Source organism: Amblyomma americanum, chromosome 3 (genome assembly GCF_052857255.1).
Source record: "Amblyomma americanum isolate KBUSLIRL-KWMA chromosome 3, ASM5285725v1, whole genome shotgun sequence".
NCBI lineage: Eukaryota > Metazoa > Arthropoda > Arachnida > Ixodida > Ixodidae > Amblyomma > Amblyomma americanum.
The window spans coordinates 143,000,494-143,113,003 of record NC_135499.1 but is presented as its reverse complement, the minus strand read 5'-3'; the positions used below and the strand labels follow the sequence as shown (position 1 = coordinate 143,113,003).

The 112,510-nt window shown below is 47.3% G+C and overlaps 3 protein-coding genes across 8 annotated transcripts; 1 reads left to right on the top strand and 2 right to left on the bottom strand.

Moving 5' to 3' along the window:
- Window positions 1-3,429: 3,429 nt before the first annotated feature.
- On the bottom strand, window positions 3,430-110,532 carry ssp3 (SCAPER domain-containing protein short spindle 3). Of its 4 annotated transcripts, XR_013313334.1 has the most exons (30): window positions 110,297-110,532; window positions 108,468-108,701; window positions 106,760-106,860; window positions 105,697-105,971; window positions 104,551-104,838; window positions 101,843-102,238; window positions 98,791-99,359; window positions 96,493-96,556; window positions 95,225-95,257; window positions 93,413-93,542; window positions 91,375-91,486; window positions 88,035-88,175; window positions 87,472-87,573; window positions 86,360-86,413; window positions 85,514-85,656; window positions 84,604-84,685; window positions 83,621-83,776; window positions 80,394-80,495; window positions 80,047-80,177; window positions 79,831-79,896; window positions 79,161-79,400; window positions 76,863-76,986; window positions 75,173-75,348; window positions 68,938-69,078; window positions 68,393-68,630; window positions 67,239-67,388; window positions 66,055-66,246; window positions 27,136-27,172; window positions 4,751-5,258; window positions 3,430-4,712 (listed from the first exon to the last, which is right to left on the bottom strand). XR_013313334.1 is itself a non-coding variant. In XM_077658108.1 (29 exons), the coding sequence occupies exons 2-29, from the start codon at window positions 108,693-108,695 to the stop codon at window positions 5,158-5,160; spliced, it is 4,572 nt and encodes a 1,523-aa protein (XP_077514234.1). In that variant the 5' UTR covers window positions 108,696-108,701; window positions 110,297-110,532; the 3' UTR covers window positions 3,430-5,157. The 4 variants fall into 4 exon arrangements, 2 of the variants coding, with proteins under 2 accessions (XP_077514234.1, XP_077514235.1); XR_013313335.1 differs by lacking the exon at window positions 95,225-95,257; XM_077658108.1 differs by having other exon boundaries at window positions 3,430-5,258.
- Window positions 30,072-31,653, bottom strand: LOC144123370 (uncharacterized). Of its 2 annotated transcripts, none has more exons than XM_077656214.1 (2): window positions 31,459-31,653; window positions 30,072-30,523 (listed from the first exon to the last, which is right to left on the bottom strand). In XM_077656214.1, exon 2 carries the CDS (start codon window positions 30,494-30,496, stop codon window positions 30,107-30,109), a length of 390 nt encoding a protein of 129 aa, XP_077512340.1. In that variant the 5' UTR covers window positions 30,497-30,523; window positions 31,459-31,653; the 3' UTR covers window positions 30,072-30,106. The 2 variants fall into 2 exon arrangements, with proteins under 2 accessions (XP_077512340.1, XP_077512338.1); XM_077656212.1 differs by having other exon boundaries at window positions 31,408-31,651.
- LOC144125052 (uncharacterized) lies at window positions 32,448-53,712 on the top strand. Of its 2 annotated transcripts, none has more exons than XM_077658106.1 (4): window positions 32,448-32,830; window positions 43,878-44,414; window positions 49,962-50,499; window positions 53,506-53,712. In XM_077658106.1, exons 1-4 carry the CDS (start codon window positions 32,555-32,557, stop codon window positions 53,562-53,564), a joined length of 1,410 nt encoding a protein of 469 aa, XP_077514232.1. In that variant the 5' UTR covers window positions 32,448-32,554; the 3' UTR covers window positions 53,565-53,712. The 2 variants fall into 2 exon arrangements, with proteins under 2 accessions (XP_077514232.1, XP_077514233.1); XM_077658107.1 differs by lacking the exon at window positions 32,448-32,830 and adding an exon at window positions 40,587-40,961.
- Window positions 110,533-112,510: the final 1,978 nt, after the last annotated feature.

The window sequence follows — 112,510 nt, the reverse complement described above, 5'->3', positions numbered from 1 at the left end:
AAAATACCTTGTGCCATGGCGCTCTTTGCCCATAGATGCCCTTGCGCCATAAAAAAAATCCACCCATCCAGATATATAATCGTTTTGGAGCATTAATGAACACAGTAAACGTTTGTAAAACTAATTCGCGTGTCTCAAAATATGGGCGTGGTGAAGAGATCACGCGCAGCCCCCCAAAAATTTGATAGTTGTTGTGTCTGTCACCGCTGTCTCCAGAGGTTTTTTTTTTTTTTGTGCGGACATTCGGATATACGAAAATATCCTGGGAAATTCGAAAAAAAAGTGCTGTTAGCCAGTGATTGTTGATGCAGTTTTTAGACTGTTGTGTATACCATGTCACGAACAAACCTCTGCGCTCAAGCGCTGCAAAGCATGCCTCTCGCCTCCGCTTAGTGCCACTCGGTACTTCACATGATTCTGGTCGACACACGACTCACACATTCCCAGTTCTGAACATAGGCGGTGAGTCGAGCGCAGTCTGTTTACAAGAGCAGGGATGGTTGGGCACAAGAGCCTCAAGAGGTTGGGCCTTCGATCCATCACTCATCATCGTTCTTTCAAGGCGAGAACCTTGGGGAGCGGGAATATCAAAATTTTGGTAGCAGACTGAATCGAATAATTCCGAATATAAATACAAGCACCTTAACCTAAAAACGAAACATCAATTGCAAAACACAGCCATGAAAATAAACATGCGTTGCAAAAAAATTTTATTTCACACATTATTTATACCCGTAAGGCCTGCTACTGGGCACGGAAACATAATAGCAGTAAATTTTGTTTTCTAGACCTAATAACATGAATTCCATTCGTAGAACAGTATTTTCATGTTGTTATAATGTCTATAATAGTTCGATGTAACATATATGACAAAGGAGCTTAATGAATGCTGTCATAGAGCATGCAAAGATCTCGTTATGCACTGAATCGTGAAATATTGCAAGGTGGCCAGGAATCTCCGGGTTGGCGGAGTGACGTCAAAAGTTGCTGTTAAAGCGCTGGCTGGGCAACGCCTCCGCAAATGCGCGCCGCTCTCGACGGGACGAAAACCACCCGGGCCTCGCGCATCGGCTTCGCCGCATTGCAAGCTGCAGAAAGGGGCAAAATGCTTTCGAAAACTTGAGGTGATAAAATAAAAGTACGCCGTAACATGCAGCATGCGGGTAGGAACACTACCTACAAGGCTATTGTTTCTGTTAGTTTTTTATTGTTCTCCTGTGGCTTAAAATTGTAAGCCACAAATTATAATAAGCAATAGGGAAGTAATTACTCACTGACATCCACCCGTGCGCAGCCATACGGCTCCAAAGGAAAGCCATACAGCTTTCGCGGAAACTTCGTAGTTAGAGAAAATTCGCCCTGGTCCGGGGTTCGAACCCGGGACCACCGCTTCACCGGAGCAGTCGCTCTACCAATTGAGCTAACCGGGACGGAAGCTTGTGGCACGGCGAGAGCGAATTGATCAATAACTCGAACTAGGAACCGTGATGGTAAAATGTTTTAGGGGAAACCCCTAAGGTGGAGTAGATTTGTAATAAGGGAGTAATTACTCATTGACATTCACCCGAGCGCAGCCATACGGCTACAAAGGAAAGCTATACAGCCTTTTCAGAAACTTCGTAGTCAAAGAAAAATTCGTCCTGATCTGGGGGTTCAAGCCCGGGACCACCGCTTTACCGGAACAGTCGCTCTACCGATTGAGCTAACTGCAACGGCATGCTTATGGCTGGTAGAGCGACTGCTCCGGTGAAGCGGTGGTACAGGGTTCGAACCCCGGATCAGGACGAATTTCTTTAACTACGAAGTTTGTGAGAAAGCTGTATAGCTTTCTTTTTGTAGCCGTATGGCTGCGCTCGGGTGGATGTCAATGAGTAATTACTCCCTTATTACAAATCTACTCCATCTTGGGGTTTCCCCTATAACATTTGACCATTGTAATAAGCCAATACAATAAGGCGAAATATTTCTTGCGATAAAAGCGGTCGCCGCGAACCAATCGCAAGATCGAGCGCACACGTGCTGTAGCTTTGCTCCGTTCCTCCCAAGATACAATTTCGAGCGCGCCGCGTCTCTTATAGCAATGATCGAAAGTTACAGGAGCACTACTGCCTCTTCTCCGAAATCACCGACGCGTTCGTTGACACTTGTCCACTGCGTCGTGGCCCAAAGCTATGACGGGCCGAGTTGTCGCGCATCGTTTTCCGATCTGCGAAAACGCAGCGGCCGCGCCGGCTCTCGACAGCCGTCAACGCACTGGTTTTATGCAAGGCCTAGTATAAAAGTGTGTGCGCTTTTTCCGCATGCTTCTAGTCCATTCTACGAGTGAAGTGCAAGCTAAATGATGCAACAAGCACGAGATACTGCAACTATCGAGTGCCGTTTGGAAACATCGCGACAGTTTGCCGCTAGCTTATGAAAACAAGACCCGTAAATTCCGAATGTTCAGAAGGGTGAAATACCTCGAACAAAAGTACGGTGCGAACCAAGTATGTCTCTCGTACATCTCATACTAGTATGTCTCTCGTACAACTCATACTCATACTCGTACAACTCATACTCGTATCTCTCTCATACATCTATATGCACTATTGGCAAACCATTCGAGATTTTGTACTTTCGTTCACTCCAAAGAGAGCCAGAAAGAGCTACATATGGTCAAAAAATCCATATGTGCCACACCTGGCGTGGGCGCAGGTTGCCTCAGTTTTGGAAAATTGTGCTTTTCGTGCAGCGATGCGCAAAAAATCTTCTATCTAAATAGTGCAACTGGCGAAGCTGTCACACCTTAAGTAGTTTTTAGCGATCTGAGACGTCTGTTCCTTAAGCGTGCTAGGCAGCGACTTCACATTAGAACCCAGCGGTCGCGAGTGCTCCAGTACAGCCTATCACTATAAAACATTACACCCAGTGGTCTCGTGGAGGACACCAGTGAAAAACCACTTAGTCGCCCTAAGTTATGATGAAAGCTCATTAATACGCAAAATCACCTCAGGCTACCAGAGATGTTCCCGATCGTGGATTCTTTACATCTATGTCCTACAAGACCTGAATTCGTCCTAAATATTGGAGAAACATTTCACGTGTCTCAACTCCGCCACATAAATAAAAAGGAAAGAAAGATGGAGATACACTGGAAATAAACAGCGCAAGGATAAGAAGGCGGTATGCCGCCGTCCGCAGTGCGTAGCTGTCAGGACGAGTGCCACCGTCTTGCGCGTACCGCTATTCCGCGGAGGCGACTGCAAATACGCTAGCATGCTTGCAGAGAAAGTAGCTTCTTACGCAGGAAGATCTACGGTAAAAAAACACTGCGCAGGACCCACGAAGCGTAACGCACGCACACAGAACCAGACACGCCTTCTAATTCAACATAACGAGTGCACGAACGCACAAGAAAACAACCACTGAAAAAAAAAAATGTATGCAGTATACAGGAATACATCAATTTATTGGAGCAAGATGAAATCATACGCTCTAATCTAGGACACTGATGTCGTGTGCATTATAAGGCAAGTGACTCGAAGAGACCAGGGCAGGCGAATGGGTACAAATCAGAAAAGATATACAACGAAATCCGGTTCATGTAAACATTCGCACGTCTAAGTTTTTTCATTCCACGTTCGGCTTTTCCACATATACACCCTTGATGCAAAAAAGCCAACCCACAGAGAGTATACACCGGCGTCCAAATTGGACAAAATGTGCAACAAAATCTAGTTCATCAAAACGTTCCCATGTCTATCAGGGCGCTCTCATTCCACGTTCACTCCACGCATACACATCTTTCCAGCAGAACAGCCAACTCATAGAGGATATATCTGAGTACTAATCGAAAGACAGACACCACAAACCCCAATTCATTGAAACGTTCGCATGTCTCACTGCGCGGTTTCATTCCGAATTTGGCTTTTCCACATATCCACCGTTACCGCACAAAAGCCAACTCACGGGGACATAAACTTCGATTACCAAATGCGGCAACATACGAGTACTGTGCACTCAGAGCATCACGTCATAACATGACACAGCCCGTTATTACAGCTGCAATCAGATGCAGCTGGGATTAGCGCGCCTTAAAACCGGCAACGAACACGTGCAGTCGGGCAAGACTTCAACCACGTCACGCCAACAACCTAGAAAGGTCACGGATAAGCGAAACTGTTGAATTATGAAAGTCTGAGCACGTGCACGTAGTTAACAAACGACACGGTGACAGCACCCAGGCTCGAAGTTTCTCCTGGCTATTTGCTCTTTAAAGTGAGAGCGCGCAGGTCGAGAAAAATGACTGCTTGCGATAGCGTTCTGCATCACTACGGGGCGTGTTCATTTGCCGTGTGAGACAAAAGGCATGCCCGCATTATGAGCGAGCATAATTGGACACCTCGACAAAGTCCATAAATAACAAAATAAATATCACGCACCTAAACGCGGGAAAAATATGAGCGCGAGCTCATTACGTTCTCTAGCTGCAATTCAATGAAATACAGGGCGATAAAAAATTCAAAACAAAGTATACTGTAAGTATCCTCATACATCAAAACAATGAACCCGTCAACAACTTAATGTTAAAAGTAGAAAAAATAGTGTAACAAAACAGCGTGTAAAGTTTCTCACGGGCCCTCGGTGTTTTTATGCAATTTCAAAGAAACAAACGAATAACAAGCGCTAGCCAGTACCACAGTTTCAAGTATGTCATGATCAATAAGCACAACCTGGCGGGGTCCCGTGTTCTTGTACAGCACAAATAAACCTTCCAGTATCGTGGCTGCAAATTCAAGAAAGTGCAGAGGCCATATCGTGCCAAGTAGCACGTGATGGAATACAAACGAAGCGATATAATTCGATCATCATTTTTACCGGGCTCATCACTGTCGAGAAAGGGAAACGACAGTTTTCTGTCTCACTACACTTAAAGTATGAATGGCAGCCACGTTACTTAAGTTCGCGTGTCCCAAACCCAGAAAGAAAAGTATCCAGAAATCCTGGCTTGGCCACCAAGCCGGCGCACTCGCCAGATAGAGCGATTTGCTGAGACCCTCATATCTGTACGCCTCCGGTGTTGGTAGGCCACAGGTAAACTACATTGAATGTAAACATCCCAGACAATTATAGCAACTGCTGACAGAACAGGAGATCTGGCAACTGTTCTTCAGTTGACTACGGAGTAGACGCGTCAGGTTCGGAGAAGAAAGCTTTTGCTGCCGTCCACTTGCTCTTCGGAAAGCGGGTCTCGAGGGAGAACCAGTCATCGCCGTCTCCTGAGAATATATAAGAAAAGGGGGCGAAGGAGTGAAGACAAATATTAGACACGGCGCAAATGAAAAAATAAAAAGAGCAAAAGAGAGAGAGAGAGAGAAAAGAAGAACGGGAAGGCAGGGAGGTTAACCAGGCGATGCTCAGTAGGCTATCCAACACGTGGGGAGGGGAACAAAGGAAAAAAGAAAACGAAGAGCGAAAAGATTACAAAAACCTTGGCACAAGCACTAGCAATATGGAAGGTAGAACATGCGATCGACAATTATTTACCCCAAAATAATTGCAAGGCATAACTGTGACTAGTTCTCGCGGGAAACAAGGTATTCAAAAGAGTTTCCTCACATGCTGCGTGTACAGTCCTGGCCATAATAGAGAGCTTTAGCCGTACTGTACGGTAAATACGGCAACTTCTACCGCACGGCAAACGTTGGCTAGGCAAGCCTGGCAGCGGTAGCAACGGCAACGCGTTGCCGTATTTGCCGGACGGCTGTCCCGCTACGCTAAACCTCTCTAATATTACCGGAGAAACCTAAGCAGCGCCAACAAACGAGGAGGACAGAGAAAGAAAGCGCGTGTCTTTGGCTTTCTTTCTTTGTCGTCGTCTTTTTGTTTGCGCTGCTTTGGTTTTTCCCGTGATGAACCAACTAGCCTACACTGCCACTCTTCATAATATTACCGAACACGCTTCGGCGATGGTACTCTCGTCGCGCATTACCTAACGAAAATTAGGAAATAGTTTATAAATATGCCGCTAGTCAGCTTGCGCATGGACCCAAGAAACCACCACATCTTATCCAGTGACCGGGTGAGAAAATTTAAAACACCAAAACGTACTCCGTAATATTTTGGCCGTACATGTACTATCGCGATCAGAAGTTAACGGGACGCGAGTATGCGGAAATGTTTTTTTATTTCGGCTCGGTAACGTAATCCAGTCACCTGATATGTGCCAAGATATGAAGGGACGTGCATGCTCTTTCCGCTGGTGACTATGCTACGTGTCTGGCTAGCGAGATAGAGCTTCAATGAGCTTTTTTCTTTGGACACGCGTCCCGTAATATTTTGATCGCGATAGTACACGTACACTCCAAATAGTGATGAAGCAAGAATGAAGGAGCCGAGTAAAACCACTTATACAAGTGGCCTTTAAAAAAATGTGGCAATCGTATGGGGAAAATCTTAAAACGGGCCATAAACGACGCTCACCGAAGCAGAAGGGATACGGCCTTCTTAAACTGCAACAGTTAAAGACTATTGCCGTGTAAGCCCAACGTGCACGCTAAGAGCCACCAACTGGCTGAGGCATCATATATCAGTTATGGTATATGGGGGTTCAACGTCCCAAAGCGACTCAGGCTATGAGGGACGCCGTAGTGAAGGGCTCCGGAAATTTGGACCGCTTGGGGTTCTTTAAAGTGCACTGACATCGCACAGTATACAGGCCCGATTTTTGACCGCGGCGGTCGAATTTCGATGAAGGGGAAATTCTAGAGGCCCGTGTGCTGTGCGATGTCAGTGCATCATATGCCATCTCCAACACGAGCAACATGGCTGTGCGCACTGGCACACTTACGATCGACTTCCAGCAGAAGTACTCGCTGCACGAGTACTGTGTTCAATATTCCGGTAGCATAGAGAAAGATATAGGATAAGGGACAAAAAAAAAAGGCATTCGCTTCAACCGCAGCGAACAATCAGCCCGCGGCCGCGCCCAGAACACCTTCGCGAGAACCGTGTAGCGGGCAGAGAAGCGGCCGTCTCAGGCCACCATCTGCTCGCGAGCTCCCCCAAAAAACACACACACACGCACAAGGCGAAAAGCAGGGATAGCCGGGCACTCCCCGCGCTCCATCGTGGCCGCGTGACGCAAGGAAAACAGCCGCGGCGGCGGCGGCCACGTGGAGGGAGATAACTCACGGCGGCACGCGGCGCCGAGACGCGAGAGTACGCCAGCGTCGCGCCGGCCACGTCCGGCCACAGGATCGGAGGAAGAGAGACAGGCAGGAGGCCGACACATACGCACCGGGGGAGAGAGAGAGAGAGGGAGCAGCGGCCGCAGGAAAAAGCTTGCGACGACAAGCCGACGGGTACGCCATGAAGGGGGGGGGGGGAGGGGAGGGGGGGCTGCCGGCCGCCGAACCGGGGCCGCAGAGCTCGGGTCCGCGCCAGCGGCGCGCGGCGCCTAATGGCAGCAGCGGCCGGATGAAAGGCGGCGTTAAAAAACCGGAGGTAGTAGCGGCGACGGCGGCAGCACCGCTGTTGTCTGTGCTCCCCCTCCTCCCCGCACGCGCTAAGTCGGAGGGAGCGCGCGGTAGAGTGCGTGCGTGTTTCTTGCCCCGCGTGCCCTAATTAGATTCATAACTCCGCTGGGACGCGTGCGGAGGCGGAAAGCCAAAGTGCATTAGGCGGCGGGTAGCAGCGCGCGCCTGCGGAGGCTGAAGGCCGCGCTCTGCTCTGTCGGACCCCCCCCCCCCCCCCCCCCCCCCCCCCCGTCGCGATACAAACGCGCTCGGAGGGGGAGGATGGAAAAAAATGGGGAGCGCGCCGCCGCCTCCAATCCGTCACAGAAAACGCGACGACCCGCGCCGCAGGAGCACAGAAGGCTTCGCAACACGCGCGAGTCGCCCGCCGCGTGAGTAGCCCGCCCAGCCTTCCCACGGAGAGCCCGTTAAATGCACTCCCGCTACGGCGAGGGGAGCGTAACGCGTGGGAGAGGAGGATGCGGAGCAGAGAGAGAGAGAACCAGAGGCTGGGGGCAGCGAACGCGCGCGTATAAGTGCATTCATTTGAAGTTCGAAGGATGACAGAACGGCGTTGCACGCGCCACTGCTGCTGCTCTTACTTCTGGTTAAGTTTGGAACTATTTAGGCGGTGCCCAACAGACGTGAGAAGCGCTGCTCTTGGCACAGATGCTCGCCTAGCATGTGCAGAGCGTCAGACCAGTCCGTAACGTGCAAATGTTAGCGCGTAAGACCCGTTTCACGTGTGTGCGATGATTTCTGCTTGCGACACTGCGAATTCCGTCGGTCTGCGACCGGGGAGCACCGCCGATCTAGTCGCAGAATGCTTGAGATCGGGTTTCGCCCGGTTGGAAATCGCTCGCAAAGTCGGGGTGTTCGGGCTGCGACTGACCAATGGGGAGCGCCGAGACTGCGCGCGACGTTGGGTCACGTGGGAGCTCTTGCCACGGCGGAAGCAGAACTGTTTATTCCAATCTAGACGTACGAAATATTGCGTTGCATCTAAAAGTGCGCCGGTCATAACACAATCACCACATTCTGTGTAGCGTTTCTATCGCCTTTGGTTATGGGTTGCCTATGCGAGCATCAAGCAACCTTGCGTGTCCCTGCGACCGAATTCGCTGGGTACGCGTTGCATGTGAAAGCACCGACCGAAAAATCGCACAACGGTGTCACCGACTTGACCGAATATTTTCGTCCTACTCGCAGCATGCGAAACGGGCCAAACGCGTATGTCTGTTTTCACGTATGGACAAACCGGGCGACTGCCGCAACAGTGTGCTGGGCGAAAATGTGCCTCGAAATAGCCCAGCTCTGCGAACAAAAGTAAAACGCTGCGAACAAAGAGTAAAAGGGTCACATTCACACATCAGGCTCCACTATTACGGAAAAAACGTCCTAGATAAAGCGACATAAGCGAGAACCGATGAGCGATGCAACATCACCCGGAATCAGAAATTTACAGAGCACATCGCGATTTCAAACGATCAAAAACGTATCGCGTCTCGCGTGGCGACGTGAAGCAATTGTTACCTACCTACAGACTGTTCCATTTATTTTGTCGAACGCAGGATCGACAGTTAGCGTGGGCACAGCAGGGTCAGACTGCGCGAAGCATCTCGCACATGGAAGCGATTTACGACTGGATGCCTAGCGCGCTGTGGACTGCCTCAGTTGGAGCTTTTAGTTGCGACCTCCCGAACATTATGGTGCCTGCCAGGGTACAGTGTCGTCACGCACGAGCCTCCTACCGTGCGAGGAACCTGAGCCTGGGCAGTCTCTAGTGACGTTTTCATCCTGTACACAGAGATGTCAAACACCTGCTATTTGGACTTTTGCGGACAGGTGGAGAGAGCTTGTGCCACCGCTTCTACTGCGCTTGCACATGGTACACACAACAATCTAGGGAGCAATGTGGCGAAGCCAAGGAAGCGTTCATCGAGGAGGTCTATATGGGACGGGTGTCCGCGCCATCATGTTCCGAAAAATCGCCAATCGCTAAAGCATTGTGCATAAAAACGCCGGGGATCCGCGTCCCAAGGCAAGTCGTCTTTTGACACAAATAAAAAAACAAACGAAAAAAATAATAGAAGCTACCAGAGAGAGAAACTAATTTCGGTGTACGGATAAATAATGCTTAGCCCTTGATAAAGGGCAGCCATATACTTAGATAAGTCATAGAAAAAGCATACATATCACACCCTGGCCACCATCGCGGTGGTTCTGTGGTTATGGCGCCCGGTTGCTGACCCGAAAGCCGCGGGTTCGTGCCCGGCCGCAGCAGTCGCATTTCGATGGAGGCCAAATGCTAGAGGCCCGTATAACTTTGCGATGTCAGTGCACTTAAAGAACCCCAAGTGGTCGAAATTTCCGGAGCCCTTCACTACAGCATCACTCATAGCCGAGTCGCTTTGGGACGTTAAACCCCATAGACCATGAAATATTATACCTTGACGGCAGATAACGATCAGCTAAAGGGCAGACACCGAACATCCCGATCGGATAAATGTAGCAGAGACGAAGATCCTGTGACCCGCAAAAGACACAGACTCGCCGCTTGCGCGTAGACGAACTTGCAACTGTCAAGCGGGATGGGCCTCGCGGCGCCAGCAAATGGGGGCGTAAAGTAGACGGCTGAAAACGCCTAGTAACCTAAAAGCCCTTCAACTTAAACCCTATCGTAAACACCGCCCACACAAGAGCGAAAACTCGCGAAGCAGCTCCAAACAACACGAGAAGGCTTGTTTGGCAACAGACAAGATTACACGCAGGATATAAGAAGCACCCACACGTGTACGCGACGTGGGCGCACACAAACAGAGCGGATATTATTCTACAAGACCCATTCCTGAAAGTCCAGAAGAAGTAAGACAAAGCCCACGACGAGGCTTTCGTCGGCACAAAGAAAAAAAAAACAGACAGCAAGCAGGAACAGACAAGACGAGTCGTACGTGAGCGCGCTTTCCGGGAGGTGCTGAGCAAGAGACAAGAGGGTGAAAGAAACAAAAGAAAAATAGTGAGGCCGACGCAGTTATAGCAAAATGTGGCTGGTGAAGAGGAGCGCTCGGGGCGCTGCAAGTAAGAAAAGTCCGGATGAAAAGCCTGAGAGAACCACCTCAGCAAAAAACCACCAGCAAGAGTCCGCGCTAGACGCCTCGCAGTGGGAGAGGGGCGAGAAAAGGGAAAAAAAGAGGAGTGGGGGAGGGAAGCGGACAGCTCAACCCAGGAGCAGAACCATCGCGTCGACGCGAGCCCCTCTTAAGGCACTCCTCTCCACGCACCGGCAAGCACTCAGGGCGGTGACGTCACTTTCGAGAGGACACACACACACACTCTCAGCGCGGCCCATTAGCGACGTTTTCTCCCCACCTTCCCCCTTCCCCGACCGGTCCTCTTGCTCCTCCACTATCACCTCACCCTCGAGGGTTGAGGCCTGCCGCCACCTTTACACCTCATGCCTCCTTTTAAACAACGGGCCCTCAAAAGGCGGTTACGCAGCCCGGTGCAGCAAACCGAACCCACTCGTCCCGAAGAGGAGAGGGTGACAGAGGGGGAATGCTGGATCGGGCTGCTGCGCCTTCGCCTCCCTTTCGCCGTCCGGGGACGGTCGTCGCCACAGTCACAGCGCACCCGAAAGTAGCTGCTCTTCTTTCTTCCTGCGGGCGCAGCCTCGCCCCAGTGTTCTCCGAGTGCAGCTCAGATGGGGCGGGGAGAGCTCGCACGGCCCCATCCCTCGACTCGGCGCCTACGCTCGGCTGCCTTAAGCTGCCTGCCCTCGGAGCTCACCCGAACAGCGTAGCCGGGTGCGCTCGCCCGACTGGCACACTAAGCGCACGGCGCGTTCAGGAGTGCGAATTTTCGCTTTCGGGACGAGTGCTGAAAGCAGCTTGCATCCATTGACTCCCGATTAGTGAGATGGAAAAAAAAGGAAAGAAAGCGGGCAGGAGGAGTAGTATGCAGCTGTTCACAAAGTTCAACAGCGATGAACTCTGACATGGGTAGGCAACTGCGTGGAAAGCACCAACTCATGTCACGCGCTCCAGTGCACTCTTATAACTAGACCTTAATAAGCGTAGTACAGCAGGAAATAGCGGTTCGATTTGAACAGAATAAAGTGCAATGGGGTAGAACAGCCGGCCACTGCTCTGTGCCTGTGGACGCAAAAAAAAAAAAAAATTAGCACTGGCGGACGACTCTCACGCGTAAGGCAGTCAGAGTGACCATGCTATAACTTATTTCCTTTCATAGTCCTTCTTGTGCGTCACTTTAAGAACCGACGAAGAAGATAGCGATTTCCAGCCTCAGGCAGTGGAATACGTGAATCATCCGCGGACACGCGCTGAAAATCCGAACACTGATTGGTACAAAACCAGGAGGCTAGCCAATTGTAACTACACCCGTGGTCTTTAGATGAACTTCTCAGTGCTGTTCAAAACATGATTTCAACGGACAAATAAGAGTTACTAAGGGCTACGATAGCAGACTTGCTTTCTCTATCACTGAACCGCTTCGCATTTACAAGAGAACTATTTCAATGTGAATAGCCGACAGCGCACTTTCTTTTCATCAAGACACGGCCAACGCAGGTGTCCGCCGAGTAGCACAAAGCCTTGCCCGCTCAAGTTCCACAAGGCGACAGAGACGCATACACACACACATATACGGCACAAAAATCTTAACCAGCGGTCAGTGTCTGGGACTTTGAAGAAGTCCAGGCTGTTCCGAACCCACACATCCCTGACGTTCCTGCAATCGTCACGTGGCTGAAGAACGCAACCTCCCAGGAATCTGACGCAGCAAATTTCTTAAGGAGCCTAAAAACTAAGTCCTGACCCAGTTAGCTCTTAACCCCGGGTCCTTCTTTTTGAACTGGCGGGTTAAATACAAGCTTAGTCAAACGCCCAGAATATGACATACTTTAATAGCAACGACACAAAGTTCTCAAGCACTGCGACATAAAAGCCATGGGACAGCCGAAAATAATGGCGTTGTTTTGGACAGTCTAGGCACCCCATCAAACTGCACACCCAATGGCTTGTACAGTTTCACAAGTGGTTGCCTTCTCATACATCTAAAAATAGAACACTTGCAAATTAGAACCAGAAGAACGTGCACTGCGTACGATATGATGAAGGCAAATTTGATATAAAAGCCGTTAGTTATTCATGAAGCTGCAAAAAGGAGCTAATTCTGGTGGCCGGGAAGGGAGCAGGGTAGACCAGTCAGGCGGGCCGACCGTCAGTGCAGACGCATATGCGAAGAATAATAGAGAGAGGGAATAAGCTTGGAAAGGTTCCAGTCACGCAAAAGCTTTTAGCAACAAAAAGCAGGCAGGATAAAAAAACTGAAAAGTCAAGAAGAAAGAATTACAGCCAAACAGTCGCAAAATAAAAAAAAAAAGTAATGAGCGAGTTTGGGGAGGGAGACAGGATGAAAGGACGGAAGGAAGGAAAGATGACGCGGGTCGCCATCGGAAGTATCGGGATGAACCGGAAGTGGGATAGCTGAAACCAAACCGGAAGGTAGCGGGAGAGAGAGAGAGAGAGAGAGAGAGAGAGAGAGAGAGAAGGGGGAGGGTAAAGTAAGGAGCCCGCTCAAGCCGCGGCGTGCCGGAATGGAGGCAAAAGAGCGGAAGAAAAAAAAGAAGAAAAAAAGGAAACACCAGAGTTTCCGGCCCGCCGGTCACCAAACCACGCAGGTCCCGTGCCCACCGCCGGCAGAACAGATTAGCGCAGAAATAAAAAAAAAAGTCCACGCAACCAAAACGGCGGAGGCGTGTCTGCCGTCGAAAAGCCTCGTCAAAATGCACAGAGCGTGCGCTCTGCCCGGCACAAGCACATGGGGCGGATATCTAGGGCGCCCCAGGAGAGAAACCACAACGCATGCGTGTGTATTTTTATTGTTTTACTTCTATAATAGCAGAATTAAGTAACGTGGGATACGGAAATGAAAGAAGTAAGGCTCAGGTACCTCAACGCGTCAAATTCCAGATTAAGGCGTTTTATCCATTTGCAACCGTTCGTCTCACTTACTGCGACTCGACCTGTTTTTTTTTTATTTCACTATTTGCACTGTCCACAATCGTCAGTCTGCCCCTCAACATTGCACCGCGCGAATCTCCAGCGTTCATAAAGCACTTGATATAAATTATTTGAACACGCTTACTCGTCCAACACGAAACGAAATTCTCGCGACAACTCACTCACACGATCTGGCTCACTGGGCGATCTGTACCCTGCCTTCCAGCACGCTTCAGTCGCCCTAAGCCAAGACACTGTACACCCTGCATTCTTTTTTCCTGCATACTGCACACGTTTCAAGACCACCACCACTACATAGGGTCGGAGTTTTTTTCTCGCACTCTCACACTAGCATTTCTTTGCCACGGGGCTCGGATCGCCTCGCTCTCTTCGCCGAGTTCTCGAAGTCACCAGATTTGGAAGAAAAGAAAAAACCAGGGGAGGAGGTTATGCGGTTGGCAACGGTACGTGTGAGTTAACGTCTGAGCGAGGGCGGTAGTTTTCTAGTTCAGGGCAAAGATTCTTTTCTTCTTTTCCTCTCGTGGACACATTCTGTATGCAGGGGTTTGTGTGCCTGTATGCATATATATATTTTTTGTTGCGTTTGCCTCTCGACCAGAGGCTGGCTGCTGAAGACCACGGATCTGTCACGAGAGCCGAGGGTGAGTTTGCTCGCTGCATATATGCATGGACGTGTATGCAGTACCCACAAAACCCGCCGCCTCCCTACATACTGCTGCGAGGTAGTAGGTATTCACAATGCAGACGCGCCGGAGAGTAAAAGAAAGATGACGCTGTCTTGCTAGGAGCAGAGCGCGAGACAAACAAAAGAAAGCGCTGAACTAAGCAAAATGCTAAATAACTAAAAAGCACTTATATATACTACGAAAAAGGAGCCGCGGTTGGCAAGCACCCAAGTTTTTACGTTCCATCTTCTCCTTTCCTTTCTTTGCTTGGACGGCTCGAAAAAAGTACGTAAAAACAGCAAGCATCGATAGAAGAACAAAAGAGCGCCCAATACTGCAAAGAAGAAAAAAAAAATAAAACGCCAACAAGGCGTAAGAATGTTAGCGCCGCCAAGAATACCCGGCGGAGAAGCGCTCGTCAAGAAATAAATGTTCTCACGGCAGTACCAAAAGCAAAGGCAGCGAAAGAAATAGGAACAAGAGCCCGAGCTGAGAGCGGGAGAGAGGATGCAGGAGGAGAGAGCCAGGGAGCAGAGCTCGGCAACGCAACCACAGCCAGATTTCTAAACAAACAAAAAGGCGACTCGCAAACGTGGTTGGCTGTCGCTAAGCAACGAGGGCGGAACGCTAGGCGACCAATCAAGGGCGCTCCTCCTTTTAGAGAGCGAGAGCGCCGATCGAAACAAATGTGGTGAGAAAGGGCACGAGAGGATGTCACCGCTAGAAAAAAAAAAAGCTAAACGGGAAGTTGAAAAGGACTCGCCGCATTTTTTTCCTATGCGTTGCAACAACGCCATGTTGGATGGCGTAAGAATATCACTCCCGCTTTGCCCACGCCAAAAAAAAAAAGGGGGGGGGGGGGGGGGGAACGCGGGTACCGAAAGTGCAGTTGCACAGCAGCGAATAAAAACGCCGAATCGCAAAAACAACTGCGTGAGCGAAGAAAAGCGGAGGATAATAGACAGAAGCCAAAACGCTTAATGCAAAAACTGAGCTACTGCACTATGCTGGAAATAATAAAAAGCGGCATCATGATGAAAACTTTTGTCGAAGAAAGCAAATCGCAAGCGAATACGCTGAAGCGGAAGGGCAACACTCATTGAAGGAGCTGCAGGAAGAAAACGAACCGCGTTCAAGAAAAACAGCTCACAATCTCGAAACACGTTGGAGAGGTTAAACAGAGGAGGGCCAGCGATGAAACGGCTGTCAACACTGGTGCTTCTATGTCCAAACACCGCAGGTTTCCGTGCGTTGCTAGTAACAGCTCGCACAATTTCGAATAGGTTCGTTTTACTCGCAGTAAAATAACGAAAGTATTAGCACTGGACGGCCACTTGAAACTAGAGAGAAAATCAACGCCATCTACGCTTAGACTAGGAAATAATTAAGCAACTAAAACCAGCCGATAGAAGCGTTCCCCTAGAAAGAGAGATCATGCCTATTTCAATTAGGCAAGTCGTAGAATTACCCGAAAATTAGTTGCTCCCGTTGCACCAAAAAAAAGCATGTAAGCGATTCAATGCCATACGCGCGTGAGGTGTTTCTAAATCAGCACACAACTAAACGAATGCGCACATTTTAACAGTTATTGCTAGACGCGTGCAAACAGCACTTTTTCAAAGCTAAATCGAATATGAATGGCGTTGATAAAACCGACTGGAATACGAATTCAATATTGTTACGAATATTCGCTACAACTTATGAAGTTATAGTTGTCAAAAGACGTTGTCATCGATCTAAAAAAATTGTCATCGATCTACGACGGGGACGCAACTCGAAAGGAGTATGTTACCTCTATGATTTCCGTGTTATACGCATCGGAAACAACGATTTGGTAGCAGCGACCGCCAGTAAACAGCGCCACCTTTCAGCAGACGAGAGGGGCGAGAGCCATGTTTGAGTCATGGCTCCAAGATCAGGCATATAGGCAGGGTTTACTGAACCTGCCGGAGCCCTGCCGCAAAGTATTCTTATAGGCAACGTATGAGCATTTTGAAAGGCGCCAAACGAATAGACCATGTCCCAGCGCAGAAGAATTCATTCCGCACTGATCGTTGCAGCACACTGTGCGGCATCGATACAGGGCGTTTTGAAACAGCCGCTACGCCGGGCCTTATTCGAATTTCAGAACGTATACGGTTGATTTTAAATAATTTTGAACATGCACTATTTGTTCAGACCACGCACGAAAGCACAGAAACGAGGACAGGGAGAAACGTAGACAACAAAAGGGCTCACTTGCAACTGATCATTTATTGACATTGATGCAAGTTTATACAAACATTCACTCATGACGCCATCCAACTTAAATACCGACATCAGGTGGCCGAAGCGCGGCCACAGGTTAGACGACGTGATGAATAAACGTGTCTGTATACTTGCATCAGTGTCAATAAATGATCAGATGGAAGTGAGCGTTTATGTTGTCAACATCTTGCCTTGTCCACGCTTGTGTGCACTCCTACAAGTTTCAGGAAAATGCAACACCAACTAGCACAACAATCCGTGCTCTTTAGCACTATTTGATCCATTCGATTAATCAAACAGGAGGGTATTCTATTCACTATTCGAAGATTTCGAACATTTACACACAGTTGTTCCTTCACCTACGCGTATCTAAATTATCAGTTTGGCCCTATTAAATTTGTCACAGCCATTTCAATGCCTTTCAAGACAGCAGCGACGCCGTCAGAAAGACTGCCGAGGCTTCCTTCCAATTTTGTTCTACCTCCATACATTGCCTTTCAAGGCAGTTTTCCTCCTTCCAAAGAAATCGTCTCGACTATTGTCTGCGACCACTCACCATGTAAAGCATGCTTTCCTGAACCAACGAGCACCTGGCGGTGAAGACTATTCACCGGCACTCGCTTGCACTGTAAAGCCTGCTTTTCTGCACCGTACTCCACCTAGCAGTATAGACACCTCAGTCCCTTATGCATTTGCCCAGTAAAGCGTGCTTTTATACACTAGAACCCACATGGTGAGGCGGACTACTCTGTCCCAACCCACCACCAAACCATTTTGCCCTGTAAAGCGTGCTTGTCCGCACTAAAGCCCACCTGGCGGGGAGGATTACTCTGTCCCTCCACCTACCAAATCAGCCCTGTAAAGCGTGCTTTTCAACACGAAGACCTATGTAGTGGAAAAAACTATTTTGTCCCCCAGCCCACTTGCCCTGTAAAGCGTGCTTTTCTGCAAAACTATACACCTAGTGAGGAAGACTACTCTGTCCCCCAGCCCGTTTGCCCCGTAAAGCGTGCTTTTTTGCACTAAGACCCATCTGACGGAGAAGACAAATGTGTCCCACGCGATTGCCCTGTAAAGCGTTGTTTTTTTTTTTTCTTGCACTAGAACCAACCTGGCAAGAAAGCATGCCATGGTCGGGTTTCGAGTTGCTGGTGGCTCAAGGAAGATTATCGAGGGCTCATTTAAAATTCGATAAGATAAAATATTGCGATGCCAGGCGTGATAAAATAAACGTCACTCCTGTGCAGTCGGAACGTAGGCCGTTCAAGTTTGAACCAAAAGTTCGGCATTGACGCAAAATTACTTTCTCAGCATTCGGAAGTTGTCGATTGGAGACAAGATCGGTATGTACCAACAAAATGCGTAGATATCGGTGCGCAATGTTTTTGACTGAGCTGTAATCAATGTTTAGGTTTCAGATCGTAGCACGAAACCAGCATTGCAATACATTTTGCAGGCCTTTAACGGCAGGCAACGAACGTTTACCACGTTTTCCAGGAAAAAAAAAAATCGGAAGCAATCGCACTTATTTCCCTTTGGTAGTAGAAGTTTCACTTTTGACGGTGCACATGCAAATTATACCAAGACAATAAATTTTTACTTCTCATATGTGTTAAAAACCGAACTCCGAATTTTTCATTACAAGTACTTTGATGTAGTTTACTGTCAAATGAAAGTGGAAGGTCAATTCAGCCACTTGCACAACCGCTGATTCTAGTGAACTGCAAGAGGGTTTTAAGCCAGTTTTAGGGTGATTTTTTAAACTTCGCAGATGTTTCTTTTAAACGCTGTCATAGATACGTCGATGCGGTCTGTTGAGCTGGATTGTACAGCTAGGCGGACATCATGTACCTCATTTGGATCAATAATTATACGACTGACTTAAATGAACTTTTTATTTCAGATTTTAGGGGGCAAGGTTATATTGCGAAATTGATGGCCGTCGACATTAATGTGGCCCATGTTCTATATTCTCTTAACAGGCAATGTGGTTCGAAATATCCGACGTCAAAAATACGCATTCTAAATCTTTTTTTTTTCCTCGCGCAAATATGCCCTTTGGCATAAGAGGGTTATAGGTACGTGTGCAGGCCGATTTCGGCTACGAACGCCAACAAGGCCCGGTATTGGAGCCCATGGGTCCAGATTCGAGTGTCCGGTGGTCGGCTGGGGTGGCAACCCTGAATGTCGAGGTGTCACTTGCGTGGCTCCCAAAGTCCAGGGCAAATTAGTATTAAGTGAGGTAACGTCGCCTCTGTAGCAGAAGCGGGAGAAGAAACTTGAGTTGGCTTTCCCGCATTACCTAACACTAAAATGGCGTCGCTAAGCGTGATATCGTCGCTGCAATGAAGTTAACTTCTACGTCATCAAATCCACCAACTGCACCCGTATTTGAGGCTTAAGATATGCAAGAGACATCATTTTACAAATGCGCAATGCGGCAAAGCCCACTCAATGAGCGTTCAAATGTGTATTAATGCGACAGCGTTAAGGGTCCCGTGTCGCAGAAAAGCCGGTGTCGTCGGCGTCGGCGGCGTTGGCCGTGAGCGAAATATCCTCCTCCTCGCAATGTACGCCACTGCCCCAACAGATAGCGTGGCTCCTTCGCTCACTCTACCCTATCTCCCCGCGACGCGCGGCGAGCACTTACCCTCATTCCTCCCCCACTCTACTCTACCCCCCCCCCCCCCCCCCCCCCAGCGCAGCGACCATCCCCTCAGAAGAGAGAGATAAAAGCACGCACTGTGCCCCCCTTTCCACTCCCAACAAGAATCAACTCGCGCGACGGCAGCGCCTCCCGCTCGTCTCGTTCGAGCGCTGTGGGACCGTGCGGGCACGCAGGAATCGCGCGGTGAGCGGCGAACAACGCAGCGCACATCCAAAGCGCGTTCGCCATGAAGCTTGCGGCTTGCTGCTTGTTCGTACGGCGCGGAAGCTATGCTGGCGTTCGTGGCATCGGGTTTGTCGAGAGCGATGTGCCGACGAACTACGACTGCAACTTGAGTCCCGCGCGTTTCGGCAGGGCGCCTGGCAGCGCTTCTACGTGGTTTGCCGCTCCGCGCGTACGTTTCACCGTACGTAGCAGAGCGATTTGTCCAACGGGCAAGGCGTTGCGCCGAACGGGCGATGGCGTTCCATAGACTCCCTGGCAGCGCTGCAACACGCTGTCGCGTTCCAGTCTGAAAGGCGAAGCTTAAGCGTCCTCCATTTTTTTTTTAATTTCGATATTTCGAACCACACTGCCGATCAAAAAAATTTAGCCACAGCTCACCTTCGATGTAGACGGCCATCAATATTGCAATATATCCTTGACCCCTAAAATAAAAAATAACAAAACTTTATATTTAATTTTAGCTAATTAATCATTTAATTATTCAACAAAATTGTTACGAAGACGACGAACAAGAGGGCAGTGGCGCGGGTCGGCGCGCTCGCGCTAGGCCCGCAGCCATTAAATCATATTTCATCTGTCATCATGTCGTCCTGTTCCTTGGCTTGCCACGTCGTAACATTTGGTGGAGGTGCCGGGTCATCCTGGTCCCTGGAGCATCCCCGCCTTCTGCTCGCCTTGGTCGTCGGCCGAGGGGACCTGGACTCCGCCGCCCGGCTCGACATCAGCTCGACCTGACCAGAACCGACCAGCCGCTTTTCCCCGCACCGTCCCCAGCCCCGACCACTAGACACGACTACAAGGACCAGACAAACAACGACCCGAACCAAGACGGCACCCCGCTCAAGCTGTCTGGCGAGACCATAAACCTTGACCTTAGGCTCTGGGCGACCGACCGATGGACTTGAAGCTCCGGGGGCAACCGTTCATCAAGTCATCTCGTTCATCTTGGTGTCAAGCCTTTCATCTTCTTCTCTCCTTTCTGGCCATGCTCACCGTTACCTCACCCTTCAGAATTCAAGCAATCGATCGGGACGATCACTCGGTGGCCCCGGATAATGTTACGAAGAAGACGAAGAAGCGGGCAGGGGCGCGAGGTACATAATCTCGCGTCTCGCTGTACAATGCAGCTAAACTTTCCACACCGACGTATTTCTTACAGTTTGCAAAATAAAAACTGCAAAGGTTAAAATAAAACCACCCTGTATAAACTGCTTTACCAATCGGGATTAGGCAACCTAGAGGCAACATGGCGACGGTTCGGCAACTCAAAGTATCAGCTTAGACGTTTCCGGGGTACTCTGCAAAATTATAAGCCACAGCATTGTAAGCTGTGCTACAGTTTCCCAAAAATATTTTGCCAGATACGAAATAGGCCGTGGTTCTCCCAGAGAGTTGCTGTCAGGTCATGCCTGCGTAGCACGTAACGCAATCTTTACGGCTAAAGTATGCACGGCGTCAAGCATGACATAGGGGGCGCCTGAAAGTACTTGCTCGAAGTGGTTGACCAACAGCCACAAACTGGACGTTTCATTCTCTCTTATGTGAACTTCAGTTCCCACGGATGCCCCGGAATCTCACGGAAGATATAGTCAGAAGGGAAATTCTTACTGTCGATTTTGTACACGCTAGCTGGTGACATCTGTACTTCGCAACTTGAACTATCGGAACCCACATCCGCAAGCCCACTCCGCCATGTTCATCAGCCTCACTTGGCGGAGCACATTTCCCGCGCAGATGCAACCATCTAACAAAAAACAAACGATGTGCCACAGGTTTAGCGTAATTTTTAAAAGAACTGCAGGATAAACAAACAACATAAATCAAGAGGCGTTTGGCGATACTGTCCTAAGGCGTTCAAGATGTACCATCGGAGAGCTAGATATCGCGAGGGACTGGAAGAGGTAAAATCGGAATAGTGCGGCTGCCCTCGCGACCAGCAGACATCAACAAAACTTCGGAGCAGTTCGCCCACCGTTGCCTTCTGATCGACGCGCTATTATACAGACCAAAGCACCTGCTGGATATCGACAGCAAAAACAGTGACCCGGATGCGACTGAACAAAAGCGAGAATTGTGTCAGCTTTGCTCCGTGTTCGCTGGCACAAAAACAAAAATATGATCTCAGTGCCTTCGCCTGGCCTGTGCCCGTCAAGTAAAGGAGCTGATCCACACACAAAGTAAACTTTGTAAACGATGATGACACGTAGTGCTAAGCCTACGACCCGCAATACCACAACATACAATACGTTGAAAAGAATTCACAGATACCAAAAGAGGTGAACTTCAATAAGTCGCGAGTGGACCCATGCCCGTGCCCAGCTCCTTAGTTGCGAAAGACGTGATTCATGGGGAGTGCACTTTGCAGGTAACATCTGCGAATGTCGCGTTTTTTGTGAGGGCGTTAGGCAAAGGTCGCGCGAAAGAGATCGCCGAGTGTAACCTGGTACGAAAGCTGGTGGCGATGGGTTCCAGCTGCATGACAATGTTCCAGTTCGCAAACGCGGCAAGAAAGCGCATTTCGTCTTGCGAAATGTGGCAATACGTCACCATTCGCCATACTCACCGGATTCGGACCCTACTGAAGATTTTCTCTTCCCTAAGTTGAAACTTCAACTATCTAAGCTGTCGACGTTACGACACTGACGACATACAACCAATATGAGGCGGGCATTCTACGTCGCCATAAACTTTCAAAACGCTTCGAACAAGCTATCAGCCAAGCAAGTGCTACGTGGAGTCAGAAAAAAATTTGGTGCAAACGAAGTAACGCGTTTGATTCATTTTCGAAGACTGACCTGAGATTTTGTTTTCAGGCTGCGCACTGCTTTCATATTCCCCGGTACGACTATGCAGGTATCACGTGGTCGGTGTCTTCCGGCATAATCCTTTTTTTTATAAATCACGAAGCAGTCGTCCCAACCTTTCTTACCAGCGAGGCGGAAAGAAAAGCTTTCAACTGAGTTTGAAGTGTACAACGCGTCAACGTTATGAATACAACACCAACCACACATGAGACCACGTCAATGAATCTAGAACAACCTGTTTTCATTAGCCCTTTAACGTCAACTACGAGCTGCACTCGTCATGGGGAAATCGTATCACTATCGCAAATGACGAGTCACACTCGTCCGGCCCAATGTTGCGTTGTTGCCTGCGCCAAAGGACAGTTACAATCTGCAACTGCGCTGGTTGTAATTTTGAACGCTAGAGGGCGGTAGTTGCCTATGAAACTCGCTTTGAGCCTTTTGTGCGTGTTTTAAGCCCGACAACAGCCACTGTCCCCCTAAAATCACCAAAACAATTAGGCGATTTGGGTACATTTTTGCCGGGAAAAATTTGGCGGTTAAAGGGTTATACATAGCACCCTGTTAGTATAAGCGCACGGCTCCAAAGCAACCACCCTCAAACAAGCCTACAAACACGCACGCCTCTTTAGTACCCGCGTAGCGGGGAGCTTTGCATAAAGAGCGCAACTCCAGTCACAGAAAGCTAAACAACTTGCACGGCAGAGTTGAAAGCCTCGCCACAAGATGCAGGACGGCAATGTTGCGCTTTTGTCAGACGGGAGCACACACCGCGCAGTCCGCCACAGTGATGCAAAGCACCGACCGGCTCATTGAAAACGCACCCACCGGTCCTCGCAGATCCTAGCAGGAAGTGATTGAAGTATAGGAGGAGGAGGAGGAGGAGGAGGAGGAGGAGGAGGAGGAGGAGGAGGGGGTTATGTCCATTCGCTGCACTCACTCCCCTCGCCACAGCTGCCAAAGCTATCGAATTGATCAGCGCGGTGCGGGTGCGGAGTCACCGCTGCTGCCACCGTAGAGCTTTGCCCTAACTCTCACGCGTATGCCACGAGAGCAGCAGGCGAAACGGCGAGGACATTTCGGGATAAACTCCGCCGGGCGCGCCCCCGTGAGCTCACGCGGCGAGAGCGCGCGTCCCCAGCCTTTCTCCCTCCCTCCCTACTACCAACCTTTCCTTCCCGCGCACACGGCAGAAGAAAAAAAAAGGAGGGGGGTCTGCTATTAGGAGACGAGAGCGGCCACTCCTCGCCCGCGAAACGGCTAACGCGCAAACAGCGCGCTCGCCGCCGCAAATCCCGCGCTCTAATGAATAAATTAGCCGCTGCGTCGGCACGGCGGAGATTATCGCGGCATTTGGGGATTATGTGCCGGACTGCTGGGGAGGTCCGAATAAAACCGGCTAAGCACGAGAGGGAAAGGCGGCCCGGACGGGGGAAATGTGCTGCATAACGCGGCCCCAGAAAAGGAAACACGCGCCCCATAAAACGACGGGGTAATGCGGCCACCGTGCTCGCTGTAGCGGCCGGAGCTCTATGCGGACGGTCCACCAGAGCGGCTACTCCTCTGCTACGCGCATGGATGGCGCCCTGCCAGCGCGCACGACGATGCCAAAATGCTATGGCGGGGCCAGGCACCTACCACTTTTCCCGTCTCCAAGCATTGAGTCGTCAGCTGTCGATAAAATAAACAATGTAAAAGCGCCGCAGGGAGATGCTTGAGAAACTGTGCATGGACGGCGTCAAAGAAGAGTCTGCCGCAGCGCAGGTAATACGGACAGCCACAATGCTGCTCGTGATCAAAGATGTTCAACTCCTCGACGCCGAGGGCGTTTGTAATGAGGCTGACGAGGGGAAAAAATGCTTCGTTGAACAGTGGCCGAGTAGAAGCAGCGGAGATCAAATTCCACAAACTCTCCACTTTGTTTCTTTTCGTCCCTGAGCGGTGGTTACTGTTGTCCATATACCCACAATGGGTAATCCCCGACTCACGGCGTTCCGTTCTTATGTGTGCTGTCCACCTCGAAATTGCACAAATCGCTGCCACGTAACGGGAAACATACAAATAAATAATAACGAATCAAACAATACAAAGTGAATGGCGGAACAGCCACTCATGGACACGCCGTGCTACCCCTGCACTGCTGAGTAATACACACGGTCGACGCCCTAAGGCCCAAAAAAACACGAGACAAAACAAATCTGTCAAGTGTGGGTGCTTTGCTGTCTAACGCGTTAAACTCGGCGAAAGCTGTCGCTGTGGTGCTGCCTGTCTTTTCCCGGTGCCTAGCAACCTGGACTACAACAACGAACGCAACGGGCGCACAGTCACGTGCTTGGCACTTGTCACACGTGATGACAAGAGACCATCACGTGAGCGGAGCTGACGGTCTAAGCTCAGAACCCGCCAGGGAGGGCTCCGCAAACAGCCTCCGATGCAATACAGGCTGCTGCGTATCAGGAAAGCGCTGCCAGAGCTGCGTGACCATTTTTAAGGGCATCGCACACACGGCACTCGCAACTGACGTTATACAACATGAAATGTTGGGCGAGTCGGTCATACGGCTTCTAAAAAGGATGGCCGACTACACAGACAAAAAACTGAGGCTACGATGGTTTCATCTGGGCGCAGCACTTTAATCCGCATACCGAAAGAACCTATCCCGAAAGCAAGCAACGCGATCAGCATAGCAGGCAAGTCCTCCCAGCGAATTGACACACTGCCGCTCCGTTTCGGGAGCTGCTCCATCCAGCGGTTACCAATTGGCCTGAGAGCTCGCGGCGAAGTGTGCGTCTCAAACGCTCCGACAAAGGATAAACGAGGCCCACCCTCCTCTCCTGGAGACGGGAGAGAGGCAGGCAACGCAGACAGGACGCCGCCAGACGCGGAGGCGAGAACAGAAGGCGTGGCGTTTACCCACGCACTGCGCTGGGACAAAATTAAACGCTGATCCGCTCCAACTAATCATCCATCCCCAGTCAGCTCGCTCCCCGCCCATCACGCGGAGCAGCGCGCCCAAGATGCGCGCGGAACGGATTAGGCAAATTTTCGGCCGCCGCAAAAGCTTGCTTTGGGCTTCCCGCCTCTAGCGAGTGGCCGGTAGCCCGATCGATCGGCTGAGGGTATATCGAGTCAACTCGTGCGCCTGAACAGATGATCAAAGAGTAAGAAAAACAAAAACTAGCCGCTACTCCTCGCGTATTCAATGCCCTCAAATTGAGCCCGCGGAGCCGCAGTGCGTTTAAGTCGGTCGCCGCGTCGTTTATAACAGCTCGGGCTAATATGCAGTACTTTAATGTCGTTTTGGAGCAAGAATTTATTGAACAAACCAAGTAAAATGCGCAAATGCAAGCAAAAGTTTTCAAGTTACACGATGGGATAAACGGATGCCAGAAAACAGCGGCTCCCAATCTGAAAACAAGGTTCTATAGTTCAAAATTTAGTGAAGAATTTCGTCTGATGTAAGCCAGTACAGGTGTCTTCGACGTGAGTAGTATTTCGCAAGGCGTACCCGGGAAGGGAAGTAGAGGGAGGGGGAGAGGGGGGGGGGGGGGGCTTGGTGCCGCTTCTATTTTTTTTATCACTAGGACTTGTTTTCTGTCTGTAGCGCACTCCACGAAAATTTAAGAAAGTCGAAATAGACGACTACTTTCAATGGAAGGACAACGCAAACTTTATGATAATAGCAGCTCCGTAAGTGCTGTAAACGAGACACAAGCAGGGATGCAAGGCCAAACTCTTAAGTGGCAGCTAAGGTATTTTAGCACATTTCTGCCTTGTTTGAAATGCAAACAAAAAGGTTGGAAGAAAAAGGCCGCATGAACTTTAAGCATTTCGAGCTGACTTCGACACTCTTCAGACTAAAGCGGGAAGCCTTCAAACAGTTTACGAGCCAGCAGAGCCAAGCGAAAAAGAATGCTCCCCTAGCGTACGGTTTTGAATTTTCATTTCATGGACTGTGATAAAAACTAATAAGCCCTGCAAAGCATGCCGACCGGAGAACACACGCGATAAGCGTTACGCACGAATTCGTCCTAAAAGGTTAGATCCGACCATGACCTTTTCCAATAAATGAAGAATTCCGCGCAGCCCCCCCCCCCCCCCCCCCCCCCCCCCCCAAGCTTGTCTCATAGATGGAGACTGGCGTCGCTGTCACGGGTAGGTACGCATTATTGAGAGCAAAAGTGTGACCCCCCCTCCCCCCCCCCCCCCCCTTCAAATTCTGACTCGTGCCACTCCCGAGTGGGAGCGCCACCTTACAAAGCGCTTCTGGTGTCGAGACCGTCGCAGCGGGCCCGTCTCGACACCAGAAGTGATTTCTCAGGTGGCGCCCCCACGCAGAGTGGCACGTGTCAGAACTTAGAAAAGGGGGGAGGGGGGGCTTTACTGCGCATGACGGTACATACATCATGGGCATCATCATCACATCATCATCTTGTGGCGCCAGTGACCACTGAGGAGCATGTACTTTCAGTACGAAGACTGTAAATGTGCACGAAAGAGTGGCACTGGCCACGTCCTTGGCGCGTTTCGAGAGCAGGACACTCTCGGAGGACCTTGCACTCGGCTCTTGGTCATAAAGATTAAGCGTAGAAGCGCGGACGCTTCTGCGTTTTTTGCGCTACATGAGTCTTGATTCGCGGTTGCGACAGGCGCGCTGCTCATGTGGTTATGTATACATATATTCCCATCTCTCTTCTATCAACATCGTCACCCATCCTATCCTCTTCCTTTTTCCACGGGGCAGAGTAGCAGACCAGATGATGGAGAACTTGGGCCGACTTCTCCGCCTTCCTCTTAAACACACCTCTCTCTACTAGCTCGCGCTTTTCCGGCTAAAAGCTTCAACAATTTAGTTTCGGTTTCTGGTTTTTTACCCACATGAACTGACGGCCAAGTTGCGCAGTCGATCTCCATACAGCCTAGCGCATGGATGAACGTGCGCAGAGACGCACACGTAAATATCGATATGAAGTAAACCAGCGCACACACCTCGTTTTTTTCCGCAGTGAAGGTCCAGCAGGCATTCCTGAAAGGAACGAAAGAAAAAAATTAAAAAATTAGCCACCGCATCTTAGGTGTGCACCGCGATGCAGTAGATACAGACAGCTCATTGCACGTGTAGCCTCGCACAGGTATACGAGAAAGAAGAATCGACACCTCTACACATAGACTGTTAGCCTATCAAAAGATGGCACATACTCACACTGGGGGATCGGCCCGATTCTTGGCCGATCCCCCAGTGTGGGTATGTGCCATCTTTTGATAGGCTAACAACAACAGCGACTGCTGGGCTGTTAATGACCACGGAAAAGCCAATCCTTCCCTCCTCCCTCCCCCCCCCCCCACACCAAGAAGGCGCACATACTTGAATCTCACACTGTTCCCCATTTACACACTTTGTACTGAAAGCGAAACAATGCGCCTAAAGGATATACCTCGTAAAAACGGCTATTAATGGTCATCATTAAATACCAACTCCTCCTCCTGAGGAGCCGGAAGCGAGAATATCTACTTCTCGTTAAATATTAACCGGCAACATTTTATGCCCTCTCTCCTGCAATGCACAAAAGAAAGCGACGGTCGCCGAATGCAGCTCCAACTGTCGCAGTAGCCGCGTTAACCTCAGGCACCGCATCTTCGTATTTTTAGTAGTTTGTTCTGTTGTGTCATTTAAATTTTTCCAAGCTGACTTGCCAGTTAGACTTTTTTTCTTCGTCCATCCCTGCGGCGAGACACGCTTAAACATACTGAAAGCAGACAATCCAACAATTCTTTTGTTCTTTCTTTTCTAATATGAGGACATATTTGCTACAGCTACATTGTGCGCTCGGCCTGCCGTACAAAAATAACCCTCTTCTGTGCCACGTGCAGCGATGCAGCTACAATTATAGATGACGCGGCGAGGTGTAGGCAGCGTTCTTCAAGAGAGAGAGAGAGAGAATGCACTTTACATGCGCGAGTCGTGTGTTAGCCGCGAATCTGGCAGCGGTCTTGCCGCGCGAATGTCAGCACATCACGGCGACATTATTTACAAATGACCGCCAAGACGTGCCCGAACTCCACGAGTCGCGGGATCAAACGCGCGTGCCTTCGAGGCACCAGGAGACACTTCGTCATCCGTCCACGCGAGGTCTGGTACAGGACATAGGCATCACCTTCTTCTTCTTCTTCACCCCAGGTATATGGCACATACCCACGCGGGGGGATTAGCCAAGGTGTAGTTGAATAAACAAATAAGTTTCCATGGAAGATGATGACAAACAAGTAGCACCAATCGTGAATTTTGAAAAATCAATGAATAAAAACAAGAGAACAATATTGACAGTTAAATAACAAACAGCATTTTGGTGAAAAAGAAGAGCTCGTAGAATTTTAAAAGAATTAGCACATCAACCTACCAGTTGCAATTATGTAATCGTGGAGAAACCCACAAATAGAACCCAATGCAAATCCCTTGGCGTTCGCACCAAACGATCGCCATCGCATATTCTTCTTCTTCTTCTGTGGATTATGGAAGGATGTAAAGTGGGAAGACACGGGCTTGTCTACCGGAGGGCTAGCCTCCACGCCCACTGCCAGCATGTCATAGAAGGAGGTGGGGGAGGGGGAGAGGATTGATTAAGAGAGGGTAGGCGCGCAGGCGCAAGGCCCACACAATTCAAAGGAGAAAGCGTCAATTCAAATTCAATCCAATCCAATCCAATCGGCCAACGGAACAGCAGCCCTGCACAGCGCGAGTGTGGCGCAGGCCCATGTACTACACCGGCGACGGCCCGGAGAGCCAGGGCGGGAGCGAACAGGACCCGGCCGGCGACCGGCAGCTGTGCCTTCCGCCGCTGGCCCCGCCGCCGGACGCCGAGTCCGTACGCGCCGAGCGGAGGAGGACGTTCCTCACGTTGGGCCTGTGCGCCGCCGTGCTGTTCGTCATGGTCGTTGCGTACGTCTCGTTCATGACGTCCATCGAGACGGCCGCGCTGTCCAGGTCCGCCAGGAACGCCACCTCCTTCGGCCACGCCCACGACCGAGAACAACCCCGTCCGACTACGACGCACCACCGGCCACCGCGGCACCCGACTGGCGACAACGCTTCGCAGACAGACTTCTAGCACCTGCCGGAGTCGACGCCGTACGGTCAAGTCCCGTGCTTACTACTTCAATGTGCCTTGGCTGTATCCAGACAGTAAAGGGCCGGGCGCGGGAAAGGCGTGCGATGAACTACTGCGCTTTGTGTTCCTTTCGTTGTTCCTTTCACAAGCTGTTTCGTCCGTGACCCTGAATTTTCGACACGGCCGTGCCTGTGCTACATGACATACTCGTTTTGCCTTCACCGCTCGACCAGATGCGTAAAAAGAATCCTCGCCGCGGTTGCATAAGCACCACAAATGCGGATGAGTGCGAGCCTCTTAGGACTGCACGTTGCGATTCGCATGATTGCCGATGCAATAGACCCTCTGATCCCACCATCCAGTGACGACAGGCCGAGCCAAAAAAGGAAATGATGGACGATTTCCGTACGTACAAAATTTGTGTGGTTTGTCGGTGCGGCATCTTGAGCGCGACTTATACGTGAAAAGTATGCTTCGATACAACGAACTCTGTGCACAGCTTTATAGGCAATCGCCAACTGACCATTTCAAAGCTGCTGTTCCCACAAAGCAGTAAACAGCACCACGACACGAGTTTGTTGATAACGATGACAAAACAGATTCTGGACGAATAAATGAAAACGATGCCTTAATCTCAAATAAAACATTTCTGTCGAAAGATTAACATAAACACACACGCGCACAAAAAAATAAAAATAAAAATTGCAGCAGAGTTGAGATAGCAAGCCGCAAACCATACCGATACTGTGGCTGCTATAAACAGTAGACAGGTGGAAGCAAAGCGACTCTGCACAGAGTCATAACGGTGGCGCGCGATACGAAGGAGGAGAGTCCACTTTATTCCGGCGAACCGCCTATCTTCTAGCAGCTTCATCCGCGTTCGTGGTACTCTCCGGCGGGTCGGCCGTCGAGGTGTCCCCTTCGAAGGCGCCGTCGTCGACAGTGGAAGGGGCCGCTTCGTCGTCCTCCGGGACGGTGGCCATCCGGTCAACGCGAGGCGCTTTCGTTTCGTTGACAGTGACAGTGGCGATGCCGGCGGTGTGTCGTTCGGCCAGCATGAAGAGCGCCGCCACGACCGCGCACGACAGCAGCACGAACATGCCGCCGACGACCAACACGATCGCCCCGTCGGGAGCTGGCGGCGCCAGGGACGCAGCGTCGCCACCGGCCTCGACCGCCATCGCCGCTTTGGCTGCACCTGGCGGAGGCGGCTGGTGTTGGGCCTCCGCAGCGGCTGCCGTCATCTCAGTCTCTCCTGTCGCCGCTGACGGCTGTGTTCGGCGACCAGTAACGAGACGCGCGTGTTCAACGCCAATACGAAGTGCACTACCACCGCGAGCAACGTTGAAGGGAACACGCGCGACCGCACGGCGCCTGCAGGCCCAACATACGCGCCTGTGGCCGTTGCAAACGGAGGCACGCCCGGTTGAGCTTGCGTGTCGTACGCTCCGCTCGGTTCGCTCGTTTGCATTGCCGTTATTTATGCGTTATTTATAAAAAATGTTTAAGATCGGAGCCAAGGAAGCTCCGTCGTGCCTCCAATATTCATAAAAGTCAAGCGCCTGATCGACCAGCATCGCCACGCGCTCGCCTGTTCTCTTTCATACTGCACGCATCTGAACCTTGGTTGCCAGGCGCATGCGATGGCAGGGTTGGAGAGACAATAGAAAACGGTTGATGGTGATCGACGACACGTCCCACAAGAGGAGACCACAGCCACCCAGGAACAGTTCAATGGACCGCAAAAATTAATCTACTTGAACAGGAGGCTCTGCCGTGGCGCTCAACTAACAATGCAGAGGCTGACCAGGAAGGCGACACAAGAAACAAAGCAGGCTTCTCTGCGCCCTTTAAATGAAAGCGCGGGTAAAGGCTCAGTCCGACGGTTCCCACGCAAGGTCCACGCTACAAATGGCTCATATAAAGTGAATTCTCATTAATTCGAACTCGCTTGATTCGGAATTACAGTATATACTCGAATTCACGCATTAGTCCCCCCTCGATTCGAGCTCCGCATAACGTAAACAAATAATTTGGTCGCTTCAAGTTTGAATTATTGAGAGTTGACGGCATAATGCGAGGACAGACGTAGAACACAGCGCGCGCCATCGCCTTACATAACAGGCCAGAGACTGAACTGAACAAGAATGCTCACCGGCTGGAAAGAAAACGCTGCGGGTGCGAGACAGAGCCCGTGACAACACACCTGCCAACACAGTCGCCGTCCCGTTGGTGGCCCGACGACCCCTGTACCGGTTCGCAACCTGGCAGCCGGTCAACGCGTGGGTCTGTTTTAGATCGGACAGCTTCTTTCAGTCTTCTTTTCGGCTCTGCTGCTGCTGCTGTTGTTAACCTCATAAAATGGCACATGCTCACGCACTGTTATAGGCCAAGAATTTGGGTTCACAGAGAGTTTTTTTAGACTTTTTTTAGACGAATTTTTTTCACGGACGAAAATGAAATAAATGCTGGGGAAGACAGAAGTAGACGAAAAGCAGAACCACCGAAATAAAACCTGAAATGCAAGAAAACACGCAGGAGATGGACACTGTTGGGATACGTAGCTGAATCATTAAAAAAAAGAAATAATACTAATAACACTAATAATATTAATAAAATGTTATCAGGGGAGCCGATTTAATTCCAGCAAGAAATTTTGAACGGCCGTTGTCCGAAAGAGACAACTACCTCTCCCAATCTTCTTTTTTCTTCTCTCACAAGCGACGCAGACTCATGTTCGAGAATCGAACACGAGGCGGCAAAATTCAACGACGAAGTTAAGCTATGGAAAAAAAACAACAACTAAGTAACCAGCAAAAACAGCGAGCCAAACACAGGACCACTGATCACCCCTCGCAGGAGCGAGACCGCGAAAAGAAAGGTAATGCAGAGAATGCGGACACGCTTATCATGCGAACATTCTTTCATCCATTTGAATAACAAGTGCCGCTAGTAGCGGTACGAACGAATCTAGCTCCGCATTTGTGATGAGGTTTATACAATACCAAAGCGAGGGCCAAACCGCCCAAGCTACCCACCAAGCTTGCAACAAGGGTACCCCTTTCGGTTGTCTACTTGACACCGTTTCGTGGTGCCGGGGGCAATGAAGGCGACGCTTATTTCGTCCTACACTGCAAGCCTGCCTGGTTATTTTACGAGACAGTGGACGGCGCAGCAACAAGCCGAAATCACGAAACCCGGCCAAGCCGAGCCAGAGACGACGACGGCGCCAAGTGCGGTGGCCCAGGCCGACGCAGGGCGGGAAACGGTTAGGCAGGCAGCGCACGACGAACGCCACGCCGATGACCGCCGCGCCGAAGACCGAGGCGAAGACGCGGTTCGCGCCCACCGTTTTCGACGAGGAGGAGGAGGAAGATGACTCGTCCTTTTCCAGCTCGACGACGCCGCTTCGGCCTCCGCCACCGCGCAGCGTGGTCCCCAAAATGGCACTGGTGGCCTGTACGCTCGCCTTCGTCGTCAGCTTCGTGGTCTCGGTCGTGTTCGCCCTCGCCACCCGCGGCAACGCAGTCGGAGAGCACAGCAGCACCAAAGCCCTGGTCCAAAAGGCGCCCGCAGAGGTGGGTGTCTCAAGAGCACGCCGCGACGACGCTGGGGCCTCCGCGTCCGAACACGCGCACCTGAGAGCTCGAGGGGTTAACCGAGTGTACCTGGCCAGGCTTAGCGAATTAGACGCCGCATTCGCGGGAGCAAAACTTTCGCGCCCCGCCATTTCGATCATGCGGACAGCAAAGGTGGCGGCTGTTGCCATGGCAACCGCCAATGGCCCGTGGCCCCGGTTCCATCATTCAGCTCGAAGTAATGGCTGCAATGGCAGAAACGCGGAGGCTAACGAAAAGGGTGCCACTTAAATTAAGGACAGCGCATCGAGCTACGGAAAGAAAAATGGTTCGTGTAACGTTAAGAGACAGGAAGAGGGCAGAGTGGGTCCGGGATCAAGCACAGGTTAGTGACATCCTAGTCGAAACCGAGAGAGAGAGAGAGAGAGAGAGAGAGAGAGAAATGGGCTTGTGCAGGGCGTGTAATGCGAAGGCAAGATAACCGCTGGTCCTTAAGGGTAACGGAGTGGATTCCAAGGGAAGGCAAGCGTGGCAGGAGGCGGCAGAAGGTTAGGTGGGAGAATGAGATTAAGAAGTTTGCCGGGATTGGTGGTCGCTGACACAGGACAGTGTTTATTGGAGAGATATGGGAGATGCCTTTGTCCTGCGGTGGGCGTAGTCAGGACGATGATGATGATGAATGGCTGTGGCTCAAGGTCGAACGCTCTTCTCACTGTTTAGAAAAACAACGCGCCCAGCACCTTGTTGTCCTTTGTTCGTACTTTCTACGTTTTTTTTAATTGGCAGCTTGCAACGGTGATGGCGTGTCAATCGTCTATCCCGGCTATCTTGGGTATTCTGTGACAATGCAGTAGAAGCTACGAGCGCGAGGCGATCGGTTTGCACGCGCGCTTTGGCGCATGCTTGGCCTGAAACAACCACACAAATCTAGAAATTTCTGGCTCGTTCTTGCAGCTTGTGATGCAGTGTCACATAAAGTTCGCGAAAATTCGAGGAGCGTTCAACGCGTGAAATTTTCCACAAAAGTTTCACATAAAAGCAAAATCTGTCTCCGCGAGGGACACCACTGTTGGTAACAGGGCAGCACGTTGCTGTTCCGCCATGACGAAGCCATTTAATAGGGAAGAAGATCGCGGTGTTGGAAGTTCTACAAAAGAGGAATTAGTTTAATAAAGCGCAGGGTGGTTTAGAATTTGGCGACAGAGCTTGCCCATTTGTTTTTCAAAAAAGAAATGCGTGATTCAGGAACAAGTTCGATGTTTATTCCTTCGCTTTTGCGCGTTTTTCAGCGTACAAAGTGGGTTTCTATGAGGCTATGAAGGTAATGAGTGGGGCCGCCCACTTGCACCGAAGCAGCACAAGTAATCGGCCCAATATTAGAGATGGATGGCTTCACCCTGGTCATTTGTAGGACAGGCCTTTGCCAATACATTTCCAATACCGGGTCGATTAGCTGTGCTGCTTGGGTAGCGGAAGACTGTGCCCTCCTAACGATGCGGCGCCACGGAGCGTCGAGTCTAGGCGGCGCGAAAAAGCTATCCCATAACATTGCGCACAAGTTCCGTCAATACTAGGACATTATCAAAAGGCAATGGATCAACTAAACCCGTAGCAATAGTTCGCTGCCGCAGTCGCGCATGTTGGAAATGTTCAGGCCACCGAAATTACCTCGGTTAACCTACAGTAGGGAATGCCTCACAAATTGTGCTGTGGCCGCGGCATGTGAAAAAAAAAAAAATTAACAGGCCAGTACACTCGGAAATAAAAAACAAAATTACGAGCTGACCATAAAAAATTTCCGCGAATTCCATCACTAGCTGATCGCTCAGTTCCGCCTTACAAAGGTGCTAAAAAATGAGGCGGTTAAGCGTGAGCTATCAGCGGAATTCGCAGCACCTTAGACAGCCTGTCTCTGAACACGCAAATCGGAATGGGTGGCATTTGAACTTGACGTTCAATCCTTTAACCGCCAAATTAATTCCTGAAAAACGTGCCAAAATAGCCCAATTGTTTGCTCATTTTTTGGCGACAATGACAGTTGTCAGGCTTAAAACACGCGCTAAAGGAGCAAAACGCGTTTCATGGGGGCAAAACGCTAAGGCGCCCGTGTGCTGTGCGATGTCAGCGCACGTTAAAGATCCCGAGGTGGTTGAAATTATTCCGGCGCCCTCCATTATGGCACCTGTCTCTTCCTTTCTTCTTTCACTCCCTCCTTTATCCCTTCCCTTACGGCGCGGTTCAGGTGTCCAACACGATATATGAGACAGATACTGCGCCATTTCGTTCCCCCAAAACCCAATTATTATTATTATTATTATTATTATTATTATTATTATTATTATTATTATTGAGAACTAACGCCCTCCAGTGTTTGAAAAATGACGAGTACAGCTCGGGGTTGGCGGTTAAAGAGTTCAACAGCCGAGTGGCAGCATCGTGGCTCGCCTGTTTTAAACGTTATAATTAGAACAGTCACGTGAATGAAACCCCGGCGTCCGTGTGTCGGCGTACAGCCTCCGAGAAAGCAGAAAAAAGCCTACCATGCTTATGGCATCGAACCCGCTGCGGCACGAAGAGATCAGATTCACTTGCCGCTGCTTTAGACATCATCAGTCATCGCCGTAGCCTTTCTGCGTGCGTGTTAAACTGCCAGCCTCTCTCACTGTGCCTTGGAAACAGTCGTCTTCATCAAGTTTCATCCGTGCGCGATACAGTCCAGACGCAAGAGCACGCATACACTTGCTCGTGCCAGCCCAAGTTCGAACGCGTGGCCGGTTCTGTGCAACCGGTTACAAATGCAAGAGCACGAGGGCACCTAGACACGCGAGCCAAAGTTGCAAAGCGTGACCAGTTTGAAGCCTTCAGTTGATGGCATTTGACCGAAGCCTTCATCAAACTGGATATCTCATTTTAACGAATTGGACATTATTCAGAACGATTTCAAAGAACAGGAAAACATGCCAAGCAGCCTTTCTCCTCGCGTATTAAGGCGCGCTCACATTAGCGGGAAAACGCGCAACGCAAGACGTTTTCCGCGTGCCGCTTCCTGCACAAGCCGGTTTTTCTCCCGCGGACAGCCTGCTGTGCCGTCCCGCAGAGCGATGGGTTCGGTACCTATTTTTCCCGTGCCGCTGACGAAAACAGCCAATGGGCGCCGACCGTGAACCGTCACGTCGGTCCCAGTTCAGTGACCCCGTCGGCGGAGGCGGAGGCTGCGCGCGTCCGGCCGGCCGGGCACTCGGCGGCTGCTTTGCCAGCATGAACATGCGACTTGAGACGGTGCAGAAGCGACGGTGCAGAAGCAGCGAACAAACAAGTAATAAGTACGTTTACCGTAGCCAACAGCTCATCGCTCGAACCAGCCATCCTCGAGACAAAAAGGGCGACGGGAGGGGAGCTAGCAGACGATCAAGACGACGACGCGAGAAAAGGGTGCGCTTTCCAGTCTTCTCTGGTGTCACGTGACTATCCCCTTCTCTTTCTGCTCGTTCGGGTCCTCCCTCAGCGCTTCCTCTCTCCACATTCCAAGACAACCGCAGCGAGAAAACGCGCGCAGTGTGAGCGTCATTCTGAGGAGCTGCGGGGCAGCGTCGACGTTGACGCTGTGCCGCTGCGGGAAGCTTCCCGCTAGTGTGAGCGCGCCTTCACACTGACAGCATCTCGCGCTGTGACACTAGTTTGCGCAGCAGCGCACAGGAGGCGCCACAAAACCGTGGCAGTGGCGTCAGTTGGCGGCAATGCGCATAGAGGGCGCCAGGAGTCAGTGCGCTCACGAAACCTGAGCTCACCTGCTAAGGCATTCCCCTCCGCAGCAAACACATTGGTCGCCGGAGAATTTTCTTCTCGCGTCCGACAGCTTCAGCTTCACTGGCGCGCACTTCTCATCCCGATGCCGCTGTCTGACCTTCTCGGCAGTCGTTGAAGCATACGCTCCACTTCACGGGCACGCAACTGCGGACCTTCACGTAATCGTCGCTTGCGCTAGCGGCGACGTTCCCCAAGTTCCTTCTCGACTCTTTCCGACCCAAATTAAAACTCTTCAGTAGAAAAAACCGACAACCAGAAACTAACATGTGCAGGGGGAGGATAATGATAAAACATCAGATAATAAAAGTTTCGTGGGTTCTTTATGTTTATTTGCATGATTCTAAATGGAATCAAATGGAATCATTGAGACTTAGGGGGTGCGAAATGCTTCGTTTTTGTGACTTCCTTGAAAATTTAAATAAATATCATCTGCTTTGAGACGACGCTATTTGCTGGAATAGAGGACGCCACAGCTCTTACCAAGAATATGCGAGAATGACATGACAAACAGCTTGTACCTGTTGTTATTTTATGATTTTGTGTAGGCCAGTGTGCCGTGCTATGTAGCCGGAATTCTTGAGTTGGTTGAAAACACGCCCTGGTTCTTATGAAACATGCCGTGTGAGAGGCCGGGCAACCACGCTGCCAGTATCTAGGTTTCCAGCCTCGAGCCCGTAGCATCTACTTGCTGCAGAAATTCAAAATTTGTAATGGGAAAATCGCAAAGGTTGAGTCGACGTAGAAGCGTTTGCAATATTCGTACGGTGAAGGTGCTCCTTTCAGTGGAGGGTTCTTGTTCATGAATTCTGCCTTGCTCAGCAGTATTCTGCTGCATCCACAATAAGGACTTTTCTGTTATGACTTTCTCGTTCGCACAACATCAACTGTTGGGCGAGTTGGTAGGCTTTTCAGAAGTTGAAAGCTGTATGGCTTTCAACCTTCAGCGTAGCAGTTTTCAGTTTTCTGGCATGGGCTCTATTTCTAAAGGTTCAATTATTAAGCGTTATGCTTTGTATTTGCGTTGCTGTTATTGCTGACCTACTTGCGATGAATGCTATTTCTTCATCATCGGATGAATCGATACCTTAACAAGTCTGGTGGGCCGCAATTGAAACTTTCTTTCCTGCGTGAAAAGCGCTTCCGCTGAATATATGCATCTTCTAAGGAAAACAAACTTTTATTGTAACGTACAGACTGCGAAAGAGGCAACATTTACACGCCACAAGTAGTCACAAGTGTCTCAAATACGATCGCACTGACTATTCCACAATAAGGCTTCCAGGTCCCAGCGATTCCATTTGCAATCATTATTATTTGCACAATATTGTGGCGCTCGTGAATGTATTTAGCCGAAATAATTTATTCGCAAGGAGTAACGTGGGGCACAACTAAGTGCCCTTACACGTGATTAGAGGAAAACAAAAAGGTTTTTCTTCGAGGAAGTAGCACCAGGCGATGGCTACAGCAAAGCGTACGCAGTTTCTATATCCCTCTCCTACCTACTAGCATGCGTCAGTCAGGAAAAAAGACGCTAACATATGTTGATAATTTGCTAAATGTCGGAACTACTACAAGAACAGAAGGACTTTCACGCTCAATTCAAGACTGGTGGCATCTAAATTTCGTGATTTCAATTCGAATCATGGTCTTGAAAGGGTTAAGGATACTACCTCAGGCGACCTAGCTTTGTGTCTCGATAGCCAGCGAATGAATGAAGACACGAGTCCCGCGGCAGCTCCTGCGGCGCGCTCTGACACCACTGTGAGGACGGCTTCGCTTTTCTCAGACACAACATGGTTGCGCCTAACGACCCACTCACAGCGCTGTAAAAAATATGGGAACATTTTGGTAGGATTTGGTCCATAGTGGTCAAAACGGATGCAGTACTGGCGCTTTTGTAACAAATTTACATTTTACATTTGCAGAAAAAGTCAGGCTAGACCCGAACGGCAGCGACGTACTTTGTTCGAACTCAGCCGCCCTGCTGGCAAACAGGCTATGTCGCTTGCTAAATTTACTGCACCTCATAAATAGAATGCGCCCAAATACAAAAAAAAAACTTTCACTCTCCAGCTGATTTTTTTATTTCGTTGCTAAAGCCATGCACATCTTTTTATATATCACACACACACACACACACACACACACACACACACACACACACACACACACACACACACACACACACACACACACACACACACACACACACACACACACACACACACACACACACACACACAGACAGAGAGAGAGAGACAGACAGATAGACAGACAGAGAGAGAGAGAGAGAGAGAGAACGTAAATCTTAAAAACTCCCTAGCTATCTTGGTGGCCTGTAAAGCGTACTTCCCCGCGCCACGGGTCATGCAGAGGAGAAGACCGCTTCACAAACACAACGAAGTCGCCACGCTGGTCAGTGTGAAACGAAGCAGTAGTGGAAAGAGGATGGCCCAGAAATGTCCACGTCCAGCAACTCACTCCGCGCACTGTTCGCTGCGTTTTTAACGTCGCAGCCGAAGCCGGCGCGCTTCTGTGCGACAAACCGACTCGTGGACTCGAACGTCTGCTTACCATTGTCATGAAAGGAAAGATACTAGGCGACACTGGAAACGGGCTGCACTCCGCACTGCAAAACACACACCTCGCGAAATTTTGTTCGCGTCCGCTAAAAACGCGACTTCACCACAATCCATCGTCACAAAGCATTTACAAAACAAAAATGATCGATGGGTCGACCGACGGTACTGCGTGAGCATGATTCGTTACCGCTGCGTCGGACGACACGTTGAATTCGTTTGTTTTCTTTTTAATTTTCTTCCGTTTCACATGACACATACAGATTCGTTCTTTTGAAATTACATTTAATACGAATTTTACTGCTTGTTTGTTTCTTCCGGTTCTGACACATCTGTTGCCTGTACCGCGGCCCTCGGCTCACCACTCGTAGAAAGAACTGCTTTCTGCTTCCATCGTGCACTCGTATCAACGACAATCGCCTTAAACCCACTCCAAAACCACTGCTCGCTGCGACCCCTTTGTACCCACCACAAAACCGACACGTCCCTTCCACGTGGTATCCTTCCCGTGAACCCGTCGGTCGCTTCGGGTGCAAGTGTAACAACTGCCACAGTAAAAGGGCTCCGTTAGCAGGCCCGCGGGGTCTTCTGCAGTGTACCAGGTTTGTTGTGTGATGTGACACCACAAGTGAGTTATACCCGGCCACTTACAGCCGACATGGATTGTGCGTGGTGTGTCATGAACTTTATCTCTCTTCCTCTGCCGGTTCCGCTGCCCGGTTGAGGTTTGCAAACGTCCCAACTATCATCAGCAGCAGCCTAACTACGCCCACTGCAGGGCAAAGGCCTCTCCAATTTCGCTCCCATTATCCCGGTCTTGCGACAGATTCGGCCACCTTATCCTCGAAAACTTCCTAATCTCATACGTCCCCCGCACTTCCTGCCACACCCTGCTACGATTGCCTTCTCTTGGAATCCAGTTGATTACACTAACGATCCATCGGTTATCTTGCCTTCGCATCCGATGCCCCTTTCATGATTTCAACCTCGCGCTTTTCTCCTGGCAACCGGAACGCAACACCGAGTCCACCCAAAGTGAGAGAATCACCTTGCCTTTCTGAATAACTGCATCTTTTTCCGCCTGGCACTGTAAACAAAACAAAAAAACTTTTTACGAAACGGCTACACATTGAGCGATGCTTTTGGATACGCAGCTCTAGTTACTCTTAGCGAGTCGCATGCCAATGCGAAACTGTATCGACTACACCGCAAGTAAACGGGAAAAAATGCAGCGCGCGTTGCACTTGTCCCGTTTATTCGCGCTCCATATTCCACGCGACAAGCAGAGGTATTCGTTCATTCCTGCCGCACCTGAACGAAGGAGGCTTTCGCCATTCCATTCCTATCCCGAAGCTTAGAAGAAGAAGAAGAAGAGCGCCACGAGGGAGAGGGCCGGCCGCAGCAGCAGCAGCGACAAGGCCATCACCGCGCTCCCGCGGTGACGACAGGGAAGAGGAGCTCGGACCGGTCCCGGCCGGTGCCCGCAGCGCAGCGGCTCCACGATGGCGTTCCGAATGCCGACCGCGATGACCGCCAGCCAGCTGGACTCGGACGAAGACTCCGACATGGTACCGCCTCCGCCCAAACCTGGTGCAGGAATCGAGCCCAAGCTGATCATCATCGTGGTGCTGGTGACCGTGGTGGTCTCCACCGTTGTGTCCCTCATCGTGGGACTCCTTCTGGGCACATCCTCCTCCGAAGACACCACGAACTCCACGGCGGCCCCCGGCAAGGCCGGCGGAGCGGTACGAGCGGGAAGGTTTGCACAGGGGCCGGCGCCCACCCCGTCAGTGGGTGGTAGTGGGGCTGTGCTGATTCGCCCAACGCGGGGGCTACTCTATTACGCCATGATCACGTGACAAGGAATATGGAAGGAAAGGGAAGGGACCTTGCATTAGAGCCTCCTTCGTAGGTCCTAAGCGTCGCGTGATGTTGATGGCGCAGCAGTCTACCCGTTGCGTATGGGAACTCGCTATGTTTACAGAAGGGGAGGAGGGGGGGGGGGGGGGGGCTTTCTTTCTTCACGTCGTCATGACGCAATGAAGCAGCCCCCGCACCATATACTTAGAAAAGGGGGGGGGGGTAATGACAGCAGATGCGAAAGCTGTTCAAAAAGATACTACAGGGGGACACTAGTCAAGTCGAAACGACACGTATTTGCACCTTGCCGCCGTGACAACTGGTTGGTAGACTTCCGGTTTTCGGTTTCCGGTCGCGTTTTAGGTCCTTGGTAGTGCCGTCTCTGGTTGGACGGAGGGACCCTCCATTGCAAATGCCTCATAGGAATGACGCAACTGCTCATTTTTCTCAGAAGGCCTGAATATGTAGGGTTCCCGGATTTTCATTTGCTGTTTTCTCGACAATGCAGTCGCCTTTCCGAGCAGAAAACAAAAACAAAAAACGTTGGTAGTGTTCCCAAGGAATGATCTGTCCGTCCTACTGAATTTGTCACTTCCCTCTAATGTCCCGTCAAAAAGCAGTAGACCTTGCTCAAAGCAGTTTTTTTTTTTTGAGCACGGAGACCAGCCAAACACGAACTTCTTTTGACACCAGGCCCAGGACAAAGAGCATAAACCGCCTTTTTTTCACCAGATGATGTGGGGACGCCCGAAAACCTAGCGTAAGACAAACTCACGTGGCCGAAGCAGTGGCCACCCGGTTCCATGAAATGTGTACTTGAAGTGGCAAGCGTGTGCTTGACAGCTGCCTCCATCTGTCGCATGCGCATGTGCAGCAGAAGCTGGTGGTTTTTCAACTAGCGCAGCTCGAGGAGGAAAAGCTCGCAGACCGGCCGTGTGAAAGATTATGCCTTGCTCCGCAAAGGCATGGCTATTGCAAAACGCGGCAATACAGCCGAGGAAAAGGGCGGATTCTGCACAGGCATGGCGAAACGAGAAGCTTATCCCTGAGAGCGACATGAGCTTGCCACATGAGAGACATGAGTGCCGGAACGAGCCTTGTCGCCACACTTTGTCGTCAGAGTGCTTTTCAATAGTGCCGACAGTAAAATAATATCGAATTGACTTTTTTTTTCTTTTTGATAGGTTGCATGCAGGATGCGTCGGAACCGGTATCTTGTATGATTTTTTCTCAGAATCTATGTCCTCTTCAAGAGCTGAAGCCATTATCCACTGACGTGCCACTGAGTGGAGGGAAGGGGTAGGACGACGACCGCTTTAAAAATTAACTGCGGCGGCCTGAGAAAATACTGCGAAGTTCTACTTAGACGGAAGCCGACTCACACACACACACACACACAGACACAAAAAAGGCCCGTTACAACCTGCAGGCCAAGCAAGTTGATTGTTGCGCCAGAAAAAAAAAAAATCAGTGGTCTTGGTCGGTGCACACGAAAGCGACCACTTCCACAGTCACGGTGTCTGTACGCAGCGCACCTCATTCAAATCTCGCGGGCACTCAGGCAGCTACCGCGTTTCAGCGAATCGCAGCGCATAGGGATGGCGGGCAAAGCAAGCGCCATTGTGCACTGCGGCCCTCACGCACAAGCAGTGTTGGCGGTAACGCGTTACAAGTAACGGCGTTACCGGTAACGCGTTACTTTTTTGGTAACTTAACGTATTCGTTACCATCTCGGAACTGTAACGGGTAACTTGCTTATGTTATTTTTCGGTAACGTGAGGTGTCACGTTACTATTACTTTTAAGGCGATAGCCTTTAATGGCTCATACTCGCGGTGACCATCTGTCTGTTACATCGCCACCTAGGTCACGTGATATGTGACATTAAGGTCACCGAAATATCGATAATTTGGGTAAAAATTGCAAACGGCTTTCGCCTTCCCGCAGTTAAGAGATATCTAAGTGCCTCCAACGAATTTGATTGCAATTGTCCCCCCATCCGGCCCCTTTTTTAGAAGAAAAAAAGCGCAGAGCACCTAAAGGATGTTGCAAATAAGCAAAATGTACACGTGTTCTCGACGACCCTTGATGCGGCTCGCATGCATGCCAGAAAACAACTGCCCTTGACGAAGCACCCAGCTAAAATAAAAAACTGAGTACCCATAAAGCAGGGAACACGTGCACGAACACGCATTTACACACCGGCCTTCATCTACCTCCCCTTCCCAAACCAGTCCACATACAACCAACTAAAGAGTGGAAGCATGCCAAGCATTTTGGAAGATGACATTTTTCAAAACTATTGCAAATTTGTTGAGTGTTCAGCGATGTTTTCTTTGTGAAGTTAGAATCGATGATGAAGCGTCATTTTGCGTTTAACGTCACATTCAGAAAATGTGCCACAGAGTTAGAAGCGATCACATGTAGCTCTAGAGGCAACTCTAGGCCACTGAAGCATTGCTAAGCTCCTGCGCATTTGTGCAAAATATTCTCGTTTAATCAGGATTCCGGCTAACACCGTTTTTAGGGCCAGAAGTTTTATGTGAAATATGAGCTTTACAAAGCTGTTATTGTGAGTTTTGCAGCGGAGACGCACCGAATAAAATTTACGGCCATGGAGTAATGACAAAATAACGTGCGGTACTTTTTTTCGGTAACGGTAACGCGTTACCTTTTCTTGTAGCTAACGTGGGGCGGTAACGCGTTCCTTTTTCTTTAGCGCAACGAGCAGTGTATTTAGTTACCTTTTTTTTTTCGGCAACGCCTACAACACTGCGCACAAGTCCCTTCCCGATGTCGCAGGTGTGCCCCGCAATGCCCACGTGTCCAGGCGGCACGCCGTGCACACCCGGACTGCCTTGCGCGCCGGCACCGCCGCAACCGCCATATCCGCCGCCGCAACCGCCTCCTCCCCTGGGGAGAAAGAAGCGCGCAGCGATCCTAGCGGCCGCGTTCCAAAGTGGCGAAGGCCCTTCACAGGACGACGAGGGCGACCAGCGATCACTCGACGACGACCCGGCCCCTCCCGACACGTCCGCTCCTAGCGACTCGTCGTCGTCTTCTGACGACTCCACTGCGGCGGACGACCCCACTAAAGTAGACTCGCCGGTGCCTCCTGACGGCCTGGAGCCGGTGAACCCAGACCCGCCAGTCCCTCCAAACCCGCCAGCCCCGCCAGCTCCGCCAGCTCCGCCAAACCCGCCAGTCGGGCCAGCCCCGCCAGCCCCGCCAGGCCCGCCAGTCGGACCGGTCCCGCCACATCCGCCGACGCCAGGGCAGCCCTGCCCACCCACACTCGTGTGCCCGGGCTTCAACTTGCCGTGCACGCCGGGAAGCACGGTAAGCGCCAGCAAGTGCGTCGCACCGCTGGAGTTGCGGCTGTTTTGCAAACGGAGCGGCAAGCTAGCGGGCGTGCTCCCGTGAGGGAGGCGACAAGGAGAGGCGAGGAACGGCGGCCTCCACCCACGCAATTTTTTTCAGCCACACCAAGAAATGTGGTACAGTAAGTACCATGTTTCAATGGGACATCCCGCCAGTAACGAAAGAGGAAGTAACGAAAGCCTTAGGAGCAACGCAACGGGTGAAAGCAGCCGCTGAGGATCGGGTAACAGCAGATCCGCGGAAGGACGGAGGGGAGATTGTGTTGTAGAAAAACTAGCCACCCTGTATATACGCAATGACTAATGACCTCGAGCGTACCAGAAGCTTGGAAGAACGCTAACATCTTAATCCATAAGAAAGAGGACGTCAAGGGACTTGAATGCTGGTACGCGATACGTGAGGCTTAATGTCCAGAACCGACACATGACGCTACGCGTAGGCCGTGCACTTTCCAATTTTAACCGAAGGTCTCCTCGATTTGGCTGCACTTTCTGCACCAGTTCAAGAAGTGCGGCACTCTCGCACTCGATTTGACAGTGCAGCTAGTGCCACCTGCACTTCGGCACTCGATTTGGCCTCGTGCTGCACGAGTTCTTCTGCACTGCTGCACTAGCCTCCCGGCGAGTTCTCTTCTCGTGCAAGTAGTGCAAGGTGCTTGGCGCGCTCCGTAGCAGACGACTCCGCGGCCGCTTGTTTTGTGAGCGGCGTTTAGACCATGTTTGAGACGGCCGCGTACCCGTGAAAGACGCGGCATCTGCGCCGGGCCCTCACCAAACAGCTGAAATGACAGTGCGCGTATACGTGTGTGTATGCGCGCGCGTGTGCGCGTGTCTGTGTACGCGCATAAGCGACTGGCTGGCATGGCGTATGGGTTCGCATCTTTCTGTCCAGCCTCGCACGTTGCTTACACCATTTCTCTTTTGTGTGCAATTATTATTATAGACGCAGCACGATGGAGCGCTTCCATAAGAGGCAGATTGTGAGATGTTTTATAGTACGTGGGCGATCGCAACGTTTGTGGCTCGCTGCGACATCAGTACCTCCACTTACGACAGCAACTGGGCTTGAGGTCGCCGTCAGCCCACACCTTCGCCTGCCACTTAGCCTCTGACAGTCACGTCGCCGTCACCGTCCGCCGAAAGTGAACGCGATTGAGTTCAAATATAGATCAGGCAACTCTTGGCGGACAACCGCAGTCACTTTTCGATAGGACGGAAGCAGCCTGAATCACGCGTATGGACTGTAAAAGATCGTCTCGAGCGGTAGTCTGAATAACCTGTCTAGTTAATTGTTGCCTCTTCGAAGTAACCGTTGAATCAGTGACGGTCGACCGGCCTGCGCCCCTTTAAACAACGCAACGGAATGAACGGTGTCAAATTCTTCACCACTTTTGGAATTAACAAAGTTCATAGCCGCTCCACGAGATGTGCCTCTTGGAGCAAATACACAGCGTGCAATGCAGCTAGCACAATCTCGCGCATATGTGAAAACACGCGAAAAACACCAACACGTACATGGCCGCAGCAGACGAAAGTTTCTGCACTTTTGCACTCGATTTGGCCGCTGCACCGACAGCACTAGTGTCGGGCTACACTCGCGCCGCAAGAACTGGCACTACACTGACACGGCACTTTTGTGAACTAGTGCGGAAAGTGCAGCCAAATCGAGGAGACTACGAATAACACCGATTATAATAAAACAACAGCTACCTATGGCACACACACACACACATATATATATATATATATATATATATATATATATATATATATATATATATATATATATATATATAGCATAAGAGGGTTCTCGCAGTTTCCGCCCTCGCCGTTAGATGACGTTCCACGTCACACTCGCGGTAATACAGGACGTGCTACGTCTGCCGCTATGGACGAGGGTGGCGCTGGTGAACACTCTCAAGGTTCGCTTACACACAATAAATATAAATACCCACGAGAGCAGCAGATTGGACAGTCGTCGCCGTAGCTCAGTTGGTAAGAGCACAGGACGCGATATTCGGAGGTCGTGGGTTCGGATCCCACCGGCGGCATCGTTGTTTCTTCTGCTGCTTTATAAGTAGCCTTCTTTAAGCGATAGATTAATTTAAGTACTATTATCCCACTAATTAGCGCTACACACAAAAAAAATTAAAACATTCCCCTATGCACCTTGGTTTCGGCGACTGTTGGCTCCCTTCATCTGTTTGTCAAAAACGAGTCCCTCATTTCCTTAACATTGTATATATATATATATATATATATATATATATATATATATATATATATATATATATATATATATATAGGTGTTTCAGGGAAGATCACTAATTTTTAATAATAAGGTTTTTGAGGTAACGAGAGGCAATTTGCGGCATAGTAATATGAGTGTTTGCGGACGTCAAAAAGAGGCGAATCATCTTAACTACCTAAGTGATTAACTAAACTCTAATAGTCAACTTTTTAACTATTACCAATAGGCACACGATTGCGAATAGAGATTTGTAGCCGGCCGTTAGTAATAGCCGTATCAGTTTTTAGAATATCGAAAACGCCATTACTCTCGCCGCTGTGGCCCAAACTGGGTTAAGATACATACCTTCTGCATAAAATTAAAACAATAAAAGCGTAAAATTTTCAGCACAATACAAACCGTACGAAATAAAGGAACACGCAAATTCACACTAATTAAGCTTTAAAGAGGCGTTGCAATTCGCCAATGATATCTTCAGACTGAAATACATGCGTCGGCAAGGACAGTTCTAGGGCAAAAAAATAAAACTATTTAAAACTATTATATTTCGAGCAGACTGGGGGCAAGCGAGTGTTCGTGAACATTACGAGTTATTCTTACTGGTGGAGGTTTAATGCAGTGGGGGTTTACTTTTTCCTGTCAAGATGTTGCAGGGAAATGTCAGTCGATTTATTTTCCTACAGGTTTCCAGTGTTTTAATGTTATTTCAGTGCACTAACCACATTAACTATGATGGGGAGTCTTCTATATTTCCCAAGCAGCTTTCCTGTTTTATCTTTCATGCTGCATGATACCCTTTTTTGTGTAGGGGTCCCACAGTGGTGAGGCATGTTCGAGTAAACGCCATATACAAGTATCATAAGCTCATTTCTTTAGGTGAGCTCGAGCAGATCCTAATTTTCTTTGTGTAGCTTTGTGTGAAAGCGTGTGATATCCATATCAGTTTTTAGAACTTCAAAAACACGGTGACCCTCGGCGCTGTGGCCCAAGAAGGTTTGGCTATTTCGAACAGTTACATGCATTGCAGAGGTTGCTTTGCCTGCAAGCTTCTCGAAATCGCATGTATTCTGGCGAGATGTGGCCAAAACTTGTTGGGCCACAGCGCCGACGGCAAGCGCCAATTCGAAATTCCAAAAACTGATATGGATACTGCTTATGGTGGGCTACGCACCTCTCAATAATTAGGGAGCCTAACTGCAATAGTTAAGAAGTGAACTGCTCAATATTAGTTAACCAGCCTGCTAGTCAGCACGTCTTACCTGTATTCTGATGTACTACACCGCTTACAATGCTATGTGGAAAAAAAAAAGCGGTCTTCTAACTCAAAAAGCCTATTTTTTTAAATTGTGTAAAGTCTTAGGTGAGACAACCCGTATATAGCGAGCCACACACACACGCACGCGCTGGCTATAAGGCAAGGCATAAATAAGTTATACGTAAGCGCACCAATATATATATATATATATATATATATATATATATATATATATATAAAACGTAGCCATAAAATTTACAGACAGCTAAGCCACCGTTCGAGACAACCGAGAGAGCAGCGCACAAACGATCTGGGCATTTGACTGCAAATGCAAGCCCCAACAGAACTAGCAGGAACAAAAACGTTTTTTTTTTTTTTACAAGAACAGTCCGGCGGCTGAGAGGCCCGTATTGGCCGCTGCACAGGGACAGGCTTAAGTCATTCTTGGAAGGGGGCAGTTATGTGTGCGCGTGCGTGCATGCGTGTCGAAAGGGGGTCTAAAAATGGGGGCCAGTATGGTTTTCGTACGCAAACTCCCCCCCCCCCCCCCCTTCCAAAAAAAAAAAAATCCGCCACTGCTGCTGCACCAGGCAGCTGCAGAGAAGGTGCGGAAAAGACACGACACGACCCGATGTCACTCCATGGCGACCCTATAGAGAGACACCTCAGTGGTTAAGATTAATACCCCCGTTATATGGCATTCCTCAAAAACTCCTCTAGGAAAGCTGCTTCACTACAAAACCGGAGAAGAGCAACGACACGGCTACACAGGGCAGCTGAAAGTGCAACGAGCACTGAACTTTCAATTTCTTTACACGATGCACAACAAGGTGCCAGAAGTTTCAAAGCTGGAGATGAGTGTTCTGTTCTATTCGTAGAGCTCAGAATTTTACTTACTGCCTCTACACGAGAACCTTTGTCAGCTTTACTCAGCAACAACAAGTTTTGTTTATCACCCTGGCCACCACAGACATTCGCTGTTGCTTCTCTATATTTGCTACGTTAATATCTGAACATAAAAGATAGTGTCCAAATAGTACCATCAAACTTTTTTTTTTCCATATATATCTCGAGCACTGCCACCTGCACACATTTCTTTTTCATGCTGGATGGCACTGCAGTAGAAGCACCTTGAAGGCCGCTCCTTGGGCATCATGTGCCTCGAACAGCCGCCGCCTCCTCCACAGTTAGTCGCAGCAGAGGCGCAGCAGTTACGCGGCGTAGCTGCGCACAGCGCACATTTTTATCAAACAAGACTCGATTCTCAAAGGCATTTTCCGTGTCTGAGTGTCCCGCCTACAACACCGCGTCCTGCTTCGGGAGGATGTCACAAACTGCATGCAGAAATGAACACGTAGCTGGGGGGGGAGGCACGGCAGACTCGCGATGAGCAGCAGCTCAAAGAACGCCCGACGCTTCCATGCAACTGCGATGTTAGAGAGTTATAGCATAGCGCGACCCCCGGTCCGCCACCATAATCAGCTTCTGCGAGGCTCCACTGCGCGTGCAAAGAACGCCCACAGGGCGCTAGATGGCGCCACGTGCCTGTCAGGTGTAGGGTGTATAATTGGTTTTTTGGGGGAAAGGAAATGGCGCAGTATCTGTCTCATATATTGTTGGACACCTGAACCGCGCCGTATGGGAAGGGATAAGGGAGGGAGTGAAAGAAGAAAGGAAGAAATAGGTGCCGTAGTGGAGGGCTCCGGATTAATTTCGACCACCTGGGGATCTTTAACGTGCACTGACATCGCACAGCACACGGGCGCCATAGCGTTTTCCCTCCATAAAAACGCATCCGCCGCGGTCGGGTTCGAACCCGGGAAGGCTGTATCGAAGCAGTTTTGTGCGCGCCTGCCACGTCGGTACCAATAAGCGCATATCAATAGCGCCTCACGGAAGCGGATCGCAGATCGCGCTATGCTCTAACTCTCTCTTAAGAACGTGCCGCGGTGCGACCTTGTTCACCGCGGTTGTGTTGATCGCACCATTCTCGTGTGCAGTGTCCGGACCCGACCAAGTGCCCGCCCCAGCCCTTCTGCCCCAATTCCATCACGCCATGCACTCCCAACCAGCCGTGCACACCAGGAGCAGCCCCGCCTGGTCCGCTAGCACCCAGCCAACCGGGCCCACCCGGCCCGTACCCACCACCACCATACCCGCCACGGGGCGCGCGTCGAGGGAGCGACAACCCCAAGGGCCACACACGAGAGCGCCGTAGCAAGAGACGTGGCCCCAAGAAGGCGGCGGCGCTGCTCAAACGGGACCGCGACACGGCGCGCCCCTCCAAGCACCACGCCGGCGGTGGAGAGAAGCGGCACAGACAGCGCGAGCCCGTGGCGCCGGGCCGACGCTGCCAGGCGGTCGACCTCTGTGCCGCCGATGGCCGGTCCTGCCCGACGCGGGGCAGGTGCACTGGGGACGGCCGCGAGTGCGACGTCGGCAACGCGTGCGCCCCAGACGGCGGCGACTGCGAACGCCGATGCCCTCTGCCAGCTGGGACCAAGGAAGGGCGGCAGCATCAGCACAACAGGACGTCCGGTGAGCCAGCAGGGCCTCAGATGGTCAGAAGTGTCCCTTCTTACTTCTATAGAATGCAGCAGCTCCAGGTAAAATGCGGCATTTGTGTTGGCGCCTGTAATTTATCGAGCCCCTTTGTAACACCTTGAGCCGAAAAAATTTCCCCATTTCCTTTTTAACTCTTGTGATTCCCAGAATAGGTCATCACTGCAACAGCGGCCCACAGTGGTTTGACACGAAAAGTTTACTTCACAATATTTTTAAATATGCCAAAGAATTGCGGCCACGAGTGTATGAATGTAAAAAAAGTCCCGGCACTTCCGGCACATCATCAGGAGGCATTCATGATTGGCTGTGGTGCTTTTTATCGATTCTTGCGAGTTGAGCTAGGAGAACCAGTCGGCCCCGCAATCGTCATTGATAAGCTGGCTAGCTCGCATGTATGTGTGTCAAAGTAATGATAACGGGAAGGGGGGGGGGGGGGGTCAAATGCATTTATAATGTCGTGGTTCTCGGCTATCCCGTGCTACCACTTTGTGCGTCTCTCGCACTTTCCAGCCAACTAGTATACGCATTATAACGAGGCTCCATTCGAGCCCAGATACACTAAACCGAAGGAAACTTGCCCCTATCTGTTCCTCCTCAATCGCAACTCAAGTTACATTGATGCAACTTGTTAGCAGCAATTCGCATGCTGAATGTTGTGCCTCGCACAACTGGAACGACATTCCATGCCAAATGAGAAGCGGCAATTTTTTAACATTTTTTTAGATTTGCTTCCCGAAAATACACGGGCCTCCCACATTTGAGAACAAAATTCGGTCACGTCAAGTTCCACTTCTGTCGCGACCGGTGTAGCAAACGTGTGTCACTCTTGCCTGATCGGCGATGACTGCAGTCATCGCCGATCGCTGTTACTGACTGAGTGCGTAGCATGCGAGGCGGGCACTTTGAGACGCCGCTGAGACAAATCACCGAAAAATGATTTGCCCGTAACAATAGAGTCCTTCTATCAATTCATATACTGACCAGATCAGACGGCTTGAACTTTTGGTTTCTCTAAAAAAGACAGGCACCATAGCCTACACTGTGTTTCGTGGCCGTCAATGTGACCGTTCTAGTTGAAACTGAGATATTCGGCATTTAAGGGGGGAAGAGTCTTAGAAATAATTTTTTTTTATAGTCACAACTATAAATCTTCAGGGAACATGTATTTTCGCATGCTGAGTCCAAATATGTAACTGAATTTTATGTAAAACAAGTCTTTGTGCACTTATGCAATATGTTATGCAACTTTTTGCCAAGAGTTTGAAAGAAATTCTGCTGCAGGAAACATGTTAGACTGCATGCCACTGGTTTCTCTTGACATCAAGCTATGCAATACGGGTAAAATTTTAGAAGGCGAGCTATAAGATATTGAAATCACAACAATACAAATTTTTCTTGCAGTTTGTGAAGTGGCCAATTCAAAACCCTGTAACTCAACTTCTATGATAGGCAGGATAATAATTATGCCCTTATTGCATAGCTTGATGTCAAGACAAGCTAATGGCATGTGTTCTTACAAGTTTCCTGCAACAAAATTTATAGAACGCTCATGGCAAAAAGTTACATATTATGTAAGTGTACAAGGACTTGTTTTACATAAAATTAAGTTATATATTTAGAATCAGTGCGCAAAAATACGTTTCTTGAAGATCTCATTATTATGATTTCATCAACAAAATTTTTTTTCTAAGACCAGCTTGCCCCCTTAACAACAAAATTACACTGACACAATGAATAATAGTTACAGGGTTCAAGAAATGTGCTAAAAAATCTCGCACTTGTACTGTGACCCCAGCTAACTAAAAAAATGAAGGGAAAATGCAAAAAAAATTCTCCCGTCTGAGGTACGACAAGCAATATTGATCTGATTACACAGCTTCATGTCTTTTACAATATTTTTCTAAACATCTGATTTACAGCAATTTCTTATAGTACTTCCAAGCATCAAGTGAAGAAAAAAATGTTTCCTGAAAGGGTGCGCTTATATTCTGGCTTTTAGGTGTCTCTCTCTTCAGCAGAATTAGCTATAGTGTGTGAAGCAAGTGCTTATCCCTTGTGTTCTTTCTGCCGCCAGCTTACATTTTCTCTGCTTTTCTACGGTCCTTCGCGACAGGCTTGTCTAGCCAACATTTAAAGTGGCACTGAAGATGTGTCCAGCAAGGATAAAAAAAAAAAGGCCAAAATGCTTTTCGATATTGCGCCGCCCATCATCCTCGCGCAAATTATATTTTTTAAACTACCATATGTAGCCCCCACAGAGATCGACTAAAAACAACCTCTGCGTTTTCCCTCTCAACTCATACACCGGACAGAGTGAGAAAAACAAAGGATTACAAACCAGCATCACACTCCACCCGCGAAAGCATCACCCAGTGTGAAGCAAGGCACGGTTGTTTACTTTTTTTTTTGCTCCTCGCTCTCCCACCATGACTAGGAGCGTGTGGTAAGCGAGACACGCCACAGTCTCCTGCCGGCTGCGGTCTCCAGCCAGACCCAGTCTTTGTCACTTCAGTTTTTGGCGAGTCATGACAGCCCGTTGCTGCTGACGTCACCTTCGCTGCATGATGTCGTGTGCGGGGTTTCTCGAAAAAGCTCTGCACCGCAGGGCGCCGCGGTGTGTGAAAGCGGTTATTTTTAAAAACTACTCGTAAATCATCGGCTCGCTTCTGAAGACTTTTACGTGACATGCGCACTCTGTTGCATTCACTATACACGCATTTGATAGCCACTTTCTGAACCGCTTTTCATGGACCCTTAAAATTAGGCTTGCTCAGCCACCCTATTTCTGCCCATTTTTAAGAAAAAAATTAAGTCACATTATTGCATTCTATACAGCATCAGTCAAATGAAGTTTTCAACCCACAGATTTCACAAAATAAACCTTGTATGGTGTACCTGTGTATGCATTAGTATCCTTCAATGATCACCCATTTTCACCCAAACATTTCCAGTAAACTGTGGCCAAATTTCCCTTTGCAGAAGCAAGATCTAAAGCAGGCAAGTCAACCAGCAGCTCAACAGCGGAGGCGGCTGAATAAAGTGCAGCGGCGGAAAGTGAACAAAAAGACTAATGGGAGTAGCTTGTTCCCATACAAGAAAAAAAAAAAAAGCTGGCTCATCCAAGGCTGCACACGGTACTTTTCATCTTTCTTGTCACACAGCATGAACACTGCTGCTTGTCCAACATGCTGCTGCCAACCAGACTGGTCTGGATTGTTTTACCACTGCCTGCAGTGCAAAGTGCAACACATACTCTCTCTCTGATGTACATATCACAGAGCTTGAAAGTCCCGTTGATGGATATTCAAAAGTGCATGCTGTGCCTAAAAATGCTCAGGGTTATCACTGCAGCAGCAGGTGATAATGCTACACAGCTGCCCTTGAACTACACAACATACTCAAAGCTGACAAATGTAAACAACTGCGGAATTAAGCATATGCACACTGAGGTGACACTAAGGGGGGAGTCCAGTCCAGACCACACTAGGTGTGGCACAAGTCAGGATAAAAGTCAGGGTGCAATTGGAATGCATGAAAAAGAAGGCAACCATAGTGGGAACCCTGTGCTTGCCACTCGAGCCTTTGTGATAACTGCAGGTAGCAATGAAAAAAAAAAACTTTCACCTTTTGCGCAATCTATAGGTCTCCTGCACTGAAGTTTTCAAGGCGTAGTAGCGCCACCTCTCTGCAGCAAAAAAAAAAAAATTTGATGGATAGTACAATTAAGGCAAGCTCTGCTTATGACGCAGGGCGTGTCACCGACTTTTACGCATACTCACTTCCTTTTTCTGCTCCGTCATGAATGTGGAGAAGACTTAACACATCAGAGACAACTTCAAAAATGAATGCTGCGGTTGCCTTCCACGGAAATGCTGAAAGACTCGGGAATCGACTATGTCGGTCTGGCCAAGCAACCCTAAGTCCCGAAATGTTGCCATCCCCACTGCTGCATCATAAGCTGCCATGAACCAGATATCAATCCCAATATTCGTATCCTTCAAAACTGCAAGCAGCAGAGCAATGGGTGCACCGGATACAGGCAGTTTGATGAACTGGTTAATAGAGGGAGAGATGAATCAACGCATCAAATACACTGAATAGAGAACTATTTTAGATATAGAAAGTTACCGGGGAGGGGGGTAATATAAACATCGTTCGTGCTATGCTGACTGCTTCGCCGTACGGTACGTTGACCATCGCGCTAGTTTTCAGCAGCTGCACAATTAAATACTATACAGCGGCAAGGAATGCCGTCACTAAAGGGGTGCACACTGCGCTGGGTGCGGTGCCGAGGAGTGTGCAGCGACAGCACAGGGAAAATTTGGTCAGTTTTTTTTTTTTAGCCATTATGCATATGTCTTCGATTTGTTTAATATGCCTGTGATAACCATACTGGAATCAGCATTCCCTCACACTTTATTATTTTCTTATGGCCTCAGCCTATCACAGGGACTCCAAAATGAAAGAAATGAGGGTTGCAACACTGCGCTTGGCACTCGAGCATTGATGTTTGACATGTTGCAGCTGGCAATGCAAACAAGCTTGTTTTTCATTTTCACTTAACTTGCAAGGATACTGGTACTTAATCCATACTTGTTTTTTACATGCTCAGACAGTGTTCACATTTCTCACCAAAATATTTTGCCCTGTTAACTTTCACCCTGTAAATTCAGACACTGATCCATGTCATAAAACGTTTGTGGGGTCCATTTCTTTCTTAATAATCCTTTTGAAAGAAAATGCCGCGCGCGTTTATATTTCTTTTACCTTTTCCTGCATGAATAAGCCTTGAAAGGAACCGAGAGAGAGAGAGAGATAATAAAAACACATTTTCCCTAGAGCAATCAATGATTCTGCCTTCTGGTTGAAATCCTTAGTCTAGAATATAATTGGTAGTCGCAATGGCCTTTGGTGGTAGTGGTAGCTGGCAGAAGTGATAAAGTGAAAAGTGTAATCCCAGCTGCAAGAAAGTAATTGGACAGTTTTAGTATAGCTTATCGTCCACTTAAGTTTCCGCACCCAAAGTTGTTGCAACACAGTGATGTTCGTCTCTTCTAGATTTAGTGGACCATGGTTTGTGCTTCAACCATGAAATAAAAATCACTAGCGACGCCACATTACAACAACTGAAAGCACTTGCTCGGCGATGCAAAGGAAGCATCAAATTTCATCGAAAGAAACACTGAAGACAGCACTAACCATAACATAAGATGAGAAGTTATCAAGAAAAAATGCCATGCACTTATCATAAGTCATCTTTTCTTGAGGTGTGGTCACTTGGCAGGACATACCAATAAGGGCAAAGTTCATCTTGTCACAGTCATCTCGGCTTGTTTTGTGTGATCTTTATAGCGCCCCAGAATTTCAATCCTCGTTTCTTTTAAATCTCAGTGCTCGAGAATTTCACTAAGAGACAAGATCTTTTCATTTCCACCGTATTCTCATGACACTGTTTAATCACTTGCCATGCAGGCCACATTTCGAATGTGGCCTGCATAACGCACCGGCCACATTTGAGCGGATGATGGCAGTCTCTTTCAGGACTTCAAGTATAGTATAGACTTCAAGTATAGTACTTATGTTTCACTTTAAAGGCGCTATGGTATCATAGTGCGAAAGCACTCATATGCTCACGAACACCGAGCAATAATACTGTTATCTTTGGAACTTGTGCCGTTGCCTAACAACAGCGATGCCACGTTAGGTGAAAAAAAATCTAATCAATATCCACGACTGGGAGTCGAACCCGCAGTGGCACGAACAGATCAGCTTTGCAGGCCGTTGCATAAGAGCACTACATTATCGCCGGAGCCGAACACTCCTCGTGTTGAACTGCAAACCACTCTCGCGCTGTGCATTGCACACCACCTTCTTCGTCCACTAATACTGCCTGTGTTTTCACACTAGATAGATAGCTGTGCTAGCTCCTGCAACCTACGTCAGTGTAGGAAAAAAGCCATATTTGCTGCCTGATGCTATCAACGCATTAATATTCCTCCCGAACCTACTTATCTTATTGGTTTTCATATTTTTGGTCATTTCCGATGTCGCATTTTGGCTATAAGTGCACTAGTTGCGACAAGGTATGCTAAAACGCATTCGTTACCCACAAGCTGCACTGACTATGTTGCAGATTTTCTTCTACAGGACGTTACCCTTCACCATGGTGCCTCACAACAATTACTCACTGACTAAGGCTGCTATTTTCTGTCAGAAGTTGTTAGTGATATCCTGTGCCTGTCTTATGACAGCACAAACTGCAACCTATCATCCTCGAATCAATGGCTTTACTGATTACCTAATCAAGCACCGACTATGTGATTTCTATCTACCTCTCAGTTGACCACACTGACTGAATGATCGGCCTTATGTTACTTCTGCCAACTATTCTTCCTGCCACAACATCTCCAGTCTTTGGCCATTTTATCTATTTTTCGGCAGGCAGCATACATTTTCTTGGGGCCCAGAAACTGCAAACACCTGTTGCCGCCTCATCTACTCAATACACACGAGATTCTCTCGCACGTGATGCACTGGCGCTCCAACTTACACTCACCTCTCTGTGTCCCGTGTCACGTAACTATCAGAAGCCGGTTTATGAACGCCAGCATCGGGAGGTCCACATTCCTCCGGGCTCTCTCAAAATCTCTTCTTCCCTTGCACAAGCCCTTATTGCATGCTTCATCAGGTGACCGACACGAGCTACAAAAGCACCTCGCTCCATTCTCCAACACCGTCCACACACACCGCGACTGACATTGTTCTTGCTGTTGGGTTCAAGCCATACCACGCAGCTCATCTGCATCGAGCTTAGAACTGGAAATGTGTTTTTGTACCGGAGGGCAGTCGTGTCAATAGGTGCGGTCAAAGAAAGTGCTTATCATGCTAGGCACTACCGTTTATACATGTCCCATTTTTAGATACATATTCACAACACATTATTGTCAAGTGAGATGCATTTACGATTTTTCACACTAAGTTTCGCTGAACTATGTCGCACGAAACAGAGTGAGCTCCACAGCAAAGCAGGGCATCAGGATATGGTCAAGAGGAGGGGAAGGAGTGGGGGGGTGATGCACCAGACCTCTGCACTAGGTGCCATTCACCCCAGTGATGCCACTGGTGGCAAGTAAAAAAAAAAAATGCAAGCTGTATTTACCACACCTCAAGTGGCAGTGTCTGTGTCACTGCAGTCAGTCTACTTATAAGAGCTCAGACTTTGACCATTTATCTCCAATATTGACTTTCTATCTCTGCGGCTTTTCCAAGTTAAAAAAAATAAATTGAATGACTCACATACAAACAAAACCAGCAGTCACTGAAACCAAGCAAAGCATACTGGAATCTATTTTTTATTACCATTTTCTCATTTGTGTAGTTAATCAATGGGAAGTTAACAGTGTAACCATTTTTGCGCGAAAGATGACTGATTAGAAAGTAAAAAAAATTTGGAGGAGACACTTAAGCTTTGCCTGAAGGGTACGACGCGATATCGTAATGGGTTAATGCCCATTATATACGGATATGGTCATTCCCGACTGTACATTCATAGATCCCTGGGAATCCTCGTACCACTCCTGGCACAGTGGTGCAGCAGTTAAGTGATGTGTCATTGCCATACGATGACAGGTGCCGCCACCAGTGGGTCTTGCCTGACTCAGGTTGCTCTTCCCTAGCAACCTCTTGCGACCAATCATTAATTTAACCCATTCGCTTCCGCGGCTTCGACGGCCATTCCCGCGAGCTGTTCCGCGCAGCTTTCGGCGCCACGGACTGCCATGTAAGGCGTCGTAAAGAAACCTCCATAACTCCGGCTCTTGCCTCCCACGTGAACACCTTTTGTTTTATTTTGTTTGGGAATGTTTTCCGGAAGCACTGCACTCAGAGTACCTTGAGAGTGTGAAAGGTCTTGAACCAGACGGGCATGTGAAGTGCCACTCCATCGTCACTCTCATCGCCGCCACTTTCTTGGTCAGATGTAGATTCTGGATCGTCATCACAGTCACTTTCATCACCAGTGTGGAACCCCAACTCGAGAATTTCCTCACACGAGAGGGCTTTCTTCCTTCGCGACGCCATGCTCGAGACGCAGGACGCAGCAAACAAGTCAACAAAAAAGCAGGGACGCCAACTTCTTTTTTTTTTTTTTCAAACAACCGAGGTCAAAAATAGTGGACAACTATGTCCATATGGTGTTAAGAAGACAAAACAACCCAACAACAGTGTAGAGGGAAGCGCCATCTATCGGAGCCTTTTAAAAACGAATTTTTCCAGAGGCCGGCGAATCGCCAGCTTATCGCAGTTTGGCCTTTGCCGATGCGGCCGGCGGATCGCCGGCTTCAGAAGCGAATGGGTTAACTGCCACCTGCCACGGTGGTCAGTTTGCTCACAATCCGGTGGGCAGGCTGTGATGACGCCACAAGGTCATGTGACCCAGGTGGCTCCTCCGAGAATTTTTCGCTCACAACACCGACACCAATGACACCACCGATGACGCTGGATCTCCTGCACTCTGTCGCATATAAACAAGCATCTGACAGTCAAACACAACTGCCGACATACTGTGGGTATCCTTGATTTGGCCGCACTTTCTGCTCTTGTCCACAAAACCGTGCCAGCACAGTGCCAGTTCTTGTGGTGCGAGTGTAACCTGACACAAGCGCTCAGAGTGCAGCAGCCAAATTGAGCGCAAAAGTGCGGGGCTTGACATGTGCACAGGACTGTGCTAGTTCTATTGAACGCATTGTATCTGTTCAAAGTGACACATCTCATAGCAGGAGCCAAGAAACTTGCTAATTCCAAAAGTTATGAAGAATTTGACTTCGCCCTTTCTGTTCATTATGCAAAGGGGGGCGTGGGTCGACCGTGACCCAGTCAACAGGCACTCATTGCAACAAAATACTACATGCAATTTGAATTCAAGAGGTTATTCAGGCTCTCACGCGAGACATTAGGCCGTTTGTGTGAGTGGTTCAGGCTGTTGCCGTTCTACCCAACAAGTGTCTCCGGCAGCCTGGTGATCACAGTTAGTCGATAAATTGGACTAATATTTGAACTACACAACTTGCATTCACTGTCAGCAGATGGTGACGGCGGAATTACTGTCAGAAACTGATTGGCAGGTGAAGGCATGGGGAGACTAAAAGGCGAAGGCGGGGCTCACTGGTGACTTCAAAGCATGTCGCTGCTGCAAGCGGAGGTGCGGATAATGAGTCCCAGCGAGTCATCCCAAACATCGCGATCACCCACATGTTAAAAATTTTCACTGTCAGCAGATGGTGGCAACGGAATGACTGTCAGAAACTGATTGGCAGGTGAAGGCATGGGGAGACTAACAGCCGAAGGGCGGGACTGACTGGTGACTTCAAAGCAAGTCACTGCTGCAAGCGGAGGTGCGGATCATGAGTCACAGCGAGTCATCACAAACATCGCGATCATCCACATGTTAAAAATCAACAGCACTCACCTTCTGTCCCTTATACTAATTTTTCATCATGCTGCGTGTAATAACAATAACTTTCTGTTTTTATTGCACACGAAAAAATTATTAAATCTAAGCTTACCGGCTTAGAGCATTAATCAGCGAAAGCTGATTGGCATTAGCAGCCGAGAGGTCTGGAGTGGCAGGCCCATTTTGAAGTTTCACAACACGTGACTGCCCCGTTGGGCGTCTCACAGGCCCGTTTTGGTGCCTATGCTCATGTGCATACTCTTGCAGTCTTTGGTACGATCACCTTCCTGGTACACTTCCCCAAGTTCAGGCCTTGCACGAGTTCCCAGTGTTATCTTATTCAGTCTAAACCCTCCTTTGGTTTCCAGGAAAGGAAAGGTGCATAACTGGCTCATTGAGTCAGTGGACACCTAAATCACCCTGGGAGAGGTGACCATGGTGTCCCCCTACAAATTGAAGCAGTTAAGCACCTTTCCTTTTCTGAAATCCAAAGAAAGAATTTAGCCTCCCCTGGTTTTAATGGAAGGAAAGGCCCATAAGTGGCTCCCTCCGGCAGTGGACAGCTCAATCACACCTTGAGGTATGTGGCAGTAATGTCCACCTACAAAAACTCTTACACAGCTGTCATTGTACCCCAAATTGCTTCTACTAAAGGGCTTGTGCAAAGCTATTACAGCTCTAACTGTAAAAGAAATGGTACGAAAAACAACAAGTGAGGCTGGATAAGAGAGAGAACCCATGTGTAGCGCGCCTGCCAGCCAGGTGGATACACTGGCATAGACATGCACATGCGCACACAATGTCATTTCAGCTCTACACAGCTCGACACCCAGCGGTGGCTCAGTGGTTAGGGCGCTCGGCTACTGATCCTGAGTTCCGGGGTGCGAACCTGACCGCGGTGGCTGCCTTTCCGTGGAGGCGAAACGCTAAGGCGCCCATGTGCTGTGCAATGTCAGTGCACGTTAAAGTGACCCCATCCCCAGGTTTTGGAAATTATTCTGGAGCCCTGCACTACCCCACCTCTTTCTTCCTTTCTTCTTTTACTCCCTCCTTTATCCTTTCCCTTACCCCCTTTCCCAATATGTGAGACAGATACTGCGCCATTTCCTTTCCCCAAAAACCAATTTTCATTTTCTGCACAGCATAGATGCCCCCTCTATCTCAACACGGTTGTTTACTAAAACATGTATGGTAATGGAGCCCTCAGCTATGGAACATGCCAGGCACCTTGCACTACTTGCTCAAGAAAACTCGCCAGAAGGCTAGTGCAGAAGTACAGGAAACTTCATGCAGCCCAATGACAAATTGAGTGCCAAAGTGCAGGAGGCAATTGCTGCACTGGCAAATCGAGTGCGAGAGTGCGGAACAGCCTGAACTGGTGCAGTAAGTGCAGCAAAATCAAAAAGACCTTATAATTACTTGCGTAACTTGCACCCTAGTGTAATTTTTGCACCCCTAATTTATTAGCCGGTTATATATATATAAAAAAAAACACTTGCTCACATACAGTCAAGCCCACTTATAACAAACCTGACGGTCCCGCAGATTGCATTCGTTATAACTAGGGGTGTGCGAATATTCGAAATTTCGAATACGAATCGAATATGTTTGATATTCGATTCATATTCGCATTCGAGAATTTCCGAATATTCGAAAATTCCCGAATACTCGCCAGCGACCGTATACTGCGCAGACTTTCATAAATTCGACCGTGGGAAAACCGCAATATCTGGGCAAATTAGCTGATGATCGAGTTAAAAATTCCAGGAAAACAATGCATAGGTCCTATTCCCTTCCTTCTCCGCCGTTTATCAGGCGGACCAATCGCATTCCCACGCCGCTAAGCTTGACCTGATGTGAAATTCCGCAAGTGGGCTTTCCCACACATCACACGTGCTGCGAACAAGATGGCTGATGGCCCGCTTCGAACAACCGCAACGCGAAATCGCGCTTTTTTTTTTAACCCTTGCTTAATACGTTACATATTTAATGCCCACATCCGAAGAATGCGTCCTGTGGCTTTCATAGCTGCCTGAGCATGACCTCCGCCATCCAGCTTTGTAAACTACGCTATGCGGAAGAGCCTACTTGCGGAATCTCGCGGGAGCCTCCTGAAGTGGCGCGTCGAGTTGTCACAATAGGGCAAGCGATCCTGTAAAAATCCAAATCCCGCCTATTGCATGGTGCATTGTAACCCGCGCACCTCTTTAGTGGGCGTAACGGCAAGCGTGACAACGATCGGAAGGCCCCTGTCACTAGGTCAAAAAATAGCCTGGCCGCATAGTTCCGGTTTCTGAGCTTCGCCGTTGCCCCGCGGCAACTGCTACTGTTGGCCCGCGCATTCGCCGGTAGTCCAATCCCAGCTCCGCGCGGCTTTTGGACGCCGACTGGCGCGTCGCAGGTGATTTATTTTTCCTCTTTACAAACTGTCCCGCCGTTCTGACGCAAGTGTGTGTTGCCCGGCCCTGTGCTTCCATTTGTGTTGTTCTTCCAGCACTCCAAAACGAGCGGCTTGTCACGGGCTTACAGGTGTTAGCGCGATGGAGCTGCCTCATAAGGCCTTACTGCATCTTCGCATTTTCGGCTGTTTTTTTTTCTTTTTCGGGAGGCGCCGGGAATTCTATAAACCTAGGCCTTCGGATAAACTGGGCATTTCTTCTGGCCCCTTGAACTTCGAATTAATGAGGTTTTACTAGTCATCATGCCATTTTTTGTTGCCAGTCTTGTCATTCTATGGATCTTGTTTTGCATGACCTATTTACAGTTTGGATACTGTTATGCTGTCTAATCAATAGTATACATTTCTGTGCACGTTTTTTTTTTATGCAGTACTGAGGCAGTCTAGTTTTGTTTATTTTAGTTGCAAGGACCATGCACTATGTTCAAAAAAATAAGGGCAACAACATTTGCTTGTTTATCACTTTCTGACATTTTTTTTGTACTGAACAGATATTCGATATTTGATTCGATATTCGAAGCCATTTTTTCTTCCTATACATATTCGATCTGTAATCGAAAATTTCAATATTCGCACACGCCTAGTTATAACCGATGTTCATAGTAAGTGGACTCTCCTCTCCGTGTTACAGCCACAAATATTAAGTCCAGCAAAAGTGACGTTTGTTTCTTTAAAAACACATCATGCATGTCTATTTCTTCAAGGCAGACTCTACCGCTGCATTTTCCAGGCTCTCCATGGGATGGTGATGTTCTCCACACCGAAACCCTCTGGGTCAAAAATCTGCTTTATGGACGGGATGTAACTAATCGTGGTTGAAGCGTCCACGGCAGCTGATGGCAGGTCGGACACACTGATCAGAGCCGTACTCCATCAGAGTATGGCTCTGAGAAGTTGTCGTCTCAAGGACGTGGTCGTCAGAGGCGATATCCAGTCAGCTGTGCATCAATGGTGCACTGCCACAAATCTACATGCGTCTGATCACGTGTGCTTTCGACAGCATTTTCTATGGTTCCTAGGCTCATGCAGCCACTAAAGTAGCACAACGCACACGCACGAAAGGTGGAACCGACTGGCCAGGCTTTGCATACCACAGCTGGGCCAGCAAGGCGTTCTAAGCTCTCAAATCGCTGCTGCTACTTTATCCATGATCATGAGGAGTAGCATCGCTTTCGACGCTGCCCTTGTCTCGTGCACATGGTGCTTCTTGCTTCCACTTTGAATAGCTTTGCCCAACCAGCGTGCATGCAGACAATTATTGGCCTTGTATGTCATCGGTGCTCATGTGACCTGTGGTTACGTACAGTTCAATGCCACCTTTTTATTTTTTTTTTTTTCGGTCATCGCGTTCTTTCCAAAGCGGTCTCGCGGGAGCTGAGAGACGGTCTACGGTCTCCACGCTTGCTAAAGCGAGAGTTTTCCAACTTCAGAGACAAGTCTATGTTGCCTCCTCTTTCGCTATAACCGAATAGTGAAGCCAGAGTTGCTCTTTGTATCTGAGAATTGCCATTGTCCTAATGTATATTTTGAAGGTAGCACCGCACACGTTCGTAATAAGCAAGCATTCGTTACATCTGCAGCCGTTATAAGTGGGCTCAACTGTATTTTGTGCTCCCACTGCATGCTGTTTACTCGGCTCACTCGCATCACTCGCGGTTTACTCGCATCAGCGGTCACTTTGCTGTACAAACGGCTGCGACAGCTAACTTCCAGTAACCCCCAGAGCATGTGTCGTGTCAGAATCCGTAACTACCAAACAGTTGGCTGTTCTGTTTGTCGCTGCTCAGCTAGGCCGCATGCGAAGGTGCCGTTTTACTGCCTTATATCTCCGTCTGCCTCCGACTGCTGGCCTTGTGATTGTGTCGTACCGTATTTACTGCTCCAAGCTGCGCCCATGCCGTCATGCCATTACATGGGGAACTACATAACATGGGCCTGGGGACAGCATGAGGGAGGGGTATGTTTTATTTGATTTGATTTAGCGGGTTTAAAGTACCAAAGCGACTCAGGCTATGAGGAACGCTATACAGTCGCCTACCGATTTTTCGGACTAGAAGGGACCCGAAAAATGGTCCGAATAATCGAACAGTCCGAAAAATCTGTGAAGTACAAAAAAATCACTTTATTGAGACGAAATCGGCTGAAAAATGTCACTGATTTTACCTTGCGGAAAATTTTTCTTGCTGGCGGCGAGTTGCGCCTGTATTTGCGCCAAAGTTGTGCTTTCACTGTACACGCTAGACAGCAAGGTCACCCCATTTAGATGGAATACTTCCCACGCTTCTTTGACGGATTTGGCGGGGCCATATTGTCCACAACCCGAGTGTGCATCACACCGCTCGTCAAACACATGCAAAGATACGGCACTTACCATTTAAAGCGGCTGAACCGCCAGACACAATAACAAAACAGCGAACGGATGTAACTTCGTGAAGACTGAGCGCCACTCAGTCGACGCGGTCAGAGAAACACAGGTGATGAAACGGCGAATGGCGAACGCATGAGAACTGCTGCGGTGGCTCAGCGGTTAGGGCACTCGGCTACTGATCCGGAGTACCCGGGTAGGAACCCGACCGCAGAGGCCGCGTTTCCATGTAGGCGAAACACAAAGGCGTCTGAGTGCTGTGCGATGTCAGTGTGCATTAAAGATCCCCAGGTGGTCGAAATTATTCCGGAGCCCTCCATTACGGCACCTCTTTCTTCCTTTCTTCTCTCAGTCCCTCCTTTATCCCTTCCCGCCGAGATGTGAGATAGCTCCTGCACAATTTCCTTCCCCCAAAAACCAATTTTCAACGTATGGGACAAGCGATAACTGCCCGCGACGTCGGCAACAAAAGTGACGGCGATGACAATCCGGCTGCCACCTCGAAGTGTCAGAGATCGCAGGGACCTCTACTGGCAACAATGAGGTAACGAAAGTATGTCAAGCCAATCCAACTGCAGCGTAAATCCACCTCAACCCAAGATGGCTCCTTTTGCGCTGGCGAAAAGCCGATAAGACGGCCGATTTTGGCCCGCAAGCGACTGAAATAAGTCCGAAAAATCGAACTTTCAGACTTTTGAAGTCCGAAATATCCGTCGCGAATATGTATGCGCTTCTATGGGGCGACTGACGGTGCCTCATTGAGATCCGAAATATCCTGCAAGTCCGAATTATTGTAGTCCAAATTACCCGTCGGTTACTGTAGTGAAGGGCTCCGGAAATTTCGATCACCTGGGGTTCTTTAACAAGCACTGACATCGCACAGTACACGGGCCTCCAGAATTTCGTTCCCATAGAAATTCGACCGCCGTGGCCGGAATCGAACCGGCGTCTTTCGGGAGGGCTATGTGTCGACTTATATTTGGAGTCAACTTTTTTTTTTCTTTCGGCCAGCAAGAGGTGCAAGTTGCGGGGTCAACTTATCCGTGGCAATATACCGCATACATTGCGTGTTATGATCCTTAAAAAATTTTTTAGGACGTTCTCGCAAAATCTCCGCGCAATTTGTGACCCCTTTTATGAAGCTTTCATTACCGAAAAAGAAAAGTGCATAAATTATGCGAGTAATTACGGTATTTATATGCTTAAAGCAGCCCTCCCAGGAGCTGATAAAAATCATCTGAGCATACCACTTACCTCGACAAAATTAGCCAGCAGTAGGGGGCTCAGTTCCTTTTCTAATACAGTGCGGTTGTGCTCGTTTCCAAAGCAGCAGCACACGAGCGTGGGCAGGAGTACTTGTGTGAGCTTTGGATTGCTGAAGTACTCAAATGGCAGCGTGCACAACAGTTGCAGGAGAGTGGGTTGTTCCCCTGACTGAATTACAGCCTGCAAACACAAAAAGAAAGAAAGCAAAAAAAGCATGCTGCATTCCTTTGCCCCCTTACAGCAAAGCACATCTGGATATGATATTACTGTCAGCAGGCACAGCTAGTTCTCACTGCTGCTGCAGTGCAGTAAAGTATATTAATCCACTGTCACAGTATCAATGCTGTAAATGTGAATTACAGTTGCCAATGGCCTCTGTCCAAAGGTGGTCACCTATTTTGTTGTTTAACTCAGTTTTTTAATACAGTGCAAGAGGTCTAAAAAATTAAAGTTAAGTTTATAACGGCTGTTGCAGCATATGCTACACAATTTCTTGCTTATTCAGATGATGGCACAATTAATGTAGCAGAGTTGAGGGAGTTTAGCTTGGGTCCCCACTCCTATTTTCCCAAACAAATGGACGAGGAATGCAGGAATGCTTGCATCAAGCAGCTGCTGTTATAAAAATGGAAAATAAATACAGTTTAATCCTACTATGAGAGGCACGGCTGTAATGACCAATCAGGAACATGACATTTTTCACACACTTGGTTGGCCACCCTATCTCTACCAATTAGCGGATCCCTCTTGTAACAGACGCCGGATATAGAAGACAGCCGGTAAAAACGGACAAGTTATCTGTAATTCTGATCAACAATCTCACTTAAAATGGCCAGATAAAATTGTGGGAGTTCTGCCCAACTTCTTCAATTTTTGTTATATTCTACAAACAAAGGGCCCAAAACAAAATTCTGTATCTATTAGTGAATAAATTCGCATTTCATTTTCTTTTTACACAAGAAATTTAATCATGCTGGTTCAGCAGCTCCAGAGAAAATTCCTTTTTCTTTTTCTATGTTCAGACAGACCAACGGGCTAAAGCTTCCTCTTTGAGGTCACTGTACGCAGCAGACCACTCCAAATGACATTTGGGAACCACATTTTGCTTTCAAAACTGAACAAGCTTCAGCGTGAACAGCAAGAAAATAAGCAGCAGCAGAGCAAGCCCCCACCTGGTTGTCCGGGGAAAGCACAGCGAAGTGCCCAACCAGTAACACCACCTGGTGTAGGAGTGCCCATTCTTCCCAATGGGCACAGTACCACAGTAGGTAGCTGACAATGTGCCGCAGCTGCAAGGACATGCCTTCGGCTCCTAGCACAGCCTGCAGGAGGAAAATATTGAAAAGTGATATGGGATGGGAGAATGTGGAGGTAAAGCAGGTGTTCCTCAAACACAGCACGCTAGCCAGGTGGGGGGCATGGCACAAACAACACATTCAGTGCAATAAGACAGTACCGAAGGGCTCATCAGTTTGCCACTGTTAACAACGCGCAAAAAAATTTAGCACTACAGCAGTACACACAGTAAGAAGAGTGCAATGATAAGACAAGGACAATACATACACAATGTAACAAGCACTCATCTCATTACGCATGTATAATATTGCTCGTGTGTGTCGCGAGGCTTGTACAGCAACAAAACCAATAAGCGAGGGTTAAGAGGCCTACAGCTCATCAAGAGCACTGCATCTGCAGTGAGATTCTGCAGTCGGTGCTTTTTCTTCAAGATGGAGCATGAAAAGAATGCTCCCTCCAGCACTGTAGCTCTTCATACACTTCATTAGCCATTATGTTTCGTTTTCTCAGCAATACACTGTGCCATGCCCCATCGATAGCAACCTCTGATGTCAATACACAAGCAAGAAGATATCTGCCTACCTTGCAATGCTCCATGACAAAATTCAGTAAGCTCCTTTGTCACGTAAGCATGAAGTCAGACTGTCATACTAAACTTTTCAGTAATGTTATTCAAAGAATAAAATTACCACTACATAGTTCCACCTGCTTTGCACTTTATAGGTACTATAAGTTGTGCTAATAACGAGTAAAATAAGATCTGTGCGCAAGATGTCTTTTTTGCTGGTTTTTGTGAAGAAGTATTTGTTTTTAATTTAAATTCCTTGCATTCATGTCTGAAACTGTTCAATTTATTTCACAACCAATCTAAATTATTTATATTCAATTTGATCCTCACACACGCTCTAAAATTTATCAACTCATAGACAAAAAGGTGAACACATTTATGCCACTTAGAACCACATTATGGTTTCTTTAAAGTGACCAAAATGCGAGCAACAGCATGCACAACACAAGCACACTCGCTCACCTGGAACATGGTCAAATCAAGACATGCGATGTGGTTCAGCAGTGTAATGGCGGCACTGGCGATGGCCAGCTTCCCGGGTGACAGCAAGGTAGGCGTCTGGTTTCCAGCGCGCCACCCAGATGGCACTCCCATCTGTAGCAGGGTGCCATAAAGTAGTGACACAGACCCAGCCAGCTGGGTGACTCCAATGGTCACTGCCAGTTGCGTCGAGTCTTCCTCCTTGCGATGCTTTGCTCGACTGAGAGAAAAAAAGCAATAGTCACATGAAACTAACTGCTGCTCAGGAGGCACTCGTAGACAGCGTGACCATATCAGCGCTGCAGATGAGTAATAATGTACAGCTTAACAGATTATACACTTGAAGTATACTCCTAATGTTAGGCACTGATGGTTTACACATTCTAGGAAACTTTAGTCCATTCTTCAGGTGTTGAAATGCAGAAATAACTCCCACTTAAATCCACTAACAGTCCAGCTGAATAAGCAAATACTGAATTGCTGGCTGTCTACTGTAAGTGAGGCAAGTATTATACAATGATGCCAACCTTTTGGCGACAACGTTGGCCAGGCAGGCAACAAACTCCATGGCCTCCACCAAGAACTCAGTCAGCTGAGGTGTCTCAGAACCACGCACTTTGCCCAGGCACTGAGAAAGTTTGTCCACGGTTCCAATGCTGACCGAATAACTGCAACGAGAAGAGATTACGACAGGAGTGCAAACGTTGAGTAAACCATATGCGATACAGATTGACAGGCTGAGTACAGTAGGCCCGAGCCCTCGCACTGCAAGGCTACTTTGTGTCTGCTATTCAGCACCTTCACTGTTTTGCAGTGCTCCTGTGCACAAGCACATTTGCACATTTTTCCTTTCATGAGGAAGAGGCATGTCATATGTATTATATAGCAGTATCATAATTTTAGCTTATGTTTAATTATCTCAGCAGCAATTAGCAATTTTAATATGGCTCTCAGACACAAAAAAACTAACCGTTTTGCACTTTCTGAATAGAGACTACATGTTGAGTCAGTGCTTGTGGCATGTTTCAACCATTTCCAAAATTACTGTATTTATATGACTGTAAAGGTGTATCCAGACGACGGACCACAGACCTGTTTTGGCCCGCGGACTAGCGGTCACATGGGGTATAGCTTCCGGTCTACGAGGTCCGCGCACGGTCCACAGACCGAATTGAGCGAGAAATGCAAGGGCATTTTATTCTGGCGGCGGACCACGAACTTTTCAGCCTACTCGCACACATCAAGTTTGGCAACAACACCACATTGGCTACAGTGCTACCGGAAGTCGAGGCGACACCAGTGAAAGTAGCTTTGCATCCACTGTTAACATGTCAACATAGTCGAGCGACGCTACGGTCTACTTTATAGCCTTAGTACAGCTTTATGGCATGTTGACACTTGGGCATTCGGCGGCGAGAGTGAGCGAAATTCGTCACAACGTGGGCGCTCTCGGCATACACAGATGTGGTTAGAATAGAGCATAAATGGACACTGTCTACGTACCATATACCGTATTTACACGATAGTAAGTTGACCTATTTTTCAAAATCTTAAAATCAGAAGTGGGGGGTCAGCTTAAAATCGAAACTAAAGCATAGTACCGTAAATAAAGGCAAGACAAATGAGATATCAAGCCTGCTACAGCGTGGTTGGATTTTTGCTGCACGGCTCCGTCGCGTCGCTCTTCGTGCTGGCCTTGAGCAGCTGCTAAGATGCTAAGTCAACGCGCAGAAACGGCATCCCGACCCAGTGCGAGACGGCCGATGGTGGTTGTCAATAAGCAGCAAACCGCACTAGCGCACTCCCCACACGTGGCCGCAGAATGCGTCTGCTGATAAGCGGCAGCGGCCCAATAACGCATTCACATTCTACTCTTAATAGGTGTCGTCCAAGTTTTTTTTTGTTTACTTTCAACCATGTGCTCGGCGCTCAAGAGAGCGCCGATAGTTGAGGAAGGGCCGCTGTTCCAATCGCGGCGGCACCCCCACTCGAAACCACAGCGGCGCCGGGGAGTGTCGATAGCCGATGGAAGAGCCGACGCCGCTCACGTGTAGTTTCTCTTTGGCCCTGACGCATTTGACTACTGCCGGCCGCGTTTTGACAAGTATTTAATGTAGTGCTTCGTAAGTCATCATTTGTACTCCAGGTACAGCAAGCGAACGGCGCTCGTTCATGGCTACATTCGAGATGGCTGTCATTCTTTACGCCGAAGAAACGAACAACTGCGCGCCGGGCCGCAAAGTTCGACGTTCGCAACGGGTGATCAGGTGTGGCAGCCGCAGCGAGGCAAAATTTTCAGCTGTTACACACGATGTCGTGATGTGGTTGAAGTGCGAGATTTCGCTGCACGACGATGTTAGAACAACGAGCTGCGGGGACCGCAGCAGCGATCACGACGGCAGCGCTGGTGAGGACGATAGCGCAAGTGTGGGCGATTAGTCCAGTGACTAATACATTTTAGTTTTGGAATGTGCCCACGGGCACACCCACGCGCGGTAGCCAATAGCGGCTGGCAATAAACGGCGGTCGCTGGATAATGCTAGCGCGTTCAACTATTCAAGGCCAAGCTTAAACAATCTCGGAAGTTTTTTTTATTCTTCGGAAATGTGATTTTGGGGGGGTCGACTTACATTCGAGTCGACTTACAATCGTGTAAATACGGTATGCATATGCACGCTTATGTACGCTTAACACAGGTATTTTTCGGGACACTTAGCTTAACACGGGTATTTTTCGGGATGTTTAGCATTTCTCACATTTTCACCTTTAGTTAGGCGTATGAAAACACAGACGCGATAAGCTCAGCCTAGTGGCGCCATCTGTTTGTTAGGATGGGAACTATTTCTGTCAATAAAATCGCTAAATGAAAAAATAAAGCAAATCTTTCACTCATACGTCTTTTTATAGGCGAGGTGAGACCAAGCGAAAAATGGGTGCCCCATTTATGGCCAGTGAACGCAACAAAAAAGGCAGTATAAGCGACGAATTGAGTACGAAGCAAGCGGTCCTGCTTTGAAGCGTGCCGCCATGTTTGTTGCCATGGGAATGCAACTTCCTCATTGCCGCGGCAGAAATCTGTCCCGGACCGATCAGGCTTTCCACTGAGTATTTAGGCGGAATCTGCCGCGGCAGTGGATTCCGCTTGCGCTTGTCGCAGAATGCCGAAGCGTGAGAAGAGTGTTGCTGCAAGCGGATCACAGAGCTTTGGCATGCCTTTCTCAACCAAAATAGTTAACCTGTCTGAACCTCCCGCGCTTCCTGACGTCAACCGATGGGTAGTGGCTAAGTCTAGCAGCTTTGAAAGCTTCGTGCGAATTTTGTTTTCCATGAACATGCGGCACAGTGTAGCGGCAACGACGAGTTCGTCGTGAAGCAAGAGGCTGCTTCGGCAGGCGCGGCCATGTTGTAGAAGCGGGCGGAAGTCAGACGCGGTCGCGCCCTGATTGGTCCGTGCTGATATCCCATGTTGGCCGCTTCCGCCCAGCGGCTGACCGCCGGGCGATGCTAAAGCCGGCGTCATGATCGCGGCTGACCGCGTACTTCCGTTGGCAACTGACTGATGGGTGGAAGGATGGACGACACTCGCAAAGAAAAAAAAAGTTTTTCGCACGTAATTTGTAGCGCCCGTCCGAAGTCAGACCCTTTCATGGGCGTTGGCTGGGACCGCGCCGACAGTACTTATCTGTATTTCCGAATTAACAGGGCTCGAATTAACAAGTATTTAGCTGCGAGTTTCGGACGCTGCACGGAAATAAGGGTAGGCAGCCGCCACGATGGCCGCCAACCCTTTACCCACTCTTCCACGGTTTTATCTGGTCCCATCTTCTGTCCCTGTTTAGGACATGTGCAGCCTCTAACTATGCGGAGGTGCTTTTTTTTTGGCCACGTGCTGTATGCCAAGCCGCCCAGACGCGGTGGCGCATAGTTCGAATTATCCGCAGCGGAACCGACTCACTTTCGAATTAACGGGCTTTTTATACACAGATCTCTATGGAGCTTGGCCAGACTGAGTACAGTTGAATCCCGCTACAATGAAATCGACAGGACGCGCGAGAAATTTCGTTGTCGCAAAATTTCGCTGTAGAGAAATTAACCAAAAATGCAAGGCAATAACTCCAGCAAAACAGTTTTATTGCCAGAAACCTGTGAGCTTAGCCTGCTTGCATTTCACTGCCAGCAGCGGCGTCACGCGACTCTCGCACTCTGTTAACAGCGACATCGCAACGTCGCCATTGTGTGTGCCAAGGAATTTTCTAATAACGTCGAAGGTATCCAGTACCTGCGATAAGGCTGCCGGGGCAGGTAAATCTTGAGCGGAGTTGTCTTCATGATCGGACGGCTCTTCCAGCTCGCAAACACTTTTGATGATGTCTTCATCGCTTCGTTCCTCGTAGAAAATCACGTCCGCGTCAGCGTCGAGGAAATTATCCAGCGCTATGTCAGCAGGGAGGTTTCCAGCTTCCTGGAGCAATTTCAAAGTAACGTCAATCCCCAGAGTCGATAACGATGGTACACTTTCCGCGGCTGCAGTCCTGCTGGTCGCCTTGCTGTCTACAAACCCGGCGTGCTTGAAGCAGTTGTGGATCATGCTGCACCGTGTTGCTCTCCATGCCGCAGCTATCATTTCTAAAGCCATGAAAAGATCGACTTTCGTCTCCCTACCAGTGTCGGTGTTCAGGAGAAGCCGCTGGATCAACCTCTCCCAGTAGGAAGACTTCATGCTCCGGATGATGCCTTGGTCCAGGGGTTGAATGACTGAGGTACAGTTCGGCGGGAAGAACTTCAGCTCCACACTTGACAGCTTGACGTCGTCAATGCAGTGCGCTGAACAATTGTCCAAGAGCAAACAAACCTTTCAATTTTGTCGATTTTGTCTGCTCATGTCGCGGTCAAGTGCCACCACCCAGTCAGCAAAAATGGCACGGGTCATCCACGACCGGCTCTTTGCCACGTACTTGACAGGTAGGCTCCTGTTCCCCTTGAAGCAGCGCGGCTTTGCACTTTTGCCAATAACTAACGGGGGATGTTTGTCAGACCCATCCACATTTGTGCACAGCAGTGCAGTCACTCGTTTCTTGCTATGTTTGCCTCCGTGGCAACGCTGCCCTTTAAAGTCAAGCGTCTTCGCTAGCAGCATCTCATAGAAGAGGCCCGTCTCGTCTGCGTTATAAATATCAGACGGAGCGTAACTGCTCATTATGTCAGTCATGTTGTCCGCCGCCCATGCTGATGCGCCGTCAATGTCCGCAGATGCCAATTCACCGCACAAAACCTTGCCGACGATATTATGCCTTTCTTTAAAGCGATTCAGCCATTCTATGCTTGCCTTAAAGTCGTTCAGCCCTAGCAAACAAGCATAATTTAGGGCCTTCTGCTGTACAATTTTACCGCTCAGGGGCATGTTTGTTGCTCGCGTATTGACGAACCAAGCATAGACAGCCTTGTCAAGCTCTTCATACGTTGGTTGCGTCACTTTCTTGTGCTGCGGTGAAGTGCCCGATGAAAGTGCCTTCCTAATGCTGTCCTTATTCTTCATAATCGTCAATAGCGAGCTCGGCGCGATGCCAAAATCTGTGGCAATAATTGCCTTCTTCCCGCTTTCCAATTCGGCGATAATTCTATCCTTTTCTTCTAGCGTAATAAACTTTCGCTTCTTCGGTGGCGGCGACATGGCAGAGGCGATCGACGAGATCAGACTGCAGCGAGAAATTGACGATCAACACACACCGACACACGAGAAATGGCAGCAAGGGCTGCGAAGAAGGCGGGGAGGGGAGGTTGGCGACTAAATTTGGATTCGTTTTTGGCCCTCGTACGGCCGGCGGCCTTCGCACGGTGCCAACAAGTCCCCTCGCTGCTTCCCTATGACGAATAAACGACTCCCAACCAAATTTTTTAATAAAGAATACATGAAAATGTAATAAACATACATTCCATGCATTATTTAGCTGCTCTAAGCCACTGCTTTAGCAGGGAATAATCTTGTACAGCACCCAACTTTTGAAGAAAGGCGGGCCACTGACCGGTGAAGGCTCGCGAAAAATTCGTAGAAGCGAATGCGTGCTCACAAAGTAATTCGTTTTCGAGGGAATTTTAATACATTAACTCCTATGGGGATTTCGCGGGGAATGAAAAATACTTCGTTGTGGCAAAAATTTCGTTGAAGCAGCATTCGTTGTGCCGGGATTCAACTGTAGTGTAGTTCGAATTATCCGAAAAAAATTCTAATTATCGAGATTCGAATTAACGAGCTTTCACTGTACACGGTGTGCTATGGATGCAAAGTTATCAAAACTGGAATGCTTTGTTATATCGAGGATTTCGTTATACTGAAGTTTGTTGCATCAAGGTTTAACCGTATAAAGTAGAAATTGCATGAGCTTGTCAAAAACAATTACATAGTTTGATATAGTCAATAATTCGTAATATCCATGTTAATTATATAGAGGTTTGACCCCATATGATAAGAAATCTAGCGGGACTGCACAGAAGAGGCATGGTGTACAAGGCGTCGCAAGCTGCAGTACATTCGCCTGAGCATTAAAGGGGAGCCTAGTAGTTTAGGCCACAATAATGTAAGAATTATTTTGCCCTTACACCACTACTACCACTCAAACATTCACATTACACACTTGTGACCATCCTGCAAGTTTCTTTTATTCAGTCAGGTTTTTTTTTTTTTTTTCGTTCCAGTACTCGCTCCTTTTGTATCAGCCAGGCATTTCTGTAGTGAGGAAAATTCGGTGAGGAAGGCTGATTCACCTGATGACGTCGAGTAACCTATGCAGGTGGTCGTCAGAGGCCATGAGCTCCGAGTCTGAGCGAGTGACACCTTTCAGTGCTGCCCGCACCAGTGCCAACAGTGCAGCCACCGTCGCATCCTGGCCCGGCTCAAGGCGCCCGCCACAGATTGTGGCCCACTCGTCTGGTACCATCAGCTGCACATTGCAACCCAGAAAATGGTGCAAGCTCCTTCATGAATGAACAGCACATGGATGCTTTTGTTCCAATCTTACACTCTTTTCACTTTAAATTCAGCAATGGCAAAATAAAATTAATTGTATTTGTAGTTTATTGTCTCATATGACTTCAAACATCACAAGTTACAACTTTAAGAGTGTTTTGAGTTTATTTCTAATTAGTACGTGGTGTGCCATGTTCAAATTGGCAGAAGCTGAAGAAAAAAGTATGCATTTGACTACCGATAAATTCTATCCATGCAATATATTAAGTTTAATAAAAGCAACAACAATCCACAAGGGCAAGAAAGAACACATGTTTAGCTTCAAAATAAATTTTACGATGCCTCTAGTATTCACTACATGCCACAGTGAGATACCATGACTTGGTTTTTTTAAGTTTTCAGTATAAAAAGCTGACACTAGCGTAGACAAGCATATATATGCACGAATATAGCAGTACTGGCTCATTTCCGTGATTCCTGCTCAATGCACACACTGATAAAAAACCATGCAAATAAACACTACTGCAGCTGCAAAAGTACCAATCAACAGCAACTGCACCATACCAGGCTCTGAGCCATAACTTCAACACAACGTGTAATCACATTCAGCAGCTCACAAAGCTTGTATATGCAGGTAGCCCTGCTTGTAGCTCCTTTCGTTCTTCTCTACAATACATTTACTACACATCGGAAGCACGCACTACACGTCACAGCAAGAGCATATTAAAGGTGTGCGATGAATTAAAGAGCAAGAGCAACGAAGCATTGTCACAGGTGAGGCAAAAAGGAAAAGCAGCGCTAACATGAAAACAGCAACCAGAGAAAAACAATGCAGCAAGTTGACCCGATTATAGAGACACACTGTACTCCTCTTCCAGATTTTACTAGGAGGCCCAAATTGACAGTGAAAGAAGGAAGAAAATATTCAGCATTTAATAAGTTGATGCACCATCAGAGCGAAGGACTATTTGATAGCAGTTTGTAGTTATACGACATAAAGGTGTTTTAGAACCCATAAACATAGCTAAATTAAGAAAAAACTACACGAAACAAATATCTATGAGAAATATTTGTGAGTGCTTGCATACAAGTGCACTTACAAGTTCTGCTTTGAAGTTACATAAGCTGCGCCAAGCACTAAGTCTACACATGCTTGATCACTGCAAATCTGAACCTGGGTCAAAAGAGGTGATCAAGAAGAAATGAGTCACTGCGATAGAATGACAAGTGAGTACTAATAAGTTTCAACATAATGACCCAGCAAACTGAGACGGTATATTGAAACTGGCTGGCAAGCTATTGAAATGAATTCAATTACACTAGATGGGATTGCATTTTTGTCATGAACAGTTATGTTTCCTCACTGATTTGTCATCAATCTTCCACTGCCTTTATTTTGCCTTTTTATGATCTAAAGATGGGTCATCAGGCCCAAATCTCCATCTCTCAATCCCTGAAGTAACAAAAACAAAAATAGCAGCTACTCACATTAAGACGGTGTGCAAGTATGTCTAGCAGGTAGCCAACACGATTACTAAGAACCAGGTAGTCACAGTTGGTGTGGCTCTTCTCGCATGATATCTTCAGCACGTTGCAGGCCCGCACAAGGCACCTGAAACCATGGCCAAGAGGCCAAAGCATCAGTTCTCTGTCATGACAATTCATAACCACAAACCCAAACTGAAAAAAAAAGAAGAGGTAAATCAAATTTGCTCACACATTTCTACGAGCTAGTCTCAGACACGCCGGCTACCCCACAAATGTGCTTTCTACTGCAACTTAAGCTTGCAACTATTTGGTTACATATACGTTGTAACTCACAAGGCATTCATTAACCTCAGCAATAAACTGCATTTTGCAGACTAATATCTTGTTTAGAATTCTTTGGATAACAATCGCATTCAGTGAAAAAAAAGAAGCATACTGAATGCTGTCATGAAGCATTGATAAGGTGGCCATGCAGTATCTACAGATATCTGCAAACTGAAGGTCAGCAATCAATTATCGGTGCAGCAAAGCGTAGTGCACTGCTGGAAAATTGCAACAAGACGGCTCAAAAAACAACAAAAGCAGCAGCCCCAGCTGCAATGCCAGCGGGACCATCCCTTCCAAGCTCCCTCCTGACACCGGAAGACAAAAAACCAGCTGGAGAATGGTGCCCCAAAAGCAGCATTCACGACAACAGGCAGTCCGCTTAGCCCTAGCGTATGTTTCGCTGAGCTGCAAGCTCCGTGAAGGGCTTGAATGCTGTCACGAATTAAAGACACGAAAATGAAACCAAGCAGTTAGTTGGATGTCCCAGCCTGTGGGCCGCGCCGCACACAGCGTGGTTGCACGGGCTGTCTTTGGGGCTAATTTTTCTGTCACATGCTTTTTTCTGATCCTCTGCTACCAATGATGTACAGTTTTCTTATTGCAATTGACAAAAATTAAAAATGGAGCAAAGCGGGCGCCGCAAAACAACCGTGGCAGCACACATAGGATGCAGCCCCTTTGAACAGCGGCCTTTGCATAGTGGCTGCGCCGCGCCGGCTCCCAACAGCCGTCAGCGTATGACTGTATGCAAGGTCTACGATTGTCGTTCGTGGGCTTTTGCTGCCTTGTTGGCAGTCAGTTACATAAAGAAGGGCAAAGTTACTTCATGTTACAAGTTCAAGACGCCGTCACTTCGAAATCTTTCAATGTTTTGCAGCAAGTTTAGATAAACAGAAAAGTGGTTATTTCTGAATGTTTAGTAGGTTCGAATAATGAAATTTAACACAGTATAATGAGGGGCCAGTTGGTCAGACATATTATAAACAAAAACATAGCATATGGACGGGAGAAGGGCGAAGACAGGACGGTTGCCACACTTACAACTGAATTAGAATGAGACGGTAAACCACGCCCCATCCATTACTTAATGCGCATGCATATTAAGTAATGCGCATGTGCATTACTTAAAACAGGGATAAAAACAAACTGATAATCCTAAAACGTGTGGAAAAAGAGCAAAAAAAGAAAAGAGAAAGAGCGATAGATGATAAAAGGTGCTAAGAAAACTCAAGTGTGTTTTAAAAACTTCAATTCCTTTTCTATCAGATACACAGATGGGGTACTAATGCACGTGCCTTCACTGCATATCGAAATTTCCTGGGCTTCCAAGATTTCCCTAGCCAATTGGTCTTTACCACGTCCTACAATCTTAGTACGATTAAGCAGGGGCAAACATGCCTCTTCACTTCGGCAACAAACTGGTGAACACATACCAGAGCACTGCAAGAAGTGCAATGGTTGTTTTCCCCTGCTTAATCGTACTAGGATTGTAGGGCGTGGTAAAGACCAATTGGCTAGGGAAATCTTGGAAGCCCAGGAAATTTCGATATGCAGTGAAGGCACGTGCATTAGTACCCCATCTGTGTATCTGATGGAGAAGGAATTGAAGTTTTTAAAACGCACTTGAGTTTTTTTAGCACCTTTTATCATCTACTGCTCTTTCTTTTTTCTTTTGTTTTTTTTCCACACGTTTTAAGATTATCAGTTCGTTTTTCCCTTGTTTTAAGTCATGCGCATGCGTGTTGTTGCTCTGGGATGGGGCGTGGTTTACCGTCTCATTCTATTCAGTTGTAAGTATGGCAACCGTCCTGTCTTCGCCCTTCTTCATCCCGTCCATATGCTACGTTTTTGTTTATAATATTCGAATAATGAAAGTGTGGTGCGATTCAAATCGAACAGCAAACACTATTCACAAACAATTAGAAGTTTTGAATGTTCACACATCCATACACATAGGTAAGGTATCCTTACCGTGGGGGCACAACAGGCTGGAGTTCAGCATTGGACTTGAACAGGCACCCCAACAGTTCAGTGAGGCAAGTGAGGCCACCCAAGGCACGGAATGTGTCTCCTTCAGGGCTACCTCCCAGCGTCAGTGTGCGTTCCAGTTCACCCAGGGCTCGATCCAGGCTGGACACCAGGGCACTATCCCAGGGTCCCTGACCCTGGCTGCTCAGGCACCGCGATATTTCTTTCACTGCCTTGTTTAGCCTGCATTGCAACAAAGGGTTGCAATCAAAAGGTGCTTGCACAAGTGAAAGTAACGTCACTAAACCTACGGGGCTTTTCGAAAAAGTTGCAAGGCCACATAGGATGTGACTGGACGAGTCGTCAAGCAGTATGGTTACAGAAACATGTTGCCATTATCCGTCAACACAAGTATTAATACCCACCAAAATGGATAGCACAACATTTAGCTCGACCTGAGGCCATCTCTGATAAAATTACACGCCATAAAAAATCAGGTGGCCTTCATAGGAAACTTAGTTTTTGAGCACATCCAGCATTGCCTTGAACATTAGCTAGTAATTTCAACGTGCACGGTAGAAAAACCCTCATGAGAATGTTTTCAATAGCTGTCACAGCCTGGTCTGCATCACTTTTCACTACAAGCAGTGTTTGAAAGGAATCGATATCTCACCTGAACTTGCTCTTTGATTCTGTGGCCTTTGGTCTTTCTGCAAAGGCCTTCTCGTACAGCTTTCCCCTGCAAGTAAACATTCAGTTCATTACAGCAATCCACCTGAAATGAGCAACCCTCAGTGAAATGAATGGCCGTGATTCAATGCTGCTTACTCCATGCGAAATTCAACTTAGCAAAAACAAAAAAAGGCAAATGCCAACAGAGGGCGCTCACCTGCTGGTCATCTTGTGCCTGAGCTTCTTGCAGCGCTTACGGTGTGTTTTTTGCCGCTCCCTATCCAAGGCTATGCTGGGATCAATTTGGTCAGCTGAGGCATCAACAATATGCTTCAAGTTGTAGGATTCCTGAGGAAAATGAGAAGTTTTTGGCAAGGTTTCTTAGTCAAAGTATTTTAGTACACCTGCACAGGTATGCAAGAAACAATTAAAACAACACGTTACGAAACAAAAGCACCATGAAAAACAACTTCAATACTGGCTCATTCCTAATGCCCAAGGCACTCCTGCACTGACATCAGTACTATATCAACCATTCAGTAAGTTCAACTACACACAACTTACAAGCTTTTCAGTCGATGGAGCCACTTCTTGATACTTTTCACGAATGGCTTCCTGGTGTTTCTTGCCTCTCAGGTGACTGAGCAGATACACTTCAGACCCAATCTGCAATGCATGCCACAATGATAAAACAGATTATGTACCACAAAAACTATTAACTACCACACACACCAGAACTGACACAATTTACACTCCCAGCTTGTACAATCCCTTTGTACAAGTATAGGAGTTCATACTGTAAACAGCAATTTGTTGAAAACTGAAGAAAAAGAATCATGTACTGCAATGGCAATCTTTGCAACTGTTGCACAGATGAATGTCACATACGAGACGAAACAGTACTTCTGTCGTCATCATTATGATCGTTACCACTGCGCAGTTTCTGCACGACTAAACAGTTCCCAGCATATGAGAATTTGAGCTGTTGACTTTTGTTCGAAGTCCTCCCCTGGAGCTCAGACACTTCTGCCAAGCAGTGTGACCACATTATGCCACATTTTTTTACATTATGCATTTTACATAACTTTGGCAAGAAGTTCTGGGCATATTAGCCAACCCTGAAAAACTAGCAGCCGTTGCCAATCAATGGTCAACAGCTGCCAAACTTGGTATACCTCCAGTGATACGGCAGAATAGACGGCTTAAAAGCTGAAGTTTATGACAATGGCCACTGCCGTAAGAGACAGGCTAAGGCGGCCCGATAGCAGTCACGGAAACAAGTGCCACCCATATAAAAAATCATATTAGCTTTCGCAACTTTACTGTTACTTCTGTTCAGTTACAGCTGATGCTACAAATGTTGATATTGTGATGCCCATGAAGAGGCGATGCCTATTCTATTTGGTTGGCATCGCTGACTATGCAGAACGAGGTGCATGCGGCTCGTGCTCGGCAAGTGGACCCCAGCTGGTTTCAGTCGCCCGTAGCGGTCTGAATAAACCCCTGGTCATAACATCTTAGTCGAAGGTGCTGGGTATATAGGTTCCCCGAAGATGGATCCCCAGCTTCACTTTCGCTGGAATCGTCGCATTGATGGACTGCCGCTTTCTGTACCCATGATGTCCCCGGACGGCGACGCTCCGAAGTCTGTGCTCAGCAGTTTGTGGCAGCGTTACCAGGAGCCACGGTCGCTCGCGGGCTCATCCAGCAACGATGTCGGTGAATGGCTCACCCACTACCAACGGGTGAGTCGCTACAATACGTGGAACTCCTCCACCCAGCTTGCCAGTGTCATGTTTTCCCTAACCGACACGGCCCTAACGTGGTATGACAACCACGAGGACTCTTTCACGACACAGGACCGCTTTGTAGAGGAGCTCAAGAAGTGCTTCGGTGACTCTGTTGCGAAGAAGCGGGCTGAACAAGCGCTTGCGCAAAAGGCTCAGCTTCCCGGTGAGACATGTAGGAAGTACATTGAGAAAATCATAAAGTATGCAAGGTCGTCTCTCCTCTCATGGCAGAAGAGGACAAACTTGGCCACTTACTTAAAAGATTTGCTGAAGACATCTATAATTTTCTTATCGGAAAAGCAAGTCTTGAGTCTGTGTCCGACGTCATCCAGCACTGCCGCACATTTGAGACATTGAAAATGCGTCGCATCACACCGAAATTCGGACGTTTGGCCCGGGTAACGACAGTGGCAGCTGTAGACACAATATCGTCGCGTGATCTGACTTCCACGATCCACCAGATCGTTCGCGAAGAGTTGACCAGGTCAGTGGAACTCACTTGGAATTCCTCAGCAGTCCCCCCTGTGTATCCCGCGCACCCTCCTCCACCAGCCGCTGTTAACGCAATACTTTGAGGAGCACCCCGACGGCTGCGGCCAAACAACATACCACGATCGCCAGCACCAGTCCCACTTTTACCAGCCTACGCCTGCCACATATGACGAGAACTTTCGGCCCGATACTTCTTATGGTGACTACTTGCGGTACAGCCTGGTCCTGGTCCCTCTCTTGTGTGTTACCGCTGCGGTCAGCCTGGTCACATGAGTGCTGTGTATAAGTGTCTCCTTGGACATAAAGTTTTGTTTTGGTGGGACAAAAATGTCCAGTTTTGTGGCGCGAGTGGTGAATCGTTGCCTGCAGTTGGAGTGTGTAGTGTTAAGGTTTCCTTGAGTGGTATTGTGTTCAGCATGAAAATGGCGGTGCTCGCTCAATCGACACACGTCATTCTTGGGCTTGACTTTTTGTAGATGTGTGGCGCTAACGTCAACTGTCACACCGGTGAGCTCAATTACGACGGGTTTGACTCTATATGAAAACCAAATTTTTGTGTGAACACGGCATCGTTCTTCTGCAGCCTCAAAAAGGAAGCGACAGTTAAATGCCCGACAAAATCTAGCGCAACAAAACCACCCACACAGTGTCACCACACCTCCGCTTTTTGCCACAACTGCTTCGTGCTTCACGCTGCCCAACGCTGCAAACGTTTGCCCCCCTTTTTCCTTTTCCCCAGTCGTCACAGCACTTTTATCGCCTTCCCTTACTCAGCGGCTTGTACCACCTTCTTTCCAAATTCACAGCCAGCTTTATTTTTTGTCTTCCGTGCGTGCGTTTCATAACCCCAAGGCTTTAAAAAAAAGAACGGTCTCTCCTCACAGCTCATGAGCTTGGCGGCTAAGCCAACACAAAGCGTGCCATTTTATCGTCTTCGGTATTCATTTGCCTCCGACTTCGGAGTTGCGATTACAGTGTTACACATGTCTGCTGCCCTGAGATGCCCTGGATTGCACGTGTGCTGTGAAGTCATCAATCTGCAGAAGTACCTCACCGTGGCCAGATGCTTTTTACTATAGAAAAAAACAGCTTGGAAAATTGGTTTTTGAGGAAAGGAAATGGCGCAGTAACTGTCTCACATCTCAGTGCACACCAGAGCCAGGCCATAAGGGAAGGGAGGAAGGTGGGAATGAAAAAAGAAAGAGGTGCCCTAATTTCTACCACCTGGGAATATTTAAGGCCTACTAATATCCCACAGCATACAGGCACCTTTGCATTTTGCCTCCATCGAAACGCGGCTTCCGCGGCCGGGTTCGAACCCAAACCCATTTCCATATTAATGATGTCTTTACTGTAAACAAAAAAAGAGGTACAGTTCTCTACAGAAGGCGAAATGGAACTGCAGTTTCACTTCACCACATCAGAGTTTTTAGTATGTCCGAGTTTACTATAGCAGGGTTCTACTGTAAATAAAACATGTGCAAATATGAAGCAGGCATCTGTACTTACCAGTACATTGCAGAGAGAGCAGATCTTCTTTGTGTCATAAGGTTGATGATGAGGAGCATCATCATTGTTGGAAGAGCACTTACGAACACTGAGCTCGAAAGCCTTCAGCCTGATCTGCTCAATGTTTTCTTCATGCCTTCGGGCACTTTCTTCTTGCTGTGAAAGTCAAACAGAGCAGATTTTCCAAGTAAACCACACAAATGAAAAGAATGTGTTTAAATACACCAGAACCTTAATGCTAAACCCATCATTTATATATATATTTTAATCTTACATAAATTTTTTGTCAATCTGCAGCCAAAGTGTGTTATCTACAATGGGCAACTCTTTGGGCAAGTTAACAACCTCCCAAAACTGTCACAGCATACCTGCTTGCCCTTTTTACTAAGAAAAACATCAAACCAAAGACAACCTAAGCCTTAAGATTACATGTGTAATTTAAACCCCCAACAATAACAGTAACATTACAACTGCTAACATATAAAACAGCGAGTCAACCTTAGTGCATGGCATCAGGCTGGCTGTTGCTATCATAAATTAGGCCTACATGACCAGACAGCCAGGGAACTAGAAAAGCCCAAAAATGAGAAAGCTGACAGGCACATCTGGAACACTGAGACCACGCAACACTCCTGAGAAACTCTCGTGTACAAGTAACTGGTCTGTATACAAGTCTAATACTACTAGTACATGTCATTCCCAGTAATTTCGTTGACACATAAATAACCACTCTATTAACAATGGCTGCTAGTTTGTTGATTAGATTAGTTTGGTTATTTGGCAAGTGATTGGTGTAGTTAAACATAAGAGGTAAGCTGGAGTGGAACAGCTCTGCTCGTTTTATACCCGTTTTCCCATGTGCCAATCTCCTGCCACTGCCTCTGGGTTTGTGTTTAGAGTCCCGAGTAGAAAATAAATACCCAGAGAACTAAAAAAAAAAAAGCCATGTAACGTATGATAAGACAACAGAGTGCACTGTTCACCTTAAGCTGGATCTTTTTCTGCAGCTCTTCAGCCGTGGCCAGCTGTGCTGCAGTCAGGGCAGTGAGACGTTGCTCCCGTTCTCTGTAGAAGCAAAATGTGTCAGCTTTGAAAAGTCTGCTCTTGGTATCAAGCCGGTGAATTATAAAAGCTCCCAACCTTTCATTCCTTTTTCCAAAACGCGCCAGAATCCAATACTACCAAATCATTTGCTGTTCAGTTCACCACTAGTATGCCAGGCCGCAAACAAAGGCGCTATTTTATCACCTTTTATCTCCGTTTGCCCCTGACTGCTGGCTCTGTGATTGTATTGTGGCGTGTTTATTGCTTTTAGCTGCGCACACGTCATCATGCCATCCCGCAGGCAACTACATAATGTGAGGAGAGGCAGGAGGGGGTATGATGCCTCTTATATTTGGACTAAACTTTCTCTTTTGGGCAGCGAGGGGTGCGAACGGGGTCGACGTGTAGGTGTCAATATACAGTACATATTGCATGTTATGGCATTTCTAGAGTTTTTTAGGACATGTTCGCAAAATCTCCGCGTGATTTGCGCATCCCCTTTTTGAAGCCTTAATTTAACGAAAAAAAAAAAGTGTCCAAATCATGCGACTAAATGCGGTATTCTGGCCTGACACCCAGAACCTCAGACACTGGCAGAAACCGCTCTTTGTTGAAGACTACCACAATTTTTCAGCCTTTCGGATCTCACCCCCCACAATGAATCGGACGCCAGGAAACCAACCAGATAGCCTCATGCAAGGAAACCTCATATAAAGGTCAAATGCGACTTGAACCTTCACAAGAAGAACTACTCCTTTCAAGTAGCTCGACCTCTACGGGTCACAAAAAAAAGTTGTGATTTAGAGCAGAAAAGAGTCTTACAGTTGGACTAAAACACCTTTTCCTCACCTTTCTTTCTGCTTCAAAAGACTTTGACGAAGCTTTTCTTTCTCTAGCTGCTGCAGTTGAACTTTCTCATCTTTCAACTTCCTCTTCTCTTGTATTTCTAACAGCTTGGCCTGACGCTCAGCCTCCAGGACCTTGCGTCGCTCCTGCAAAAATTTTACAAGTGGTATTGTTTGTCGAGTTGATTTTATTAGTCGTGTCATTACTATAGGGATGCACTGAGAATTAATGTAGAGAAAGTGGTCCCAGAGTAAAAGTTGCGGTAGAGTACCGCTTTTCATAAGCACTAGAACTACATAACTAAGAACAGATCGCTATTACTATGCATTAGAGGAGCTAGTTGTTAAAAAAGACTATAAATTACGATGAGTACTAATACAATATCAAAACAAAAGTGTCATAACAAATCATAACAAAAAATAACTTTAAAAGATATAATGAAGTGCACTTAAAAAAATAAGTACACAAATAGACATTCTCAATTTACGCAGCAGAAGACAACACGTAATAACAGGAACATGATAATGGTAAATGCAGTTCAGAAAAATGCGTGTTTCAAGTGAGTGCCTGAGTGACAGTTAGGATGACACAATTTTGATTTCAGAAGTCTGAGCATTCCAAAGTTTCACTCTGCAACCAAGAGTGTTCAAGCATGCACCGGTAGATAATCTAAACTTACTTTTCAATACATAAAGATCTCATCTGGCTATAGTCAAGGTGCTAGAACCTAATCATGAAGCATCCCTACAGTTAATTGCCATTATTCATTTGCACAAAGACTTTCCAGAAAAATAGAAGGCTGCTCAAAAAACAAAAATGAGAGCAAAGAAAGATTTTTCTGCAACTAACCTCTGCAGCTGCTTCTTTGGCGGCTTTTTCCTCTTGTCTCCTCTGCCTTTCTTCCTGAAAAAAAAAAAAGGATTCAAGGACACAGCAACACAGTTTGCTGTGGAAAGAGAACTTGTCTAGACTGCTGATCAACACCCACACGTAAAGCAGGTCACACTGACACAATAACAAAAAAAGGGGGGGTGAAACAGAATCGCAAGCTTTGCAAGGTGCTCAAGCCACTGCGCACAACTAAAAGCAGATAAAAAGGATGCCTTGTAAATCAGCTTCCCTCAAATTCAGTTACCTGTCTACATTTTGCCAAACTCTACTGTAAATCCACCCTCTCATTTTTAAGTAAACAATTACATTTCACTCTTCAAGGTATCACCACATAGAAGACGCCATAGTTTTTAGTTATGCTTCCATTTGAACATACGCACACTTTCTAACACATTTTCTTTCCCTCCATGCTTATTATCATTACAATTTTTTCTTGTAAATCTTACAAGTTACCAAGTTGCAGCTTGCAAAGATTTTCTCATCTTTTTCTTTACCAATCTCTGCTGATTGTACAATTGTGCATGGTTATCACTTCCATATTTATGCGATAATTACTTCCTGCTGGCCAAGACCAACTTCTAACCCACTTCTGCTGCAGCCTTTGAATAGGGCTGCAGTATTTGCAAATACGTAAATCAAAAACAGATCCTTATCAGTCAAATGCCCTCATACTTACAGAAGGAAAAACGAGTTAGCTTCCTACCCTTCCAGTTGGTGGCAAGTTCCACAAGTCACCAGAAGTCGTATGGTGTGCTTAGAAGTGGACAACAGATAGTATATTGTGGACAGTGCACTTATAAGCGGAGTCAAAAACTATTTCCATGAAAAACCATTTCAGACTTTTCACCCTGCCCAGGCCAAAGCCAAACTGAGATCAGTGACTGCACCACATCCTTGAACCATTCTCTGAGCAGAGTTGCGGCGTTCAAATCAAGAAATGGCTAAGATGTGGGCACCAGCCAATGAAAAGGCCGAGGTAAATGAATACGAGCACCTCGACTACCGGAATGAAAATTACTCTGATGGAAATAAGATAGTGAAAGCAATGCAGAGAATAAGAATTTAGCCACCTGGATATCCAGCAGACGCGCCTCATGGTCCTTTTCACGTGACAGAAGGTCATGGCGCTTGTTCTGAGCTTCCAGGCTGTTGATGAAAGCTATTTCGTTGACCTGCACAATAGTGACAATTTTGAAATGCTTCAGGTGGATGTGCATGCAAGCTTTTGCATAAATTGGACACAGTATTCCAGGCCAAACAGCACTCCAAAGGTTACTGAAAACCACCAAGCAATTATGTCATTCAATTTCATGCGTAATAGTTTCCACCATCATCCTTGACAGCTAAGCGAGCGAGACAGCAAAATATTTTATAGGTCATAAAGTAATTCATTTCTTCAATTTTCAATAAAACTGCAATCGCATGCTTTAAAAAAAAAGACATACTTTTTCAGAATTAGAACCAAGAGGCAACTCTGTCGGCTGTCTACATTTAGATTGCCAGGGGGTCCAGACTACCCTGCCACAAGGATAATACTGAGGCTGATGAGTCGCAATTTAATGCATCCTCACTTCAAAATGTGCAAATGGAGATAGGATGGCATGCAAGCACCAGTGCTGTGCAATGCTCTTACCTTCTCTTCCTCGTCGTGGGCCCTCTTGACTTTGTTTTTCAGCTGCAGCTCCCGCTTCTCAGCAGCCCGCTGCAGCCGCTTCTCTAACACCAGTCGCCTTTGCAGCTGCAATTCCTCCTGCTGCGCTTTCTTCTCCTCCACCTACAGTGCGCAGACAGAATACGCATCACGGTGCAGTAAAATCACAACAAGCAGCTATGGCAGTGGTTCTCAATCTTTTCAGCCCTGGGAAACCTCAGCTGCTTTCAGAGGGTGCTGAGGTACCCCGTGTGTGTGTCCGTGTGTGGCGGACGCACTGCCACTAAGAAAAATGGCCAGATTCAATAATATAACGATGTCCTGTACAGCGAAACGGTTAAAGGTGCATTAAAAAGGAATCTGAACTCGTATTTTTACCATGAGAACTCGATCTACATGTTCTGAGCATTCTTAGAAACTTCAATGAATGTCCTGTGCGGCCGATTACCCTAATTTAAATTTAATTAAATGTCCCGGCTCCCGCTTTTTTTTTAACTCAACGCTGAAGGTCGGAGGATGCAACCAACGAGTGGAGTGCCTTTCACACAGTCCCATGACGGCTTCGCTTTCGCTTTTATGTATTTTGTTTTTTAGGTTTCTATGAATAAATAGTTTCAGTTGCAGACAACATAGCTGCAAATTAGGCCCACGGAAGTAACGATACGTGTGTACCCTTTGATTTACGTATCACTTCGCCGATGGAAGAGCGGCAAGCAGCCGCATGACTGGCTGAAAGGCACTCCCCGCGTTGGTTGACTCCTCCTACATTCAGCGTTGAGTTAAAAAAAAAGGTGGGAGCCGGGGCGTTCAATCCAATTTATATTAGGAAAATTGGCCACACAGGACAATAATTCGAAGTTTCTAAGAATACTCGGAACGTGTAGATCGAGTTCCCATGGTAAAAAGACGAAGTCAGATTCCTCTTTAGTGCAGCTTTAACTATGAGCAGTTACAGTACTATTATTAATGAAATGAAGTGGATGAAGGAAAGATGGGCGGGTGAAGCATGCACGGAAATACCGCATTTACTCGAATGCAATGCGATCACGATTGGAGCGCAAGGGCCAAGTTGTCAGGCGCTAAAGAGGAGGAAAAAAAGCACACAAAACACAAGAGTTGCTTTGAAGGCACGAGACAGGAAAAAAGGAAGTACATGAATGCAATGCAAGGAATGAAGCCATAGTGTACTGAGAGTTGGGTAGAAGTTCATGAAAAGTACCTCAAAAAATAGCTTTCCTGTGGCTTGACTTGACAGGATGGCACAGCCGCCTTCCAGCCATTATAACAGGAAGGCTTCACGCGCCCCTTCTTTTCAAGACTGACACGATGATAAGCACACAGTTCTCCCGTGTCATCAGCGTATCATGCGTACGCTTTAAAGGCCTCACCATAAAAACAAAACTTCTAGTCCCTCAACCCAGCGTCGAGTCATGCTTCCCAAGTGTCGGTAACCATTCTTGCCAGTATATTAACAAGTCGTCATCCAAAGCCTGTTTTTTGCACGCAAAAACGTGCAGCTGAACTTGCACTATCATGGGCCCTTATTGCACCCACATTTTGCGCCCGTAATGGTGCAAGTTTGGCGGCACGGTCAGGTGAGTTTCACGTGCACAAGGCTTTTTTGGTCCTTACCACGATGCCTGTTGTCCTCACCATATCACTGACATGCTGAGGTGCAATATCTTAAGGCACAGCCTTTGCCAGGAAGGTTTGCTCCTAAGCTGTGTAGTGGGGCTTCTTAAGCATCCGTGGAAGCCCTAACCTTTGAAGGAGGTAGGACCAGATTTTTTCTCACGTTCAAGAGATCTGGAATGCTGGTAATGCATAACAAGCCACACACGGCATGGCCAGAAGCAAATCCCCCGTGGGCTCTAAACTTTTGACAAAGGTAGTAGTACTTACATGCAATGGGTCTGACAACTTCAACCACATGCTGAGTCGAGCCACACTGTGGCTTTTCTTAGTGGGTTTTATCCTTGGTTTATACATTAAAGTGCAGTGGAACCCTATTAATAAGTTTTTAAATAAAATGCTGGGAAGAAACATGTTATCCCGAAAACAAGTGACCCAAACTATCTAATTCTGAAAACGTCAACCGCTGAATGAGGTACACTTCTGAACCACTTTCAATTCATAAAATAATAATAATAATAATTGGTTTTGGGGGGAAAGGAAATGGCGCTATCGCTGGACACCTGAACCGCGCCGTAAGGGAAGGGATGCCGAATAGCAATTCTTGGCACAAGGTCTAAACAGCTCTTCATCTAGCGGTCGCAGAATGCAGTTTGTCCTTAGTGCAGAAGAAGCTTAACAACAAATGTGGTCCATCAGAGATAATGACATAAGTAGCCAAGTTCTTTATTTCTCATTGCTTTCAGATGTTTCGCTTCTCTGCACTAGCACAATGCAAAAAGCTGCGGCAGCGGCTAACTGTCGCAGCGTTTTTACTCTTCAAGCTACATTCCCTAGACAGGGTTCGCTCATATGTAAGCACAAGTTGTAGTTCTCAGAAGCCTTGCCCCCTAGCTCTTAGGCACTGCAAAGAAGCCACTGCACTTCTCATCATGTCGCGCCTCCACTCGAACAGCCCACTTATATGTTAGCATGCTTCTTCATTTTTTTTTTCTTGTTATGCTTCGCCCTTTTGCTCTTGCGCATTGCAGAGAAGCCATCACAGTAACTGCCACTGCATTTCAGGTCACGTTGTGCGTACCCAAGATTGTTTCCCTCATACGTTTGCACAGGTGCGGCTGGTCACTAAATGTATTATAAGACCAGAATTTGTCAAAATTCTGAACATAGCAGCTAACAAATCGTGTTATCCGGGAACATAATAGTCTGAATAAAAATAGTGTAACTCTACAGGCCGCTTTTACTGCCAGCAATTTTGAGCATACAAACCGGGAAATCACATGAACCCAAAATGCAGCAACAAGGTTCTACTGCATAAATTTTCGAGGCTTGTGCTTTAAAAGACAACACACAGAGTCTTCGGTGTCTTACTGCACTGCAGTTAACTAAACGTGAAAGTTTTTCCCTACATTTCTTTCCAGTTCATTAGGGATGAATTCATAACTGCAAATAAAAGGACATCTATTGCAAAACCAAACACAGCTCTAGAATCTGCAATCACAACTGGTCGGTGAACAGCATCCTCTACGAAAGCGGTGGTGTGGTGAAACTCCCAGCGAGGTCAGCCTACCTGACTAATCAGCAAGGTCGAACTCAGTCCCTTTAAAACTAGTTCCCCGCAAGTAAAATAGAAACTGTAGATAGGATTTTGTATAAGACCTAAAATGGATAGCACAAAAGCTTGACAAACCTTTTTAGACTGATCTCTGCACCGCTGTGCTTTCTCTTCCCGAATGCGTTCCCTCTGCTCTTGCGCCTTGGCCTGTTTCTCTTTGTGGCGCTGCATAGTCTCAGACAAGGATCTGGAATGGACAAGTGCATGGAGACCCAAAACAGAGGACGAAACTCAGAGTATGCTTACATCAAGCACACTATGGAAAGACTGAGTCTTCATCAATACAAATGCAACAAGAAAATCTTGCTATTATAACAGGAAGGCTCTCGCCATTTCCAATATGACACATTTCTTCACAAGTGTCACCAACAAAATTGGAAAACGGTAATGCTGTTCTTTTTATTGTATAGTTTCTTCGTAGAGTAAAAATTTTTCCCCTATCAGCAGGAGCGAAAGTAAGTACTGTCAGCATCAAATAAAACACAAACAAGACAACTGAAACGGAAATAGTAAAATGAGAATATTTCAGCTGAGGGAAACTGAATATTTAGTACAATTGATTTTCAATTTGATGGTGCAAAGGCCACTATGCAGAAGTGTAAACGGAGCCTGTCTCTATTTCTGCATCAGCAGTTAATATTTTTTAGCATGTTTTTGCATTACAGTTATCCTGTTCACATTTTATTTGATACTGGTAAGCAAATCGTTAATAGTGGTAGCGGTAAGTGCTTTGGGCCACTATGCAGATGGTACAAAACCTTTTGAAACGCTCCTGCCATATCAGAATCTTACCAGACAAGTCTGACACACCAAGTAATCCGCGCATGCTCTAAAAATGGCCGAAAACACTCTACAATTCTATATAATATTCTTGTATCTATGGGACAGCACAGGTTATGCAGAAAGCAAGCAAATTATATCATAGCTACATGATTCTGAATGAAATTATTTAAAAAAAAAAGGCATACACATGGCTCGGTGGCTTTGGCATTCACCTGCTGAACCCAAGGTCTTGAAATCAAATCCCCGCTGTAGTTGGCTGCATTTTGATGGAGGTGTAATGTTTGATGGAGGTGTAAAGCTATTAGTTCTTTTTTTTAGATGAGCATCTAACTTAGCAAACCTAACTTCAGCATGCTTTTAACCATACGAGCAGGTGCATCAAGCACTTTTCCATCTGCGCAGGCAATGTGCACACAGCAGCGATGTCTGGACATCTCTGTGCTATGCTAACGTGTGCTGTGACACTGCGTCAGTTGAATATTCGGCGCTCAACTATTGAGCCCCAAGTAAACGAGCGGGTGCACTCCATGCGTACACATCGTTAGTTTGTCAGAGGCAACACACGGCAAGTAACGCATGGGCAGATGACGCACGCACGATGCTGAGATCTCGACATGTCAGATTTCTGTGTCACATGCAAGCAGACATAAAGCCTTCCCTGTACCGGCAAGAAAGCTTCCCCCGAGAAAGCCCGACCCCACAAGACAGCTTCCATACACATTTACGCGAATGTGAGTGGAAGCTATCTTATGGGGGTATGCTTTCTTGCATAGAAGCATTTGACGTAATATTTCTTCCTTCGGCTGGGTCACACGGACACCTCGCGAGTGCTGTTACGTGGGGTCGCCGTGGTTTGCAGTCAGCACGAAAGTTATCTAAGCCAAACCATGTGCAAAATACTTCATCTTAAGTGGATTTGTTTTTTACACCGAATCGTACATGAAACCAACAAAACAGTCTCATTGTTCATCTTATTCAAGCATTTGTCTTAACTGAGTTCGTCTGAACAGGAGTCTACTAACATGCAACTTTACACAAGGTGACCCTTTTTGCAAAGCAGTCAGTACGAAGAACATGAATTAATATGAATTAACAAGTTTGTTTCTTTGTGCATTGTCTAATGCTTCATACATTTACCCTAATCATACACACCATATTTCATAATGCACACATAATTCTTCAAGCATCCCCCTTCACAGATTACATTTTGTGCAGGTAATACTAAAACTTGCAAAAGAGCATCATCTAAGTCACATCACTGCAGACAAAAATTATCGAGAGAGAGACAACTTATCCAGTGGAAAACATATAACGCAGAAGAAAGCCCAACCTTTTCCGTGTTGCACAAGACAGCTTCTCGTGCATCTGAAGAGCCCGTCCAGGGGTGCGCAGTTCCAGCTCCTCCAAGCAATCCATCTGGTCACCCCAGCTGAGCCCCATATCATGAACCATCTCTTCAGCTGCACTCCCACCAGAAAAAAAAAAAAAGACAGTTGTGAAACAGGTACAATTTTTTTCAGTCCTGAACAATGCGAGGTGCCTCTAGCCCTTAACGTCGACCTTTTGCGGCCATGAAGTCTTGCCTTCTTTACAGTTCTTCACAGTGGTCACAAACTGTTCAGTGAATTTCAGATATCATGGAGAAACACCACTGCTGTGTACAAGTGTTTAATGCAACATTTACACTTTTTTCACTCCCTCGGTGTTTTGGCCTTTCAGCAATAATTTGACTACCGTACTTACATGTATATAACGCGACAACGAATATAACGCGAGGGGAGAGTTTGAGAGCACGCAAAAAATGAGAAAAAATAATATTACAATTATAACGCGATTTTAGCCTGTTCAAGCTAACTACGGCCAAGGGCATGCAAAAAACAGTGACAGCTCGCAAAAACATGGAAGCGACAGATACGTCCACATATTACTTGAGAGGCAACACTTCGGGAATGTGCGCGACGTCATCGTGCACATCCAAGCCTCCCGACACGATAACACACGCAGTCTGCTGTACAGCAGCGGCCGCTATCACCGCCATGCTACCACTGCTTCATGTTTCTTGCTGCCTGGTCCTGTGCCCATTAACCCTCTTTTTCCTTTCCCTACACCACTTCAACTCTTGCAGTGCCTTTTCTTTCTCAACAGCCTGCACCACCTTCTTTCCACATCCACAACCACCCTCTACTTTCCTTGTGTGCGCGTGGCGCATCCCTAACGTCATTGAAAAGTTGGCTTCTCATATTAGTTCACGAGTCATGTGGCGAAGGTTGCTCTAGCTGTCTCAGAGCAGTGAGCAAAAAAAAGCGGGCTATATACACACCTTACATCTGAATAGAATGCAATCTGCATTCTGAAACCAATGAACTGAAGAAAAAAAAACTCAAGTTGTATTCACATAAATATGGTGTGCGCATGGAAGCACTCAAAGTGTCATTCCGGGCAGATATCAGGGTGTTTGCCTAATGTGTTAAAGGAAAGCTGAAATGTTTTTTGAGAATTTGACGAGATTTAAGGATTTGAATGTATGAAGCTTTTATGTATGAAGGTTATTGCACTAGCATTTAAAATGGAGATGTAATCGCGATTAAAGCAGTGACGATCTTCAGGCTTGTCCTCAACGAATCGGAGAAGAGTGAAGAAGCCAGGTGAGATTTCAGATGTCCGTTGCCTTCGCCCACATCGAACTGCGTGTCATCTGACACCACCAAACAACGATTTACTTTATCTTCGGCGGTGTTGATTTCGTACCTTCATGCAAAGTTTTGGTGCTGGAAATGTGCCATCTCCATAGATGACGTCATCATACGGCCACCTACCCAGCGCTGTGCACTGTGAAAAAGCCTAAACACTGCTGTGGATTTATTTGCCGATTATATGACCATTTAAAACGTCAGCACAAAAAGATTCTGAGTGCTTTACTTGCAAGTTTCACATGTTTGACCCTTTTAAGCTCTTCAAATTTTAAGACCTCTTCAATTTCTCTTTAAGCCAAATATCACCTCTGTTCTGTTATGTTTAGGTGCAATGCAGCCATAAGATAACATAACTGTCATCCTGACTAGAATGATCTTTACTAACAATGAACATGCATAATTCCCCATCATAAAACATGAACACTGAAAATATGAACATGATAGCTCACAGTAGTGATGTATATCAGTCAACTTTGTTGTTTCTGCAAAAGCAAAAAGAAAATCTACTATAAATGATGATTGTTAGTGTTGACCTCAAGGAACAGTGCTAAACATCCAGCAAAGAAATACAAGAAAGATTTGAGAGTTCAAAATTGAACAGAGTTGAAAAATCATGGCAGGCACTCACTGGCATACGGCCATAACTGCCATTATCCTACGTGCGGGGAGGTCTTACAAATGGCCCAAAGTAATAAACATGTAAAGTGATCAAGAAGAGGTTGACCAGCACTATGACTGCAGCCAATGCATCACTGTCAATTAACGAGGCCGACAGTGCCTAATGCGACTAAAACAATGACATACTCCAGCTGTATCAGAAGAGAAGCTTTCTGTAAACATGAATTCCTAATGCAGCCATTAATAATGCAACATAATTTTTAACACGTCTTTGCACAACGTTAAAACAGACGCATAAAAAAGCACTTAAAAATGTATGTATGTAAAACTGGCTTTGTTTACAAGATTCACGTTCTCGGGGGAAAAAAATTGTTGCACTGCCTCACGACTCAGCCACTGGTCAAGCTACCGGCTGATAGGGCATGCTCGTTCACATACACCTTCAGAGATTTCAGGCGATTTGCTTATAGCATTGCATCAAAAAAATTTTTTTCCCACAATCGTGTAAACTTTTATATGGTTGACTATGAACCACACTAAACATGGCATAACAAGAGTGCAACAACAAATTTGCATAAAGATAAGGTAATATGTTGCAAGTGCTTCACCAGTGTTGTTGCAAGTGCTTCACAAGCACTGTGCATTTAAGTTGGTTAATAAACGGCGCTTACGTGCATACCATTTCATGTCGTCTGACCTGACACATGTTCATACACATGTAGGCAAAAATGCATTCATCCATATATGGATATGTATATGAAAAAAAATTCCTAAGCTTTCTGCCCTACCCCAGTGCAAAGTGATGGCAGAAGAGGGACAAACAAAAATAAATTAGCAAAACAGTGATTAAATAAAGGTACATACATTTTACATTATGCAAATTTATTAATTCTCAATGTACCCATCTTCATTTTTTGAGAGAAATAAATAGGCTAAATTTTCTATGGCTGCAGTGCATGCCTTTGAGGATTACACCAGTATCTATTGACCTTGCTTGCTACTGCCTCATTCACAGCTTAATTAATACTAAACTCTTGCATATTTCTTTTACAATAACACACCTCAGTTCAAATCATATATTTCACTTTGTGCAACAAACCTTCAAGTGTTGACTCCTGTGCTTCACCAACATCTTCCTCACATGGCGACATGGGTTTTGCTTCCTGCAATTAAGGAAAAGAAATGCACTTTTACTGCATTGCCACTCAAGGTGAGAAATGGCTTGTCTTTATGCATTAGAAATTATGAACTTACAACAGGAAAAGGTTCGCATTTGAGTACTTACAGTATATAACATAGTAGACAACTCCTGTTAAGACGAACTGAGTTAATACAAATTGTCAGATAACAATGAGAGAACGTCTGGTTGGTTTCACATACGATTCAATGTAAAAAAAAAATCCGCTTGGCAGCCTGTTCCACATGTGCTTTAGTTAAGAGAAATTTTCACAGTGACCATGAACCGCGGCGATCCTGCGTTTTTTTAGAAAAACTATAAAACGCCTCTAAGCAAGAAAGCGCATCCCCAACAGATAGCTTCTGCGCACTTTTGCACAAACATGCAAGGAACCAGTCTTGCATAAGTATGCTTCCTTGTGTGAAGCTTTCTTGCCGGTGTGGAAAAGGCAGGACAATGTCACAGCTGCCTGCCAGATCTCGGCATCGCAAGCATGTCATGTTACGCAATGCCTCCAGTAGACTAAAAGACACTCGGGAAGTGAGTGCACCCACTCTTTTGACTTTTGCAGTGGTGGTCCAGCCGTTTCAAGTTTTGGAGCAATTTTCGGAGCAGAAAAATATTCAATTTGGAGCCTCTTTGTATCAGAACGATAATTCTGGAGCAACCTGAGAGCAGCACGAACGGAATAGAGGAGTCACCGAGAAGAGTTTGTTACTAACGAGATCAGAATCAGCCATGTGTAGCTAGGAAGAAAAAAAACAGACGAACGGTGCTCACAAAAAACAGTGACAAAACATTTAATTTATGCTGGCACTGAATCGCACACAAGTTCAGCCAAGCATGCTTGACTAGAAGTCCAAAGGACACATCCACTTGAACCATGCTTTTTTTCACGTTGCCACTATCTCAACACTTCTTGGAATTGTTTACAAATTCATCAAGCGTGCAAACTGAATCAGCAAAACTGAAATTCCCTTGTTCCAACAAAAGCTTGACCTCGTTGGACCTGCTCCAAGCTTCAGCCCGCTTTAAGGTTTACTGACATGCAACCTTTTGATGCAACCGACATGATGTGCGAACACGAAGCAAGGTAAACTTTGGAGAGGCTCTCGCTAGCCGAGCTGCACACCAAAAAATGAGCCGCAAGTCGTGCACTTTTGCAAGGACAACTGGGAATCTTTGGCCGAAGGTGCAGCCAATAACGTTGGGCGCAGTGGCGTCGTCTGCTGCAATGCCTGCTGCACATGTGCAAGCGCGCTGAAGCGGCAGCCAAGTAGAGGGGGATCAGGGCTTCAAAAAATATGACTTAACCGCCTCTCTTGAGTTCTTTCCTTCCTCCATGTGGCGAATGAACTGGCTGCTAAATTCTACCACAAGCCAGGCCACCCTAGATTGCCAACTGCGGAAACGTTTTACTAAGTTGACAAATGAAAGCCTGAATGGTTCCAAAAATAGTCATTTCCCCGTGAATAATCATTTCCCCGTGACCATGTCTTCTTTTTGGCGCAGCTAAGGCGCGATATTGATCAATTTTCCGCTTTTAGAGCAGACTGGAGCAGCAAAATGCGAATGTATCAGAATGGTACAAATGGAGCAGCTGGAGCACCACTGCTTTTGGCTTAAAACTTTGGCACCAAAATTTCAACTGGCGCGATGCTGCAACATATATTATCGCAGTGCGGAGATGGCCAAATACCGGCGCCGCATGGACAGAAAAAGCGCGCGGTGCACCTGCTCGTGGAGTTAATTGGCAACAGCCATTCTGCGGAAGGCGCCAGTGTAACCAGACAGAAAGCAAAAATCAGAAAAAGAAACAAATATCGGTCGCTGCGGAAGACAGAGAAAAAGTGGTGTTGAAAAGAATAAATCTAGAGCAAAGCTGTTTTCAAATAGGATAATTTGAGCTTTTTTCATGTCTTCACTCTTGAGCTTACTTCATGCAAAGTGCAATAAATGCTCTATTTGCAATTATCCCCTCATCAAAAGGACACTTTATTCACAGTTTTCAAGCACTTTATTTTTGGGCACACCTACAAACTCATATGTCTTTTTTGAGGGCCTTTCTGTTAAGGTGAACTTCTGTTAAGATGAACACATTATCATGGTCCCTTCAAGTTAGTCTTAAAAGCAGTCTATTGTAAGTGCAGCCAGCCTCAGGCGAAGATAAAATTGCTGCAGTGCTCTTCAGTGCCCCCATGGCCAATTTTATTTCCTCACCTGTGCTGTCTCTTCATGGCACTGATCGCCTTCTTGCACGGGCTCCACATTTTCTTCAGTGTTTTCAGTTACCTCTGATGCCAAATCAGCAGAGTCCTTTTCAAGAGAAGTTTCTGCGACAGGACTGTCTTCTGCAGTGCTTCTTGCAGCACTGGAACCAGTCTTTTCAACTCGCCTGGCTGGATGAGTTGGGCACAGGAAACTCTTTGACCTGGCACCAATGCTTGGGCCTGCCGTGCTCCCCCGTGCAGTCACTCCGTCCTTCTGGTTCTTCTGCGGCACCAGGGAAGGCATGGATGTAGCACTCTTAGGGCCTTGCCGGCCCGCGCTACTTTTGCCTGAACTCTTTGCCGGTCTAGACGGTGGCAGTGCAGAGGAAAGAGGCGCAGAGGAACGCCGTGGAGTTTTGACCCGACAGGGGGCCGGAACTGAGATGGCCGGAGCCGACGGAGACCGCTTCACTCCCATTGCTTGACCGGGCAGTGTTTGCTGCGGCAGCATTTTCTTGGGCGGAGAGTTGCGTGAACGGGGCTTGTTGCGGCGAACTGTTTCCCAGCCCTCAGAGTCATCTGCATGAGACAAGTCAGGGAACTCCACTGGCTTACAAGCAATTAACATACAAACTAAAAAAAAAATGGTGGTCGATTGGCGTAGTTAGGCTAAATGCGAATTAGGTGTGCTAGCAGTCCGCTTCGGTCCCGGTATTCGGATAGCAATAAGTGATAAATGTTCATATATGCAGAATTGGTCATTCTCTACATTCATAGATCCCTGGGGGTCTTCCTGCCACTCCTGGCACAGTGGTGAAGTGGTCAAGTGATGCACCACTGCCCTTCTATGGCAGGTGGTGCCATCGGGTGGACTTGGGTTGCGATCCAGATTGCTCTTCCCAGCAGCCTCTCACCATTAATTCAGCTGCCGCCTGATACGGTGGCGTTGGTGGGCAGGTGAGCAGCCTGCCGCAAAACTGGTTTCAGACAAACACACAATGGCTAAATGCGGGGAATGGCCACTATAAACGCTAGCGCACTAAAAAAACTTTCATACATTCCTAGGGCACAAACTTAAAGAAAGCTGCGCAATAGCAGCCAAGCAAAAGATGCCATACAGCAATTTTACCTTAAAAGAGTTAGCTGCTGGGCTAGTAGGTTGTCAGACATAATAAAAGAATTCTAGTGCCAAGACGTTGTCCCTGTGTTGTCTTCTTTCTTGTGTGTTGTATGTCTTGGCGCTAGAAACCTTTTACAATTTTACCTGCTGTCGTAAACTTAGGAAACACATTTGGAGTTTCTCCTAAGTGAATTTTCCTAGTTTTTATCACCACATAAGCGCTCAATTTACGGATCATTAATACCTTCTTCCGCAAATGAAAAAACAGGAAATGGACATGGAAGAGCCCAACAGTATTTGAAATTGCTTATAAGACAAACATGAATGCATGGGTGTGATGTGAAACAGAATATGCAGCAATAAAATCTCATTAGAAATGCCAGTGTTCCAAGCAGGCTTTGGAAACACCAGTCAAGTAATATTCACCATGGTGCCAAATTGAAGAGGTATGTGTAAAAGCCTTATTTTTAAGATACATTCGCTACCAAAAAACATCTCTGTGAATGACTGTGCTATACAGCAAAAATCTGCTACCAATCAGTTAACTTCAAGCTCAACCGATAGAATCATCACTGGTGAACACACACCATTTTTGACCATCCATTTTTTGGGCAGAGAGCAAGATCAACAGGCAGGGGCTAGTACTCATAGCATACTATTAGTAAATATCAAACCAAGGGGTCGTGAAGTGGATTCCACAGAACCCTTGGGTTCCTTGGAGTGTTTTTTGGTTTCCCCAAGCATATAAATCCATGAATGCCTCAACTACCACCTCTCCTTCACCAGTTCTATTTTGGGCTACACAGAGAATTGGGTGAGTTGGCAACTCATATTAACACAGTAACAGCACAAAAAAAAACAAGAGAAAAGGCAAAGAAGGCAATATAGTGCATGTCTGTCGGCTTCTTTGTACTGTCCCTCGCTTCTTAAGCTTCTACTGCATTCATAAATTTATTTTGGGACTAATCACACCGTCATTGCTTATAGCTGAATGTTTCACTATTCAGGTAGTCGTTATTAAAGGGGCCCTGCAACAGTTTTTGAGCACTGTATATAAACTTGCTCAATCGCTAGTGTGTGCTGTCATTAGCACTTGAGCCAGATAATACACTTCTACATGCAGCAGCAGAGAACCCACAATCATCATAGTCGAAAGTTGGCGAGCTCTCTCCTGTGACTGTTTCAAACTTGAACCCTCATTTGTAGACACATGCATATGTAGCTTTGGAAACAGTTTAGGCGAGATCCTTCCAGACGGCTACCGTGGCCGTGGCCAGTTAGCCACATCGCATTAGCGGGTCAGGAACCCCACCCCCCCTGAAGGATTTCCACACACACACTGGTAGACCAATAGTGGGGCCGGGTGAGAGGAGCCGGCAAAGGAGCGCCAGCCTTTGAGCAGGCCAAAAATGATGAGAGGAGAGGAAAAGGCACGAAGACACTGAAAATCACATTTTGAGTGCCCATGACTCCGCTTCTGAGAAACGAAATTAAACGATTTTTGAGCAAGGATATTCGTGAAGTGGCATCTTTTAACATTCCTGGCATATGGCAACTTCATTGCCTAGTGTTGCAGGACCTTTTAATTGAATTTGAGCATTTTTCGAAGGTCTGTGCATCTGCATGCCCTTTGTTACATCCATTTTAGGCAGAAAGGGAAGGAAGCCAAGACACACAATGGTCCCCAACACCGTTTGAAAGCCTTGGCAATTCCCCAAGGCTAAAAAGATCAGAACCCCTATACCAAACTGTACTACAGGAAGTTCGAAATATTCAGGACAGCAAAGCATTGTAAAACCGACTGAACAAAAAAACCTCACATACAGACTAATGCTGACATAGTATTATGAACAATTTTCGCTTATGAACAATTTTCACACAAAAAAGTATAACGATATGAAACAAGAAATTAAAAGATTTAAACAATGACCACAACACCAACCGAGATCCACAGCCATGGGGTCCAGAGAGGCGCTTTTGGTCAGACCGAGGTCACCGGATGCACTCGGTCCTTTAACCTTATCAGCCCAGCTGCGTCCACTAGAACTGCTACTCAGTGACAAGGTAGATCCGCTTCTTCCATCTTCCCTTGACTTTGCCAATTCCGCTGTAGCACAGCCCGACGTGGGCTTCTGCGAGGTTGGAGCCGAAGCATGCGTGACTGACAGCGTCGATGAACTGCTGCGGGACGGTGCAGACACCTTCTGCAAATGACTGCTGCCAACGCCAGACCTGGTGACTGACGTAGTGGTTTCTGTCATTCGAGACCTTGTCACCGGTGTGTGGGAGAGTGGCGGTCCACTCTTCAGAGAAGAGCTGTACGAAAGTGGCTTGTGCTCTGCAATGTGAAGTGAATGACGATTAGTATGTGCATGGCTCCAAAACAAGAAGAAGGCTACTGGGAACAGAGCAGCAGACAAAGCTGACATGAAGATGCAGCCTCAGCAGTTTGAGACAGGACATGCCAGGACCACATGAATACATGAGTATCACTGGCAATATTGTTCATTTGAAAAAAAAAATTAAAAAAATCTTTATTCTCCAGGGTACAAATAGTCACCTGCTAGCAAAAAACAGAATGCATAACTTGACCCCCCCCCCCCCCCCCCCCCCCCCCTATCTTTTCAGGACATACTTCATCGTTCCAAGATGTCTTGTCCACGCGCGAGAGTTCCTACTTTTCAGACACCAAGAGGTTGGCTTCCCTGCACAGCTTAGCTGTCTAGTGGCTCAGCTTACTGAATTATGAAGTGTGAAACTGGAAAGAAAAACTGCAAACTCAGCTACAGCATCCCTCATAGCCCACATGACAGCTTCGGTATATTAACTCTGCATACTATATCATTTATTATATACCTTTTAACCATTAGCAAACAACTAAATTCTCCAGTTACTGCTTCATATGGCCAATAGTGATAGTTCATTTCACACTGGACTTGACCACACACAAAAAATACGAAATCAATACAAAATCAAACATTCTACTGGAATGAAAATATGCAGGGCAATACCAAATTGATACTTAGTGACCACTATTTACCCGATTGTAAGTCGACCCCCCCAAATCACATTTCCGCAAAATAAAAAAAAAAACTTCCGAGGTTGTTTAAGCTTGGCCTTGAGTAGCTGAACGCGATAGCATTATCCAACGGCCGCCATTTATCGCCAGCCGCTATCGGCTGCCGCGCGCGCCCGTGCCCATGGGCACATTCCAAAACGAAAATGTATTAATCACTGGACTACTCGTCCACACTTGCGCCATCGTCCTCACTAACGCTGCTGTCGGGATCGCTGCTGCGGTCATCGACCAACGAAATCCCGCACTTCGCAAACAGCCACATCACAACATCGCGTGGAACAGCAGAAAATTTTCCACGCTACAACTGCTGCAGCTGCCACACCTGTACGACCCGTTGCGAACGTCGAACTTGAGGCCTGGCGCGCGGCTGTTCGTTTCTTCAGCGTAAAAAATGGCAGCCATCTTGAATGTAGCCGTGAATGAGTGCCGGTCGCTTGCCGGACCTGGAGCACAAATGATGACTGACGAAGCACTACATTAAAAACTTGTGAAACGCGGCCGGCAGTAGTCAAATGCGTCAGAGCCAAAGAGAAACTACGCGTAATGTCGTCAGCTCTTCTGCCGGCTGCCGACACTCACCGGCACCGCTGCCCTTCCAAGTGGAAATGCCATCTCGATTGGAACAGCGGCCCTTCTATCAACTATCAACGCTCCCTTGAGCGCCGAGCGTGCAATTGAAAGTAAAAAGAAAACTTGTTGGACGCTTGAGCGTCCCTTACAACGCGATTGCGTTATCGGGCCGCCGCTGCCGCCGCTTATCAGCAACCGCAGTCAGCAGCCACGTGTGGGAAGTGTGGGGTGCTGGTTTGCTGTTCATCAATAGCCGCCATCAGCCACCGTGCGCACGTGCGCAGGGAGGGGATGCCAGTTCTGCGCGTTGACATAGCAGCTGCTCACGGCCAGCACCAAGAGCGATGTCAGAGCCAAGCAGCAAAATGCAACCACGCTGTAGCATGCCTGATATCTCGTTTGTCTCGCCTTTACTTATAGTGCAACGTTTTCGTTTCGATTGTAAGTCAACCCCCTCACTTCGGATTTTCAAATTAAAAAAAATAGGTCGACTTACAATCGAGTAAACACGGTACTCACATTGGTCATTACACGTCGCACTTCATAATGTGGGTTCATAGAAACCACCCTGGGTGCTTCTTAACATACTTTCCACTGAAGCACTAGAAATGCCTTTTTTCAGCTATGGGAAACAGTGCTTTGAATAAGTTGGGCAGATTGAACAGCAATAACTTGTGGAATAATGTGGAATATGTATAAATCTACCTTCCTCAATTTACAGAATGAGAGTCAGGCAAAGATTTTCTTAACATGCCATTTTGCTGCACACTTATCACGCAACCCCCCCAACCCTCTCATCCCCCAAATTACGTCCAGTGCAGGACGATGGCCTCTCCCGCCTGTCTCCAAACAAGCCTGCCCTGCACCTGCTAGAGCCACCCTACGCTGTATAACTAGAGACATGCAAACTTTGAATATTTTTCGAGGAGTATTTGCTATTTGAGTCGATAATGTACCGAACACTGAAAAGCAAACACGGAACTAAAAACTAAAAACCAAACCTGTGTTCAGCTTCGACTTGGCATCCATAGCAGTCGGACGGGTCAACTTGGCTGCTCTAGCCGTTGTCAGCTTAGTGCCTGGAGGCATGTGTGATGTGGGCGTTGTTGCTGGTGAAGCCCTTGCAAGCTTAGTTACTTCAGAATTTGCAGCCAAACTAGAGGACGGAGACTTTGAAGGTTCTTTGACGGAGCTTTTAGCACCTTCAGGAGGTGTAGGCACCTTCACCTGTGGCTGGGAGCTTGGGTCATCAGAAGCGCTTTTCTCAGACCCTGTGCTCTCCACAGTTTCTGCATAAATAAACAGAAGAAATACATGTAAAGATGGATCAAAATTTGAGGAAACACAGCCATGTAAAAGGCAGTGCAAATAAATAAGTCACCTTATGTATATACACAACGACATGACAAATAACACGCAAGAATGGCTTTCAGCCAATTCCTATTCAAGGCTCACCAGTGCATGTAAACACAGTATCAGGAAAGCTGAGCTTAGTTTAATTATTCAGAATGATTGCTTGCACAAGAATGAAAATACCCCGTTTACTAGCATAATGAAAGCACTTTTCTTCAAAAACATCTTTGGAAATCTTGAGGAGCGTGTTCACTACACAGGGTAAGACGCTATCAGCAAAAATTTGTTTTGACAACCAAAACAGCAGGCGCATTCACCATGTAAGTGAACATAGTAGTGTACTGCTGTTGAAAGCTGTATTTCTGGAATAAGCAGCACTCTGACTTGCAGGCCAATTGTTATCCTTAATCAAGATCACCCAACTGCCTGGTCACTTGAGATGGACTAAGTTTTTAAACATTGAAAGTGTACAACAGCAACAGAAACACCTCAACACTTGGCCCTTCTTCTTACACATTATGCCACAAACATTGGACTGTTTAAAACTGACAACAAAAGAAACAAGGGCAGCAAGCAGTATCAAGCAAATTCAGCAGAGTGAGTCATTGCTATGAAAAGATGTGAGATGCAATATACATTTCAGCCAGGCTACCATGTGTAATACACCTGTCACACAGGCTATGGAAATGACATGCACATGTCCTAGAACACTTGCTGGATATTTTCTCTTCTTAGACGGCCTTAAATTTGGGCCCCAGCAAAGCGCAGAATGCTGAAACGGAAAGTAAGCCTACCTAGTACAACATCGCATGATGGCACTGCAGCAGTTCGGGGTGCTGGCACGCAAGCGATGCTACCAATGTCCCTCTGAGCTGGAATTTCTGCACTAGGCACCGGATGCTTCTCCACCAAGTCTGGACACGCTTGGCTGGGATCAGTGGAGCCACACTGGATGGCCACAGAAACCAAGCATGGGGAACGACGCCCTGAACGAGCTCCCAGGAAGCTCCTCGGAGTCACTACTCTTCCCAGCGAAGACTTGCGCACTTCCCAGGCCAGGCAGGTTGGTCTGAAAGTTGCGATAATTCAGCGAATGCTACCGTACCGGAACGCCATGAACAAAGGTGTCGATAAGGATGTTAGAGAAGAGACCACACAAATTTGCCTGGCTGCAAGAGTTACATCACTTGCTTCCACAGCTTCCTATGGAACCGGTTAAAATTACTGCACATGATGATGCGAACTGAAGCAAGTTAGGGTCCCTTGGGAGAATGCACAGAATAAAAGCACTTATACCGAGTGTTTCACCTTTCCTTTCTGTCTGAAGTAATGGCATGAAAAGATGTGGAGTGCTCCGTATCGTGTGGTGCATAAATTCAATTTAGTATTATAGTGGTTTATTATATGTGCAAAGCAAGCAAAATTGAACTAGCTCAGGCAGCTGATGTGCTGCCTAATACTGACCTGCAGAATCAATTGCATATCATTCATTATTAGTTTAGGATAGTGTGACATGACCTGTCTGTATAATCATTCTTGATGCTTTGCCGAGAGTATAGCAGCTTGCAAGTCATCCCACGCTTTTTGGTACATATGATTTGCACTGTGCAAAGTAACAAGGAACAACACCATTTTAACATTCTTCCTAGCCACCAGCCTCAATGCTCCTCAAAAATACAAAAACATTTACACAAGAACTACCTTTGCAGGGGAACAGTGATAACAGTTTGCATGTGCATGATGATATAAAAAACAACAATCAGTTCAACATGAAAAAGAGTAATCATATGCATATGTTGCAGCATTGGTCACATTCCAAATAAAATACAAGGTAGCTATGAAAAGACAAAAGGTCACCTGTCTGGGGGTGGTGTATTTTCAAGCTGCTTACTGAGCTGGATCCAATTAATCAGTGCTGTAAATTCTTTTCTGTAGTTCTCCAGGATTAGAATAGCCTCCTGAAATAGATATGGATACCACAGAACACTAAAGCATAGTGAAAAAAACTGAATGCATCATGTTAATGCGACGTACCACATAAGTTGACCAGTTGCTTGTGAAATTATTCAGCATGAAAACAGGAAAAGGGATTTTTACCAAGACCCAGGTGCGAAACCTAAGTAAGGGCACCAGCTATGTATATAAGAAATAAAACTACTGGAAAACTGAAAAGAAACTAACAATTCCACGAAAGGAAACAATGGAGCTAAAGTACAACCTTCTCATCATAATTACACTACTAATTTCTAATAACTTGACACGGGCATGGTATGACAAGTTGATTCAGGTGCCCAAAGGGAAATTGAAGGGTGCCTTCACAACTTCACTCAGACTACATCCTTGTTCATTACTTCTAGATGGTGGCTTGCATTTATATCTAATACAAACAAGCAAGAATGAGATCATTTGTTCTTGCTTTGTCCTGTGTTCTCAGCATTCTCTGTGTAAATGAAAAGCTGCACTGGAAATAACATTCCGTTTTTGTTTCAGCGGCTGTAGTTAAGGTAAACAGATGGCTCAGCAGTTTGGGTGTTCTTGCTCCGCGACTCAGGCGGCAGACTTGCCAAACACAGCAGCCACATTTTCATGGAAGCAGCATACAGAAACAACAGTGTGACAAGACTTTACTCTTTCCTTACTGTGCCAATTCAAATCCTTAAATTTTGACGATGGCGCGAAATGGCCCATTCTACATGATCCGAGCCACTTTTGGTCAAGTAAAACGTCCTTCACTATGTTCCAAAAGAACAGAACTTAAGTTTCAGATTCGTTTTTTTTTTATCAGCCATGTGTGCGCAAATTTTTAAAACTCCAGTGAGAACTATCAACATTGAGCAATCACAGTTAGCATGACGGCCAAGGCAATGTCGTCGTCTTGCACCGACCACGCTCAGCAGCAGCGCTAGTCTCGCAATTCTGCAGCAACAACACTTGACTTCATAGATGCAAGAGACAGCTCTGTGAAAAGATGACATCCATTCGTCTGATTTTAGTTGATCTGGGACTAATGACAAGTGCCTGTCTGCAACTCCGTTTTTGCTGGGGAGATTCATTGTTGCGGGAGGTAATAAAAAGAGTTAAAGGACCCCTGAGGACCCCTGCATATAATTTTTGTTGACAGTAAAAATCAATTGCATGGCTCTTTCTGTCTCTGCTGATGCTTGTTCAGCAAAAGAAAACAGTTACTGGCGAGAAATTGAATTCCTAAACTAAAAATTTCTTTCGTTTTGCAAGATTCAAATTTTGTGCTGTCAAGACTGAAGAGGACTACGTGATCAGTATTTGGAAATGAACGGTAGTGTTGACTAAGCTTAGGGATACACCTACAAAGAACTGTCTTGATCTCACCGCAATGACTTGCGAAAACGGCTGGTGGCAGCTTTATTTTACTTTTTATTTTTCTAGTCTACAAACCCTCTGTTTTCAGTGGAAGTAACCTCTTTGTCAACAGAACATGATAATTCACCTACACAGGCTAACTTAAAGCTGTCCGCACTGTCCCTTAAAGTGCATAGTCAAACCAGCATGAAGCTATTAGTTTCAGTTCTTCATTCATGCTCCTTGCCTTGCATTCTAAGGTGCTTTCATCCGTCTCGCATGTGTTGTAGATCTCATCCACAGCCCTGTGGAGATTCTCAAAGAGGTATGCCCAGTAGCGGGCACGTAGGCCTTTGTCAGGACCCCTTCCAGCAGATGATGACCGAGCCCGCAACTTCGAACTCCCTCGCACCAAGTTTGGTGAAGCCCCCATTGCCAGTGGAATCGGAGGCTTCAGCACCGATGGAGAGGTCATAGGTCACTGAAAATAAAGTCCATGTGCGTTCCAGCACTGTTTTCACATTGAGTGCTAGAGAGAAAAGGGAGGTAAAGTAGGGAGGTTAACCAGGCTATGCCTGGCGGACTACCTCAGACATGAAGAAGGGGATAAAGGCAACAAAAAAAGAAAGTGATAAGGCAAGTTCAGCTCGTTGCATGAATAGTGTTTATGGGGGTTTAATGTCCCAAAGCGACTCAGGCTATGAGAGACGCCGTAGTGATGGGCTCCGGAAATTTCGACCCCCTGGCGTTCTTTAGCGTGCACTGATATCGCACAGTACACGGGCCTCTAGAATTTCACCTCCATTGAAATTCCACTGCCGTAGCCAGGATCAAACCCACGTCTTTCGCGTCAGCAGCCGAGCGCCACAACCACTGAGCCACCATGGCGGCAGGCATGAATAATGAGTGCCCACGGCCATGAGCCTTTTGTGGTCAATATAAACATAAAGTCCTCAGTGTGTCTACAGACTGCCACTCAAGCCTTCTCCTCTTAAATATTTGAAGGATGTCCTGATAGCATTTGATTTGATTTATGCGGGTTTAACGTCCCAAAGCGACTCAGGCTATGTGGGACGCCGTAGTGAAGGGCTCCGGAAATTTCAACCACCTAGGGTTCTTTAATGTGCACTGACATTGCACAGTACACGGGCCTCTATAATTTTGCCTCCATGCCTTGATAGCAGTCCTAGCTGATGATGGTTGCCATCATGGGATTAGAATCTTGACCTTGGTTTGGACACAGCACAGTGCTGCCTCCAGAGATGTTCATTCATTGTCAGAGCTGTGGCAGGAGGGAATTGCAATGGCGTAGTACATAACATTTAAGTGGTTCAGCCCTTCCCATATTATAATCAAACTGTACAAAAAGAAACCAGAAGCTGCTTAGCACATGAACACAAGTGAAATGTCCTTCCCCCACTCAACTTTTCCCTATACTTGTCATGCCACTATGGCCATCATTGAGAGCACTGCTCATAAGTTTTGTGCAGGCCAAGAAACATGCGAGCCAATTCACTCACAAGTGGCGGAAAAAATGCAGTGCTTCATCTTACAACGAGAGACATAAATGAATTCAGCACAATTTACTAGCAGGTTTACTTTTACACCTAGTAAAAACTACAGACAGAACATTAGCAAGAAGAGTTAGCATCTTCCCCTTCTCCATATATTTAGGGGATGCCATTCAATTGTCCATGCGTTAACAAAAATTAATCCAACTGTGATATTCGGAAGCATTGAGTATTTATGTTTTATTATTATTTTTTCTTCTTGCGTCAACTTTGAGCCAGAAAAATTTCATTTACGCCGCAAATACGTGGGAGCCCACTACAATGTTACATTCTGAACAGGCACAGAGTAATAAACTCCAAATGAACTTTGTGAGCTCAATGCCAATAAATTTGGTGGACAGCGCACGTCCAGCCTTTTAGGGTCCCCAGTGCCCACGCACTGGGCATAGCAACAGAAAGCACACACCCTAGTCCAAGAATAGGTTGTAAAACAACCCTGAGTTTTCAGCACTATTTCCGCGCCGTGCATTTAAAAAAAGTACATTTGCTAAAGTGAAATACTCACACTGAGCGCAGCCTTCAGGCTCGGCGCTCCCTTGCACCTGTGGCTGTCCAAGCTGAAGAGTAGCGTGACTGCCAGTTCCTGTAGCTTGACAGTCGGGAAACGGCTTCGACACAGTCTTATTAACGAATCGGGAGTATAATAAGCCTATCCATCGATGACAACTAACTTTATAAGGCGCACCCAAACAAGCCGTCAAACAGTCGTCATTTCAGCTGTGCGCGACGCTGGATGTGGATGCGGCTTTGTACCTTTGCAGCATTGCTGTAGCCGTAGAGCTTGGCCGCTGGCCGCGTTTTGGCTACGAAAAAATGCCAAAAAGACCGTTTTACCTTCCCAAATGAACTGAAGTTTTATTTTTTAGCCAGTTTATTTGTACACTGCAATGCGGCCGCAGCGGTCCTCGCAACGGCTGGTTTCGTTATCGACTGACGCGGCAAATTCAATGTCGACTCACCGCAGTCGTTTGTTCAAGCAGGTTCAAGTGCGTGTATCCGGGACTCCGGGCTTGACGGGACCCCGTTTTTGTGTGGATGTCATGCCTGAGAGGTGCTATATACTAGCAAGGCGACAATGTTTTAATAGATACACAATTGCAAAGGTCTCCGGGATCACCGATTTAGGCGTCTCTTCCTGTCTAATGAAATTTCTGTTCGCGCTGTTACCTCTTTTCCCCGGATGAGGAAGGAAGTTTGGAAATTCTTTGCATGTCATGACATAGGAAGTAGTTCGCGGACTGTACTCTACTATGTGTGTATGTTTTGCCTCTAACCACAGACGCAAGAATTGTGTTGCCGATTTGCTTTGCCGCAACACCTAAGATACAAACGTGTGCTCTCCCAGGAACCAAACTTAGCGACTTAGCTATAACTTAGCTACAAGACGACTTCACTCAGCTCGGCCGGACTTGACACGGCTGGCTGCCTATACTTCAAGAGCTTACATAGACGTCTTGTATACATCTCTCAGTTGAAGTCTTCTAAACATACTCCTCGAGCCAACTTCTGCAGATCTGCATGCTGGCTTAAGAAGTGACATAGACGTTTTCGATCCATCTTGCAGTTGGACTTCTAGACATACTCGTCAAGCCAATCTGCAGATCTGCATAACGTATGTGCTACGCACGCACTTCCAGGAGCCATATTTTTTCTTTACTTACCAGAAATTCAGGTTTCAGACGCGTTGTAAGCTGCCACGTTTTATCGACTTTTCCACACCAAATATCTTTTGGCAACATAGAAGATACCTTTTTTTTAGTTAGAAATTTAGAAGGATAGAAAGCTGTGCAGGAGCTTTGTAATCGCAATAAGTTCCGTGTGCTTTAAATGGCAAGGGTGACAAGACCTGAGTCGCATTGTGCGCACTTAAAAGTATCACGTCGGTATAGTCATCTAAGAATCGGAGTGTTTACTGAATGTAAGGATCGAGCTTCGCACCAATTGGACATTAGCTGCCGCAAGGTTCCTGCACACGCCAGGTATGGCACTGTTTGGTGACTGCGCAATAATTGGCTGCGTTTATTGAAGCTCGAAGCTATATAGTGTACTAGAACCACTAGAACTATTCTTGTGCGCTCTACCCGTAACATCTATCGTGTGATTACTAACGAGTGTAAGTTATTCGATGCAGACTTACGGAATGGAAACATCTGACAATCCGTCAAGGAGCAGCGCAGGACAGGACACGGACGAAGAAAAGAACACGTCGACACAAGCGCTCAGCACGGGTTCCAGTTTGAACCCAGGAAGCAAACTGGAAGCTGATCTCCCACTTACAGCGCTGGTGTCGTCGTGTTCATTTCTGCGCTGTTCCGTGATGAATTACCAACAAGCCCGCTCTTCCGTCTTAGTGACATTCCGTGTTTGAGTTTTGGGAAGATAGAAATTATTTAGTAAACTTTTACTCGACCGTCATGCACTCTTATTTCGAGAGGAGCTGTCAGCACATTCTAGCTGTTTCCTTGTGCACATAGTTTCTTGTTTTCTGTTTTTAGTTGCGGAGAATTAGAATGAAGAGCCGTGCGTCGTCATTACCTTTATTTTCAAATTTGGGACAAAATGTGCCCCTGTAATTGGTTTATTGCAATTTGTGCATTTATTATACCAAGGTGAAAAATGAGGTACAGCCGGATACTATACTCATGCGTGCCAGTTGACTGCGATCTCACGGCGGTTAACAGGTCGACTTCATTTGCTACAAGACCTGTATCTGGAATTA

Coding starts and splice junctions, on each gene's coding strand:
- LOC144123370 (XM_077656214.1), bottom strand. CDS start 30,496: ATGACGGCAGCCGCTGCGGAGGCCCAACACCAGCCGCCTCCGCCAGGT.
- LOC144125052 (XM_077658106.1), top strand. CDS start 32,555: ATGACCGCCGCGCCGAAGACCGAGGCGAAGACGCGGTTCGCGCCCACC. Junction 44,415..49,961: donor CGTGCACGCCGGGAAGCACG/GTAAGCGCCAGC, acceptor TCTCGTGTGCAG/TGTCCGGACCCGACCAAGTG. Junction 50,500..53,505: donor TCAGCACAACAGGACGTCCG/GTGAGCCAGCAG, acceptor TTCCCTTTGCAG/AAGCAAGATCTAAAGCAGGC.
- ssp3 (XM_077658108.1), bottom strand. CDS start 108,695: ATGACCTCTCCATCGGTGCTGAAGCCTCCGATTCCACTGGCAATGGGG. Junction 85,657..86,359: donor CCAAAGAAGCAGCTGCAGAG/GTTAGTTGCAGA, acceptor AAATTTTTGCAG/GAGCGACGCAAGGTCCTGGA. Junction 80,178..80,393: donor CTCCATCGACTGAAAAGCTT/GTAAGTTGTGTG, acceptor CATTTTCCTCAG/GAATCCTACAACTTGAAGCA.